The sequence below is a fragment of the Meriones unguiculatus genome, chromosome 3 (genome assembly GCF_030254825.1).
Source record: "Meriones unguiculatus strain TT.TT164.6M chromosome 3, Bangor_MerUng_6.1, whole genome shotgun sequence".
Lineage (NCBI taxonomy): Eukaryota > Metazoa > Chordata > Mammalia > Rodentia > Muridae > Meriones > Meriones unguiculatus.
Window position 1 is genome coordinate 96,872,719 of NC_083351.1, and position 123,033 is coordinate 96,995,751.

The 123,033-nt window shown below is 40.7% G+C and overlaps 5 protein-coding genes across 5 annotated transcripts; all 5 read left to right on the forward strand.

Annotated features, from left to right (window-relative positions):
* Positions 1 to 3,294: 3,294 nt before the first annotated feature.
* On the forward strand, positions 3,295 to 18,341 carry LOC110543631 (zinc finger protein 58-like). Its single transcript, XM_060380371.1, has 4 exons — positions 3,295 to 3,402; positions 8,207 to 8,333; positions 8,834 to 8,929; positions 13,472 to 18,341. The coding sequence occupies exons 1-4, from the start codon at positions 3,397 to 3,399 to the stop codon at positions 15,331 to 15,333; spliced, it is 2,091 nt and encodes a 696-aa protein (XP_060236354.1). The 5' UTR covers positions 3,295 to 3,396; the 3' UTR covers positions 15,334 to 18,341.
* Positions 18,342 to 26,955: 8,614 nt separating this feature from the next.
* LOC110557863 (zinc finger protein 728-like) lies at positions 26,956 to 41,950 on the forward strand. The gene is made up of 4 exons (XM_060380376.1): positions 26,956 to 27,075; positions 31,971 to 32,097; positions 32,598 to 32,693; positions 37,226 to 41,950. Exons 1-4 carry the CDS (start codon positions 27,070 to 27,072, stop codon positions 38,620 to 38,622), a joined length of 1,626 nt encoding a protein of 541 aa, XP_060236359.1. The 5' UTR covers positions 26,956 to 27,069; the 3' UTR covers positions 38,623 to 41,950.
* An 8,486-nt stretch (positions 41,951 to 50,436) lies between these two features.
* LOC110542522 (zinc finger protein 58-like) lies at positions 50,437 to 63,820 on the forward strand. The gene is made up of 4 exons (XM_060380382.1): positions 50,437 to 50,555; positions 59,743 to 59,869; positions 60,373 to 60,468; positions 62,093 to 63,820. Exons 1-4 carry the CDS (start codon positions 50,550 to 50,552, stop codon positions 62,932 to 62,934), a joined length of 1,071 nt encoding a protein of 356 aa, XP_060236365.1. The 5' UTR covers positions 50,437 to 50,549; the 3' UTR covers positions 62,935 to 63,820.
* A 23,084-nt stretch (positions 63,821 to 86,904) lies between these two features.
* Positions 86,905 to 104,091, forward strand: LOC110541248 (zinc finger protein 58-like). Its single transcript, XM_060378792.1, is given in 5 exon segments — positions 86,905 to 86,937; positions 89,091 to 89,217; positions 89,696 to 89,791; positions 102,501 to 102,767; positions 102,770 to 104,091. Coding segments are annotated over 5 exon segments (1,089 nt in total). The 3' UTR covers positions 103,336 to 104,091.
* A 3,768-nt stretch (positions 104,092 to 107,859) lies between these two features.
* On the forward strand, positions 107,860 to 118,671 carry LOC110541251 (zinc finger protein 58-like). Its single transcript, XM_060380378.1, has 4 exons — positions 107,860 to 107,983; positions 111,057 to 111,183; positions 111,753 to 111,848; positions 116,841 to 118,671. The coding sequence occupies exons 1-4, from the start codon at positions 107,978 to 107,980 to the stop codon at positions 117,932 to 117,934; spliced, it is 1,323 nt and encodes a 440-aa protein (XP_060236361.1). The 5' UTR covers positions 107,860 to 107,977; the 3' UTR covers positions 117,935 to 118,671.
* Positions 118,672 to 123,033: the final 4,362 nt, after the last annotated feature.

Below are 123,033 nucleotides of genomic sequence, written 5' to 3' on the forward strand. Positions count from 1 at the left end.
AAAGTAAAAATATAAAGGCCATATATTTAAACACACAGATAAAACTCTTTTTATTGGATTCAGCTGTAATTTTAAGCATGATAGTCAAGAGCCGCCCAATATCAGCACAAAGTTTAATATAACTAGTTAAGTTTGCTTTAGCTTGATAGGGTCTGATAGCTGTTTTACAAGCTGGATTAGCATTCTCAAAAGCCAATTGCTGCACAAAAAGAAGTTCACTCTGAGTGAATACCCTTCTTGTGTTACATTAAAATTAGCATTATTATTATTATTATTACTATTATTCTTATTATTAAAGGGATTAGGCAGTTTATCCTAATTCTTTGTGTCTTAAGAACCTATTTGAGGGATTTGATAAATCCCATCCTACTAGTTCCCTGCCCCATGACAGCTACCTGACTCTACCTTAGTTAGTTGCTTCATGAGTGCTCCTGTGGTCCATATCATTTGCCTCGGCTTGTCCTCGGTCTGAGGTTCCCAGGGTTTCAGCTCCATCTGTCACTGGCCTAGAGTTACACCTGGATAACACCTGAGTGGGGGGGGGAGAGGAGGAAGCAAGGAGACACAAAGAAAAACACCGAGTCTACATTCTGATCAAGGTGTCAATTTCATAATAGTAAAACCAGCACTTATATAGCAGAAAAGTACAAGCAGCTTCTCACGGAGGAAATTTTACTTAGCCAAAACATATGAGGGCTCACTCAAAGTTACACAGAACCTGCTGTCTGGTTACCATGGTTGCATGGAATTTATTGTCTACTTTTCAGGGCCAGAGCCCTCTGCTGTAGAATTGCCAGGGTCAATTTCTGAGACACCAAGCTTTACATTATAGCCAAGACCAAGAAGCTGAATTCCACTGCTCAGATGCATACTCCAATTTGCCATTAACTACAAATAGGCTGCCACACACATATGTCCATTTATTATTGCCTAGGTTACACAAATGAAGGAAAACATAGACGTTTCTCTTTCTGATATTGTGTGCCCTTAATTAATACACAATCTAAGTTCATCAATATTCTTGCAAAATTTGTGATTACAATTCTCTTTAGCACTAGTGTGTAGTCATATTTGTCAGGGTTCTGTAGAGTCACAGAATGTGTGGAGTTACTCTTTCTATATGAAAGAAGGTATTGGAATACCTTATAGGCTGCAGTCTAATCCAATAGTGGCTAGCTGTGATTGCACACAGCTGGAGTTGGAAGAGGGCAGTTGTTTTGCTATGAAGATATTAAAAAGCATTATCTTAAAAGACAGTTGAATCTAAATTACACATGAATGGTAATGTACTAAGTTAGCACACTTGCATACATACTGTTAACCATCTTAACCTCTAAAATTTCTGGTAATTATATATTTTAAAAAAACCACTTTTTATGATTTACACTGCATGTAGAGTTCTTTCTCACAATCCTTATTAAATTTTTATTTACAACACCTAAGAATTTTGCTGAGGGAGTCCTGATAACTGCACACCAGCAGAGTTGAATGGTTCTTGAGTCTGGAGTGAGGATTAAAATTAATAAACTAACACAAAACACATGGGACCTTTCCAAGAGGCTCTAGTAGAGACTAGACACCTTGCTTTATTTCAGACTGCTTTTAAGCCAGAGTAAAAGCATCTTTTTTGTACAATGAGTTAAATTCAATAGGTGAATCAAGAGGTGTGATTTTGACAAGGTTTCCCACCTGCTGTCTCAAACAAAAGGAGATAGACTTGGAAATTCTTCAATGAATTTCAATCCTCCAGTGAAGGCCTGGTAAAAAACAGTCTTTCCGCTGATATTTAAATATCAAAGCAGCTGGTAGAAAAGGGGTTCCCAACAGATAACCTACCATGCTGTAATTATTGCTGAGAGATTCGAGACATAGGGTCTTCCTTATCCTAAGTATGTACACCTGCTTTTATTACAAACACCTTTATTCCAAGAGGTAAAAACTTATAGTAGCCTCTATTCTACAGAGGTTAGCTGTTCTTCTTCACAGAATGCTTTTTTTTTCCCCCTTCATTATTGGTTGCTCTATTTTTTTCTGTTTCAGAGCCAGGTGAACTAGAAGAACCAAAGACACACAGGCTTGGGTGTGTCATGGAAACACTAAATCCTACATTCAGAGCAAGCTTTCTCAGTTTGCTTAAACAGCATGTGTTCATAAATGTATAATATTGTCTACACCCAAAAAAAACTGTACTTTGTAATGGAAAAATTAGAAATGAAACAGTATACAGGCTTGCAGAAGCAGAAACCAAGGCAGATCTTATAAGGCAAAGGAATCTCAGGAACAGAGACCCAGCAGAGAGAGCAGGCACTAGGACCCAGTAAAGCTTCTCTAACTTGACAGTCACACTGGTAAGGGCTTCTAAGGAGGAAAATGTGGACCCACACCCTCTGACCACAGTGAGGCTGGGCCCTGGCCTCCATAGCTGGTTAGGTTTCCTGGTGCCTGAGGTCTCAGAAAGGCAAACAAGTGCAGGCTGGAAGCTCTGCTCTTGCCAACCCTGAGGGTCTTGCTCAGGAGGCTCCTGCAGCCACTACAGGACATGGACACATGTCCTGCCTCCCTTACCTCAGGATGTGAGCCCAAGAAAGCAGCACACTTCCAGTGTGCTCACCTTGCACTGGATTCTTTAAGGTAACAGACACTTAGGAAACACCCAGCAAATCCTCGTGACCTCCTCAGTACAAGTGAGAGAAACCAGAACATACTGGGTGTTCCTCAACAATCGGAGCTGTTGTTGGGATGACAGATGGACAATGATTTCAAAACGTTGTCAAGTGTGCTAAAGTTGAAAGGCCGCTAGCTATGGTGCTGGACAAATATTTTGTGATTGTGTCAAGGTTTTGATGCCACCTCAAGAAGGACATTCTGAGTGAGCACGAGGAGCAAGGAGGCATCAAGAGACATTGGAACATGGAAGACATTAATGAATCTTAAGATAATTTTCATTCCCACATCAGTGGATTATTCCTTAAAGGACAAGTGAGTCAGTGTCCTTTTTCGGGCTGAAGTAAGATAACATCACAACATAGGGACCAGAAATTACTCGTCAGCCTAATATTTCTGTCAGGGTGTCGACTCACACTCCTTCATCTGCTGTTGTGGATGTGGAGGTAAAAAGCAGTCTGACTCCCCATGGTGATTCCTGCAGCCTAGGCTTACTCCCGCCAGAATCTACAGCCTGTTGCCAGGGTCAAATCCCGGAACAGTAGAACTAGCCCCACCTGGGTTAGGAGAATTTCTTCGCATTGACTTCTGGGAAATGTAGTCGGGCTATTGTGACGTCACAGTTGTCCAGGAAATCCCTATCCGGCTTTTGGTCTACACGTGCCTCTTCCTGAAAGTTGGACAAGAGTCCTGTAGTCCTGTGCTGCTGTACTTTCCCGTCGCGTCTCTGACATGGAGGTCGGTCCAGGGAGCAGCGCAGCCTGAGGCACTGTGCGGGGTGCGGGGTCGGTCTTGGAGGGAGCGGACCTGGGCCGGGTGGGCGGGCGGAAGAAGCTGCTGGGGTGCTGGGCTGAACTGACTTGGACACCTGAGAGGGCAGGTCAGGGCTGGGAACCGGGCGGTTGGGATTGTTCCCTGAGTGACCGTTTCCTCAGACGCCGCGGGCAGCTCGAGCCCGCCTTGGGCTTCTGGACAGCAGAGCTGCCTGGTAGTGCAGGAGTAGATTACCGTGCCAGGTCCGGGATTGCCAGCTAATGACGGCCACATGACTGCCTGCTCCTGAGGAGGGGCTGGGAGCTCACTGAACTGCTGTGTTAGGGGACAACATACTTGAAGCCCATACACACCGAGGCCCTCTGCTGGGGAATGTGAACCCAGCTTCACCTTAGAAAAGGCCTCTCTCCTTAATTTAGAGTTGAGTAATTGTAAAGAAGAATGTCTGGTTGGCGCACAGTGCTTGTTTCAGCATGACTTTTTCGTTTTTCGTTTTTTGGACACAGGATTTCTCTTTGCTGTCCTGGAACTTGCTTGGTAGACAGGGCTGGCCTGGAACTCACAGAGAAGTTCCTGCCTCTGCCTCCCCAGTGCAGGGATTGGGACACGCACCACCCAAGGAGTGTCATTTGGTCTTGATCTGGCCTTGAAATTATTGAGCTGGTCGATGAGCAGGGCCGTAGGAGCAGGTGAAGTGCTCACATGGTATTTTTGAGGGCTTTTGTGTCAGGTCAGCTGGGTGAGGAGGAGCTCACAAGCCTGTGTGTAGTCACGTGATTTAACATAACCCGACCTGTGATAGAAACTGCAGCCTACTCTGAGGAACATCTCTGTCATCTCTGCATTTGTGAGGAGGAGACAGGTCCATCTGGTCCTTCCCTGCCTCATAGCAATTGAAGGGCATCTGAGGCTACCAGAGTCTGTGTCAGAAAACACTTGAACATACTTGATGCACATGAGAAATACTTTCTGTGGGTCACTTCATGTTTCTTATACTGAGCACCGTGACAAATCCATGTAATCAACACTTGGCTGACTTTTGAACTATTTGTACTTAACTTACTGACTCATTCCACTTGAAATTTAAACTTACTCTGATGCTTGTATTTACTATTTGAGGAAGAATTCTCTTTCCCTTGCATATATATTCCTTCATTTGCAGTGAATATTCATTCTTTTTGGAAAATAACTTCTGTTAGATTTTATCATGGCCTGATGATGCTTCCTTCTAATCTTGATTGAATTATTTCAGTTTGCTTCTTTTATATCTACCTGAGACTCCATCATTTCTTCATGCCCTTTGTGCAGTTTTTGACTGATGCAGGCCACTGTGGTTCACTTTCCTGGGTCCTTTCTGCAGCTGCAACCGGGATTCCTTCCCTGTCCCCTGCAAAACTGGGAGCAGATCAGCCAGATGAAAACCACTCCCCCCACTGTCCCTCACATGGTACCTCCATCTCCACCAAGTAAAGCAAACTGCTAGTGTGGGATTCCTTCCTCTTGCACAGGTGTGTGTCCACTTCCCCTCGATGTGTGGTTCTCTTTGCTCCCAGATTCTTCATTGTATTCCAGTTTTAGTATGAGGGAAGCAGTTACTTGTCTTTATATCTCATGCATGAGCCTTGGTTAGCCATGTCCAATCTGGAGAACTCTGGAGAGGGGGTGTGCTGGGTGAAGACATTCAGATCTTCCTGATGTATGTGATTATGTCAGAGGCCATGGAGAGAATTACAAAATATTTTAAAAGGATTCAAACATATATGCAAGGAGTGAACCTGAGCAGCACAGGTTCTCATTACATTCTCATTTTCTATTGTAAACATATCTATCCTTGTGTCCCCCATAGTCATCAAATGCAGCAACATATCAGTGATGTATTGTGAGTGGCACAGTGTCAGGTGCCCTCAGATTTCTGTTAAGTCTGCATTCCACTACTCTCATCCTTCCAGGATCTATGCACAAGTAAGTCATTTGTATCAGAGTGCAGGTCCCCACTCTATGGATACCCTCACCTTACTGATGCTTTAAGACTCAGGAACATATATGGACCCCTGAAATTCCACAAATTCATGGAGACATCTAATGTACAGAGCAAAGCATGCAATATTTATTTTGAAACTAAGATTAAAATTACAGAATTCTTCTTTCAAGCAGATTCTTTATTTGGTCCCCGGTGTTTTGTTTTGTTTTTTTTTTGGTTTTTGGTTGTTTGTTTTTCATGCTTTATTCCACTTTCTCAGTCATAAAGTTTCAAAACTCGGTGGCTTGAGGGAAAATTAATCATTGTTTCATGCCACTGTTGTGTGAGTAAAGCCCTGGGACAAAGATCTTGTAGTTGCTGCTTTGTGATGTGTGTTGTGTGTGTTTCAAGCATTGTGTTGTGTGGTGTCTAGATAGGCTGGTTTTGAATGGAGGGTCACTGCTGCTGATCCTGATCAGGAATCCCCTTCTCTCATTGCATCTTCTTTTATTTTCCTCTGATGTCCTGTTAGTCTTGACTTTTGTATGACCTCTCTGAAAAGGTATCTCTGAGGGACACTGACAGGAGCTGCAAGAGTTCTTAATACATCCCCTCTGTCTGTTCTGTTATTCTAGGCTTGCCTCTGGGATCAGCCTTCATTCAAATGTGGTACAGATATCTAACTCCCAGTTATAGTAAGACTGTGTAGTAGTTTTTAATGAATGACAGTTTTCCGGCCTCATAACAGACCTTATTTCTATTTCTTCTCCATAGAAATTAAATTTTATTACTGCCAAGTTCCCTAAAATGTTTCTCTATTCTTGTATTGGTTAAAATCCTTTCAAAATGATGTCTCATTTACAGGTCCACTGCCCCTCAATCACAGCATCTTCTGAGAGAGGGTAAAGAGTCTTCCCCAGGGATGTGCTCACTCATTGTTCTTCTAGTAACAAGGGGCTCAGTCCACCAAACATACACACAGGCAACACTAAAGAGAGTCAGCCTTTCATATGTATATTGTTCTGTATATGTGTATATATACATATCAATAATAACTAAGAAATACAATGCTATACATTTTAGATGTAGTCATCCAGAACATAAGAGGACTTAAAATGAGAAAAGAGGGAGAAAGGATGTAGTTTAAATTTACAAATTTCTCAGAAAAATAAAAATACAGTCTTCAGAGTCGTGACAATATGTGCAAAACTGGAAATTATTTCAGACTAAGTAACTCATGGTTACGCTCACATGTTAAAGGTACAGAATTGTAACTTGTAGAAAAAGGAAGTATAATAGTTTTTCCCATCACCCAGTGACATCAGGAAGCCAAAGCTTGGGGACTTCCTGAGCAGTGAGTGCTCTGAAACAATGGGATAGAAGGATGACACTCCCAGTACTGTTGTCCTGAATGTCTATAAGGATTATGTGGAGTACATTTTAGAAGCCCAGACAATAGTGTTTGAGGAGATGAGCATAGCAAAACTGAGAAAGATGATCCAAAGCTTACCCATGCAATCATTGCAAGTACCCTACTGATACCTAAATTGCTAATATTTTCATGAATTAGTAAAAAGGAAAAATAATGTATGACTATTCTCATAGTCATTCTGGGACTTTACTGAATAAGTTATGAAAAGCAGAAATTCTGAAATTAGAAAGCTTTGAAATTATAAAAAATCATCAGCAAATGTAATTCTCAGCCACAAGACACTGATACACAGGTTTCTTATGTGCAGACCAGGCTTTAGGAATGTCACAAACTCATCAATCAGTACCTGTCAGAGAAAAGGTGGAAAGGGATAACGACTGGACATGAGAGTGATATCTGTTCAATTTTGAATATTTAAACAGTGTTAGTCCTAAAGTTGTTGATTTTCTCATTTGTTCACATAGTTAACTGATAGTCTGTGAGTTCTACCGCTTGCCTGTTTCATCTCCTGTCCCTTGCCACTGTCCTTTCACTACTGACCTCTGTACAAATCTAGAAACCCAGATGACAGCCAGAGCCACTGCATCAGAATCTGTATTTCAGTTCACTTCTCACTTATGATTGTGCACATTAAGTGTGGACAAGTACCTTGTTCCTCATGATGACTTTGTCCTGTGAGAAATGTGCATATGCTTGGTGTGTAATACAAGCATATAGCATTAAATGTGTATTCCTCTGTGGATGTGTTCATTTTACATTTCATCTGTCTCAATGTATAGTGTCCACATGGTGGTATAGGAACTTTTTCCTTGTCTTCCTTGAAGATGGGTCCAGTGTGAGATTGTGTCAGCTCCTTTGATGTGTCTGAAGAATATTACTCACTGATGTCAGAAACACTTCTAGCTCTCTTTCATGCTGGTCAAATCTAGATTTGTGTCCACAAGCAAATGACGCCCGTGTTAGGGTTTCTACTATTGTGATGAAGACCATGACGAAAGGCAACTTGGAGGAGAAAGGGTTCATTTCAGCTGGCAACTTGAGGTAACAGTTCCTCTCTGAGGGAGTCAAGGCAGGAACATGGAGGCAGGAACTGGAGCTAGGCCACAGGGGAACTGTGCTTACTGGCTTGCTTTCTATGGCTTGCTCAGCCTGCTATCCTACACCAAATAGAACTACCTGTCTAGGGCCTGCACCACCTCTATTGGACTGTGGTATCTCATGTCCATCACTAAGAAAATTGTGCTCCTCTCAAAAGACTGTAACAAGTGTCAGGTTGACAGAAGAGCTATCCAACCCAATGCATCTGGGTATTTATATGATTATTAGTGGATTTGATTAAGTAAAAGTATGATTTCATTCATTGTTCTTTATTTCAGGAAGTGCTATCCTTCTGGGATGTAGCCATTGATTTCTCTCCAGAAGAGTTGGAATGCCTGGAGCCTGCTCAGTGGAATTTGTACAGGGACGTGATGTTGGAGAACTACAGCAACCTTGTGTTCCTTGGTGAGGATTGCATTTATAGTGAATTTGTAGCTCACCATCAGCATGTAGCTTCCCCACTTTGTGCAATATCTTCTGGGAGAATTTGCATTTCAACAGTTTCATATTCATTGTTGAGAAATGAGGCAGGTCACTCTATAGCTCTCACTTCATCATTTTTCTCAGTGTGTTCCACCTGTCTGTATTGGAAGCATACATCCTTCACTGTTATAAATTCAATGGTGTGCAGCATGGGGCACACTTGTAAGGTGTTTCTCAATTCAGTGTTAATGATTTTGCCTTTAAATGAAGCCCAGAATCTGGACATTGAACATTCCTTTTTGTATTGTAGTATTGGACATTGAACATTTCTTTATGTATTGTAGTATACCTGTCAAAAACTATTTGGAACTAATTGTCTGCAGTCATTTCTTGCCTGTTCTCTTCCCTAATGAACACTGTACTGGAAGGGACATGTCAGTTCCTTCTAAATAAACAACCTGTTCCCTTTTTTCTACAAACAGGTCTTGCTGTGTCTAAGCCACAGCTGGTGACATTTCTGGAGCAAAGACAAGGGGCTATTGGTGTGAAGAGACAAGCAGCAAGCCCCGTGCCCCCAGGTGGGTAGGAAAGAGGAGGTCACGAGCAGAATTGAGGTGCAAAGATCCAACAAAAAGCCAGGCTTTCCCGTGTGCCTTGTAACATGAGGTTATGGAGAGAATTCTTTAGGTCTCTAATTCTTTTCCTTATGGTAAAAGAAGCACATCTCTCAGATGTTTATGAGGGTTTAAGTTTCTTAAGCTTTGTGTTTCCCAAAAGCAAGCTGTTCTTGTATTGGCAGTGGCTTCATCTCTATTCACTTTCTTGAGTCTCCATTGTGATACAAGACTCAGAGAAATGCCACTCAGAGGAAGTTAGACTAAGAGTCATTTGTTTGCTTGCATTGAGAGCAGGTTCATGCCAGAAAGCTCTCTACAGAGTGGGAGCCTGACTGGGTTTACAAAGGGAAAGCCACAATTCCATCACCCATATGCAGACAGGAGCAGACACTCAGCAGTTTCAGTTGAGTTGATTAAAACTATTTGGAGATGGGAATCAGTTGGATAAAAGTCAGACAAATTGGAGTTGTTTGGGGAAGTGCTTTTCCCACTGGACTCTGGGAAGAGTCAAGGCCTGACTCCTTTCATGATGGGAGGTATTGGGCCAGTCTGTCCAACTATCCTAACAGAGGCTCTGGTGGCTTTTCTGTTCTTTCTTTTTTTTTCCTCTTTTTTTTCTTTTCTTTCTTATTTTTTTTTTCTGGTTTTTTGAGACAGGGTTTCTCCATGTAGCCTTGGCTATCCTAGACTTGCTTTGTAGACCAGGCTAGTCTCAAACTCACAGGGATCCACCTGCCTCTGCCTTCTGAATGCTGGGATTAAAGGCTTGTACCACCACCCCTGGCTCTGGTGATCTTTTGATGAAGATTTACAAGGAGATAATTGTCAGAGCCAGAACTCCTGACCTGGCAAGAGATGGATGAGAAGTCATTGAAAGCCTTTAGGTGTTCATCCATGGGTCCCCACACACCAGCTATGGCACCAGGGACTCTGTGGCTCTCTTTCATGGCAGTTAGTAGGCTAAGGCCATTTTGCCCTTCATAGTGGAAAAATTGGCAGCTTTAGTCTCCTAACACTCTTATAGTGTATCTTTAGCAAATGTAAATCAGTCCTACAGGTATGTGACAGTTTATATCTTGCTTTATCACAAAGAATACAATCAGAGAAGGCAATAGGATGGCTGGACCTATTTAAGAGGCTCATGAGTATTAAAAGGTGTACAACTGATTATCAGTTCTTGTCATGACTCAGTTTCTCCAGTAGCCAAAAGTATAACACAGTTAACAAAGACATAAGTCAGCAGGTAGGTATCTTAAGGTCAGATTTTTTTTTTTAACATGAGCAGATCTTTAGAACCTTAGAAACATTAACAAATTTGACTCTTATGCTTGGGAGCTTTCCTCCTCCATAAGGCCTGTATAACACAGTCAGAATTCCTATCACTTGCCTTCAAGCTGTTAATGTTTTGCCCGGCTCTTTAATATTAGAGTTTGTCTCTCTTAAATTATTTAACCCTTTTACTGGAGATAGAACTTCACATTATTTTTTATAACCTTTTAAAATGGTTTCACTGATCCTGAGATAGAAAACATTCATGTCAGCAAGAGGTTTTCAGATGTCAATAGCACTGGATAAGAGAACAACTTTCGTAACCCTGGACGGGGAAGCACTGACCAGGGAGGAGTTCAGTGTGGAACTGAATGCAGAATTAGTGGAGAAGTCTGGTTTGCTTTGGCCCAGGTATCTGAACCTTTACATACACTGCTCTTGATTAAGCAATTTCCATTGAGACATATAACAAGTAAATTTACCATTTGCTATAAGAAAACTTCCCAAAGGAATTTGGAGAAATTTGGACGATATCTGTTTTTATGGGCCCCTTACTCAATTGATGTAACAGCAGAGGTTGATCCACAACCCAGTTTTAGTTTTTCTGGCATGTATATTTTCAAGTCTCTAGAAAACCTTGAATCCCATTCAATTAATGCCTCATTCCATGCAACTAGCTCAGAGAACTGACTGGATACTCAGTTGAGGGTTCAGGGACCTTCCCTGTATTTTCTGTTTTTAAAGGAATAGTCCCACTTAATAAGTCCAGTTGTGATTATTTTTAGCAAGCACAGCTAGACTTTTATTTGTTTGTTTGTTTGTTTTAATACGGGGTTTCTCTGAAGCCCTTGCTGTCCTGGAACTCCCTTTATAGACCAGGCTAGCCTTGAACTCACAGAGATGGGACCTGCTTCTGCCACCCCAGTGCTGAATGAAAGGCCTATGTCCCCTCGTCCAGCTACATTTAGAGTTGTGAAGGTGGTAGTTGTTCAATTTGAAAGGTACTATGTGACATCAATTTAGTTAAAAGAAGGTTAGCTGGATGTGGTGGCTCACACTTTAATCTCAGAACTCGGGGAAACATGGGCAGGGGCTCTCTGTGAGTTCAAGGCCAGTGGTCTACAAAGTGAATTCAGGACAGCCACAGCTACACAGAGAAACCATGTCTCAAAAAGCCAAAGAAAGAAAGATACAAATATAGAAATAACTATAAGAATGTTAAATCCATTCCACACAGGAAGGATAGTGAGATAAATTAATATTAACTGTGCAAATATTGTTAAACCATTATGCTTTGTACGTCAGGAATTTTTCCACTAGCCCTAGTCTGGTCTAAACTAAATATGTACAACTACCTCTTTGCAAGACTGGAAGGACTAGTTTGTATTTTAGTGTCAGGAAATACATAGGGCATTTTGGGACTCTTTGGCCCTGGTTTGATTGGGGAACTCCTTCCTTGTTCTCCATCTAAGAGTAAAGATATTGACTGAAGAAGTAATGGATAAAAATTTTCAGTTAAATCACTGTCTGATATAATTGAATGCTGAAAGAGCGATTGAATAATCTACTTAATGTATGCTGTCTCAGCTATCCGTCCATGCCTTACATTTGACCCTTTGACAAACCAACAATTACCCATACCTGAGGCAGTCCTGGGGCCTAAAATTTAAGAAGTGTTTTCTTCTATTCCTTTAAAGCCTTTGTTTTATGTTGTAAAACTGTGGATCTTCCAAATGTTGTCTCAGCTGTCTTAGTTAGTTCAGGTAGTAGTTGAATAAAAGTCAGGCAAAATGGAGTCCCTTTGGTCAGTTCAGTAAGAGACCTTTTAGTTTTTCTCTGCCCTAGAAAATTGCATGCTTTTCTACAGATCTACGTGCCAAACATTTATAAGAAAGTGATTTCACACATGAATATCTTTTATGTCATTTATACTCATGTTAATGAAAGTCATGCCATCAGAGTTTAATGGTGAAGATGTCCTCTAAATGTTTTCTTACATATACTCAGTAATAGGATTTAAACTGCATGCCCTTTGTGGATAGAGAGTCAAAGATTAAAGCTGCCTGCAACTAGGAGAATGTGCTCAACAGCTCATCAATAAGCTTTCAGAATTGTGTGGACTGAAGAATTTTTCTTCCTACTTTGCAATTTGATACTCTGTGTTGTTACTTGAAAGTATGAATTGTCTATAATCATTTCTGATAACTACCCTACATAGGTCAGTGACTAGATAAAGCACATTGATAAAACACATGAAGATAGATAAAAATATTTATGTATTGTGCTTGTGTGAATTTCCACTTCACTGTTAAACATAAGTCTCCAGTTTTTCTGCTTTATTCATTGTCTCTCTCCATTCAGTACTCAGTGGTTCTTTAATCTTATAAATGAGTAAAACTTAGAAATATTTCATTTTATCCCCTGGGTGTGGCAGCCTACTCCATTAATCCCAGCACTTGGGAGGCAGAAGATCTCTGAGTTTGAGGCCAGCCTTTTCTACATAGTGAGTTCCAGGATAGTTCAGGCAGACAGAGAAACTTTGTCTCAAAAAACAATGACAAAGAAGCAGAGAACTAGGTAATTTTGTTATCTATTTTTTGACCAATACATTTCCTATGCAAAATTTCTGTTATTCACATGTGAAACTCAAGATTTTTATCAGTACTTGATAGCATTCAGATAAATATTTTCTTGTCATCAAAAGAAAACAAAACACAGTCTTAAATTCTAGATATATTCTTTAACCTTGTTGTGGACAGTCTATTTGTTAAGTAACATATTTTTTATACCTTCAAAGGTAAAGGTCTGTACTTAGTATGAAAGTTGTTTATTTCTATATTCATCCAGTCTACACAATCACAATTAACTTTCCCTTTCCCAGGCTTGGCTACTATATAATTTCATGGATGTCTGGCCATATAACATCTATATGGCTTGATATGCTTATTTCTGTTAGTAAAATGCCCTGTCACCTTGCTTAGCTCCTTAACTTTGCATAATATGCCATCATGTTAGTGTTCTGCTTGGTTGTGCTCCTACTGCAGTAGAAGGATTGATTGTTTCTGCCTGCTCTATTTTGTGAATTATGCTCAGGGCATGGAGGTATTGAAATGTACTGAAAACTGTTATGCATGGTTAAATACATATCAGTTAATGCCTTCATTTTTAAGATGAGTACTATACGTATAAAGAATATTGCTTAGCTTTTGTTATATCTCAACTTTTGTTCAACAGGTACAATAAGAAACAAGTTTAACGTTCACAGCAAGACCATTATTCATGCCTCAGTAGGTATTCAAGGCCAGAGAATTCGTAAAGGGGAGAAACCCTACAAGTGTGAAGAATGTGGAAAGGCCCTCAGTTCTCGTAAAACACTTTCTATACACCAGAGACGTCATACTGGAGAAAAACCCTACAAGTGTAAAGAATGTTATAAGGCCTTTAGTGCTCGCTCATCACTCTTTATACACCAGAAAAATCATACGGATGAAAAAACCTATGAGTGTGAAGACTGTGGCAGATCATTTTACTATCCTTCAATGCTGAAGCAACATCAAAGAATTCATTCTGGAGACAAACCCTACAAGTGTGTAGGATGTGGCAAAGTATTTTCCTCTGCCTCAAGCCTTAATAAACATAACCAAATTCTATGTAAAGAGAAACCCTACAAGTGCAAAAACTGTGGCAGATGTTTTTCCTCTTCTTCATCCCATATACGACACCAATTAATTCATTCTGAAGACAAACCTTACAAGTGTGAGGAATGTGGCAGAGCCTTTGCTATGCTTTATTCTCTTACTCAGCACCAGCCTTTCCATTCTAGAGAGAAATCTTACAATTGTGAACAGTGTGGAAGATGTTTTTATTCTTCCTCATCCTATGAAAAACACCAATTAATCCATTCTGAAGACAAACCCTACAAGTGTGAGGAATGTGGCCGAGCCTTTTTCCTGCTTTATTCTCTTACACAGCACAAGCGTGTCCATTCTAGAGAGAAACCTTACAAGTGTGAAGAATGTGGTAAAGGCTTTTCTTATAATTATTCCTTGATTCAGCACAAGTTAATTCATAATGGAGTGAAGTCTTATCAATGTGAAGAATGTGGGAAGATGTCTTATTCTACTTCAAAACTGAAGAAACATAAAAGACTTCATAGTTTAGAGAAACTGTACAAATGTGAAGTCTGTGGAAAAGCCTTTTCTACTAATTTTTCCCTGATTCGGCATAAAATAGTTCATACTGGAGAGAAACGCCACAAATGTGAAGAGTGTGGCAAAATGTTTGCCTGTACCACAAAACTGAAGAGACATAAAATAATTCATTGTCAAGAGAAGCCTTTCAAATGTGAAGTCTGTAGAAAAGCCTTTTCTACTAATTCTTCTCTGATTCGGCACAAAATAGTTCATACTGGAGAGAAATGCCACAAATGTGAAGAGTGTGGCAAAATGTTTTCCTGTACCTCAAATCTGAAGAGACATAAAATAATTCATTGTCAAGAGAAACTTTTCAAATGTGAAGTCTGTGAAAAAGCCTATTTTACCAATTCTTCCCTGATTAGGCATAAATTAGTTCATACTGTAGAGAAATGCCACAAATGTGAAGAATGTGGCAAAATGTTTGCCTGTACCTCAAATCTTAAGAGACATAAAATAATTCATTGTCAAGAGAAACCCTTCAGATGTGAAGTATGTGGCAAGGATTTTCGTACTCGCCCATACCTTTCTATACACAAGAGAAGTCACATGAGTGAGAAACCACACAAATGTGAAGAATGTGGAAAAACGTTTTCTACTCTATCATGCCTTACTTTGCACAAGTTACGTCATTCTGGGGAGAAATCCTATCAATGTGAGGAGTGTGGCAAAATGTTTTACTCTACTTCAGACCTTAACAGTCACCAAAAAATTCATACTGGAGAGAAACCATACAAGTGTGAAGAGTGTCACAAAACTTTTAGTACACTTACAAACCTTAAGGTACACAAGACAGTTCATACAGGAGAGAAACCCTACAAGTGTGAAGAGTGTGGCAAAAGGTTTTCCTATGCTTCAGACTATAAAGCACATCAAAGAATTCACTGTGAAAACAATCCTTAAAAGTGTGGGGAATGTGGTAAAGCCTTTACTAAGCTGTATACACTTACTCAGCACATGCTTGTTCACACTGGAGCGAAACCGTACAAGTGTGAAGAGTGTGGCAAAAGATTTTCTTGTTCTTCATATGTTCAGGTACATGAAACAATTCATTCTGAAGAGAAGGCCTTCAAGGGTGGGGAATGTGATAAAGTCTTTGTTACTCAATATAACCTTTCTCAACACAAGCTAGTTCATACTGGAGAGAAACCACACAAATGTGACCTGTGTGGAAAAGGATTTACTAACCCTTCTGTTCTCACCAAATACAAGATAGCTCACACTGGAGAGAAACCCTATAAGTGTGAAGCATGTGGCAAAGGATTTTCCTATTCTTCATTCCTTAGAAGACATCAAATAATTCACTCTAAAGAGAGTCTCTACAAGTGTGAAGAATGTGACAGAACCTTTACTATGCTGTACACACTTAGCAAGCACAAGTTGGTTCATATAGGAGAGAAACAGCACAAGTGTGAGGAGTGTGGCAAAGGATATTCCTCATCTTCACTCCTTAAAAGACATCAAATAATTCATTCTAAAGAGAAGGCCCAAAAGCCTATGGAATATGGCAAATTTCTGTTACTCATTTCTCATCACAAGACAGTTCATATTGTAGAGTTTTGTAAAGTTCCTACAAAGTTTGTACTTCTTTAGCACCTAAAAGGCATCAAGGAACTCATTCTGAATAGAAGCTCCACAAGTGTGTGCAATGTGGTAAAGCCTGTGCTCAGATTTTACACAGCGCAAGTGAATGTAGGGAGTAGAGAAGCCATGCATGTGGGGAGAATGGCAAGTGCTTTACCAGTCAGTCAAATGTGAAGGAAGTGACAGGGTTTTAGTGTTTCCTCATATCTTAAATAACAACAGTCTACATCCTGAACATCAGAGCTGTAATGTGAAGGATGTGGTGAAGGTTTCATTTATCGTTCAGTCCTGGTTCAACCTTAGTAATCTGCACTTGAGAGAAACCCTACTTGTGCAGAAAAGGACCAGGGTTGAGCTATGCCTCATGTCTATGTAAGCATCAGAGAATACATCCTGATGAGGAGGCCTACAAAAGCAATCAAGGTGGCAAGCTCTCTACCTGTTCTTCACACCTTAGGTATCTGCAGAGACTTCATACTGTAGAGGCACTCTGTACACATAAAAGCCTTCCCTGAGCCTTGAATAACACTTCAAGTCTTCATCAGCACCAAAGAATTACCGTAGGTGCAATTCTTTGCAGGTACAGAGAAACCTGCAGGTACAGATGTCCTCATCAGCTGTAGATGTCCACAAAACACTGCTGAGCACTATCTGAAAGATTCAATTTATTTGCTTATGAACTTGTGTTCATTGTATTTTCTTGATTTCTGTGTGATGTAGAAGCCAGCCAGGATAACCAGCACCACCCTGCACAGGAACTCCTTGATTGCAGCATTCTCCCATTCCTACTGATAGAATATGACAAAGAATTTTATAAGGTTACCCTAAATTAACCAAGTTTTTCATACTGGAGAGGAACCTGTGAAATTAGACAGTAGTTGCGTGTTAAGCAGTTGTTCCAAACTCAAAAGGAGAAATTTAGGCATGATTGAAGGTAGCATACTCAGAAGAGAAGAGAAACTGATCATCCTTCACATCAGAGTTCTTTCTGATTTAGAAGCCCTACAGATTAATAGTGTGACAAAGGCTTAAGAGTAACCCTCATTACCTGACAGAATCCTTTGCAGCATTTACACATCATAGTAGCAAATTAGCTATCATGTAAAGCACTGCATACCAGGGAATAGCCGTCTTTCCTTATCACTTATATAATAATGGATCTATTGAAGTATAGTAGACACTATTAAATCAGAAATGCATAAATGTGGGGTATTGCTTACAATTAACAATATGTTTCTGTGGTTGAAAAGTCATTATAGACATCAGAATGCTGCAAATCACTCCAGACTACTCTAGGAGAACAGCTCATGGTACTGCAGGATGTGACTCCCCCTAAGTTCTTTGGAGTCCACTGTATTTCATCAGAAGCCCCTCATGTTAAATTGGACCTGCAAGATTATGTGTTCACCATCCAGAATTTGGTCCTTCATCTGGTTCCAGTCATGCCAACAGTATTTGTTGAAAAGGCTGTCAGTTTTGGTTCCTGGTTTTGACACGTTGGATAAAATTGCATGTCCGTTGCTTTAGTGTTTATCTCTTGTTCTTAGGTTGCACTGTGTTGGTCTGCATGTTTGTCTTTATGTGAGTCCATGCAATCCTTTTCACTTTGGCTCTGTGGTGCAATGTGAGATCAGGAAATATGTATCTTTGGTTATTTCTGGTCTTTGGTGTTCCTATGTGCTTTTCCCCTGTTCTATGATGGTTTTCCTTAGAATTCTTACGTGGTGAATATGTAAATAGTTTTAGTGATGTATTCCTTTCTACAATATGAACTCTGTAATCCAGAAATGTGCTCTTTTTTTCCAAGCCTTTATTGCACCATCCATTTCTAAATTTATCTAGACTTACAACAAATGAGTTTTAAATTTTTCCAAGTGTGGCCTTTTTGTTTTAATGTCTGAGTGTGTATGTATATATATATTATGAAATATATGTTTTTCCATATTCAGCCTTGCATCACAAGAAGGGCAACAACTTGGATTTGATGGATGTGGTGGTTTGAATAGGTATGGGCCACAAAGACACATGTATTTGAATGCTTGGCCAATAGAGTGTAGCACTATTTTTTTAGGGGTTTGGGTCTCCTATGTTCAAGCTACAGTCAGTGTGTCACACAGTCTCCTGCTGCTGCCTACAGATCAAGGTATAGAACTCTCAGCTCCTTCAGACCGTGTCTGCCTTCATGCTGCCATGCTTCCCTCTGTGATGATAAGGGACTAAACCTCTAAAATTGTAAGCCAGCCCCAATGAAATGTTTTCTTTATAGAAATTGCTGCGGTCACATTGTCTCTTCACACCAATAAAACTATGACAATGTGTAACTGTAATTTAGATGTATGCCTTGTCTGTAAATCTACATTCATTAGGAGTTATTGGGCTGAGGTGTGTATGTGTGTATGTGTTTCTCTACTTTTAATATTAGGATTATACCGGTTCTATAGATTACGTTTGTCATCACTTTCTATCTTGTGGGAGAGATTTAGAATTGTTAGTATTAGGTCTTCCTTATATATTTTCTGGAAGTTAGCAGTAAACCCATCTGGGCCCAGACTTTACTTTGTATTTTAATTACTAATTCAGTCTCATTATTTTAGGTCTGTCCAGTGTTGTTTTATCTTTTTGTCTTTTTTTTTTCTTCATTCTCTCATGTATATTTTTAGAAGAATACCCATTTCATTAAAAGTTTCTAGTTTCTAGGATAGTAAGTTTACAAAAATATTTCCATAATATGTTCTGGAATCCTTGGAGTTTACTTGTAACAACTCTCTTGTGCTCACTTTGGTTTTAGGTTCTCTCTATGTGTCTATATTGGTACATTTTCACTGTCTTGCTCACACTCACTCTCTGTCTCTGTCTGTGTCCCTTGTCTTTGGGTAGTTTCACTAGTTGAAGAAATCTTTTCAACATTTAAAGAAGGAAAGTATAAGTATGTATGTTGTTCTTCAAATCTCTAGTTCATTAATTTTTCCTGATTTTTTTCTAATTATTTGCCTTTTTATTTTTACTGTTCATTATATTTTCTCCTTCACTGACAAATATGGGGTGAATGGGCATTTGTGTGTGTATACCCAAGAAAAGCAAAAAACAGTGTCAGTCATATTTGGTTCCAGAGTAAAAAGTCTGTAATTCCCTTTATGTTCAGAACAGGGTTTTTATATCAATAACATCATAATTGTCATAGAAAACAAGGACCCATAGTGTAAACAGGACAGAGCCACATGCACCCAGTGAGCAGAGAGGAGGGATGTGATTATCAGATACCTAATCAACCAGTATAAAGCATTGTATATGCAGTTCTTACTTTACTATTGATGCATATGCCCAAAAGGCATACCAAACTCAAGTTTACTAATTTATTGTGACCTGTTGAAACAAGGGCAGTTAAAACATTTTTAATAATCAGTTACCTCATAAGTGGGTAAATGTCTCTAATGTGCCCCATAAATGTATTCAGTTATTTATAGTACAAATGAAATTTATTTACAGTGACAATATTGAGAGGAGAGACCAATTTATATCTCATTCTATGTAGTCTTCTAAATATATAATTAAAGTACATCCTGGGGCCTGAGAGATGGCTCAGAGGTTAAGAGCACTGGCTGTTCTTCCAAAGGTCCTGAGTTCATTTCCCAGCACCCACATGGTGCCTCACACCTGCCTGTAACACACCCTTATACAGATATGCACGCAAGCAAAATACCAATGTATATAAATAATTTTTTAAAAAGGAAAGTACATCCTAACATGTACCTCAAACAGCTTAGTATATGGTTTAATATGAAACACATTATAAGATAAGGATGTGTGGGGAGAGAAGACTTGCTGAAAACCTGCTGCTCCTGTCTCCTTCCTGCTTGTAGGCCTGCGAGGATAACTTTGTCCTTACCCAGAGGGAAGATTAATTTCTCCTCATGTCTCACATGACAGTGGGATAGATTCACTTGCCAGGTGGAGAAGACTGGCTGACATCCTAAATTTCTCAGCATACAGACAAGCACATACACATTATTCTGCTTTCAAAGGCTCCCTTGGTGAAATATGAGGATGCTGTGAATAGGAGATCTTTGAATCTTACATGCTACCCAACTGGGCCAGGACCTGTACCACAGCTGAATTGCCCATGTGCTTACCCTGACTTTCAGTTTTCCTCCTCCTAGCAAAGCCAAGTCGAGGATGATAGGTTAATGCATGATACTGTATGGAGACTCGGAATAGTTTACCTAACAGAGAGAGGTTTACCCACAAGTCCAGGAAGCACAGCAGGCTGAACAATGGCACACATTTAAACAACAGTAGGTGCCATCCAGCAGAATGAACACGCACAGCTAAGAAAGCAGCACTGTCTGAGGGGGAGAAAACCTAGACTGTGAAAGCCCATCAAAGCCAATGCTCAGAATCGCCTTCCAGAGAATATGGAAGCTGCTCTTCAGCCCTCCTCACAACCCTGGAGGCCACGTGTGCACCTGACAGCAGCTTGAGGCAATGAATGGGGCAACTGCAGATAGGGGTCACTTGCCCTTCGTCCTTCCAGCACAGGGCAGTATTGGGGGGAAATGCTTCCTAGAGGGCTCATCACAACAGCTCCTTAGGACTGGCCTCTGAATTGAAGGTTTACTAACTACCACATCTGGTCTAGTGGTCAGGCCCTGCTTAATTAACTGGTGGTTAAACTCAGTCAGTTGACAGGCCACCTCGGGCTCAATGGCTCCAGGGGCCAGTTCCTCTTCTTTCCTCAAAATCAAAGATTTGAAAGGGACTAAAAGAAGCGGGGAATGAAGAGATTAAGGCAAGATCAGGTTATCCTGACACAGTACCTCATGCCTCTCAGGCAAGTAAATGGTATCTCCTGACTTCTGAAAAGGAGTTCCTCCATTCATGCTGGGGGAGGACCTAGACCCATAATAAAAAACAAAATACAAACAGTTAACTCCACAGTGTGCATCATGTGTGGCTTTTTGTCTTTGCAAACTCTACCTTCCCTTGCTTCCCAAGAGCCCTAGTGAGGAAGCAGCCCAAGCTCGGTCAGCTGCTCTTAAATGAGGCAATAATCATGGTGACTTGTCCCTTTCCTCATGGGTTACTTCATTCACAGATTCTGAAGGGCATCTCTCTCTACTGGAGGGCATTCACAGTTGTGGTACATTCTACGTATGGTACCATGGGAGTGAAGTGATAAACACTCACAGTAGATCAAAATGTGGAGAATAATAGCCTGTGAGGCACTGGTCCAAATGAACACCTGGGTGGCAACTCTTAGCCTCAGGGATCACAGGAGACAATGTAGAAAGGTTGCAGTAGCCAGATGAGGTGGATGTCTGCTGAAGCACTATTTGCTGGAAATGTCAAGACTGTTGCATGCATGACCACACTGTGACTGCCAACTATTCAGGAAATACTTGCACAAGCTAAAACCAGCATTCAACATGCCTAATTGTGTGAGGGTCTCATTGTGTCTAACCTTCAGTGGAGCAGGAATTATCAACTCATGGCTTTCGGGGAAGACAGACAGTTGGAGAGGCTTTCATATTCCGGCCACTTGTCCTAAACATAGAGGAGGCAGCGAGTGCACTTGGTGTCATAAAAAGAGAAGAAAACACCCACAAAATTGGAAGGGAAGCGTGGCGTTAAGGGTGTGCAGTAACTGACGTGAAAATGGGGAGAGAGTTGAATGAAGCACAATTCAGATACCCAAAGATATCAATTAAAATATTTGGGGGGTGGGGGGCGTGGCACCTGAACATGGCGGGGTGGTAGCTGCTGCAGCGCCCAACAGCAGAGAATTCCCGTGTACTCAGGGGGATCCTCTCTGGAGCCACAGCGAAGGCTTCCCAGAAAAGGACAGAGCAGTGCAGAGCCACAGCTCACAGGACTGCAAGGAGCAGCCTGAGCCCGTCTCCCCTGAGCTGGAGCACATTCCCAGAAAGAGGGGCAAGAACCCCAAGAAAGCTGTGGGAGTAGCCTGGGCCATCGGCTTCCCCTGTCCTCTTCGTCCTCACCAAGCAGGAAGTGGAGAAGGACCCTTTGAGGCAGATGAAGGCTCGGCAGAACACGGCGGGTGTCAAAACCGGGCACCAAAACAGAGGTTCAGGGCTTCCTTCCATCAAACCCAGCTCCCTAAAATTGGGTCTGGGGTACAGACCTAAGTGAGCATTACTATTGACCCATGTTCTGTGTGGCCAACTGTGGCCACTGCCCCTGAGGCCCACCAGAGGGCGCATGGGGTCCAAGCTGCCATCAGCACCCATCTCTTCCACAGAGGAACCAGCCAAATGGAAATAAAGTTATCACGTACTGGCAAAACAACAACGACAAAAACCAAACAAACACATATTGTTGGTTTTGGACATATCCAAACTTGACCTGTTCTAGCAGTGGTTCCTGCACTCTGGTGTCATAAAATTTACAAAGGGCCAGCATCATTCCTGGAAGCCTTCATCATGAGGGAGCAAGAGAAGATTCCCAGATGGCTCAGATGCTGAGGACTAAGGAGTCCTGCATCAGTGGGACATCAAGGAAGAAAAATAAGATTGCTCCCCAGAGACAAGCTGCAGCCAGCCTCACCCTATATCTTCCACTCAGCTTTACTATCAGTACAACAGAGGAAGGATGAGCAGTGTCCTCTTCATCCTCCCTGGCCTCCCTCCTATATCTGACACACGTGTCACAGCTGCTTTGGTTCCTTGTTATCCATCATTATTAAAGTTAGACAAGGAGTCTACCAGTCAAATGAACTTGGTAAGGAGCTACAAAGATAACATGTCACATAGCTTGTATAGTCAGTTTACTAAAAACAAAGCTTATTAACATGTATACCTCATGTATGTATTAATGATATATGAAGAAATGAATAAATTTCTAGAGTAGATTGCAAAGAAAGAGTCTCAGCGTCAAGCGTAAATCCTATCATTATCAAAACGAGGCTGGTGTGTTAAAAGGTTCTGTTTAAAAAAAAATGGCTAGTATGTGGCCAGCAAGGCACCTTGAAGAAAGACCCAGATTGCTCTGTATTTGGGCCAATGTTTTCTTCCTGTTTGGAGTCTCTGGAGATGTAGCTAACATTTTATTCCTGGTATCAGAAAGGACATTTCCTTACAAATGGATACACCCTTTATGGATAAACATGTTTTCTACAAGGAACAATTTTTCAAAGGAACAGTTTATCTGAGGTATAGACTGTTTAGGAACAGCTCATATGAATAGCTCAAAGTGAATAGTATATCTCAGACATGTCCTGTCAGGAGCAAACAGAATAGTATGGGGTTTTTTGTTTGTTTGTTTGTTTGTTTTTGGTATAGTATCTGCGTAGTCCTGGCTCTCCTGTATATCATTGTGTAGACCAGGGTGGTCTCAAAGCTCAGAGATCTCCTTGCTTCTGCCTCCAAATTGCTGGGGTTAAAGGTATATGCCACTACTGTCTGGCTCTTTCTTTTTTATTTCAAACCCTGTTATTTAAAATATTGCAATTAAAAAAAAAAACACATGTCAAAAGTAGCTCAAAACTGTGTAACTCATGAACTTCTGTAAAGTTAGGAGAGACATTCAAAACTGAAGCTGAGGAGTTTACCTTGGTATCTATGCTCTTTTAGATATATCTTTATTCATTCACAAACACCAAAACCCAAACTCCATGACTGAGTTAGAAACAAAAACAATCATGTAATGTCCCGTTTCACCCCATGTTCATTACCTGCTTTCAATCATTCCTCACGTCCTAACACTTAGCCTTTTTTCTCTTTTCTACACAGCATACAGGCCCTGGACACACATGTAAATTTGTTCACATGTGTCCATTTATTTTTGTCTAGGTTACACATATGAAGGAGAACATAGAGGTTTCTCTTTCTGATACTGTGTGCCCTCAATACACAATCTAAGTGCGTCAATATTCCTGCAAACTTTGTGATTACAATTCTCTTTAGCACTAATGAGTATATATATTGTATTCATCAGGGTTCTGTAGAGTCACAGAATATATGGAATTACTCTCTCTATATAAAGGAAGGTATTGGAATAAGTTACAGTCTGCAGTCCAACTAATCCAACAGTGGCTAGCTGTGAATGGAAAGTCCAAGAATCTAGTGTTGCTCAGTCTCTCAAGGATGGGTATCTCAGGGGATGTTCTCTATAAGCTGGAATCCAAGGAATGGCTGTGCTGGCAAAGTGAGGGCCACCAGGCCAAGAGTGGACAGAGGCTTTCTTCCATTGTCCTTATATAGGCTTCCAGAGGAAGGTAAGGCCCAGGTTAAGGTGCGCCTCAAGATCTGGGTTAAAGGAATGTGTGCATCCAGATAAAAAGGATGTGAATCCACCTCAAGATTCATTTCAAAAGCCTGTGTCTCCCAGCCGGAGGATCTGGGTCAGGTGTGCCCTCCACTTCTGGATTGTACTTTATTCTATCTATAGACAAGTTGACAACCTAGAATTGCCATAACACACCCACGATATGTATGCATGGGTGTGGGTGTATATGTGCAGACATAAACATACATGCTCTTGTAAATAATAAATATTTATCTATTAATCTGATCATGGGCACCTATGTGGAATGAGGTCCTTTACTGTTGTGAATAAAACAGAAATAAACATGGGCGGGGGGAATATCTCTACAATAAGTTATGACGGTCTCTGCACTAAGCTCAGGATTGAGTTAGTAGGTATAGCATAGAGACTCATACTCTGGTTCCAGTGGTATGAGGTCATTATGAGTGTGAGGTACTGATTTCTGATGGTCCAGCGGTCACTGTGGCATGGATAGTCTGCTGTCTTCATAAAGGCTACTTTGTGTCTGTGGCTCTAAGCACAGCCTGGACATAGTAGACTCCACAGCATCTGACATTGAGTACCGGCCTCCACTAGGTTCACAGGGTCCTAGGGGTAAGCAAGTATTTGTGGTCACCGGCTGCTTCATGATCAGCCCCACCTGTACTGACACCAGAGGACAATGAATCAGTTCCCGGATGCAGGATGCTCTCCTATGAATGTGTGGATGGGACATCCTTCCTAATGTTTGGACCCTGTACACCCGTGCTTCCACACTAAACATGTGAGGCTTCATGCAGTTAGGTCTGAACTGCAAATTCAGAGCTGGAGGAGGGAATGGATACAGTGGTGCCCATCCAATGACTGTGTCCATCTTTACTGATGGTATATTAACATCAAGCAAGCTCTGCTGCAAACATCTGGGTGCACACAGCTGGAGGTGGAAGAGGACAGTTGTTTTGCTCTCAAGATATTCAAAACCATTATGTTAAAAGACAGTTGAATCTAAATTGCACATGGAGGGCAATGTAATAAGTTAGCACACTTGCGTACATACTGGTAACCATTTAACCTCCTAGCCTCCTGGTAAAAAAAACTAAACACTTTGTGATTTACGCTGCAGGTACAGTTATTTGTCATAAATTTATTTTAATAACATCTAACAATTTTGCTGAGGGAGCCCTGATAACCTGCGATGCTGTGATTATTGCTGAGAGATTTTAGACATAGGGTCTTCCTTATCCTAACTATATACACCTGCTTTTATTACAAACACCTTTATTCCAAGAGTTAAAAAGAAGCAGTAGAATACTACACGGGTTAGCTGTTCTTCTTCACAGAGTGGGTTTTTGGTTTTGTTTTGTTTTTCTTAATTGTTGGTTGATCTATTTTTCCTGTCTCAGAGTCAGGGGCACTGTCTTCGGAACAAGTGAGCTAGAGGAACCTTAGACACACAGGCTTGGGTGTGGCATGGGGGACATCAAATCCAACAGTAGGAGACAGCCTTCTCAGGTTGCTTACACAGCAAGTGTTCATAGGTGTATAATATTGCCCACAAGTGTCGTGTTCTAGAATAGAAATATTGAACTCAACAACAGTATACAGGCTTAGTGGAGCAGAAATAAGGCTGATCATATAAGGAGAAAAATCTCAGGGACAGAGAGGATGTCCTATCACACAGGAAACAGGCCTAGAGACCCAGAGGGCAGGCACTAGGACCCAGTAAAGTTTTTCTAACTTGACAGCCACACAGGTAAGGGCCTCTAAGGAGGAAAATGTGGACCCACACCCTCTGACCACAGTGAGGCTGGGGCCTGGCCTCCATAGCTGGTTAGGTTTCCTGGTGCCTGAGGTCTCAGAAAGGCAAACAAGTGCAGGCTGGAAGCTCTGCTCTTGCCAACCCTGAGGGTCTTGCTCAGGAGGCTCCTGCAGCCACTACAGGACATGGACACATGTCCTGCCTCCCTTACCTCAGGATGTGAGCCCAAGAAAGCAGCACACTTCCAGTGTGCTCACCTTGCACTGGGTTCTTTAAGGTAACTGGACACTTAGGAAACACCCAGCAAATCCTCGTGACCTCCTCAGTACAAGTGAGAGAAACCAGAACATACTGGGTGTTCCTCAGCAATCGGAGCTGTTGTTGGGATGACAGATGGACAATGATTTCAAAACGTTGTCAAGTGTGCTAAAGTTGAAAGGCCGCTAGCTATGGTGCTGGACAAATATTATGTGTGTCAGGGTTTTGATGCCACCTCAAGGACATTCTGACTGAGCACGAGGAGCCAAGGAGGCATCAAGAGACACTGGGACATGGAAGACATTAATGAATCTTAAGATAATTTTCATTCCCAAATCAGTGGATTATTCCTTAAAGGACAAGTGAGTCAGTGTCCTTTTTCGGGCTGAAGTAAGATAACATCACAACATAGGGACCAGAAATTACTCGTCAGCCTAATATTTCTGTCAGGGTGTCGACTCACACTCCTTCATCTGCTGTTGTGGATGTGGAGGTAAAAAGCAGTCTGACTCCCCATGGTGATTCCTGCAGCCTAGGCTTACCCCTGCCAGAATCTACAGCCTGTTGCCAGGGTCAAATCCCGGAACAGTAGAACTAGCCCCACCTGGGTTAGGAGAATTTTCGCACTGACTTCTGGGAAATGTAGTTTGGCTGCTGTGACATCACAGTTGTCCAGGAAATCCCTATCCGGCTTTTGGTTTACACACTTGCCTCTTCCTGAAAGTTGGACAAGAGTCCTGTAGTCCTGTGCTGCTGTACTTTCCCGTCGCGTCTCTGACATGGAGGTCGGTCCAGGGAGCAGCGCAGCCTGAGGCACTGTGCGGGGTGCTGGGTCGGTCTTGAAGGGAGCGGACCTGGGCCGGGTGGGCGGGCGGAAGAAGCTGCTGGGGTGCTGGGCTGAACTGACTTGGACACCTGAGAGGGCAGGTCAGGGCTGGGAACCGGGCGGTTGGGATTGTTCCCTGAGTGACCGTTTCCTCAGACGCCGCGGGCAGCTCGAGCCCGCCTTGGGCTTCTGGACAGCAGAGCTGCCTGGTAGTGCAGGAGTTGATAACAGTGTCAGGTCCGGGATTGCCAGCTAATGACGGTCACATGACTGCCTGCTCCTGAGGAGGGGCTGGGAGCTCACTGAACTGCTGTGTTAGGGGACAGCATACTTGGAGCCCATACACACCGAGGCCCTCTGCTGGGGAATGTGAACCCAGCTTCACCTTAGAAAAGGCCTCTCTCCTTAATTTAGAGTTGAGTAATTGTAAGGAAGAATGTCTGGTTGGTGCCCTTTAGGTGTGTCAGCATGTATTTTTCTTTTTCTTTTTAGTGTTTTGTTTTTGGGTTGTTTTTTTTTTTTTTTTTTTTTTTTTTTTTTTTTGGACACAGGATTTCTCTTTGCTATCCTAGAACTTGCTTGGTAGACAGGGCTGGCCTGGAACTCACAGAAAAGCTCCTGCCTCTGCCTCCCCAGTGCAGGGATTGGGACACGCACCACCCAAGGAGTGTCATTTGGTCTTGATCTGGCCTTGAAATTGTTGAGCTGGTCCGTGAGCAGGGCCCTAGGAGCAGCTCACATGGATAATTTTGAAGGTCCGGGGTTTTTGTGTAGGTCACGAGGGTGAGGAGAAGCTCACAGGCTTGTGTGTGGTCACGTGATTTAATGCAACCTGACCTGTGATAAAAAAAACAAACTGCAGCCTACTCTGAAGAATATTTCTGTCATGTCTGCATATGTAAGGGGGAGACAGGACCACCTGGTCCTTCCCTGCCTCATAGCAATTGAAGGGCATCCAAGGCTACCAGAGTCTGTGTCAGAAAACACTTGAACATACTTGATGGACATGAGAAATACTTTCTGTGGGTCATTTCGTGTCTTACACTGAACACTGTGACAAATCCATGTAATCAACACTTGGCTGACTTTTGAACTATTTGTACTTAACTTATTGGCTCATTCCACTTGAAATTTAAACTTTTTCACTAACTTACTCTGATGCTTGTATTTACTACTTGAGGAAGAATTCTCTTCCCCCTGCTTGTATATTCCTTCTTTTGCAATGAATATTCATTCTTTATGGAAAGTAATTTGTGTTCGATTCTATCATGGCCTCATGATGCTTCCTTCTAATCTTGCTTGAATTATTTCAGTTTGCTTCTTTTATATCTAGCTGAGACTCCATCATTTCTTCATTCCCTTTCTGCAGTTCTTGACTGTTGCAGGCCACTGTGGTTCACTCTCCTGTGTCCTTTCTGCAGCTACAGGTGTGATGCCTTCCCTGTCCTCTGCACCAGAGGTTCAGCTGTGAGCAGATGCTTCTTACACTTAGCCAGCTCAGAACCACTTCCCCCACTGTCCCTCACATGGTACTGCCATCTCCACCAAGTAAAGCAAACTGCTAGTGTGGGATTCCTTCCTCTTGCACAGGTGTGTGTCCACTTTCCCTTGATGTGTGGTTCTCTTTGCTCCCAGATTCTTCATTGTATTCCAGTTTTAGTATGAGGGAAGCAGTTACTCGTCTTTACATCTCATGCATGAGCCTTGGTTATTAGCCATTAGCCATGTCCAATCTGGAGAACTCTGGAGAGGGGGTGTGCTAGGTGAAGACATTCAGATCTTCCTGATGTATGTGATTATGTCAGAGGCCATGGAGAGAATTACAAAATATTTAAAAGGATTCAAACATATATGCAAGGAGTGAACCTGAGCAGCACAGGTTCTCTTTACATTCTCATTTTCTGTTGTAAACATATCTATCCTTGTGTCCCCCATAGTCATCAAATGCAGCAACATATCAGTGATGTATTGTGAGTGGCACAGTGTCAGGTGCCCTCAGATTTCTGTTAAGTCTGCATTCCACTACTCTCTTCCTTCCAGGATCTATGCACAAGTAAGTCATTTGTATCAGAGTGCAGGTCCCCACTCTATGGATACCCTCACCTTACTGATGCTTTAAGACTCAGGAACATATATGGACCCCTGAAATTCCACAAATTCATGGAGACATCTAATGTACAGAGCAAAGCATGCAATATTTATTTTGAAACTAAGATTAAAATTACAGAATTCTTCTTTCAAGCAGATTCTTTATTTGGTCCCCGGTGTTTTGTTTTGTTTTTTTTGTTTGTTTGTTTGTTTGTTTTTCATGCTTCATTCCACTTTCTCAGTCATAAAGTTTCAAAACTCAGTGGCTTGAGGGAAAATTAATCATTGTTTCATGCCACTGTTGTGTGAGTAAAGCCCTGGGACAAAGATCTTGTAGTTGCTGCTTTGTGATGTGTGTTGTGTGTGTTTCAAGCATTGTGTTGTGTGGTGTCTAGATAGGCTGGTTTTGAATGGAAGGTCACTGCTGCTGATCCTGATCAGGAATCCCCTTCTCTCATTGCATCTTCTTTTATTTTCCTCTGATGTCCTGTTAGTCTTGACTTTTGTATGACCTCTCTGAAAAGGTATCTCTGAGGGACACTGACAGGAGCTGCAAGAGTTCTTAATACATCCCCTCTGTCTGTTCTGTTATTCTAGGCTTGCCTCTGGGATCAGCCTTCATTCAAATGTGGTACAGATATCTAACTCCCAGTTATAGTAAGACTGTGTAGTAGTTTTTAATGAATGACAGTTTTCTGGCCTCATAACAGACCTTATTTCTATTTCTTCTCCATAGAAATTAAATTTTATTACTGCCAAGTTCCCTAAAATGTTTCTCTATTCTTGTATTGGCTAGAATCCTTTCAAAATGATGTCTCATTTACAGGTCCACTGCCCCTCAATCACAGCATCTTCTGAGAGAGGGTAAAGAGTCTTCCCAAGGGATGTGCTCACTCATTGTTCTTCTAGTAACAAGGGGCTCAGTCCACCAAACATACACACAGGCAACACTAAAGAGAGTCAGCCTTTCATACATATATGTGTATATATACATATCAATAATAACTAAGAAATACAATGCTATACATTTTAGATGTAGTCATCCAGGACATGAGAGGACTTAAAATGAGAAAAGAGGGAGAAAGGATGTCGTTTAAATTTACAAATTTCTCAGAAAAATAAAAATACAGTCTTCAGAGTTGTGACAATATGGGTAAAATGGAAATTATTTCAGACTAAGTAACACATGGTTACTGTGATATGTTAAAGGTACAGAATTGTAACTTGTAGAAAAAGGAAGTATAATAGTTTTTCCCATCACCCAGTGACATCAGGAAGCCAAAGCTTGGGGACTTCCTGAGCAGTGTGTGCTCTGAAACAGTGGGATAGAAGGATGACACTCCCAGTACTGTTGTCCTGAATGTCTATAAGGATTATGTGGAGTACATTTTAGAAGCCCAGACAATAGTGTTTGAGGAGATGAGCATAGCAAAACTGAGAAAGATGATCCAAAGCTTACCCATGCAATCATTGCAAATACCCTACTGATACCTAAATTGCTAATATTTTCATGAATTAGTAAAAAGGAAAAATAATGTATGACTATTCTCATAGTCATTCTGGGACTTTACTGAATAAGTTATGAAAAGCAGAAATTCTGAAATTAGAAAACTTTGAAATTATAAAAAATCATCAGCAAATGTAATTCTCAGCCACAAGACACTGATACACAGGTTTCTTATGTGCAGACCAGGCTTTAGGAATGTCACAAACTCATCAATCAGTACCTGTCAGAGAAAAGGTGGAAAGGGATAACAACTGGACATGAGAGTGATATCTGTTCAATTTTGAATATCTAAACAGTGTTAGTCCTAAAGTTGCTGATTTTCTCATTTGTTCACATAGTTAACTGATAGTCTGTGAGTTCTACCGCTTGCCTGTTTCATCTCCTGTCCCTTGTCACTGTCCTTTGTTTCACTACTGAAGTGTGTACAAATCTAGAAGCCCAGACGACAGCCAGAGCCACTGCATCAGAATCTGTATTTCAGTTCACTTCTCAATTGTGATTAGGCACATTAGTGTGGACAGGTACCTTAACCCTCATGATGTTTTGTCCTGTGAGAAATGTGCATATGCTTGGTGTGTAATACAAGCATATAGCATTAAATGTGTATTCCTCTGTGGATGTATTCATTTTACATTTCATCTGTCTCAATGTATAGTGTCCACATGGTGGTATAGGAACTTTTTCCTTGTCTTCCTTGAAGATGGGTCCAGTGTGAGATTGTGTGAGCTCCTTTGATATGTCTGAGAAATATTACTCACTGATGTCAAAAACACTTCTAGCTCTCTTTCATGCTGGGAAAATCTAGATTTGTGTCCACAAGCAAATGACACCCGTGTTAGGGTTTCTACTATTGTGATGAAGACCATGAGGAAAGGCAACATGGAGGAGAAAGGGTTCATTTCAGGTGGCAACTTCAGGTAACAGTTCCTCTCTGAGGGAGTCAAGGCAGGAACATGGAGGCAGGAACTGGAGCTAGGCCACAGGGGAACTGTGCTTACTGGCTTGCTTTCTATGGCTTGCTCAGCCTGCTATCCTACACCATATAGAACTACCTGTCTAGGGCCTGCACCACCCATATTGGACTGCGGTATCTCATGTCCATCACTAATTAAGAAAATTAGTCCTCTCCTCTCAAAAGACTGTAACTAGTGTCAAGTTGACAGAAGAGCTATCCAACCCAATGCATCTGGGTATTTATATGATTATTAGTGGATTTGATTAAGTAAAAGTATGATTTCATTCATTGTTCTTTATTTCAGGAAGTGCTATCCTTCTGGGATGTAGCCATTGATTTCTCTCCAGAAGAGTTGGAATGCCTAGAGCCTGCTCAGTGGAATTTGTACAGGGACGTGATGTTGGAGAACTACAGCAACCTTGTGTTCCTTGGTGAGGATTGCATTTATAGTGAATTTGTAGCTCACCATCAGCATGTAGCTTCCCCACTTTGTGCAATATCTTCTGGGAGAATTTGCATTTCAACAGTTTCATATTCATTGTTGAGAAATGAGGCAGGTCACTCTATAGCTCTCACTTCATCATTTTTCTCAGTGTGTTCCACCTGTCTGTATTGGAAGCATACATCCTTCACTGTTATAAATTCAATGGTGTGCAGCATGGGGCACACTTGTAAGGTGTTTCTCAATTCAGTGTTAATGATTTTGCCTTTAAATGAAGCCCAGAATCTGGACATTGAACATTCCTTTTTGTATTGTAGTATTGGACATTGAACATTTCTTTATGTATTGTAGTATACCTGTCAAAAACTATTTGGAACTAATTGTCTGCAGTCATTTCTTGCCTGTTCTCTTCCCTAATGAACACTGTACTGGAAGGGACATGTCAGTTCCTTCTAAATAAACAACCTGTTCCCTTTTTTCTACAAACAGGTCTTGCTGTGTCTAAGCCACAGCTGGTGACATTTCTGGAGCAAAGACAAGGGGCTATTGGTGTGAAGAGACAAGCAGCAAGCCCCGTGCCCCCAGGTGGGTAGGAAAGAGGAGGTCACGAGCAGAATTGAGGTGCAAAGATCCAACAAAAAGCCAGGCTTTCCCGTGTGCCTTGTAACATGAGGTTATGGAGAGAATTCTTTAGGTCTCTAATTCTTTTCCTTATGGTAAAAGAAGCACATCTCTCAGATGTTTATGAGGGTTTAAGTTTCTTAAGCTTTGTGTTTCCCAAAAGCAAGCTGTTCTTGTATTGGCAGTGGCTTCATCTCTATTCACTTTCTTGAGTCTCCATTGTGATACAAGACTCAGAGAAATGCCACTCAGAGGAAGTTAGACTAAGAGTCATTTGTTTGCTTGCATTGAGAGCAGGTTCATGCCAGAAAGCTCTCTACAGAGTGGGAGCCTGACTGGGTTTACAAAGGGAAAGCCACAATTCCATCACCCATATGCAGACAGGAGCAGACACTCAGCAGTTTCAGTTGAGTTGATTAAAACTATTTGGAGATGGGAATCAGTTGGATAAAAGTCAGACAAATTGGAGTTGTTTGGGGAAGTGCTTTTCCCACTGGACTCTGGGAAGAGTCAAGGCCTGACTCCTTTCATGATGGGAGGTATTGGGCCAGTCTGTCCAACTATCCTAACAGAGGCTCTGGTGGCTTTTCTGTTCTTTCTTTTTTTTTCCTCTTTTTTTTCTTTTCTTTCTTATTTTTTTTTTCTGGTTTTTTGAGACAGGGTTTCTCCATGTAGCCTTGGCTATCCTAGACTTGCTTTGTAGACCAGGCTGGTCTCAAACTCACAGGGATCCACCTGCCTCTGCCTTCTGAATGCTGGGATTAAAGGCTTGTACCACCACCCCTGGCTCTGGTGATCTTTTGATGAAGATTTACAAGGAGATAATTGTCAGAGCCAGAACTCCTGACCTGGCAAGAGATGGATGAGAAGTCATTGAAAGCCTTTAGGTGTTCATCCATGGGTCCCCACACACCAGCTATGGCACCAGGGACTCTGTGGCTCTCTTTCATGGCAGTTAGTAGGCTAAGGCCATTTTGCCCTTCATAGTGGAAAAATTGGCAGCTTTAGTCTCCTAACACTCTTATAGTGTATCTTTAGCAAATGTAAATCAGTCCTACAGGTATGTGACAGTTTATATCTTGCTTTATCACAAAGAATACAATCAGAGAAGGCAATAGGATGGCTGGACCTATTTAAGAGGCTCATGAGTATTAAAAGGTGTACAACTGATTATCAGTTCTTGTCATGACTCAGTTTCTCCAGTAGCCAAAAGTATAACACAGTTAACAAAGACATAAGTCAGCAGGTAGGTATCTTAAGGTCAGATTTTTTTTTTTAACATGAGCAGATCTTTAGAACCTTAGAAACATTAACAAATTTGACTCTTATGCTTGGGAGCTTTCCTCCTCCATAAGGCCTGTATAACACAGTCAGAATTCCTATCACTTGCCTTCAAGCTGTTAATGTTTTGCCCGGCTCTTTAATATTAGAGTTTGTCTCTCTTAAATTATTTAACCCTTTTACTGGAGATAGAACTTCACATTATTTTTTATAACCTTTTAAAATGGTTTCACTGATCCTGAGATAGAAAACATTCATGTCAGCAAGAGGTTTTCAGATGTCAATAGCACTGGATAAGAGAACAACTTTCGTAACCCTGGACGGGGAAGCACTGACCAGGGAGGAGTTCAGTGTGGAACTGAATGCAGAATTAGTGGAGAAGTCTGGTTTGCTTTGGCCCAGGTATCTGAACCTTTACATACACTGCTCTTGATTAAGCAATTTCCATTGAGACATATAACAAGTAAATTTACCATTTGCTATAAGAAAACTTCCCAAAGGAATTTGGAGAAATTTGGACGATATCTGTTTTTATGGGCCCCTTACTCAATTGATGTAACAGCAGAGGTTGATCCACAACCCAGTTTTAGTTTTTCTGGCATGTATATTTTCAAGTCTCTAGAAAACCTTGAACCCCATTCAATTAATGCCTCATTCCATGCAACTAGCTCAGAGAACTGACTGGATACTCAGTTGAGGGTTCAGGGACCTTCCCTGTATTTTCTGTTTTTAAAGGAATAGTCCCATTTAACAAGTCCAGTTGTGATTATTTTTAGCAAGCACAGCTAGACTTTTATTTGTTTGTTTGTTTTAAGACAGGGTTTCTCTGAAGCTCTTGCTGTCCTGGAACTCCCTTTATAGACCAGGCTAGCCTTGAACTCACAGAGATGGGACCTGCTTCTGCCACCCCAGTGCTGAATGAAAGGCCTATGTCCCCTCGTCCAGCTACATTTAGAGTTGTGAAGGTGGTAGTTGTTCAATTTGAAAGGTACTATGTGACATCAATTTAGTTAAAAGAAGGTTAGCTGGATGTGGTGGCTCACACTTTAATCTCAGAACTCGGGGAAACATGGGCAGGGGCTCTCTGTGAGTTCAAGGCCAGTGGTCTACAAAGTGAATTCAGGACAGCTACAGCTACACAGAGAAACCATGTCTCAAAAAGCCAAAGAAAGAAAGATACAAATATAGAAATAAATATAAGAATGTTAAGTCCATTCCACACAGAAAGGATAGTGAGATAAATTAATATTAACTGTGCAAATATTGTTAAACCATTATGCTTTGTACGTCAGGAATTTTTCCACTAGCCCTAGTCTGGTCTAAACTAAATATGTACACCTACCTCTTTGCAAGACTGGAAGGACTAGTTTGTATTTTAGTGTCAGGAAATACATAGGGCATTTTGGGACTCTTTGGCCCTGGTTTGATTGGGGAACTCCTTCCTTGGTCTCCATCTAAGAGTAAAGATATTGACTGAAGAAGTAATGGATAAAAAATTTTCAGTTAAATCACTGTCTGATATAATTGAATGCTGAAAGAGCGATTGAATAATCTACTTAATGTATGCTGTCTCAGCTATCCGTCCATGCCTTACATTTGACCCTTTGACAAACCAACAATTACCCATACCTGAGGCAGTCCTGGGGCCTAAAATTTAAGAAGTGTTTTCTTCTATTCCTTTAAAGCCTTTGTTTTATGTTGTAAAACTGTGGATTTTCTAAATGTTGTCTCAGCTGTCTTAGTTAGTTCAGGTAGTAGTTGAATAAAAGTCAGGCAAAATGGAGTCCCTTTGGTCAGTTCAGTAAGAGACCTTTTAGTTTTTCTCTGCCCTAGAGAATTGCATACTTTTCTACAGACCTAAGTGCCAAACATTTATAAGAAAGTGATTTCACACATGAATATCTTTTATGTCATTTATACTCATGTTAATGAAAGTCATGCCATCAGAGTTTAATGGTGAAGATGTCCTCTAAATGTTTTCTTACATATACTCAGTAATAGGATTTAAACTGCATGCCCTTTGTGGATAGAGAGTCAAAGATTAAAGCTGCCTGCAACTAGGAGAATGTGCTCAACAGCTCATCAATAAGCTTTCAGAATTGTGTGGACTGAAGAATTTTTCTTCCTACTTTGCAATTTGATACTCTGTGTTGTTACTTGGAAGTATGCATTGTCTATAATCATTTCTGATAACTACCCTAGATAGGTCAGTGAATGGATGAAGCACATTGATAAAACACATGAGTACAGTTAAAAATATGCTCTGCCTCTGTGTATTTCTACTTCATTGGTAAACCAAGTCTCTGGTTTTTCTGCTTTATTCATTGTCTCTCTCCATTCAGTACTCAGTGGTTCTTCAATCTTACAAATGAATAAAACTTAGAAATATTTCATTTTATCCCCTGGGTGTGGCAGCCTACTCCATTAATCCCAGCACTTGGGAGGCAGAAGATCTCTGAGTTTGAGGACAGCCTTTTCTACATAGTGAGTTCCAGGATAGTTCAGGCAGATAGAGAAACTTTGTCTCAAAAAACAATAACAAAGAAGCAGAGAACTAGGTAATTTTGTTATCTATTCATTGACCAATACATTTCCTATGCAAAATTTCTGTTATTCACATGTGAAACTCAAGATTTTTATCAGGACTTGATATCATTCAGATAAATATTTTCTTGTCATCAAAAGAAAACAAAACGCAGTCTTAAATTCTAGATAGATCCTTTAACCTTGTTGTGGACAGTCTACTTGTTATGTAACATATCTTTTATACCTTCAAAGGTAAAGGTCTGTACTTAGTATGAAAGTTGTTTATTTTGATATTCATCCAATCTACACAATCACAATTAATTTTCCCTTTCCCAGGCTTGGCTACTATATAATTTCATGGCTATCTGGCCATATAACATCTATATGGCTTGATATGCTTATTTCTGCTAGTAAAATGCCCTGTCACCTTGCTTAGCTCCTTAACTTTGCATAATATGCCATCATGTCGGTGTTCTGCTTGGTTGTGCTCCTACTGCAGTAGAAGGATTGATTGTTTCTGCCTGCTCTATTTTGTGAATTATGCTCAGGGCATGGAGGTATTGAAATGTACTGAAAACTGTTATGCATGGTTAAATACATATCAGTTAATGCCTTCATTTTTAAGATGAGTACTATACGTATAAAGAATATTGCTTAGCTTTTGTTATATCTCAACTTTTGTTCAACAGGTACAATAAGAAACAAGTTTAACGTTCACAGCAAGACCATTATTCATGCCTCAGTAGGTATTCAAGGCCAGAGAATTCGTAAAGGGGAGAAACCCTACAAGTGTGAAGAATGTGGAAAGGCCCTCAGTTCTCGTAAAACACTTTCTATACACCAGAGACGTCATACTGGAGAAAAACCCTACAAGTGTAAAGAATGTCATAAGGCCTTTAGTGCTCGCTCATCACTCTTTATACACCAGAAAAATCATACGGATGAAAAAACCTATGAGTGTGAAGACTGTGGCAGATCATTTTACTATCCTTCAATGCTGAAGCAACATCAAAGAATTCATTCTGGAGACAAACCCTACAAGTGTGATCATTGTGGCAGATGTTTTTCCTCTTCCTCATCCCATAGCAGACACCAATTAATTCATTCTCTTACTCAGCACCAGCCTGTCCATTCCAGAGAGAAACCTTACCGTTGTGAACAGTGTGGAAGATGTTTTTATTCTTCATCATCCTATGTAAGACACCAATTAATCCATTCTGAAGACAATCCCTACAAGTGTGGGGAATGTGGCAAAGCCTTTTCGACGCTATACTTTCTTACTCAGCACAAGTTTGTCCATTCTGGAGAGAAACCTTACAAGTGTGGAGAATGCGGGAAAGCCTTTTCTTATAATTATGTCTTGATTCAGCACAAGTTAATTCATAATGGAGTGAAGCCTTATCGATGTGAAGAATGTGGGAAGATGTCCTACTCTATTTCAAAACTGAAAAAACATAAAAAACTTCATTGTCAAGAGAAACTATACAAGTGTGAAGTCTGTGGAAAAGCCTTTTCTACTAATTCTTCCATGGTTCAGCACAAAATAGTTCATACTGGAGAGAAATGCCACAAATGTGAAGAGTGTGGCAAAATGTTTGCCTGTATCTCATATCTGAGGAAACATAAAAGAATTCATTGTCAAGAAAAACCCTTCAAATGTGAAGTATGTGGCAAGGATTTTCGTACTCGCCCATACCTTTCTATACACAAGAGAAGTCACATGAGTGAGAAACCACATAAATGTGAAGAATGTGGAAAAGCCTTTTCTATTCTCTCTTGTCTTACTCTGCACAAATTACGTCATTCTGGTGAGAAATCCTATCAATGTGAAGACTGTGGGAAAATGTTTTACCGTACTTCAGACCTTAAAAGACACCAAAAAACTCATACTGGAGAGAAACCATACAAGTGTGAAGAGTGTCACAAAACTTTTAGTAAACGTACAACCCTTAAGGTACACAAGACAGTTCATACTGGAGAGAAACCTTCCAAGTATGAGGAGTGTGACAAAAGGTTTTCCTATTCTTCAGACTGTAAAGCACATCAAAGAATTCACTGTGAAGACAATCCCTACAAGTGTGGGTAATATGGCAAAGCCTTTACCAAACTTCGTGTATTTACTCAGCACAAGCTTGTTCATACTGGAGAGACATCATAGAAGTGTGAAGAGTGTGGCAAAGGATTTTCTAGTCCTTCATAAATTACATAAAACAATTCATTCTGAAGAGAAGGCCTTCAAGGGTAGGGAATGTGATAAAGTCTTTGTTACTCAATATAACCTTTCTCAACACAAGCTAGTTCATACTGGAGAGAAACCACACAAATGTGACCTGTGTGGAAAAGGATTTACTAACCCTTCTGTTCTCACCAAGCACAAGATAGCTCACACTGGAGAGAAACCCTGTAAGTGTGAAGCATGTGACAAGGATTTTTCTCTTCTTCATTCCTTAGAAGACATTCATTCCTTAGAAGACATCAAATAATTCACTCTAAAGAGAGTCCCTACAAGTGTGAGGAATGTGACAGAACCTTTACTATGCTGTACACACTTAGCAAGCACAAGTTGGTTCATATAGGAGAGAAACAGCACAAGTGTGAGGAGTGTGGCAAAGGATATTCCTCATCTTCTCATCTTCAATCTTTAAAAGACATCAAATAATTTATTCTAAAGAGAAGGCCCAAAAGCCTATGAAATATGGCAAATTTCTGTTACTCATTCCTTCTCATCACAAGACAGTTCATATTGTAGAGTTTTGTAAAGTTCCTACAAAGTTTGTACTTCTTTAGCACCTAAAAGGCATCAAGGAACTCATTCTGAATAGAAGCTCCACAAGTGTGTGCAATGTGGTAAAGCCTGTGCTGATCACTCAGATCTTACACAGTGCAAGTGAATGTAGAGAGTAGAGAAGCCATGCATGTGGGGAGAATGGCAAGTGCTTTACCAGTCAGTCAAATGTGAAGGAAGTGACAGGGTTTTAGTGTTTCCTCATATCTTAAATAACAACAGTCTACATCCTGAACATCAGAGCTGTAATGTGAAGGATGTGGTGAAGGTTTCATTTATCGTTCAGTCCTGGTTCAACCTTAGTAATCTGCACTTGAGAGAAACCCTACTTGTGCAGAAAAGGACCAGGGTTGAGCTATGCCTCATGTCTATGTAAGCATCAGAGAATACATCCTGATGAGGAGGCCTACAAAAGCAATCAAGGTGGCAAGCTCTCTACCTGTTCTTCATACCTTTAAGTATCTGCAGAGACTTCATACTGCAGAGGCACTCTGTACACATAAAAGCCTTCCCTGAGCCTTGAATAACACTTCAAGTCTTCATCAGCACCAAAGAATTGCCATAGGTGAGAAACCTGCAGGTACAGATGTCCTCATCAGCTTTAGATGTCCACATCACACTGCTGAGCACTATCTGAAAGATCCAGTTTGTTATTTGCTTATAAACTCGTGTTTGTTGTATTTTCTATGTGATGTAGAAGTCAGCCAGGATAACCAGCACCACCCTGCACAGGAACTCCTTGATTGCAGCATTCCCCCATGGTTCTGCATCACTTCCTGTCCTGGGTTCACCAGATGATAAACAGTAACTCATAACTTGAAATTAACTGGTAATTATCCAAGTTGTTTTTAACTAGTCCAACAGAAATCAATCTAGGACAGCAATGAATATGGGAGGCTTTTCAGTCTTCTCCATACCTCAGCTGCTACCATCAGACAGCGTAGCAGAGCCAGTATCACAAAACCTTTGCTCTGCATCTGAGTATTCACAGTGTAGGGAAGCCTTACTGATAGAATCTGACAAGAGTTTTATAATGTTTCCCTAATTTGACACCAAAATTTTCACACTGGATAGGAACCTGTGAAATTAGACATTAGGTGTGTGTTAAACAGTTGTTCCAAGCTCAGAAGGAGAAATTTAGGCAGAATGACAGTAGCATATTCAGTAGACAAGAGAAATTGATCATCTTTTATACCTTACTGTCAGAGTTCTTGTCTGATTTAGAAGCCCTACAGATTAAAAGCATGACAAAGGCTTAAGACCAACCCTCATTACCTGTGATTCATATTGTAGTATTTCCTTGTACATATAAAAGACACTGACAGGATGGATCCTTTTCAGTGTTTCCACAATATAGTAGCAAATTAGCTATCATGTAAAGCACAGCACACCTGGAAATAGCAGTCTTTTTTTATCACTTAGATAATAATGGATCCATTGAAGTATAGTAGACACACTATTAATACAGAATATGTATAAATGTGGGGCATTGCTTACAGTTAATATATTTCTGTGGTTGAAAAGTCATTATAGACATCAGAATGCTGCAAATCACTCCAGGCTAGTCTAGGAAAACAGGGCGTGTGTCCTGCAGGATCTTTGGAATCAACTGCATTTCATTAGAAGCCCCTCACATTAAATTGGACCTGTAGGATTAGGTGCTCCCCATCCAGAATTTGATCCTTCATCTGGTTCCAGTCATGCCAACAGTATTTGTTGAAAAGGCTGTCAGTTTTGGTTCCTGGTTTTGACACGTTTGATAAAATTGTATGTCCGTTGCTTTAGTGTTTATCTCTTGTTCTTAGGTTGCACTGTGTTGGTCTGCATGTTTGTCTTTATGTGAGTCCATGCAGGAAATACGCATCTTTGGTTATTTCTGGTCTTTGGTGTTTCCATGTACTCTTCCCCTGTTCTATGATGATTTTCCTTAGAATTTTTTTGTGGTGAATATGTAAATAGTTTTAGTGATATAGACCTTTCTACAATATAAACTCTGTAATTCAGAAATGTGTCCTTTTTTCCAAGCCTTTATTATATTAAATATGCAACATCTATTTCTAGATTTATCCAGACTTATAACAAATGTGTTTTGAAATTTTCCAAGTGTGGCCTTTGTTTTAATGTCTGTGTATGTGTATATATATATATATTATGAAATATGTTTTTCCATATTCAGCCTTGCATCACAAGAAGGGCAAAAACTTGAAATTGATGGATGTGGTGTTTTGAGTAGGTATGGGCCACAAAGACTCATGTATTTGAATGCTTGGCCCATAGAATGTAGCACTATTTTGGGGGGTTTGGGGCGTGCATTACCACTGTTAAGAGATGTGGCCTTGTAGGAGGATGTGTGTCACTGTGGGGCTGGGCTTTGAGGTCTCCTATGTTCAAGCTACACTCAGTGTGTCACACAGTTTCCTGCTGCTGCCTAAGTATCAAGGTATGGAACTCTCAGCTCCTTCAGACCGTGTCTGCCTGCACGCTGCCATGCATCCCTCCGAGATGATAAGGGACTAAACCTCTGAAACTGTAAGCCAGCCCCAATGAAATGTTTTCTTTATAAGAATCGCTGTGATCATAGTGTCTCTTCACACCAATAAAACCCTAACAAGACAATGTATAACTATAATTTAGATGCAGTATGCCTAGTCTTTAAATCTACATTCAGTCTATTGGGCTGGGGTATGTGTGTGTATGTGTTTCTCTAATTTTAATATTAGGGTTATACCAGCTCTATGGGAGAGATTTAGAAGTGTTGGTATTAGATCTTCCTTGAATGTTTTCTAGAAGGTAGCAGAAACCCATCTGGGCCCAGATTTTACTTTGTATTTTATTAACTGATTCAATCTCCTTATTGTTATAGGTCTGTCCGGTGTTCTTTTATTTTATCTTTTTGCTTTTTTTTTCATTCTGTCCTGTGTATGTTTAGAAGTGTACCCATTTCATATAAACTTTCTAGTTTCTTGGATTATAGGTTTACAAAAATATTTCCATAATATGTTCTGGAATCCTTGAGATTTACTGTAACAACTCCCTGTGCTGACTTTGGTTTTAGGTTCTCTCCATGTGTCTATATTGATACCTTGTCACTCTCACTCTCACAGTGACTCTCTGTCTCTGTCTTTGGGTAGTTTCACCAGTTGAAGAAATCCTTTAACCATTTAAAGAACCAAATGAATAATTGTGTATGTTTGTCTTCTAATCTCTATTCATTAATTTTTTCCTGGTTTTTTTTATTATTATTTAACTTTTTATTTTTTATTGTTCATTATGTTTTCTTCATCTCTGACAAATCTGGGCTGAATAGGCATTTGTTTGTGTGTCCTCAAGAAAAGCAAAAAACAGTTTCAGTCATTTGGTTCCAGAATAAAAAATCTGTTATTCCCTTTATGTTCAGAACAGGGTTTTTATATCAATGACATCATCATTGTCTTAGAAAACAAGGACCCATAATGTAAAGAGGACAGAGCCACATGCACCCAATGAGCAGAGAAGAGGGATGTGATTATCAGATACCTAATCAACCAGTATAAAGCATTATACATGCAGTTCTTACTTTACTATTGATGCATATGCCCAAAAGGCATACCAAACTCAAGTTTACTAACTTATTGTGAGCTGGTAAAACAAGAGGAATTAAAACATTTTTAATTATCAGTTACCTCATTAGTGAGTAAATGTCTCTAATGTGCCCCCATAAATGTATTTATGGTTATTCTTAGTACAAATGATATTTATTTACAAAGTTAATATTATGAGAGACCAATTTATAACTCATTTTTATAGTCTCCTAAATATGTAATTAAAGTATATCTTTATATATACCTCAAAACAAGCTTAAACTTGTTCAATATGAAACACATTACAGGATAAGGATAAGGATGTGTTGGGAGAAAAGACTTGCTGAAAACCTGCTGCTCCTGTCTCCCTCCTGCTTGTAGGCCTGACCAGGAGAACTTCATCCTTATCCAAAGGGAAGGTGAATTTTTCCTCATGTCTCACATGACCGTGGGATGGATTCACTTGCCCAATGGAGAAGTCTATTCATACATCCTAAATTTCTCAGCATACAGATGAGCACATACAAATTATTCTGCTTTTAAAGGCTCCCTTGGTGAAATATGAGGATGCTGTGAATAGGAGATCTTTGTATCTTACATGCCACCCGACTGGGACAGGACCTGTACCACAGCTGATTTGGTCATGATTTTGGTCCTTACCCTAACTTTCAGTTTTCCTCCTCCTGGCAAAGCCAAGTCAAGGATGAGAGAGTAATGCATGATACTGAATGGAGACCCAGGGAAAAGTTTACCTAACAGAGAAAGACTCACCCACAAGTCCAGTTAGCAAAACAGCCTGAACGATGGGCACACATTTAAACACCAACAGTAGGTGCCATCCAGCAGACAGACCACACACAGCTGAGAAAACAGCACTGTCTGAGGGTGGGAAAAACCTGGACTGTGAAAGTCCATCAAAGTGAATAAACTGTAATTAATAAAAATAAAAAAAGAAAGTCCATCAAAGCCAATGCTCAGAATCGCCTTCCAGAGAATATGGAAGCTGCTCTTCAGCCCTCCTCACAACCCTGGAGGCCACGTGTGCACCTGACAGCAGCTTGAGGCAATGAACGGGGCAACTGCAGATAGGGGTCACTTGCCCTTCGTCCTTCCAGCACAGGGCAGTATTGGGGGAAATGCTTCCTAGAGGGCTCATCACAACAGCTCCTTAGGACTGGCCTCTGAATTGAAGGTTTACTAACTACCACATCTGGTCTAGTGGTCAGGCCCTGCTTAATTAACTGGTGGTTAAACTCAGTCAGTTGACAGGCCACCTCGGGCTCAATGGCTCCAGGGGCCAGTTCCTCTTCTTTCCTCAAAATCAAAGATTTGAAAGGGACTAAAAGAAGCGGGGAATGAAGAGATTAAGGCAAGATCAGGTTATCCTGACACAGTACCTCATGCCTCTCAGGCAAGTAAATGGTATCTCCTGACTTCTGAAAAGGAGTTCCTCCATTCATGCTGGGGGAGGACCTAGACCCATAATAAAAAACAAAATACAAACAGTTAACTCCACAGTGTGCATCATGTGTGGCTTTTTGTCTTTGCAAACTCTACCTTCCCTTGCTTCCCAAGAGCCCTAGTGAGGAAGCAGCCCAAGCTCGGTCAGCTGCTCTTAAATGAGGCAATAATCATGGTGACTTGTCCCTTTCCTCATGGGTTACTTCATTCACAGATTCTGAAGGGCATCTCTCTCTACTGGAGGGCATTCACAGTTGTGGTACATTCTACGTATGGTACCATGGGAGTGAAGTGATAAACACTCACAGTAGATCAAAATGTGGAGAATAATAGCCTGTGAGGCACTGGTCCAAATGAACACCTGGGTGGCAACTCTTAGCCTCAGGGATCACAGGAGACAATGTAGAAAGGTTGCAGTAGCCAGATGAGGTGGATGTCTGCTGAAGCACTATTTGCTGGAAATGTCAGGACTGTTGCATGCATGACCACACTGTGACTGCCAACTATTCGGGAAATACTTGCACAAGCTAAAACCAGCATTCAACATGCCTAATTGTGTGAGGGTCTCATTGTGTCTAACCTTCAGTGGAGCAGGAATTGTCATCTCATGGCTTTTGGGGAAGACAGACAGTTGGAGAGGCTTTCATGTTCCGGCCACTTGTTCTAAACATAGAGGAGGCAGCGAGTGCACTTGGTGTCATAAAAAGAGAAGAAAACACCCACAAAATTGGAAGGGAAGCGTGGCGTTAAGGGTGTGCAGTAACTGAGGTGAAAATGGGGAGAGAGTTGAATGAAGCACAATTCAGATACTAAACGGTATTAGACTCCAAAGATATCAATTAAAATATATTGGGGGGGGGTGCGTGGCACCTGAACATGGCGGGGTGGTAGCTGCTGCAGCGCCCAACGGCAGAGAATTCCCGTGTACTCAGGGGGATCCTCTTTGGAGCCACAGCGAAGGCTTCTCAGAAAAGGACAGAGCAGTGCAGAGCCACAGCTCACAGGACTGCAAGGAGCAGCCTGAGCCCGTCTCCCCTGAGCTGGAGCACATTCCCAGAAAGAGGGGCAAGAACCCCAAGAAAGCTGTGGGAGTAGCCTGGGCCATCGGCTTCCCCTGTCCTCTTCGTCCTCACCAAGCAGGAAGTGGAGAAGGACCCTTTGAGGCAGATGAAGGCTCGGCAGAACATGGCGGGTGTCAAAACCGGGCACCAAAACAGAGGTTCAGGGCTTCCTTCCATCAAACCCAGCTCCCTAAAATTGGGTCTGGGGTACAGACCTAAGTGAGCATTACTATTGACCCATGTTCTGTGTGGCCAACTGTGGCCACTGCCCCTGAGGCCCACCAGAGGGCGCATGGGGTCCAAGCTGCCATCAGCACCCATCTCTTCCACAGAGGAACCAGCCAAATGGAAATAAAGTTATCACGTACTGGCAAAACAACAACAACGACAAAAACCAAACAAACACATATTGTTGGTTTTGGACATATCCAAACTTGACCTGTTCTAGCAGTGGTTCCTGCACTCTGGTGTCATAAAATTTACAAAGGGCCAGCATCATTCCTGGAAGCCTTCATCATGAGGGAGCAAGAGAAGATTCCCAGATGGCTCAGATGCTGAGGACTAAGGAGTCCTGCATCAGTGGGACATCAAGGAAGAAAAATAAAATTGCTCCCCAGAGACAAGCTGCAGCCAGCCTCACCCTATATCTTCCACTCAGCTTTACTATCAGTACAACAGAGGAAGGATGAGCAGTGTCCTCTTCATCCTCCCTGGCCTCCCTCCTATATCTGACACACGTGTCACAGCTGCTTTGGTTCCTTGTTATCCATCATTAAAGTTAGGCAAGGAGTCTACCAGTCAAATGAACTTGGTGAGTAAGGAGCTACAAAGATAACATGTCACATAGCTTCTATAGTTGGTTTACTAAAAAATAAAGTTTATAACATGTATATCTCGTTAACGAGAGCATGAAGAAATGAATAAATTTCTAGAGTAGATTGCAAAGAAAGAGTCTGAGAGTGTGGCTTAAATCCCATAGTTATCAATAACAACGGCTGGTTTGTAGAAAGGTTCTGTTTAAACAAAATGGCTAGGCTGTGGCCAGCACGGCACCTTGAAGAATGACCAAGATTGTTTTGTATTTAAACCAATGTTTTCTCCTTGCTTGGAGTCTCTGAAGATGTAGATAACATTTTATTCCTGATATCAAAAGGGACATTTCCTTCAAAATTAATATATCCTTTATGGGTAAACATGTTTTCTACAAGGAACAATTTTTCAAAGGAACTATTTATCTGAGGTATGGACTGTTTAGGAACAGCTCATAAGAACAGCTCAGAATGAATAGTGTGTCTGAGACATATCCTGTCAGGAGCAAACAGAACAGTAGAGACACACTCTCAAGTGGCATTTCTCAGATTTTCCTTTTTTGTCATCTTTTTTAAATTTTTTTAATTTATTTTTGTACATAGTATCTTTGCATAATCCTGGCTGTCCTGGAGTTCACTGCATAGACTAGGCTACTCTCAAAACTTAGAGATCTACTTGCTTTTGCTGGGGTTAAAGATACATGACTCTACAGCCTGTCTTTATTTAAAATCCTGTAATTCAAAATGTTTCAATGAAAAAAATCACATGTCAAAATTAACTGAAAACTGTGGAACTCATGAACTTCTGTGCAGTTAGAATGGACATACAAGACTGAAGCTGAGGAGTTTACCTTGGTATCTATGCTCTTTTAGATATATCTTTATTCATTCACAAACACCAAAACCCAAACTCCATGACTGAGTTAGAAACAAAAACAATCATGTAATGTCCCGTTTCACCCCATGTTCATTACCTGCTTTCAATCATTCCTCACGTCCTAACACTTAGCCTTTTTTCTCTTTTCTACACAGCATACAGGCCCTGGACACACATGTAAATTTGTTCACATGTGTCCATTTATTTTTGTCTAGGTTACACATATGAAGGAGAACATAGAGGTTTCTCTTTCTGATACTGTGTGCCCTCAATACACAATCTAAGTGCGTCAATATTCCTGCAAACTTTGTGATTACAATTCTCTTTAGCACTAATGAGTATATATATTGTATTCATCAGGGTTCTGTAGAGTCACAGAATATATGGAATTACTCTCTCTATATAAAGGAAGGTATTGGAATAAGTTACAGTCTGCAGTCCAACTAATCCAACAGTGGCTAGCTGTGAATGGAAAGTCCAAGAATCTAGTGTTGCTCAGTCTCTCAAGGATGGGTATCTCAGGGGATGTTCTCTATAAGCTGGAATCCAAGGAATGGCTGTGCTGGCAAAGTGAGGGCCACCAGGCCAAGAGTGGACAGAGGCTTTCTTCCATTGTCCTTATATAGGCTTCCAGAGGAAGGTAAGGCCCAGGTTAAGGTGCGCCTCAAGATCTGGGTTAAAGGAATGTGTGCATCCAGATAAAAAGGATGTGAATCCACCTCAAGATTCATTTCAAAAGCCTGTGTCTCCCAGCCGGAGGATCTGGGTCAGGTGTGCCCTCCACTTCTGGATTGTACTTTATTCTATCTATAGACAAGTTGACAACCTAGAATTGCCATAACACACCCACGATATGTATGCATGGGTGTGGGTGTATATGTGCAGACATAAACATACATGCTCTTGTAAATAATAAATATTTATCTATTAATCTGATCATGGGCACCTATGTGGAATGAGGTCCTTTACTGTTGTGAATAAAACAGAAATAAACATGGGCGGGGGGAATATCTCTACAATAAGTTATGACGGTCTCTGCACTAAGCTCAGGATTGAGTTAGTAGGTATAGCATAGAGACTCATACTCTGGTTCCAGTGGTATGAGGTCATTATGAGTGTGAGGTACTGATTTCTGATGGTCCAGCGGTCACTGTGGCATGGATAGTCTGCTGTCTTCATAAAGGCTACTTTGTGTCTGTGGCTCTAAGCACAGCCTGGACATAGTAGACTCCACAGCATCTGACATTGAGTACCGGCCTCCACTAGGTTCACAGGGTCCTAGGGGTAAGCAAGTATTTGTGGTCACCGGCTGCTTCATGATCAGCCCCACCTGTACTGACACCAGAGGACAATGAATCAGTTCCCGGATGCAGGATGCTCTCCTATGAATGTGTGGATGGGACATCCTTCCTAATGTTTGGACCCTGTACACCCGTGCTTCCACACTAAACATGTGAGGCTTCATGCAGTTAGGTCTGAACTGCAAATTCAGAGCTGGAGGAGGGAATGGATACAGTGGTGCCCATCCAATGACTGTGTCCATCTTTACTGATGGTATATTAACATCAAGCAAGCTCTGCTGCAAACATCTGGGTGCACACAGCTGGAGGTGGAAGAGGACAGTTGTTTTGCTCTCAAGATATTCAAAACCATTATGTTAAAAGACAGTTGAATCTAAATTGCACATGGAGGGCAATGTAATAAGTTAGCACACTTGCGTACATACTGGTAACCATTTAACCTCCTAGCCTCCTGGTAAAAAAAACTAAACACTTTGTGATTTACGCTGCAGGTACAGTTATTTGTCATAAATTTATTTTAATAACATCTAACAATTTTGCTGAGGGAGCCCTGATAACCTGCGATGCTGTGATTATTGCTGAGAGATTTTAGACATAGGGTCTTCCTTATCCTAACTATATACACCTGCTTTTATTACAAACACCTTTATTCCAAGAGTTAAAAAGAAGCAGTAGAATACTACACGGGTTAGCTGTTCTTCTTCACAGAGTGGGTTTTTGGTTTTGTTTTGTTTTTCTTAATTGTTGGTTGATCTATTTTTCCTGTCTCAGAGTCAGGGGCACTGTCTTCGGAACAAGTGAGCTAGAGGAACCTTAGACACACAGGCTTGGGTGTGGCATGGGGGACATCAAATCCAACAGTAGGAGACAGCCTTCTCAGGTTGCTTACACAGCAAGTGTTCATAGGTGTATAATATTGCCCACAAGTGTCGTGTTCTAGAATAGAAATATTGAACTCAACAACAGTATACAGGCTTAGTGGAGCAGAAATAAGGCTGATCATATAAGGAGAAAAATCTCAGGGACAGAGAGGATGTCCTATCACACAGGAAACAGGCCTAGAGACCCAGAGGGCAGGCACTAGGACCCAGTAAAGTTTTTCTAACTTGACAGCCACACAGGTAAGGGCCTCTAAGGAGGAAAATGTGGACCCACACCCTCTGACCACAGTGAGGCTGGGGCCTGGCCTCCATAGCTGGTTAGGTTTCCTGGTGCCTGAGGTCTCAGAAAGGCAAACAAGTGCAGGCTGGAAGCTCTGCTCTTGCCAACCCTGAGGGTCTTGCTCAGGAGGCTCCTGCAGCCACTACAGGACATGGACACATGTCCTGCCTCCCTTACCTCAGGATGTGAGCCCAAGAAAGCAGCACACTTCCAGTGTGCTCACCTTGCACTGGGTTCTTTAAGGTAACTGGACACTTAGGAAACACCCAGCAAATCCTCGTGACCTCCTCAGTACAAGTGAGAGAAACCAGAACATACTGGGTGTTCCTCAGCAATCGGAGCTGTTGTTGGGATGACAGATGGACAATGATTTCAAAACGTTGTCAAGTGTGCTAAAGTTGAAAGGCCGCTAGCTATGGTGCTGGACAAATATTATGTGTGTCAGGGTTTTGATGCCACCTCAAGGACATTCTGACTGAGCACGAGGAGCAAGGAGGCATCAAGAGACACTGGGACATGGAAGACATTAATGAATCTTAAGATAATTTTCATTCCCAAATCAGTGGATTATTCCTTAAAGGACAAGTGAGTCAGTGTCCTTTTTCGGGCTGAAGTAAGATAACATCACAACATAGGGACCAGAAATTACTCGTCAGCCTAATATTTCTGTCAGGCTGTCGACTCACACTCCTTCATCTGCTGTTGTGGATGTGGAGGTAAAAAGCAGTCTGACTCCTCATGGTGATTTCTGCAGCCTAGGCTTACTCCTGCCAGAATTTACAGCCTGTTGCCAGGGTCAAATCCGGGAACAATGGAACTCCCTCAGGGTGAGGAGAATTTCTCGCACTGACTTCTGGGAAATGTAGTCTGGATACTGTGACATCACAGTGGTCCAGGAAATCCCTATCCGGCTTCGGTCTACACACGTGCGTCTTCCCGAAAGTTGGACAAGAGTCCTGTAGTCCTGTGCTGCTGTACTTTCCCGTCGCGTCTCTGACATGGAGGTCGGTCCAGGGAGCAGCGCAGCCTGAGGCACTGTGCGGGGTGCGGGGTCGGTCTTGAAGGGAGCGGACCTGGGCCGGGTGGGCGGGCGGAAGAAGCTGCTGGGGTGCTGGGCTGAACTGACTTGGACACCTGAGAGGGCAGGTCAGGGCTGGGAACCGGGCGGTTGGGATTGTTCCCTGAGTGACCGTTTCCTCAGACGCCGCGGGCAGCTCGAGCCCGCCTTGGGCTTCTGGACAGCAGAGCTGCCTGGTAGTGCAGGAGTAGATAACAGTGCCAGGTCCGGGATTGCCAGCTAATGACGGTCACATGACTGCCTGCTCCTGAGGAGGGGCTGGGAGCTCACTGAACTGCTGTGTTAGGGGACAACATACTTGAAGCCCATACACACCGAGGCCCTCTGCTGGGGAATGTGAACCCAGCTTCACCTTAGAAAAGGCCTCTCTCCTAATTTAGAGTTGAGTAATTGTTTAATTCTTTAGAAGAATGTCTGGTTGGCGCACAGTGCTTGTTTCAGCATGACTTTTTCCTTTTTCATTTTTTGGACACAGGATTTCTCTTTGCTGTCCTGGAACTTGCTTGGTAGACAGGGCTGGCCTGGAACTCACAGAAAAGCTCCTGCCTCTGCCTCCCCAGTGCAGGAATTGGAGGCATGCACCACCCAAGGAGTGTCATTTGGTCTTGATCTGGCCTTGAAATTGTTGAGCTGGTCCATGAGCAGGCCCCAAGGAGCAGCTCACATGGATAATTTTGAAAGTGCAGGGCTTTTGTGTAGGTCAACAGGGTGAGGAGGAGCTCACAGGCCTGTGTGTAGTCACGTGATTTAATGTAACCAGAGCTGTGATAGAAATTGCAGCCTACTCTGAGGAACATCTCTGTCAAGTCTGCATTTGTGAGGGGGAGACTGGACCACCTGGTCCTTCCCTGCCTCATAGCAATTGAAGGGCATCCCAGGCTACCAGAGTCTGTGTCAGAAAACACTTGAACATAGTTGATGGACATGAGAAATACTTTCTGTGGGTCATTTCGTGTCTTACAGTTAGCATCAAGACAAGTCCATGTAATCAACAGTTGGCTGACTTTTGAACTATTTGTACTTAACTTACTGACTCATTCCACTTGAAATTTAAACTGTTTTCACTAACTTACTCTGATGCCTGTATTTATTATTTGAGGAAGAATTCTCTTCCCCCTGCTTGTATATTCTATCCTTTGCAGTGAATATTCATTCTTTTTGGAAAGTAATTTGTGTTAGATTCTATCATGGCTTGATGATGCTTCCTTCTACTGTTGATTGAATTATTTCCGTTTGCTTCTTTTATATTTGAGCTGAGACTCCATTATTTCTTCATTCCCTTTCTGCAGTCTTGACTGATGCAGGCCACTGTGGTTCACTTTCCTGGGTCCTTTCTGCAGCTGCAACCGGGATGCCTTCCCTGTCCCCGGAACCATAGGTTCAGCTGTGAGCAGATGCTTCTTATACTTAGCCAGGACAAAACCACTTCCCCCACTGTCCCTCACATGGTACTGCCATCTCCACCCAATAAAGCAAACTGCTAGTGTGGGATTCCTTCCTCTTACACAGGTGTGTGTCCACTTCCCCTCGATGTGTGGTTCTCTTTGCTCCCAGCTTCTTCATTGTATTCCAGTGTTAGCATCAGGGAAGCAGTTACTTGTCTTTACATCTCATGCATGAGCCTTGCAGGGTTAGTTAGCCATGTCCAGTTGGAGAACTCTGGAGAGGGGGTGTGCTGGGTGAAGACATTCAGATCTTCCTGATATATGTGATTATGTCAGAGGCCATGGAGAGAATTACAAAATATTTTAAAAGGATTCAAACATATATGCAAGGAGTGAACCTGAGCAGCACAGGTTCTCATTACATTCTCATTTTCTGTTGTAAACATATCTATCCTTGTGTCCCCCATAGTCATCAAATGCAGCAACATATCAGTGATGTATTGTGAGTGGAAAGGTGTCAGGTGCCCTCACAGTTCTCTTAAGTCTGCATTCCACTACTCTCATCCTTCCAGGATCTATGCACAAGTAAGTCATTTGTATCAGAGTGCAGGTCCCCACAGATACACTCCCCTTACTGGTACTTTAAGACTCAGGAAAACATATGGACCCTTAAATTCCACAAATTCATGGAGACATCTAATGTACAGAGCAAAGCATGCAGTATTTATTTTGAAACTAAGATTAAAATTACAGAATTCTTCTTTCCAAAGCAGATTCTTTATTTTGTCCCCAGTGTTTTTTCATGGTTTATTTTACTTTTTCAGTCATAAAGTTTCAAAACTCGGTGGCTTGAGGGAAAATTAATCATTGTTTCATGCCACTATTGTGTGAGTAAAGCCCCGGGACAAAGATCTTGTAGTTGCTGCTTTGTGATGTGTGTTGTGTGTGTTTCAAGCATTGTATTGTGTGGTGTCTAGATAGGCTGGTTTTGAATGGAGGGTCACTGCTGCTGATCCTGATCAGGAATCCCCTTCTCTCATTGCATCTTCTTTTACTTTCCTCTGATGTCCTGTTAGTCTTGACTTTTGTATGACCTCTCTGAAAAGGTATCTCTGAGGGACACTGACAGGAGCTGCAAGAGTTCTTAATACATCTCCTCTGTCTGTTCTATTATTTTAGGCTTGCCCCTGGAATCAGCCTTCATTCAAATGTGGTACAGATATCTAACTCCCAGTTATAGTAAGACTGTGTAGTAGTTTTTAATGAATGACAGTTTTCCGGCCTCATAACAGACCTTATTTCTATTTCTTCTCCACAAATATTAAATGTTGTTACTGCCAAATTCCCCTAAAATATTTCTCTATTCTTATATTGGCTAAAATCCCTTCAAAATGATGTCTCATTTACAGGTCCACTGCCCCTTAATCACAGTATCTTTCTGAGAGGGAGAATGAGTTTTCCCCACGATGTGCTCACTTATTATTCTTCTAGTAACAAGGGCCTCAGTCCACCGAACATACATACAGGCAGCACTCAAGAGAGTCAGCCTTTCATATGTATACACACACACACACACACACACACATATATACACACACACATATCAATAAAACTAAGGAATATACAGCCATACATTTTAGATGTAGCTCCCAGGACATTAGAGGACTTAAAATGAGGAGAGAGGGAGAAAGAATGTAGTTTAAATTTACAAATTTCTCAGAAAAAAAAAAAAATAACAGTCTGCAGAGTTGTGACAATATGGGTAAAACTGGAAATTATTTCAGACACTGTGAGATAAGTAACACATGGTTACTGTGATATGTTAAAGGTACAGAATTGTAACTTGTAGAAAAAGGAAGTATAATAGTTTTTCCCATCACCCAGTGACATCAGGAAGCCAAAGCTTGGGGACTTCCTGAGCAGTGAGTGCTCTGAAACAGTGGGATAGAAGGATGACACTCCCAGTACTGTTGTCCTGAATGTCTATAAGGATTATGTGGAGTACATTTTAGAAGCCCAGACAATAGTGTTTGAGGAGATGAGCATAGCAAAACTGAGAAAGATGATCCAAAGCTTACCCATGCAATCATTGCAAGTACCCTACTGATACCTAAATTGCTAATATTTTCATGAATTAGTAAAAAGGAAAAATAATGTATGACTATTCTCATAGTCATTCTGGGACTTTACTGAATAAGTTATGAAAAGCAGAAATTCTGAAATTAGAAAACTTTGAAATTATAAAAAATCATCAGCAAATGTAATTCTCAGCCACAAGACACTGATACACAGGTTTCTTATGTGCAGACCAGGCTTTAGGAATGTCACAAACTCATCAATCAGTACCTGTCAGAGAAAAGGTGGAAAGGGATAACGACTGGAGATGAGAGTGATATCTGTTCAATTTTGAATATTTAAACAGTGTTAGTCCTAAAGTTGCTGATTTTCTCATTTGTTCACATAGTTAACTGATAGTCTGTGAGTTCTACCGCTTGCCTGTTTCATCTTCTGTCCCTTGTCACTGTCCTTTGTTTCACTACTGAAGTGTGTACAAATCTAGAAACCCAGATGACAGCCAGAGCCACTATGTTTTAAGTGACTATTAATATTTACTACTGGTTTATCTTTTATTAAAGCTTGCTGGTAATCTTACACAGCTGTATAACCAAATCACCACACAGAGACTGTGTTCATTTAGTTAACCTAGAATACAATGCTTGGCAACAATTACTCCCTCCTAAACCTCCAAGCTCTCATAGTTTCCTAACATTTAGATTTCCCACATTATACTTGCTTTTTGTGATATTTTAGGTCCAGTCCATTTCTCCATGTAGTTCCATGATCTCTCCTCCAGCTCTCTCTCCAAGCTTTCCTTCCACTCATTTCCTGCCCTCTGGCTCCCCCTATCCCTCAACATTGTGCTCAACAAATGTGCGCAACATCTGTCTAGTTCCTTTATTTTGGCCTGTTTACACAAAATTGAGAGAGGATGCTTAGAATAAGTATCACAATGCCATATTGGGATTGAAACCGGGGGTGGGGGTGGGGAGGAGAAATCAGCATTTGAATGAACAAGGGTAAGGTGTACACATTTCAAAAGAACATTATACCAACATTTCCCCCTTTAAGTCCAATAAAAGGCTCCTTTTCTTCCAATACAATATTAATTATGAAAACTGTTAGGTAAAATCTACATGTGCAATGTCCAGTCCATGTGTATTTAGCAACTTAGGAGAAAGTATCTGATTATCCTGTCTATCTTGACAAATTTAAAAGTTCTATACCTAAATTAACTTTTATCCTTATTGGTATTACCTATACGAAAGGATTTCTTAACTTCTAAACAGCTCAAGCTTAATTGTGCCACTATAACTATTTGGTCTTCAACCCCATCAGAGACTTGAGAAGGAATAAAATTAGTTACTTGAGTAAATAGGAAGTGCATGGTAGCAGTTTCCAAAAAAATAAAAAATTGACAGAAACAGTTTGCTGCCTGAACAGTAGCCCATAACTCTCTATAAAGTTGGGAGCATCATCTTCAGCCTTCTGGCTCAGAATATTTGACAAACACATGTGTGAAACAGGAACTATTTAGGACTTGCTTACCCTGTCTCGGCCGAGTTCGGCAGTCAACTTGTCCTGCATTTAAGCTTGCCCATTTTGGGCAGAATTTGTCTGTTGTGAAGCAAGGGCATTTTCTTTATCTGAGTGGCTTGTTTGCCACATTTGAAGCCATCTCCATATGGAGGTTCTTCGATGCTCATTATCTTCTTTCAGGTAGGCGGGATGCTGCCAGGAAATGATTTGTCTCATTGTCAAAGAATCTTTAAAATAATAAAAACATTTTTAAATGCCATATTCTGTAGGTCTCTGAAGTTTTTGAAAACTACCTATCTTTATGTAATCGATCTGTTACAAAATCATATCTATGTGTTAAACCTAGGATGTATACTCCTGTGATAAATTAGACTAATGTCTGACATGACTATGAGTTGAATAACTAGCAATTAACTTGCATTACCTAATACCTTAACCAGTTTTTAATAGCTGTTTAAAAGTATTGGAAGTAACCTTGACTTTCTATCATTATACTAAAGCTTATACCAATGTATTAAATAGACTTATTTTTGCATCAAAATGCAAAATCCTATAAGATATTCCTGTATATTCCTTGTTTCACTTTGAATAAGACCATTAATAATAAACATCTCCCAATGACAATAAAATTTCATAGCCATAGCAAACAACCAAAAATATACCCAACCCCCTTTAAAGAAAATTGGATGCCTTTCTCATGGATTTCTTCTAGCTGACATTTTGGACATGTAGAAATCCTGTAGGGGGCTTAATAAAATTTTGAAAAATGGTTAATTAAGCAAACAATAACATTTGTGGTCCAGTCTTTGAATGTTGAGAAATTTTAGGCTTAATAAAAGTCCTCTTTGGAACAGTCTAAAATGCTGGACCAATTAAGATTAGTAGCTTTCTTCAAAGTTCTTTTGGGAGCAGGCTTTGATGAGAAAACAGCAATTGAAGCAGTTAAGCAGGAATAAGCAGGATGCTGGAACATGCAAGATGCTGGAACAGATGTGTCAATGTCTCATCAAGCTGAAGAATGATTCTGTTAGGTTTGATCCAGCATCTCTGGTATCCATTTCTTTTGTTCTGCAAACATATAATTTCTCACAAGCATTATAGAGTTCTAAAATTATAAATATATGAGATGTGCAGGATGAAACTAAACTGTCAGCCAATTTTATCTATGCAATTAAAAGATTAGCACAATACATTTTGAGGATATTATGGCCAAGGATTTATTGGCCAAGTATTGTTGAAGTTTTGGCTAGAGACACATTTTTAAGTCTCAATCAGTTTTAGAGTTGTTCCGATGTAAAGGGATTAGCAATATAAGTTACCATTTTTATTGAATATACAATCATTATCATCAAAACAAGGTTGGATAGATTAAAATATCTTTTGGGCTCTTGTGTGCCTATTGTATTAGCCCAAGCTGCTATCTATTTCCCTAGAGAAGCCTCCCATTAAAGAGACAAGCTGGTTGCCTTGAGCAATAGAAAATACATGTTTTAAGTAAACTTTATATAAACTCCATTTTAATTTAGAATATAAGCATACCGTAGGTATCTTGCACCTGTTTTGATGTTTAGCCCTAGATTTTTATATATGTTGTAGTTATTTGTCCTATCCCCTTGTTTATATAGAATGGGAAGTTATGCCTTTTTAGCCAAACTTTATTTAAACTCCCTCTTACCTTTAGCATTTAAGCTGTCCTAGGCATCTTGTACCTGGTTTTACATTGGTTTTGGCTATTCTTTGGCTTACCCCCTTTTTGATATGGGAAGGACAGTTTTGTTTTTTAAACATATGAATATAATTTTTTAGTTTTTAGGACTAAACTAGGTTGGCATGTACTTTGCCATCTTCAAGCCTCTTGTGTCTTTTTTTACATAGGTATAACCAACATTCTTCTCCTGTGAAAATATCTCACTTTTAAAAGGATAAGGCAGTTTCCAGAGCAGTGTGACATCTCTTTTTACATAAACCTAAAAATGTGAATCCCACCTTTAGATCAGTAAGGACATGACATCTATTATTAAGAAAAAAGAATTTACATAGTAACCTTAAGGAAAATTTTGTCATTTTGAATCTTAGACTATCTCTTTAAGTGGCTAAACAGCAGGAGTTGCCTTCCTGGCTTTTATTATGTAAATAAGCTTGATTCAGAACTCAGATATCTGCCTGTTACTTTTTACTTTGTGTTGGGAAGAAAGGCATGTGTCTTCACCAACTTGTTTAAATATTTTTTCTCAAATTAACATCGATGTAACTCAAAGCCTTTACATGAAAATCAAAGAGAAAAGAAAATTTTAAGTTTGGGGTCAGTTGTCCCAATTTATGCTGTAACAAACAAAGCCCACTTGGTTATTTTTGGAATTTAGTTGATGTTTCAGTGAATTGGCTGACCCTTACCAGAAGGAGCTGACAAGTATCTTGCAGCCAAAGAGCTTTGAATTTTAACTGTTATTAATCTAATTATTAGGGAAAGTGCCCTTTTTCTTGTCTGTAACTTAGTATTCCAATCCTTGGCTTTTTTCCCATTTTCTTCTTCAACTTTCTTGGAGAAGGCATGGAGAAGAACCAACACCATTAAATGTATTGCAACCAGATCCATAGATATGAGAGCCAAAATGAAGCCAAAAGGGATTAAAACGCCCTCTGCCATGGCAGTTTTTTATTTTTGATGCAGTTTAGGCCAAACTGTCTAGAGGTTTGTCTGCCTCCAGTTCCTTTCTTTCCTGCCATGGCTGTGGAGCTGAGCCACTTGAGCCAACCACAGTATAAAGGAGCCCTGCTTGTTTACCCCACAGTTAAACTGCAGCAGCAGCAGCAGCCAGTTTTGTTAAGGAAGGTCTGTCCACAGGAGGCTGTCTTTTGCTCCTGGGCAGGTTTAAGAATCTCTCTTAAAGAGACAGTAATTGACCTGGAAGTTTTTAGGTTTTAAGTTTGGGTTTTATCACTGGGAGCTTATTCCCCCCACCAAATTATGATAAAGTAAGATTTAAAGGGTGTGGATACTTAGATTAGTTGGGCGCCATTTGTTATAAGTGACTATTAATATTTACTACTGGTTTATCTTCTATTAAACCTTGCTGGTAATCTTAAACAGCTGTATAACCAAATCACCACACAGAGACTGTGTTTATTTAGTTAACCTAGAACACAATACTTGGCAATAATAGGGCTTGGAGGTTTAGGAGGTAGTAACTATTGCCCAGCATTGTGTTCTAGGTTAACTAAATAACCCCAGTTTCTGTGTGGTGATTTGGTTATACAGCTGCTTAGGATTAACAGCACTGTTACTAAAAGATAGTTATTAGTAAATATTAATCATCACTTATAACACTACTGCATCAGAATCTGTATTTCAGTTCACTTCTCACTTATGATGGTGCACATTAGTGTGGACAGGTACCTTGTCCTTCATGATGACTTTGTCCTGTGAGAAATGTGCATATCCTTGGTGTGTAATACAAGCATATAGCATTAAATGTGTATTCCTCTGTGGATGTGTTCATTTTACATTTCATCTGTCTCAATGTATAGTGTCCACATGGTGGTATAGGAACTTTTTCCTTGTCTTCCTTGAAGATGGGTCCGGTGTGAGATTGTGTGAGCTCCTTTGATGTGTCTGAGGAATATTACTCACTGATGTCAGAAACACTTCTAGCTCTCTTTCATGCTGGGAAAATCTAGATTTGTATCCACAACCAAATGTTGCCTGTGTTAGGGTTCCTACTATTGTGATAAAGACAATGAGGAAAGGCAACTTGGAGGAGAAAGTTTCAACTGACAACTTGAGGTAACAGTTCATCTCTGAGGGAGTCAAGGCAGGAACATGGAGGCAGGAACTGGAGCTAGGCCACAGGGGAACTGTGCTTACTGGCTTGCTTTCTATGGCTTGCTCAGTCTGCTATCCTACACCATATAGAACTACCTGTCTAGGGCCAGCACCACTGATACTGGATTGTGGTATCTCATGTCCATCACTAATTACTAATTAAGAAAATTGTGCTCCTCTCCTCTCAAAAGACTGTAACTAGTGTCAAGTTGACAGAAGAGCTATCCAACCCAATGCATCTGAGTATATGATTATTAGTAGATTTGATTAAGTAAAAGTATGATTTCATTCATTGTTCTTTATTTCAGGAAGTGCTGTCCTTCTGGGATGTGGCCATTGATTTCTCTCCAGAAGAGTGGGAATGCCTGGAGCCTGCTCAGTGGAATTTGTACAGGGACGTGATGTTGGAGAACTACAGCAACCTTGTGTTCCTGGGTGAGGATTGCATTTATAGTGAATTTGTAGCTCACCATCAGCATGTAGCTTCCCCACTTTGTGCAATATCTCGTGGGAGAATCTGCATTTCAACAGTTTCATATTCATTGTTGAGAAATGAGGCAGGTTACTCTATAGCTAAGAACCACTTCATCATTTTTCTCAGTGTGTCCACCTGTCTGTATTGGAAGCATACATCCTTCACTGTTAGAAATTCAATTGCATGAAGCATGGGGCACACTTGTAAGGTGTTTCCCAATTCAGTGTTAATGATTTTGCCTTTAAATAAAGCTCAGAATCTGGACATTAAACATTCCTTTATGTATTATAGTATTGGACATTGAACATTTCTTTATGTAGTATAGTATACCTGTCAAAAACTATTTGGAACTAATTGTCTGCAGTCATTTCTTACCTGTTCTCTTCCCTTATGAACACTGTACTGGAAGGGACATGTCAGTTCCTTCTAAATAAACAACCTGTTCCCTTTTTTCTACAAACAGGTCTTGCTGTGTCTAAGCCACAGCTGGTGACATTTCTGGAGCAAAGACAAGGGGCTATTGGTGTGAAGAGACAAGCAGCAAGCCCCGTGCCCCCAGGTGGGTAGGAAAGAGGAGGTCACGAGCAGAATTGAGGTGCAAAGATCCAACAAAAAGCCAGGCTTTCCCGTGTACCTTGTAACATGAAGTTGTGGAGAGAATTCTTTAGGTCTCTAATTCTTGTCCTTATGGTAAAAGAAGCACATTTCTCAGATGTGTATGAAGGTTTAAGTTTCTTAAGCTTTGTGTTTCCCAAAAGCAAGCTGTTCTTGTATTGGCAGTGGCTTCATCTCTATTCACTTTCTTGAGTCTCCATTGTGATACAAGACTCAGAGAAATGCCACTCAGAGGAAGTTAGACTAAGAGTCATTTGTTTGCTTGCATTGGGAGCAGGTTCATGCCAGAAAGCTCTCTATAGGATGGGAGCCTGACTGGGTTTACAAAGGGAAAGTCACAATTCCATCACCCATATGCAGACAGGAACAGAAGGCTCCGCATTTTCAGTAGAATTGAAATTTCAGGAACCTTGCCTATATTTTTTATTTTTAAAGGAATATTAACATTTAAAAAGACCAGTTGTTATTATTTTTTATCAAGGACAGCTAGAATTTTGTTTGTTGTTGTAAGTGGTGATTAATATTTACTAATAGTTATCTTTTAGTAATGCTGCTGTTAGTCCTAAACAGCTGTATATCCAAATCACCACACAGAGACTGGGTTTATTTAGTTAACCTAGAACACAATGCTGGGCAATAGCTACTCCATCCTAAACCTCCAAGCCCTAATAGTTTCCTAACATTTAGATTTTCCACATTACACTTGCTTTTTGTGAAATCTTAGGTCTGGTTCATGCTCCATGTCCTCCAAGATCTCTCCAAGCTCTTCTCTCACCTCTCCTCCTCCCACTCATTTCCTGCCCTCCGGCTCCTCCCAGCTCAGCATTTTGGCTAGTTGCTTTATTTGGAAGTTTACACCAAGTTGAGACAGGATGCTTAGGATTAAAACCAGAGAGTGGGGGGGGGGGGATAAATCAGCATTTGAATGAACAAGGGTAAGGTGTACACATTTTAAAAGAACATTATACCAACAGTTTGTTAAGACAGGTTTATTTGGAAGTTTACACCAAGTTGAGACAGGATGCTTAGGATTAAAACCAGAAAAAACGCAGTCTTAAATTCTAGATAGATCCTTTAACCTTGTTGTGGACAGTCTACTTGTTATGTAACATATCTTTTATGCCTTCAAAGGTAAAGGTATGTACTTAGTATCAAAGTTGTTTATTTTGATATTCATCCAATCTACACAATCACAAGTAACTTTCTCTTTCCCAGGCTTGGCTACTACATAATTTCATGGATGTCTGGCCATATAACATCTATATGGCTTGATATGCTTATTTCTGTTAGTAAAATGCCCTGTCACCTTGCTTAGCTCCTTAACTTTGCATAATATGCCATCATGTCAGTGTTCTGCTTGGTTGTGCTCCTACTCCAGTAGAAGGATTGATTGTTTCTGCCTGCTCTATTTTGTGAATTATGCTCAGGGCATGGAGGTATTGAAATGTACTGAAAACTGTTATTCATGGTTAAATACATATCAGTTAATGCCCTTATTTTTAAAATGAGTACTATAAGTATAAAGAATATTGCTTAGGTTTTGTTATATCTCAACTTTTGCTCAACAGGAACAATGAGAAACGAGTTTAACGCTCACAGCAAGATCATTGATCATAGCTCAGTAGGTATTCAAGGCCAGAGGATTCGTAAAGGGGAGAAACCCTACAAGTGTGAAGAATGTGGAAAGGCCCTCAGTTCTCGTAAAACACTTTCTATACACCAGAGACGTCATACTGGAGAAAAACCCTACAAGTGTAAAGAATGTCATAAGGCCTTTAGTGCTCGCTCATCACTCTTTATACACCAGAAAAATCATACGGATGAAAAAACCTATGAGTGTGAAGACTGTGGCAGATCATTTTACTATCCTTCAATGCTGAAGCAACATCAAAGAATTCATTCTGGAGAAAAACCCTACAAGTGTGAAAAATGTGGCAAAGCTTTTTATGACCCTTCATTCCTCAAGCAGCATCAAAAAGTTCATTGTAGAGAGAAACCACACAAGTGTGAAGAATGTGGCAAACCATTTCCCTCTGCTTTACTCCTTAACCAACATAAAGAAACTCATTCTGGACAGAAAAAGTACAAGTGTAAAGAATGTGGCAAATCCTTTTACTATCGTTCAATGCTGAAGCAGCATCAAAGAATTCAATCTGGAGAGAATCCTTACAAGTGTGAAAAATGTGGCAAAAGATTTTTCTGTTCTCCATACCTTCAGAAACATCAAACAATCTACACTGGAGAGAAACAAGATGAGTGTGAAGATTGTCACAAAACCTGTTGTCATTATGCAGCTTTTAAGAGACACAAGATAGCTCATACTGGAGAAAAACCCTACAAGTGTGAAAACTGTGGCAAAGGTTTTTCCTCCTCTTCATCCCTTCGAAGGCATCAAAAAAAATTTCACTGAAGAAAATTTCTATATAGGTGGGTGTCAGGGAGCCATGACTCAGCGGCCTGCTTTGATATTTAAATCTCGGCGGAGAGATGGCTTTTAGGAGGCCTTTACTAATGGCAGAGGAGAACTTGTACACAATTACATTAGTCCATTACACAAGTCCATCTCCTTTTGTTTGTGACAACAGGTGGGATAGCTTGTGAGGGTTACACTTCTTCCTCTGGCTCCTTGTGCAAATTAACCTATTGTTCTGAGGCTAAAAGTAACTCCTCAAAAAATAAAGTGGTCAGAAGGCTGGAGGCAGAGGAGGAGGCAGAGTCTTGAGACTTGCTGCTTGCTGCAACAGTCTGCCTTTTGCGAAGGCTGTTGAGTCTGGACCTTTAAAAAGTTTCCTGTGTGCTGTGTGTTTATTTTATTAATTTTAATCCTCACACCCAACTCAAGAACCGTTCGACTCTGTCCGGCTGGCTCCGGCAGGTGGGGAATGAGGAAAGGCCTTTGTTACTTTTTATGATTTTCCTGAATACCAGTAGTCCATACTGGGGAGAAATCCGACAACAGTCTTGAAATGTTACACTTCCTCAGCCCTCAGAAGATATCAAATGAGTCATTCGGAATGCAAACTCCGTGAGTGTGTGCAGTGTGGCAAAATCTTTGCTAGCAATTTAGTTCTCAATTAACTCAAATGAATCCATACTACAGACTGTTAAGTTAATTATTTTGGAATGGCAACACAAACATCAAATTTCTATCAGCACAAATCCTAAGAATGTTATCAGAGAACATTAGCGAATTCTCTTTATTGTAACCTCCCCACCAGTATGTTCAAACAGTGTGTTAAAAATCTGGCATTAATTGATGAGTTTCTTTTTTCTGTAACTATAAATGTTCAAGAAACTGTTACCGTGTCATAACTTGTCCTGTTGGGTGCTCTGACTCTGAGGTCTGGGCTTACAGACTTATTATTCTTTTTCCCATTGGAACATCCAAACTCCTGTAATATCACCTACTCTGAGTGTGAAAGAAGCTCCAAAACTTTACATTCTTCACCCAGTTGGCTTGGGTGAGTGGGCATTAGTGTTTGTCTCCCCAGGAAAAGCTAACAGAACACATTGTCAGTCATATTTAGTTTAGAATGAAGAATTTCTTATTTCCTTTAAGTTCAGAACAGTGTTTCTCTGATGAAACACTAAAAGTTGCCAGCATATTAAAAAAAGAGACCCAAGCCAAATGCACTCACTCCAGCAGAATAATGTTTTTGATTAGTGGATACGGATTGTCAAGAGGTGCAATTCTTAGTTTACTATTGATACTGATCCTAAAAGCCATCACACACTTGAGTTTAGTAATGTAATGTAGACTGTGAAAAAATCAATATATATACATATATGTGTATATATATTCTACATAAACATACGTATATATACGTATGAAGGTTGAATTTCTCACATCTCACACGACAGTGGGAGGGATTCACCAGGCCAGTGGGGGAATCCCTACCCACATTCTAAATTTCTCAAGCCTCAGAGAGAGAAATACCAATTACTCTGCCTTCTGGGTCTCCCTTTGTGACCTATTAGAATGCTGTGAATAGGGGACCCTGTATCTAACTAATCTGCCACCTGACTGGTATTGGATTTACATCATAGTTCAATTGGCCACGTCCTTTCCCTGACTTTCAAATGTTATCCACAGCAAAGCTGGGTTCAGGATGACCAGTCAAGGCCTGATTCCCAAGAAAAGTTTTAAGTAACAGGACAGAGTTGTCCAAGAGGCCAATCAGCACAGCAGGTTGAACTGTGCACTCTAAACACCAAGCTGCAGGAGCCACTCTGTGGTTCCACCATGTACAGCCTGAGGAGGAGAACCTGAAGTGTCCAGCCAGACCAGCCTCTCAGTCACCTCCCAGAGAAGGTGGAATCTCTCTTAGCCCATCTCCCTTTGCCAGCCAGGAGCCAACGTGCACATGGCAGCAGCTTGAGGCAATCAAAAGGAAGACAGGGGCCACTCTTCCCCTTCTTTGGTTGGACTCAGGCAGTATTGGGGAAAATGTTCCCTGTACAGCTCTTCACAACAGTTCCTTAGGACTGGTCTCTGAATTGAACTTTTACTAACTCTGCCACATCTGGTCAGGCCCCTCTTAATTAACTGGTGGTTAAACTCAGTTGACAGATCACCTCAGGATAAATGGTTCCATGGGCCAGTTCTTCCTGGTTCATCAAGTCAAAATTTGATAGATATTAAGTAAAAGAAGTGGGGAATGAAGTGACTTAGGCAAGGTCAGGTTATCCTGATACGATACTCATCCCCTTCTCAAGCCTCTTCAGGCAAGTAAACCTTATATCCTGACTTCTGAAAAAGAGTTCCTCCCTTCCTCCTGGGGGAGGATCTAGACCTATAATAAAGAAACAACAAAATACAAACCGTAATTCTGCAGTGTGCATCAAGAGTGACTTTTTGACTTTGCAAACTCTACCTTCCCTTGCTTCCTAAGAGCCCTAGTGAGGAAGCAGCCCAAGCTCGGTCAGCTGCTCTTAAATGAGGCAATAATCATGGTGACTTGTCCCTTTCCTCATGGGTTACTTCATTCACAGATTCTGAAGGGCATCTCTCTCTACTGGAGGGCATTCACAGTTGTGGTACATTCTACGTATGGTATCATGGGAGTGAAGTGATAAACACTCACAGTAGATCAAAATGTGGAGAATAATAGCCTGTGAGGCACTGGTCCAAATGAACACCTGGGTGGCAACTCTTAGCCTCAGGGATCACAGGAGACAATGTAGAAAGGTTGCAGTAGCCAGATGAGGTGGATGTCTGCTGAAGCACTATTTGCTGGAAATGTCAGGACTGTTGCATGCATGACCACACTGTGACTGCCAACTATTCGGAAAATACTTGCACAAGCTAAAACCAGCATTCAACATGCCTAATTGTGTGAGGGTCTCATTGTGTCTAACCTTCAGTGGAACAGGAATTGTCAACTGATGGCTTTTGGGGAAGACAGACAGTTGGAGAGGCTTTCATGTTCCGGCCACTTGTTCTAAACATAGAGGAGGCAGCGGGTGCACTTGGTGTCATAAAAAGAGAAGAAGACACCCACAAAATTGGTAGGGAAGAGTGGTGTTAAGGATGTGTAGTAATTGAGGTAAAAAATGGGGAGAGAGTTGAATAAAACACAATTCAGATACTAAACTGTATTAGACTCCAAAAATATCGATTGAAATATATTGTTGGTTTTGGACATATCCAAACTTGACCTGTTTTAGCAGTGGTTCCTGCACTCTGGCTGTCATAGATTTTACAAAGGGCCAGCATCATTCCTGGAAGCCTTCATGAGGGAGCAAGAGAAGATTCCCAGATGGCTCAGATGCTGAGGACTAAGGAGCCCTGCATCAGTGGGACATCAAGGAAGAAAAATAAGATTGCTCCCCAGAGACAAGCTGCAGCCAGCCTCACCATGTATCTTCCTCTTGGCTTTGTCATCAGTACAACAGAGGAAGGATGAGCAGTGGCCTCCTCATCCTCCCTGGCCTCCCTCCTATATCTGATACACTTGTCACAGCTGCTTTGGTTCCTTGTTATCCATCATTAAAATTAGGCAATGAGTCTACCAGTCAAATGAACTTGGTGAGTAAGGAGTTACAAAGATAACATGTCACATAGCTTCTATAGTTGGTTTACTAAAAAATAAAGTTTATTAACATGTATACCTCATGTATACATTAACGATAACATGAAGAAATGAATAAATTTCTAGAGTAGATTGCAAAGTCAGGCTTAAATCCCATAGTTTTCAATAACAAAGGCTGGTGTGTAGAAAGGTTCTGTTTAATCAAAATGGCTAGTGTGTGGCCAGCATGGCACCTTGAAGAAAGACCAGGATTGCTCTGTATTTGAGCCAGTGTTTTCTTTCTGCTTGGAGTCTCTGGAGATGTAGTTGTCATTTTATTCCTGGTATAGAAAGGCATGTTTCCTTACAAATCAAAATATCCTATATAGATTTTTTTTTTCTCTGAGGAACAATTGATCTGAGGTATTGACTGAATAGTATATCTGAGACATGTCCTGTCAGGAGCAAACCGAACAGTAGAGATACACAATCTTAAGTGGGATTTCTCAGTTCTTTCTTGGTTTGTTTTTGGTTTTGGTTTTTTGTTTTTTGTTTTTTGTTTTTTTGTTTTTTTGTTTTTTTTCTGTTTTTGGAGACAGAGTTTTTCTGTGTAAACCTGGCTGTCCTGGAACTCACTGTGTAGACCAAGCTTGCCTCAAAGCCAGAGACTTGCTTTGCTCTGCCTCCCACGTCCTGGGATTGGTATATGGCTCTAATGCTTGGCTAATTTTTTTTTTCTTTTAAACCCTACTGTTTAAAAGTTTCAACACACAAACATGTCAAAGTTAACAAGAACCCCCAAACTATGTAAGTCATGAATTTCTGTGCAGTTAGAATGGACATTTAGAACTGAGGCTGAGGAGTTCACATTGGATTTTGTTGAAAACTGGCAGCTTCAGTCTCCTGGTAAAGAAAGACCTAAGCCCACAATGTCCTTTAGAGCATAAAATTAAAGACGCCAAGACCTTTCATAATTATCAAAGCTTAAACCTTCTCTAGACAGGCTTTCAACAAGCTCATCTAAGTTAACCTGTCCACCTTCCCTGATCCAGCCATAAGACCAGCTATCCTCCCAGGCCCCTAATCATGTCTTGTCTGTATCCTTTCATATCTTCTGGTGAAAGACCTTCCTCCCTCTCCTTCCCAGAATTCCTTTCTCTCTCTCTCTCTCTCTCTTTCTCTCTCTCTCTCTCTCTCAGAAAGCACCACAGTCTACTTTTCTCCTCTCTTTTTCTTTCTCTGCCCAGCTAATTGACCAATCAGATTTTTATTGACAGCTGTTACATGCATACAACACAGAAGATATATCTCTACAACTCCCCTTTTTAGTCCAATAAAAAGCCTCATATATGTGTGTGGATATATATATATATATATATATATATATATATGTGTGTATGTGTGTGTGTAATAAACTATATACAGTAAGAATAATTATGAAACAATCAGGAAACCATATAACAGTTACATTCATAGTGTTTAGCTTATTTGTATTTGGCAACCTTGAAGAAAAAAATTTATCCTTTTTGGTGAGTCTAGTTCTGAACCTAAATCCGTCTCTATCATATCTTGTATCTATCAACCTAAAAACATCAATTTGACCTTAAAAAAATCTGAACTGTTAAGCAACTAAGTTTAAATGTAAAACTATAACTATCTGGTCTTCAACCCCATCAAAGACTTGAGAATCAATAAAATTAATGCCTGAGTAGGCAGGAGTGAAGTCAAGCAGCTTCCAAAATAAGTAAAAATGACAGACAGTTCCCTGCCTGGTAATTTTGTCTTTTTTTTTTATTTCCCCAGAGCTGAGGCCTGAACCCAGAGCCTTGAGCTTACAAGCGCTCTACCACTGAGCTAAATCCCCAACCCCTGTTCACTGCCTGGTTATCCACCCAATATCTCTCTATAATGTTGGAACATCATCTTCAGCCTCCTGGCCCAGTAAACCTGCCAGACTTAATTCTGAAGCTAGCAATATGAAGGAATTGCTTACCCTATCTTGGTAGAGGTTGGCAGTCAACTTCCCTGCCTCTGTCCAAGTGTTGCCCATTTCAGACAGCATCTTCTTTGAGGTATGCCAGGGTTGCTGCTGGGAGCTGACATGTCTTGTCAAACAATCCTTAAAATAATAAAAACATCTTTAAATGCCATATTCTGTAGGTCTCTGAGGTTTTTGAAGGCAGTCTACCTATCTATTTATACTTGTAAGAGTTTAAATATACCTCTGTCAACAGTAAATCTGAACAGGCAAATGTTGCTTGTTTTAGATATTTACTATCTATTTAACCTAGAATGCTTATTTCTGTCATAAACTAGACTAGTATCTGATCATCAGATACTGATCAATCATGAGTCTCATTGACTAACCAATAACTTCCATTACTTAATTATTCTAAATAGTTTGCAATAGCTGCAATTGTATATGTATGGAATGTACACAGTGCATGGATCAATTAAAGATAATTTCTTTTTGTTCTTTGTATAAGCAGCTGAAAACCTTTCTTTCTTTTAAGCCAGTCTGGATTATATACCAAACAGAAATATGAATCTCCATTCATGCCATACTAAAGTGTCACAATAATTCTTGAGGATTTTGTAGCCAACAAGATTTATTTGCTACACATAGTCATGTATGTCTTGGCCAGTCTTAGAGTTCACATAGAAGCAAGTATATACATTACCTGCTTGCCTCATCCTAGCATGTGGCCAGCTTTCCTCCCAGACCCATAATCATGTCTGTTTCCTTCCATGTCTCCTGGGGAAAAGACCATCCCTTCTCCTTACCAGAATTCCCCCTCTTTCTCTCAGGAAGTCCCACCTTCTACTTTTCTCTCTTTCTGCCCAGTTAATTGGCCAATAAGATTACTAAAACTCAGATATCCATGACTGAGTTAGAAACAAAAAATAAATAAATAATAATTGTCTTACGTTCTCTTTTATAACCTATATTCATTTCCTCTTGTCAACCTTCCTCATTCCCTAACACTTGACCTTTATTTTCTTTTCTATACAACATACTGGACCCATATGCAAATTTGTTCACATGTGTACATTTATGATTGTCTAGGTTACACATATGAGGGACAACATACAGTTTTCTCTTTCTGATATTATGTTACCTCAATATACATTCCAAGCCATCAACATTCCTGCAAATTTTGTGAATACATTTTTTTCTTTAGCATTAAAAAATGTTCATATTGTATTAGTTAAGGTTCTCTACAGTCACAGGATTTATGGAATGAATCTCTTTATATAAAGGTAAGGTATTATACTAATTTACAGCCTGCATTCCAACTAATCCAACAGTAGCTAGCTTGTGAATGGAAAGTCCAGGAATCTAGTAGTTGTTCAGTCCCACAAGGCTGGGTGTCTCAGCTGGTGTTCTGTATAAGCTTGAATCTAGGGGATGGATGTGCTGACAAAGTGAGGGAAAGCAGGTGAAAAATGAACAAACACATCTTTCTTTCATTGTCCTTATGTAAGCTTCCAGCAGAATCTATGGCCCAGATTAAGGTGTGCCTCAAGATCTGGATTAAAGGTGTGTGTCCATCCAGATAAAGAGAATGTGTCATCCCAGTTCAAGATCTGGATCAAAAGCCTGAGTCTTCCAGCCTCAAGATTTGCATTGAAGGCATGTTGTCTTCTGCCTCAACACCCAGATCACAAGTATGCCCTCTATTTCTGGATTGTAGTTCATTCCAAGATGGGAGCCGCTGGTCTGCCAGCCTGCTTTGTTATTTAGATCTCAGTGGAAAAACTGCTTTCACCCTGGCCTTCACTGGAGTCAGTGACAAGCTACCAAGTCTATCTCCTTTTGTTTGAGACAGCAGATGGGATATCTTATCAAAGTCACACCTTTTGCTTGACTTCCTTGTGAATTCATTCATTGTACTAAGGTGTTTTTGCTCTGATTTAAAAGGAGTCTGGAATAAAGCAAGGTTTCCAGATTCCACTAAAGCCTCTCAAAAAGGTCCCATGTGTTGTGTGCTGGTTTATTAATTTTTTATATATATATTATTTTATATTAATTATGGTTTATTCACTTTGTATCCTAGCTGTAGCCCCCTCCTTCATTTCCTCCCAATTCCACCTTCCCTCCCTTTCTATGCCCTTCTCCAAGTCCACAGATAGGGGAGGTCCTCCTCCCCTTCCATGTGACCCTAGCCTATCAGGTCTCTTCAGGACTGGTTACTTGTCTTCCTCTGTGGCCTGGTAAGGTTGTTCCCCCTTCAGGGGGAGATGGTCAAAGAGCTAGCCACTGAGTTCATGTCAGAGACAGTCCCTGTTCCCCTTACTAGGAAACCCACTTGTTTATTAATTTCAATCCTCACTCCCAACTCAAGAACCCTTCTACTCTGCTGGTGGGTTCTGGCAATTCCAGATATAGTCTAGTTGACAACTGAGAATAGCCATCACACACAAACACACACACACAAACATTCACGTTTGTATGTGTGTATGTTTGTATATACATCTATAACATATATACCTTTATGTAAAATTATCCTTTAATGTGTACATGGACAACTATGTTGAATGAGGTCCTTTACTGTTGTGAATAAAACAGCAATAAACATGGGGTACAAATATCTCTACAAAAAGTTTTGAGGTTCCCTGAGCATAAGCCTAGGATTGAAGTAGTAGGGAGAGTACAGAGACTAAGACTCTAGTTCCAGTGCTGTGAGGTCATTATGGGTGTAATATTGGAGGAGGGTCTTGTGCACTGTGGTTTCTTTCCTTTTTTTAAGTCGTGTTTATTTATTATTTATACAGTATTCTGCCTGCATGTATACCTGCATGCCAGAAGAGGGAACCAGATCACACAATAGATAGTTGTGAGTCACCATGCGGTTGCTGGAAATTGAACTCGGAACCTTTGGAAGAACAGTCAGTGCTCTTAACCTCTGAGCCATCTCTCCAGCCCCAGGCGCTGTGTTTTTAGATGCTGCTTTCAGTGCCCTGAGATCTGGTTATTGCCTTGCCATGGGCATTGTTATGTATGTTGAACAATCTCCTGTATCCATGTGATGTAAGAAATGTTCGGCAATTATCTCTGCTTGGTTAATTGTGGGGAGGTGCTGGTCTGCCAGGCTGCTTTATTGTTTAGATCTCAGCGAAAAGACATTTTCACCCTGGCCTTTACCTCCAGTCAGTGATAAGCTACTTTTGCCAAGTCTAACTCCTGTTGTTTGAGGCAGCAGGTGGGATGTCTTGTCAAGTTCACACCTTTTGTTTGTGTCAAGATCACACAGACAGGTGGTTGGTTGAAGTAAAGAAGTTTTGACTTCCCCATGAACCCATTCATTGTCCTTTTGCTCTGACTTGAAAAGGGTCTATTGGAATAAACCAAAGCAACTATTTCTACTGGATCCCTCTCGGGAAGATCCCATGTGTATTGTGTTGGTTTATTAATTTTCTTCCGATCCTCATCCCGACTCAAAACTGTTTGACTCTGCCTGCGGGCTCCAGCAGTTAATAAAGTTACTGACAGCCTGTGCTGTGCAGAAGAAAGATAGGTGAAGCTGAGCTTCCCAGGTTAATAAAGTTGCTGAGAATCTATAGTTTGGTGAGAGAAAACAAGAGGTGGGACTTCCATTCCCAGTCTTAGGGTATCAGGAAGGGACCATGAGGTGGAAGAGAAAGAAGAGTGAGGAGAACAGAGAAGAGGTTAAGAAGGGATGTACCATGACAACTGATCTGAGGGAGCAGAAGGAGCCCAGGAAGGACCAATATGGCAAGTAATTTAGGATGTTCAGCTGGGAAGTAGCCATAGTATAGCGGGTTAGAATAGATCATATCTGCCCAGCTCTATTGCCTTAAAGATTGCCGAATAAATCTGTAGGTCTCTGTGTCATTTATTTGCAAGTTAGAACAAGTGATTAGAAAAGAGCCTCCAAATTATAATTTATTTATTCAGAAGGCATGTTAGCATTGAATAAACCCAGCTGTAAGCATTTGAGTGGACACAGCTGGAGTTATGAAGATGCGGTTGTTTTGCTACAAATATATTGTGAAGCATTATCTTAATAAAAGAAGGTTAAATGCAAATTAGTCATGGAGGGTAATGTAATTAGTATTACCTGCATACATACTGTTAACCTGTAAGATTCCTGGTAATTATGTAAAGACATAAAACAGTTATGATTTATACTGCATGTAGAGCTCTTTGCCATAATCTTTATTAAAATTATGTTTACGACATCTAACAATTTTCCTGAGAGAGTCCTGCTAAACCTATGGTGCTATAATTAATTATTACTGAGAGATTTTAGACAAAAAGTCTTTCTTGTGACTATAAATGTCATTTTTATTTCTTCAGATGAATGGATGAGAGGAGAGCTGTACCTAATCTGTGCAGATACATGACTTGGGGTGAGCCACAAGTGTTTCATTCACTGTACTAACTATTTCTAGGCTTAAGTCTAGAAGCTCCTAGCCCCTGTTGTACAAAATTTGCTTTTAAGCTACAGTTTATTATTTGGTGGCTATTATCTGCCCTTCTATCATATCAGACAAAAACACCTTTTAAGATTATTAATATGCCTTAAACCTAGGGCTGGGAAGAAAAAAAAACCCTCATATTACCTTGTCACCTCTCAGCCCCACTTCCCATGCCATTTGCTTTATTATTTCCATCTGGGATACTCCCATCCATCCATCATTCCCACAAATACTTGCTTTCTAGTGGAGCCACTTCTCTCCACACCAAACCAAGAGCCAGTCCTTATGGCCATGTGGTTTTTGTTTATGCTAATCCATAGCCACTCTGCCCCTTCTCCTTCTCTCATCTCCCATCCTCTGGTCTTTCTGTCCTTCAAGCCCTTGAACCATGGTCCCATGTACCTCACCTCTGTCCTCCCCAGGTATAGGCTTGTTTGTATTCAACCAATCAAGAACAATTTGGAGGCAAAATGACAGAGTCATTTTGGGTAGGTGATAATCTGCTCATAAAAGACAGCAAGCAGACTTCAGGGAGCAAAATAACTAACAATCAAATACCAGACCATTCCATAACATCTTCCCAGTCTATTTAAAACAGGCTTAAAAAAAAGTAAACAACATACAGTAATAACAATTATAAAACAATCAGAAAAACTATTATATAAGATATATATATATAGATATATATAGATATATATATATAATGTCCAGGCTTTCTGGCTCGGAAGAAAAGCTTAGGCAGATGTATTACAGGTGTCTGTGTATTTTCTTGATGTAATAGTGGGATAAATAATAAATACCACAATAATAAGCTGGATTAATAGTAAACATTAATAGCAAATTTTCTACAATAAGCCTTGATACAATCTAATCTTCCAAGCTGATTGATTCAGTATGGCTTCTTTCAGCTTCTGACTGAATTGCTCTGCTTGGCCTCATACTGACTTTGGCAATCTGCTCTCATCTTCTGGCTCCTCCTTCTCTGGTTCATTATGTCTTCACCCTTGTCTAGCTTGTGCTCTCCCTGCAACCTGTCTCTGTACAACTGTACCTGTAAAACTGCATGGATTCATTCTGTCAAATCTTTGTCTGATTTTAGTAGGTGCATCCTATCGTATATGTCTAGTATCCACTTGAGTGAGGATATACCCTGTGTGTCTTCCTGCTTCTTGGATACCTCACACAGGATGATCCTTTCTAGTTCCCACCACTTACCTACACATTTATTGATTTCCTTGTTTTGTTTTGTTTTTTATCACTGAGTAGTATTCCACTGCGTATATATACCACAATTTCTGTATTCATCCCTCAACTGAGGGGCATCTGGGCTTTTTCCAGCTTCTGACTATTACAAATAAAGCTGCTACAAACATGGTTGAACTATGCTTGTTTACTTTAGCGTCTTTTGGATATATGCCTAGGAGTGGTATAGTTAGATCTTGAGGAAGCACTATTCCTAGTTGTCTGAGAAAGCACCAGATTGATTTCCAAAGTGGTTGTACAAGTTTACATTCCCACCAAGAGTGGATAAGGGTTCCCCTTTCTCCACAAGCTCTCCAGCATGTGTTGTCACTTGAGTTATTTATCTTAGCCATTTTGATGGGTGTAAGGTGAAATCTTAGGGTCGTTTTGATTTGTATTTCCCTGATGACTAAAAACGTTGAGCATTTCTTTAAGTGTTTCTCTGCCATTTGATATTCCTCTATTGAGAATTCTCTGTTTAGCTCTGTACCCCATTTTTTATTGGATTACTTGATTTGTTGCTGTTTAACTTCTTGTGTTCTTTATATATACTGGATATTAGTCCTCTGTCAGATAGAGGGTTGATAAAGATCCTTTCCCAGACTGAAGGCAGTCGTTTTGTTTTGACAACAGTGTCTTTTGCTTTACAGAAGCTTTTCATGAGGTCCCATTTATTGATTGTTGATCTTAGAGCCTGTGCTGTTGGTGTTCTCTTCAGGAAGTTGTCTCCTGTGCCAATGAGTTCCAGGCTCTTCCCAACTTTTTAACAGGTTTGGTGTGTCTGGTTTTATATTGAGGTCTTTGATCCACTTGGACTAGTTTTGTGCAAGGTGATAAGTATGGGTCTATTTGCATTTTTCTACATGTAGACATCCAGTTAGACTAGCACCATTTGTTGAAGATGCTATCTTTTTTTCCATTTTATGGTTTTGGAATCTTTGTCGAAAACCAGGTGTTTATAAGGGTATGGATTTATTTCTGGGTCTTCTATTCGATTCCACTGATCCACCATTCTGTTTCTATGCAGTACCATGCAGTTTTTATTACTGTTGCTCTGTAGTCAGCTTGAGATCAGGGATGGAGATACCTCCAGAAGATCTTTTATTGTAGAGGATTGTTTTAGCTATTCTGGCTTTCTTCTTGTTCCATATGAAGTTGAGAATTTTTTCTTTCAAGGTCTGTAAAGAATTGTGTTGGTAATTTGATGGGAATTGCATTGAATCTGTAGATTGCTTTTGGTAAGATGGCCATTTTTACTATGTCAATCCTGCCAAGCATGGGACATCTTGCCATCTTCTGATATCTTCTTCTATTTCTTTCCTTAGAAACTTGACATTTTTTTCATACAAGTCTTTGACTTGCTTGGTTAGGGTCACACCAAGGTACTTTATATCCTTTGTGGCTATTGTGAAGGGTGTTCTTTCCCTACTTTCTTTCTCAATCCTTTTGTCTTTTGTATACAGGAGGGCTACTGATTTTTTTGAGTTAATTTTGTATCCAGCCACTTTGCTGAAGGTATTTATCCACTGAAAGAGTTCCCTGGTAGAATTTTTGGGGTCACTCATGTATACTATCATATCATCTACAAATAGTGATACTTTGACTTCTTCCTTTTCAATTTGTATCACCTTGATCTCCTTTAATTGTCTTATTGCTCTAGCAAGGACTTCCAGAACTATGTTGAAGAGATATGGAGAGAGTGGGCAGCCTTGCCTTGTCCCTGATTTCAGTGGGATTGCTTTAAGTTTCTCTCCGTTCAGTTTGATGTTAGTTATAGGCTTGCTGTATATTGCCTTTACTATGTTTAAGTATGTGTTTTGTATCCCTGATCTCTCTAATATTTTAAATATGAATGGATGTTAGATTTTTGTCAAATGCTTTTTCAGCATCTAAGGAGATGATCATGTGGGTTTTTTTTCCTTTCAGTTTATTTACATGTTGGATCACATTGATGGATTTCCATATATTGAACCAACCCTGCATACCTGGGATGAAGCCTACTTGGTCATAATGGATTATATCTTTGATGTATTCTTGGATTTGGTTTGCAAGTATTTTTGCAACAATGTTCATAAGGGAGATTGGCCTGAAATTCTCTTTCTTTGCTAGGTTTAGGTACCAAGATGACTGTGGCTTCAGAGAATGAGTTTGGTAGTGTTCCATCTGTTTCTATTTTGTGCAATAGTTTGAAGAGAATTGGAGTTAGCTCTTAGTTGAAGGTCTGGTAGAATTCTGCACTGAAACCATCTGGCCCTAGGCTTTTTTTTGGATGGGAGGTTTTTGATCACCGCTTCTTTTTCCTTAGGGGATATGGGACTATTTAATTGATTTACCTAGTCTTGATTCAGCTTTGGTAAGCAGAATCGATAAAAAAAAAATTGTCCATTTCATTTAGATTTTCAAATTTTGTGGCATATAGACTTTTGAAGTAAATCCTAATGATTGTTTGGATTTCTTCAGTGCCTGTTGTTATGCCTCCCTTTTCATTTCTGATTTTGTTAATTTGGATAGTGTCTGTCTGCCTTTTAGTTAGTTTAGCTAAGGGTTTGTTTATTTTCTTAAAGAACCAGCTCTTGGTTTCATTGATTCTTTGAATTGCTTTGTTTCTAATTTACTGATTTCAGCCCTGAGTTTGATTATTTCCAGCCACCTATTCCTCTTTGGTATGTCTGCTTCTTTTTTCTCTAGGTCTTTTAGGTGAGCGATTAAGTTGCTTGAATGAGATATTTTGAATTTCTTCTTGAAGGCACTTAGTGAACTTTCTTCTTAACACTGCTTTCATTGTATCCCATAAGTTTGGATATGTTGTACCTTCATTTTCATTGAATTCTAGGAAGACTTTAATTTCTTTATTTCTTCCCTGACCCAGCTGTCATTAAGTAGAAAGTTTTTCAGTTTCCATGTATTGTGTAGGCTTTTTGCTATTTCTGTTGTTGTTGAGGTCCAGCTCTAGTCCATGGTGGTCAGATAGGATACAAGGGATTATTTCAATCTTCTTGTATCTGTTGAGACTTTCGTTGTGACCAACTATATGGTCACAAAAAAAAAAAACTGTTTTGGAGAAGGTTCCATGAGGTGCTGAGAAGAATGGAAATTCTTTTGTTTGGGAGAAAGGTTCTGTAGATGTCTGTTAGCTCCATTTTATTAATGACCTCTGTTAGAGTTATTGTTTCTTTGTTTAATTTCTGTTTTGCTGACCTGTCCTTTGTTGAGAGTGGAGTGTTGAAGTCTCCCACTATTAATGTGTGGGGATCTATGTGTGGTTTAAGTTTTGTTAATATTTACTTTACAAATGTGGGTGCCCTTGTATTTCGGGCATAGATGTTCAGGATTGTGATGTCTTCCTGGTGGAATTTTCCCTTGATGAGTATGAAGTGTCCTTCCCCATCTCTTTTGATTAATTTTGGTTGAAAGTCTGTTTTATTAGATATTAGAATGGCTACTCCTCTTGCTTCCTGGGTTCATTTACTTGGAAAACCATCTTCCAGCCCTTTTTTCTCAGGTAATATCTATCTTTGTGACTTAGGTGTGTTTCTTGTATGCAACAGATTGTTGGGTCTTGTTTATACGTCCATTCTGTTAGTCTGTGTCTATTGGACAATTGAGTCCACTGATTTTGAGAGACATTAATGACCAGTGGCTGTTAGATCCTTTTATATTGATGTTGGCTGTGGTAGTGTATTTGTTTGCTTGGCTTCTTTTTGTTTTGCTTTAGTGAGGTACTTTATTTCCTGTATTTTCTTGAAAGTAGTTAGTTTTCTTGGGTTGTATTTTTCCTTCTAGTATCTTTTGTAATGCTGGATCTGTGTGTAGGTATTGTCGAAATTTGTTTTTGTCATTGAATATCTTGTTTTCTCTGTATATAAGGATTGAGAGTTTTGCTGGGTATAGTAGCCTGGGCTGACATCTGTGTTCTCTTAGGGTCTTTGCCTGATATAAGTCCAGTCCTTTCTGACTTTCATAGTCTCTGTTAAGCAGTCAGGTATGATTCTGATGGGTTTGCCATTATGTGATACTTGGCCTTTTTCCCTTGCAGCTTTTAGGTTTTTTTTCCTTGTTCTGTATACTTAATGTTTTGATTATTATGTGATAGGAGGATTTTCTTTTCTGGTCTAATTTATTAGTTGTTCTGTAGGCCTCTTATATGCTTATAGGCCACTCCTTTAAGTTGGAGAAATTTTCTTCTATTATTTTGTTGAAAATATTTTCTGGGCCTTGGAGATGGGAATCGTCTTTTTCCTCTATTCCTATTATCCTTAAGTTTTGTCTTTTCATGTTGTCTTGGATTTTTTGGTTTGTGACAGGAATTTTTTAGATTTATTATTTTATTTGATGGATACATCAATTTCTTCCATTGTATCTTCTAAACATGAGATTCCTTCTTCCATTTCTTGTTGTCTATTGGTTATGCTGACCTCTGTAGTTCCTGTTTTATTTCCTAAGTTCTCCCTCTCCATGATTTCTTCTGTTTTTGTTTAATTTTTCCATTTCTATCTTCAGATCTTGAACCGTTTTGTTTATTTCCTTCACTTGTCTGACTGTATTTTCCTTCAATTCTTTCACCTGTTTGTTTGAACATTCCTCTGTTTCTTTTATTTCTTTCAGTGATTTAGTCATTTCATCTCTGAAAGCCACAAACTGTTTGGCCGCATCTTTCTGTATTTCTTTACATAAGACCATAATCTGTTTGATTTTATCTTCCTCTAATTCTTTACACATTTTATTTGTTTCCTCCATTAACCTCTTCATAAGCATAGATGTAAGGTCATCTTCTTGAATTTCACTTATGTTAGTGTGTCCAGGGCTACTTGCCCCTGGATAACTGGGTTCTGCAATTCCATATTGCTTTGTCTTTTGTTCGTTGTGCTTTTATGCTGGCCTCAACCCATCTGTCCATCTCAGGTGTTGTCTTTTATTTCTGGTGCCTGCTGGAGTCCTGGGATGGGAGAATCCCCTTGGCAGGTTTCTGAAGGAGATCTCCTCAGCTTTTTGAGTATCCTCAACTGAATGGTGGTACTTCTCAGGAATTGTAACATTCACCTCAGGCATATGGACCTTTGTGGTTACTGTGGTGTTCAGGATGGCTCTCTTCTCATCAAGAGAAGTCCTGGAGACGGCTGTCGTCCTGCTGGGTTTCTTGCTCTAAATTTAGTGAGCTATTGCTGCTGCTATAAAGCTGTACTTGCTGGGCGCAGCCCTCATGAAGAACCATGGAGTCCTGTGGTTTCGTCAGTTTAGCTAGAGATAACTGGTTACACCTTAACAATATCTGAGGGCGGCTCCAATGGCTCTCAGGCTTTTGTAGGTCTGAGGTTGGAGCGGTGTGCCCCATTACCCTAGTGGTAATCAGTGGCAGGTAAGCACTGCACTTGTGTTTGCAGTAGAAGGCCAGAGCTTAGAGCCTGTGGGAACCCAGAAACTTTTCTGGAGCTGGGTATCCTGAGGGTTGGAACCGATGTTTTCCCCGAGTCTGTAGTGTTTGGGGGTCTGCAGGTCCATCTGGGATGGCAAGTACAGTAAGCAGGCACAGGCCCATGGCTCTGCCTTTCTGGCAACTGGGTGACTGGGTGCCTGGGTGCCTGGGCGCCTGGGCACTTGCAGCAACCTGGGGACTTTTCCTGAAAACTTTTTTTTGAGGAGTGCGGGGGTGTCGGCTGAGTGCTCTGAGGTCAGACCTGCTCTTTCCCTCACTGTGGGCTTCCACTGGACAGAAAACTCAGTCTCTGGTGCCCTGAGGCCCTCAGTTCTGTCTGGGATGGTGAGTTGGGCATGCAGGCAGGACTCTGTGCCAGCAACTAAGCACCCCACTTTGGGCTGGCTCCTGGGTACCCGCTAGAACCAGATCTTTTTCCAGAGATTGTCTGGGTGTCCTAAGGTAGGTTCTCATCATTTCCTGCACCGTGGTGTTTTCTCTTGACTGGAAATCTCAGTCTCTGTACCTGTGGAGCCGACAGTTCAGTCTGGAACAGTGATCAGAACATGCCTGCAGTGTGTGGCTCTGGGCTAGTGACCGAGTGCCTGGTGGGACCTGGGAACTGTTCCACGGTTTACCTGGGTGATCTGAAGCTGATTGAATCCCACACCGTGGCCTTTCCTCTCACCTGGGAAACACAATCACTGAGTTTTAGGACCCACAGTTCCATCTGCTGGTTACTGTGCAGATCCTGCTGTGCTGCTGGTCAGAAAGAGTGTTCTCCTGGTGCTGCCATCTTGGATCCCAGCAACTGTCATTTTCTAACTGTAGTTCTTAGCCTAGAGGCAGGAGAATGCACAAATCCTGCCCTATAATAAATGTCTCTGAACTAGAAAACATACGAATCCCTGAGCTCGCTAGCCCAGTACTTGAAATCCCACCAATCCACACACTGGAAATCTCAACCCCTAATAAATCCTATATAAGCCCTGTCTACTGTTCAATTCCCTGCAGTCTTCTCCCAAGTGCAGGAGCATCCAGGACTGAATTCATCCCTCCACACCCTGGATTTCTCCTTCCCAATAAATCTCTTTATGAGATTGGCTGCCTGGTGTGCTTCTCTCATCAGAAGAAGCCAAGAAGGGAAGCAGAGAATCAGTAAAGAAGTGGAGTGGAGCAGAGGCTCCTGAGCTCCTTTGCTCAACTGGAAATACCCTCTCATGGGAGCTGAAACACTGAAGAAGTGCGGCCATTTGGAGATGTTACACTGTAGCAGTTCAGCTGAGCCAGAAATATACTTTGCTGGGGTCTGGTTAGACCAACTCCCAAAAATCCTCCCTCAGGGCTGTAAAGACTCAACTCAGGAGGCTTCCTCTCAAGAGCTGTGTGGTCCCTGGGCTCCCTAGTCCTGTGGGTTTTCTGGGCTCCGTTCTCAAGATACCCTTACATCAGGACAGTGTCCCTCATTATAGCTGTGTGGTACCTGATCTGCCTGGTCCCAGAATACCATTTCATCTAAGCAGTAAAGCCAACACTCGTCCTCTGGCCACAGAGAGGTTGGGCCCTGGCCTCCATGGCTGGTTAGGTTTCCTGATGCCTGAGGTCTCAGAAAGGCAAACAAGTGCAGGCTGGAAGCTCTGCTCTTGCCAACCCTGAGGGTCTTGCTCAGGAGGCTCCTGCAGCCAAAACAGGACATGGACACATGTCCTGCCTCCCTTACCTCAGGATGTGAGCCCAAGAAAGCAGCACACTTCCAGTGTGCTCACCTTGCACTGGGTTCTTTAAGGTAACTGGACACTTAGGAAACACCCAGCAAATCCTCGTGACCTCCTCAGTACAAGTGAGAGAAACCAGAACATACTGGGTGTTCCTCAGCAATTGGAGCTGTTCTTATAGGATACGATGGTGGATAATTAGTTTAAAACAGTGTCAAGTGTGCTAAAGTTGAAATGCCACTAGGTATGGTGCTGGCCTACCTAGTGTGTCAGAATTTGGATGCCATTTCAAGCAGGACATTTTTAAAAATTAATTTAAATTTATTTTATCATTTATTCCCTTTACATCCTGATTGTAGGCCCCTCCCTCATTTCTTCCCGGTTCCACCCTCCCCTTTTCTTCCCCCTTATTCCCCTCTCCTGTTTCTCAAAAAGGGGGAGCCCTCCTTCCCTACCATCGGACCCAGCCTATCAAGTCTCATTAGAACTGTCTGCATCCTCTTCCTCTGTGGCCTGGCAATACCTCCCTAGGAGGGAGAAGTGATGAAAGAGCAGCCAACAGAGTCCATGTCAGAGACATCACAGCCCAAGTTCCCATTAGTAGGGGACTCAAATGAAGATTCAGTTGTCTGTTGGCTACATCTGAGAGGGGTGTCTAGGTCCTCTTCATGCATGGTCCTTGGTTGGTGCATCAGTTTCTTTTTATGGAGCTCCTGTCCTCTCTGAGTCCTTCTATTCCCCCACTCTTTCCTAGTCTCCCTGCGTTCTGCCCAGAGTTCAAGCAGGACATTCTGAGTGAGCTCGAGAACCAAAGAAGAATCAAGAGCCACTGGGAGTTAAAAGAAATGAATGAATCTTAAGATAATCTTAAGATTATTCTCACATTAGTGTATTGCATCCTTGGTACAACTGAATCAGAATGGATTTTCATTCTGTGGTAAGATTAAAATTACAGCATATGGGGCAGAAATCCCTTATAAGCCTAATATTTCTGTCAAAGGCTCGACTCACATTCACATATCTGTTGTGGGTCATGGCTGTCTGGCAAATACTTCCTTCCATACGCTACTGGAGGTTGCCAGTGGCAACTCTAAGACCAGAAACAGCCTTACCTGGATACCAGAAATTCCTTCGCACGGTCTTCTGGGAAATGTAGTCTGGCTATTACTTCACAGAGAGCCGTCCAGGAAATCCCTATCCGGCTTTTGGTCTACACACGTGCGTCTTCCTCAAAGTTGGACAAGAGTCCTGTAGTCCTGTGCTGCTGTACTTTCCCGTCGCGTCTCTGACATGGAGGTCGGTCCAGGGAGCAGCGCAGCCTGAGGCACTGTGCGGGGTGCTGGGTCGGTCTTGGAGGGAGCGGACCTGGGCCGGGTGGGCGGGCGGAAGAAGCTGCTTGGGTGCAGGGCTGAACTGGCTGGGACACGTGACCTGGCAGGTCCGGGCTGGGAACAGGATGGTTGGGATTGTTCCCTGCGTGACGGTTTACGCAGACGCCGCGTGCAGTTCGAGTTTGTATTGGGCTTCTAGGACAACAGAACTGCCTGCCAGAATCCTCAGTATCTTTAGAGCAAATGGGGTTTCTGGTCCCTCTATGCTCTGTAGCTGGCGCAGAGGTCTTTAGTTCTGATGGCGGTCATTTATTCTTTCAATTAAAGGATTAAGAGGGAAAATCTGAGGCACAACAGGTCTCAGGTGAGAAGGTCTCGAATACAGAAGACTAAGGAGCCAGAATGAGCTGGTGTAAACAGCTTTGACTAGGGGGAGAGAGAATATATATGAAGCAAATACACAGAGAGGCCGCTGCTGCGGAATCAGAACCTTCACCTTAGGGTTGAGTAATTGTAAAAAACAAAACAAAACAAAAACACGCAATGTTTGCTTGGTGCATAGTGTATGTCTGCATATCTCTTTCTTTCTTTCTTTCTTTCTTTCTTTCTTTCCTTCCTTCCTTCCTTCTTTCTTTCTATTTTTTTTTTTTTGAGACAGGATTTCTCATGGCTGTCCTGGAACTTCCATTGTAGACCAGGGAGGCTAGAACTCACAGCGATCCTCTGGCGGCCTCCCTAGTGCTGTGATTGGAGGTATGCACGACCATACCCAAGGAGTGCCATTTTGTCATGATCTAACCTTGAAATTGTTGAGCTGGTCCATGAGCAGGGCCCTAGAAGCTTTGTTTAAGGTGCCAGGCTGTGTCAGGTCAGCAGGGTGAGGAAGAACTCACAAATCTGTGTGTAGTCACATTATTTAAAGAAACAAGACCTACGATAGAAAAGAAACTTGAGCCTACTCTGAGGCGTGCCAGGGCCAGCCGGGCAGAGTCGAACGGTTCTTGAGTTGGGTGTGAGGATTAAAATTACTAAAATAAACACACAGCACACAGGAAACTTTTTAAAGGTCTAGACTTACTTTTTAAAGGTCTAGACTTACAGCCATAGCAAAAGGCAGACTGCTACAGCAAGCAGTGCCAGCAGCCAGTCTCAAGTGCTGCCTCATCCTCTGCCTCCAGCCTTCTTGACCACTTTATTGTTTGAGGAGTTCCTTTTTGTCAGTCAAACATCTCAGAACAATAGGTTAATTTGCACAAGGAGCTTGAGGAAGAGGTGTAACCCTCACAAGCTATCCCACCTGTTGTCACAAACAAAAGGAGATGGACTTGCAAGTTCTCCTCTGCCATTAGTAAAGGCCTGCTAAAAACCATCTCTCCGCCGAGATTTAAATAACAAAGCAGGCTGCTGAGTCACGGCTCCCGACATGTCCCCCTTTTTTATATTACTAAAATTGGCCATAACTTATTAGTTATGGAGCAGAAGATTGTGCCTGTCTTATGTTGTTTTTTTTTTTGAAAGGTATATATTTTTTATTTATGTTTTTATTTTTTGGGTCAATATTTGTACATGAATTTTTATACACCCCAGAGAAAACTTACCCATCTTTGCTACCAACCTCTGCTAGGGTGGACACTGTGATATGATCTTGTGTAGATTAGCTTAGCTTTGACACACCAAAAGGCCTTCAGGCAGATTTTAGTTGTTACTGATAGGAGCACGTCTCCTATCACAAGCCAAGTCCAAAGTAACAGTCCAAAAGTGACTAGCAGGTGACTCCCTGTGTAAATTACCAAGTCTGAGAAACATTTAGAGGAACCACAGTAAAAGGCTGTCGAGTAAACAGAACCATTTGAAAGTTTAACATCTCAAAGCAGCAAAACAAAAGAATTTACATAGGCAGTTACAGGCCCCCCAAGAGTTCCTGAAGCAAGTCTGTTTTGCTCTGCTGAAAACCAGAGCCAGATTAAAGTTTTATAGTTAGTTTTCTTTTGATTTTGTTGAGGTTTGTCCTTATTAACAAAACAGTCAAGTCCACTTTATTATATAAGAGGTTTTTCTTCATAAGGTCTTCTCCCAGAAGCAGAATGAAACAAAGGCAGGTCAGGAGCTCAGGTATAACGCCGCTTTTCAGTCTAGGTCAGGGCAGAGTTTACGGTTGTCAGCAGCGGGAACTTCTTCTTTCTGGGGAACAACTGCAAACCGTACCAGCCTCTCTGGATCCACCTGGCTCCCTCTGCGTCCTGTGGAAAAACACAAACATGCCCTCTTCCCCACATTAATACAGGGTCGGGGCCCTGCCATATTCCAGTAATTGGAGCTTTCCATTTTACTTGGGCAAAATTATCTTTGGTTTTAGGATGCCACAATCGATCAGCCGCAGAATGGCCTTTTGTATCCACATTCAAAAAATTTAAAATAAAGAGAGCATGATTAATTTTGTGGTGTTTGGGGACATAGCTTCCCCCTTTTTATTTTTTATAATTGGTTTTTAAGAGATCCATGGGCTCGTTTTATAATTTTTTGGCCCTGGGGGTTATAAGGAATTTCCAATTTATGATTTATATTTTTTTGTACACAAAAACACTGAAAAGCTAGACTCGTATATCTCGAGCCATTGTCAGTTTTTAGAATGGAAGGAATACCAATTGTAGCAAAACACTTTAAGCAATGACTTATAACATGTTTGGTGGCTTTTTTTGTTAAGGGAGTTGTCATGATAAATCTTGAAAAAGTGTTAATTGTTATATGAACATATTTTAGTTTTTTTAAATTTTGGGACATGAGTTACGTCTATTTGTCATAAATGATTGGGAGTCAAGCCTCTAGGACTTGTAAAGCTTTAGATATATAGTGGCTATTAGTATACAAGTTGAAAGAGGTAGAAGCCAAATTTTTAAAGACTGTAGCAACAGCTTGTAATTTTACAACTTGAGCTGAGGCTGGCAATGTTTGTAAAACAAAAGTTTGTCCCTCTAGTACATAAACAGCTTTTTTATTTGAAGATCCATCAGTGAATACTGTTGGACCTTGAGGTAATGGCTTTTGTTTAATTATTTTAGGAAATATAAAAGCATGTTCATTGGCAAATTGAAGTAATTTATGTTTTGGATAATGATTATCAATAGGTCCTAAATAATGAGCAAAAGCTATCGCCCAACAATCTACATTTTGAAATAACCAATCTATTTGTTGTTTGGTAAAAGGGACTCCAATTAAGGAGGGCTCTCTACCAAAATATTTATGAGATTTTGAGCAAGCCATTTGAACTAAACTACCCACTGCTTTAGAATATGGTGTCAGAACTTGAACAGGAGATACAGGCAGGTGTAACCATAATAATGGTCCTTTTTGTCACAATACAGCAGTTGGAATATGAACAGTAGCCAAAATATATGCACCCCATTTTTTTGAATAATCAATATATTGAACATGTTGTTTTTTAATAGCTAATTTTATCTTTTGTAAAGTATCACGAGCTTTTTTGGTAAGTTTTTTTTTTACAAAGGATTAGCCTCTCCTTTTAAAATGTCAAAAAGTGGTTTTAGTTCTCCTGTTGTTAATTTTAAATGGGGTCTTAGCCAATTTACACTGTAACAAACAAAGCCCAGTTGATTATTTTAGTTGAAGTTTTAATAAATTGGCGGACCCTTACCAGAAAGAACTGACAAATACCTTGCAACCAGAGAACTTTGAATTTTAGCTGTTATTAACCTAATTATTTGGATGAGTACTATTGTCTGTAACATAGTACCCCAATCCTTGGCCTTTGGTCTCAAGGCTGCTTGGCAAGCACTGTTAGCATTTTTATAAGCCAACTGTTTTACTAATAACAATCCAGACTTTTTATCACTTATAAGTCTGTTTGTTGTTTACATTAATCTTGCCACAAAATCTTGAAATAACTCATCAGGTCCCTGACAGATTTTAGACAAATCCTCCACCTGTCTACCTGCTTGTGGAAGCTTATTCCAGGCCCTCCGGGCAGCAGTATTGACCTGAGCATAAACGGCCACATCAAAATCCAATTGTTGTCCTATTTTTTGTAGATTTTTTTTTTTTTTAGTAAGCATGTCATAAGTTATAGGAATTTGTTGAGCTCGATTAAGTTTAGCTGTAGCTTGACAATGTTCTGCAAAATTTGACTTTTATAATAAATTATCTCCTCCTGATAAGCATGTTTTTGCTAACTGTTTTTAGTCCCCTGGGCAGAGAGCCTCAGTAGACATGGATTTCAACAGATCCAGGGTAAAAGGCGCTGTAGGTCTATTTTGGGAGCATGTAGATTTTAATTTTTTTATCTGTTTAAAAGGTATAGGAGCATGGACTCTCACCATATTATCTCGTCCATCGGGTTGTTCTAGAACTGGAAAACTATAAAACTCAGATACGTCTTCTCCATTCTGCCTGGCTTCTTGTAAAGAAGCTTGTAAAGCAGATACAGATGTTTGTGCAGTGGACAAAGGGAAAGGTCCCCTTGCCTTCTGGGCCATTGAAACTGTAGCATTTCCAGGAGGAGGGCCTAAGCCTTCCACCAATAATGGGATTGGAGTATGAGATTGAGCCTCATTTTCCTTAGTAGTTAATTTTTTAATTTTTTTGTTTATTTTTTCTAAACCATATTGCAGTTTTTTAATTTCTTTTTGTCAAGGCTCACGCTTTTTAACAAGCATAGCCTGAATTGGAGGGTATCTCTCAGAATAGTGCTGATCTGGTTTGTTTGTTTTTTTTAACTCTGCAACCTCATTAGGTTGCAAGTCTTTTTTAAAGTCTCCTTTTGGCAAGAAATTATTGTCATCAGAAGGGAAATATAACTCCTCTGGAGGAGCTGATGGTATAATAACATTTTTTCTTGAAGCCTGCCATTTTTTTAACCTCCTTTTTTTTGACCCTGAAAGTTTAGCTTTTTTAGTTTTTTGTTGCTTATACAGACTACCTTTAATTAAGTTCCATAAAGAAAACACTAGGCTAATGCCTTGTCCCATTTTTATTTTGGGATTTACTCACCGCTCCCCTTCTATTTAATGTGAGCTCGCCAGCCAAACAGCGGTGTCCTTCACGGGTTCCCTGTATCTCAAGTCCCTGTTCGGGCGCCAGTCTGCCGGGGTCAGCCGGGCAGAGTCGAACGGTTCTTGAGTTGGGTGTGAGGATTAAAATTACTAAAATAAACACACAGCACACAGGAAACTTTTTAAAGGTCTAGACTTACAGCCATAGCAAAAGGCAGACTGCTACAGCAAGCAGTGCCAGCAGCCAGTCTCAAGTGCTGCCTCATCCTCTGCCTCCAGCCTTCTTGACCACTTTATTGTTTGAGGAGTTCCTTTTTGTCAGTCAAACATCTCAGAACAATAGGTTAATTTGCACAAGGAGCCAGAGGCAGGGGTGTAACCCTCACAAGCTATCCCACCTGTTGTCACAAACAAAAGGAGATGGACTTGCAAGTTCTCCTCTGCCATTAGTAAAGGCCTGCTAAAAACCATCTCTCCGCCGAGATTTAAATAACAAAGCAGGCTGCTGAGTCACAGCTCCCGACATAGGGGTTCCTGCATTCTTGTTGTACTCCTTGCCTGCTCCATATCCTGTCCCTTTTTACTGTTCTTTGTATCATTACCAGACTCTGTACAAATCCAGAAACTCAGATGATAGCCAGAGCCACTGCATCAGATTCTGTCATTCAGTTCACTTGAGATTCATGATTATCCTTAAGTGTTGACAAGTACCTTGCCCCTCAAGAGACTTTCTCCTGTGAGAAATGTACATATGCTTAGTGTGTAATGCAAGCACAGGGCACTAACTGCATAATTCTGTAGATGTATTTTTTTACACTTCATCTCTCTTAAATGTATAGCATCTACATAGTTTTATAGGATCTTTTTCCTTGTGTTTCCTTGAAACTGGGTTCAGTGTGAGATCATGTGAGCTCTTTTGATGTGTCTGAGGAACATTACTCACCAACGTAAGAAACACCTCTAGCTCTCTTTCTATATTTGTGAACGTAAGCACATGATGCCTGTGTTAGGGTTCCTACTGTTGTGATAAAGACCATGAGCAAAGGCAACTTAGAAGAGAAAGGGTTCATTTCGGCTGACAAGGGAGTCAAAGCAGAAACATGGAGGCAGGGACTGGAGCAGAGGCCACAGAGGAATAGTCCTTATGAACTTCCTTTCCATCCCTTGCACAGCCTGCTTTCCTATACCACATAGAACTCCACCCCCAGGGCAGGTACCACCCATAAAGTTCTATGATATCTTGTCATCTATCACTGAAAAAATTATGCTTCTCTGTTTTCAAAAGACTAGCTAGTGTCAAGTTGACAGGAGAGCTGTCCAGCCCAGTGCATCTTGGTATTCATATGATTATCAGTGGATTTGATTAAGTAAAAGTGTGATTTCATTCATTGGTCTTTATTTCAGCAAGTGAGTTCCTTCTGGGATGTGGCCATTGAGTTTTCTCCAGAAGAGAAAGAATGCTTGGAGCCTGCTCACTGGAATTTGTACAGGGATGTGATGTTGGAGAATTACAGCAACCTTGTGTTTCTGGGTAAGGATTGCATCTATAGTGAATTTGTATCTCATCATCACCATGTAGCTTCCCCACTTTGTACAATATTTTGTAGAAGAATTTGCTTTTCAAGAGTGAGTTTCATATTCTTTTAAAAAATGAAGCAGGTTGCTATATCACTAAGAACCTTTCAACTGTTTTTCTCTGTGTGTGTTTCACCTGTCTGTGTTAGACACATGCATTCTTCACTGTTAGAAATTCAATTGAATGAAACATGGAGTACACTTGTTAATAAAGTGTTTCAAAATTCAGTTTTATCTTTTCTCTTTTAAATGAAATTCAGAATCTGGACATTGTACATTCTTTTATGTAGTATACCTGTCAGAAACCATTTAAGGAAATAATGGTCTGCAGTCATTTATTGCATCATCTCTTTCCTTATGCACACTGTACTGGAAGGGACATGTCAATTCCCAGGAGAAGAATAAACAACCTGTTCCTTTTTTTCTACAAACAGGTCTTGTTGTGTCTAAGCCACAGCTGGTGACATTTCTGGAGCAAGGACAAGGGTCTACGGGTGTCAAGAGACAAGCAGCAAGCTCCATGCTCCCAGGTGGGTAGGAAAGAGGAGGTCATGAGCAGAATTGAGGTGCCCATGTGCCTTGTAACATGAAGTTGTGGAGAGAATTCTTTTTTTTTTTTTTCAATGCAGTTTATTCAGGAACCTTGAACAATCATCGGACCCTGGGGAAAGCCAGCCCACAGCTTAAATAGCCTCTGGGTAGCCAACCCCAGCGTGCCACGTGGGCAAAGCTGATAGGTCCACATACATGGAAGCAAGCCAGATCCTCGGCCTTAGCCAAAGGTGGAGTTGTTTGTGACAGAGAGCACTCACCATCGGGAAGGTGGAAGGCGGAAACCAGCTCCATCTTTAAGGAGTGGCATTACGCAGCTGTGGAGAGAATTCTTTAGATCTCCAATTCTTTTCTTTGTTGTCAAAGAAGCACATCTCTCAGATGTTTATGAAGGTTTAACTTTCTTAAGCCTTATATTTCCCAAAGAGAAAATTTCATCACAGGCAGACAGGAGCTGAAGGCAGGTTCAGTTGAATTGAATAAAACAATTTGTGGGTGAGAAACAGTTAGATAAAACTCAGACAAACTGCAGTTATTTGGGAAGTTAATTTCCCACTGGACTTAGGGAAGAGTCAAGACCTGACTTTTGTCGTGATGGAATGTTTTAGGTCATTCCACCACTAACTTAAAAGAGGCTCTGGTGGTTTTTCAGTGAAGTTTTATGAGCAGTTAATTATCAGGGCCAGACTTCCTGACCTGGGTAGAGAAGGATGAGAAGTCATTCAAGGCCTTTAGGTGTGCAGCCATGGGTCTCCACACACCAGCTATGGCACCAGGGATTGTTTGACTCTCATGGCAGCTAGTAGGTTTAAGCCTTATATTTTTTTTAAAGGAGAATATTCATAACATATTCAAAGAACAACTTTTGTTTGGATACATATACCCATTTATAATTCATTAAAGATAACAGAAAATTTTATTTATAAACACAGTGTGACCAGATACATCAGAGCTGGTAAAACGCCTCTTTTTCCAAGTTCTGTATTGGACGGTTATTAGGCTTATCCTCGTAGGAAGCATTATGGATAATATTAGTCCCATAAGAGGAATTGATTTCATGGGCCTAATATTGGGACTAATATTACTAATATTAGTCCCATAAGTCCCATGAGAGGAATTGATTTCATGGTCCCTTCTTCCAAAGGGCTTTTCCTGAACTCTGCAAACTTCCTCCATGTATGTATAGTCTCATCGGCTTCTGAGTTTGTAATGAGATTAGGTTGAGGAGCTGGTCCAGTTGTCTCTGGAAGGTTATTCTGAGAGGCTGGTCTGAGTGAACATTCGATGTCCACAACCCCTCCTCCTCAGGCTATATTGCTTTCTTTTTCTTACGTTTACAGATTTTAGGATGTTTATTCTGTATTATATGTCTAATATCCACTTATAAGTGAGTTTATACTATGTGTGTCTTTCTGCTTCTGGGATACTGTTATACCCAGTTCGCGAGCCCCCAAAAGATCTACAGGAATCGACTCTGTTACAAAACACATGAGGGTCTTTTTATTGTAAATTACAAGCTGCAGCTTGGGCCTACACAGCCCCACCGCCAAAGCGGTGGGAGCTGAGCGCGCTGTCCCCAGGTTAGTTGGGTGATTTATAGATTCTGGTCCATCCCAGCATGCCCAAGGCAGGGGCAATTCCTGCCTGGCAAGCATCTATTGGTCAAGATGCTACATTTTGAATCGATTGGCTATAGGAAGGTTCCCAGACCATTGACCATGACCAGGTGTCCCTCCTTAGGGGGAGGTTCCAGTTTCCTAGCAACTGTATCTCTAGTGGGTGGGGAAAGAACGCAGCGAGGTAGCTCTCCCTCTCAGGGCATTACTAACTTTTTACCGCACCTAATCTAGGTCTTAACAATTGCTGCTACTTTATCTTTTGGTCTCTCATTTCCCCCTTTCCCATGATCATTTGAAGACCCAATCTTGGGTCTTCCAGATATGACCCTTGTGTATTTTATAGATTACCTTTTTATAATGGGATCTGAATACCATTACTGTAATGCTCTCAAGCATTTCTTTATGAAAGCCATTAAGCAATTGAAAAATACAAGGCCCAAAGATAAAAATCAAAATGAGTAGGGGGTCCCTTCAGGGTAGATATAGGGGTAGTAAGCCAAGGAGAACTATTATCCTTTTTTTTTCCTAGGGTCTCTCTAGGCTTTTAGCCCAGTTGCTGCAATATTAGTTTTCATTTCAGCTAAGCAGATGCCCAAGATAATAGCTAATGCCAGGAAGCCCCTTTTTGACTTAGCATTTCAGCCTGCTAGGGGGGATTTGGGCTAAGATCTGTCTTCTGGAGCTTCTTCGATGCTGACTGTTGGACGGTAGGCATCAGGGGCTAGGGAGGCTGAAATGCCAGTCAAAGGCTGGGCAATAGGGCAGTCCCAAGCATCTGGTTAGTTGATCCACCCGAAGAGGCAGGGAGCAATCATGTCAGTTTCCAGGAAGTCCAGATTTCAGCTTGCAGTCCACAGCTGATCCCGGAACAGAGTTAAACAGGTGAAAATCTGCTGAGACAAATTTAGACTGGAGACAGAAGTTAAAATTTGTCTATTAAATGGGAAAGATCAGGGAAAATCTCATCTGCGATCCTTTTGAGCTATGCCAGATCCGGGTCACATCTTGAAACTCATATGAAATTTTTTAGTACACAAAAGGAAATATACAATTTTAAATACTCAGAAAAGTATCATATTAGCAAATCAAACATTCTGAGAGTAACAGGTAAAACTGCATCCCACTGAATGAGTATCAGTTAGCTGTTTGTTTTATAACCTTTATGAACAACTTAAGTGTATCCACAGTAACATTTTTTCTGTGGGCATAGCTGTTGGTAATTAGTCATGAATGGAACTTGGCCATTTTTATATACTCAGCATCTACTTTTAGCTCCCACTTTCATGTTTACACTGGAAAGTTAGGCAGAAATACATTACTGGCCTTAGTGCTAAACCCTGGATGCTTGGACTTTTCTTAACAAAGCAACTAGAAGGGATAAGTTTAAGATATTCCTGTGTCAAAATCTACCCCAGAAATGGCAGATATTAAGAATACCATACTAAAAGCTATGACTTTTGGGTCAGATATACACATTAAACAGATGTTTTTAACATGACGAGAAGCACTTTTAAGTCTATCTCCAGAAGCCAACCAAAGGAAATTAAAATCTCAACCTGGTGACTGAATAATAAGCAGTTATTGCTCTATCAACTTATCAGAACTCTATTGATCAATGCCAAAACTCTGAAATTCTAAAATCTTATAACATAAGCACAACAGTAGCAAGGGGGGGGGAGATCTAAAGTATCTCCCATTGTTAATCTGTTTTATAACTCATAATTATATACCTTAAAAAACCTACTAAGACTTTTTAATCTTTTTTGAATTTATCAACCCTGAAACATTTTCTCAGACCAAATAACAACACTCTCTAGATTTTTACAACCTAAACTCCTGTATCCTCAGACCCCACATAAGCTCCATTTATTTATTTTAAGACACAGGCAACTAACATGAGTCCTGTGAGCAAGGCAAACCTGTTTTTCTTCTAAATAAGAGATCTAGTACCTAGTAGTTCTAGCTAATGAACTGATCAATGAGCTAACAGTGGATTTAATTGTCTTCTCTCTAGCTGCAAAGCTACCGTAAGCTTAGCATAGCCATCAAGGTGTTCAGAGACCTGAGAAGGATAAATTATAAGCCAAATAAATAGATCAGTTTATGTGCCAATCAAAATGACAGGGATGACTAGTTAGTCCATTACCTAGGCAGTGTCCCTGGCTCCTGTGTCTCACGGCATCCTGAACAGAGGCAGTTCTGCCAGGCACATAAGATGAGAGACTGTTTCTGTGGAGAAAGAAATGAGAGAATGGCCTCACCTCGCCCTTAGCAACGTGAAACATTGACTCCAGGTGTCCACAGTTTTGGGTGGGCCCTAGCAGTGGGCCAGTTGGGGCAGTGTTGCCCAGTGGTTAGCATACCACAATCCAGAGTCACAGTCATCTGTCATTGTGCCCAAATCTTCTCGGAGACCTTGGGGGAGCTACTGCCAGGATTTTGGGACTTCCTGTCACAATAAGCTTACACATGTTAAAATGCCATATTCAGATCTCTGACAAGCTTGAGGGCCAGCATATCTAAGTTACTCTTTGTCTATCTTTATCATCTGCTCTAAACTGTGTCCTATAAAACAGAATGTTATGATCTCTAATTCTAGCATATTTCCGAGATGCATGTTCTAGAAGTATATATTTTAAGACAAATAGGCAGACTTTATAGTTATCCATCCTAGGCTTAACCTTAAAAAAAAACCTGAACAAAGAGACTAGGTAAGGCTCAACTGCAGTATTTAGCATGACTTTAAATCTGCTCTTTCTGAACTAAAATCAAAGCAAACCTTTTAATCAGATACAGTTCATAGAGAGGCTAGCAAATCTTGCTGCTCCTACCACTTGCATTAAAATTGAACAGTAAAAAGCTTTGCATTTAGCACTAATCAGATGATTGAACATAACTGACATACCTAAACAAAATGGTGGTAAACAAAATGGTGGTAAACTCATGGTTCCACCCTCTTTATCTCCGGACCAGCATGGCGGCTGGCCACGTGTAACTGAACTCAGCTGGAAGCCCTAAACAAATATGGCAGCCAAACTACAGCTTCACGTGCTCTCTATCCCTGAACCATCATGGCGGCTAGCCATGTGTTAGCACAGGCTGCAACTGACAATACCAAACATAGCCATTAGGTGTTGCTGATGATACAGCAACCATTGTGGAGCATTTACAATCCCCCACAACCAAAAGTTCTAACAGTGATTAAATAAGTTTCAGAACCAACTGCATAACAGAACAGTACAGAGCAATTTTAAACTGTAAGAATTATTCTAGCCATACCAAATCTATCAGCTAGAATTTTTTTTTTCTTAAAAGAGCATAAGAAACATTTTGCAATGCGGAATCACCAGCCTTTTAAATGAATTATAACATATTTAAATACAGCTCTCTTTTAAATCATATTAACTTTCTGGCTTTTTATAATATATCCACTAACCTTCTGCAACATCCTATATATCTTCAGATTCCTAGCTTTCTTTTTCTGGCTTAACCAGACATTCTTACTTTTTTGCTTTTTCTCTTGCTTTTCAGACAACATAAAACTCTCATCAAAATCCTTTCCATTCTGACATGATCCTGCTGGAGCCCAGCATCCACGATTTGCTTTTGATAGGCAAAGCAAAAACAAATTACATGAATATAAAAAGTTCTGAAACTGCTAAACTCTTTCTCTAAAATTACCTTCGTGTAGCAGACAAGATGGTCCAAAGTCACATAAACTCTAAGGAACTTAGAACAAGCTTTAAGGAACTTGGTGAAACTTCCTCTTTTCTTTCTGAAGGTAAAGACCAGGGTGGTAACATGTTTTTTCCATAAACAAAGCAGCTTAACAAACAGCTATCCATAAGATACATTCTAAAAACTGCAATTTTCTGAATTAGTGCAAACCATACAGCTTGGTTTTATTTAGTAAAATTGATAAAATAAATAACCAAGATCATTGTCATACCCAAATGCCTGATAAACTTTAAACATTTTATAGCCTTAAACATTTAAACATTTTTTAAAACCCGTTTTTGCAATATCAAAACAAAGTACCCCTTTTGTAGGAGAGAAGTCACAAGGCATATCCATAATCTTAAAAGTCAAAACCAGATTTTAAAACCAGAATTTACCAGTACAAACAATTTAATTTTTAAAACCAATACCAATTTAAAATAACTCATCCTTTTAACCTAGAAGGAAATGAAAATTATCTGACTAAGGTTTCCTCTTTTTTCTTTTTTTTTTTTTTTTTTTTACCCATACCAAGATGGAGGTCACATTATAAACCACATGGTAAAGTCAAGATGGCAGCGAGGCACTGAGGCACTTTATACCACGTGGTAACCTATACATATGTGTTCATAGACCTGATAAACACATAGGCACACACTTTAAACAAGTTTCATGAGGCCTTTCAGAACAGAAAACAGAAGGTAGACACAAAAAATACTGCACAAAGACCTTGAGACAAAAAAACATCCACCAGCTGGCCAAATTAAAAACAGACCTTCAGATTCCCACTCTGGCTCCTCTGCCACAGAAGCCTGAGTGGTGGGTGGTTCTAGACCACCTCCAGAAACTGATGAAGTTGGGGGACGCCAACGGGAACGCTGCACACCGCACAAAGCGACAATGACGGAGACTGAGACACAGACACGACACTTACCAGCTAGTATGAGACCCTCCGGATCAGTCCTGAGGTCTTGGGGGGCCCTGGAATTTTGGTGGGACCTCCAAATGTTATACCCAGTTCGCGAGCCCCCAAAAGATCTCCAGGAATCGACTCCGTTGCAAAACACATGAGGGTCTTTTTAAAGCGGTGGGAGCTGAGCGCGCCGCCCCAGGTTAGTTGGGTGATTTATAGATTCTGGTCCCTCCCAGCATGCCCAAGGCAGGGGCAATTCCTGCCTGGCAAGCATCTATTGGTCAAGATGCTACATTTTGAATCGATTGGCTATAGGAAGGTTCCCAGACCATTGACCATGACCAGGTGTCCCTCCTTAGGGGGAGGTTCCAGTTTCCTAGCAACTGTATCTCTAGTGGGTGGGGAAAGAACGCAGCGAGGTAGCTCTCCCTCTCAGGGCATTACTAACTTTTTACCGCACCTACTCTAGGTCTTAACGATTGCTGCTACTTTATCTTTTGGTCTCTCAATACCTCACTGAGGATGATCTTTTCTAGTTCCCACCATTTACCTGCAAATTTCATTATTTCCTTATTTTTAATTGCTGAGTACTATTCCATTGTGTAAATGTCCCATTGAAAGAATCAGACTAACTTTGTAACCTGTTTCTTTTAATTGCCTTATAACTTATATTTGCAAGTTTTAGGCCCATGTTAATTAAAGCCTCTTAGTGCTTCTCCAGAGAACCGAGGAAAGTCAAAGTTCCTGACATTAGCCATCTATGAGGGCAGAGATAAGGAAGAGAACAAGCAGAGATCTCTACTAAATGGAGAAAAAAATCACCAGCTGGCGCAGGTGAGATGGGCTTTGTTTGGAAACTGGGCCAAATGGCCCCAATCCTTCTCCTGAACTTTGATCCAAAGCCTGTAACCTCCACTCCTCAGAACAGACATGGGATGAGTTAATCACCCCTCCCCCCACATTTAACTGTGGATGGCAGGAAATTCCAAACTGACTTGAAGATCAGATATTTACAACAGGGCTGACTAGACCTAAGGGTGACCAGAACTAACCAATTATTTTAAAAGTTAGACACTTCATCCAATCCTAACTTGCCAAGAAATCAAACCCAGGAGATTCCCGCCTTGTGTCTTTTAAAAACCTAAGCTCTTTGTCTCCCGGTGCCACTCCTAGCTGACCAGCAGGGGTGACCCCATTGTACAATGGTTAAAAAGAGTCTCTGGTGTTTTTGCATCAATGGATGATTATTTTCCTGAGTTCTCTTCATACCTTCTTATATTTAGGCTCTTGCTGGGCCTAACACCATAATTTCTGTAGCCATTTTTCAGATGAGGGGCATCTGAGTTGTTTCCAGATTCTGGTTATTATGAATAAAGCTGCTACAAACATGGTTGAGCAAATATCCTTGTTGTATGCTTGAGCATATTTTGGATATATGCCCAGGAGTGGTATAGCTGGATCTTGAAGAAGCACTATTCCTAATTGCCTGAGAAAGTGCCATGCCGGAGCCAGCCAGCAGAGTCGAACGGTTCTTGAGTCGGGAGTGAGGATTAAAATAAATAAAATAACACACAGTACACGGGAGGCTTTTTTAAGAAGGTCCAGATTCAACAGCCACAGCAAAAAGCCTCTAGCCTCTAGCCTCTGCAGCAAAAACTAGCAGCCCTAGCAACCACTGTCAGCTCCCCCCCCCCCCCCCCCGCAGTAACTGTTGTCCTGTCTTTTTATTGTAGAGTTTTTAAGCCAGATTTGAAACATCTCAGAACAATGGGTTAATTTCCACAAGCAGCCTGAGGAAGAGGTGTGATCTCCACAAGCTATCCCACCTGCTGTCACAAATAAAAGGAGATGGACTTGCAAATTCTTCCTGCCTTTAGTGAAGGTCCAGTAAAAGCAGTCTCTCTGCTGAGATTTAAATATCAAAGCAGCTGCCAGAGGCACTGCTCCTGACATGTTCCCCTTTTTTATATTTTAAAAAATTGACCATAACTTAAGAGTTATGGAACAGAAGATTGTGCCTGTCTTAGGTTGTTTCTCTCGAATGATATATCCTTGTTGTCTCACACTTTGCTGAGGACTGCTTACAGAATCAGGCTTTGACATCTCAGCTCAGGGATTAGCGTTAAGAGGAGGAGAAGTCAAAGCCAGTGGACAGGCATGGCCATATGAACTAGCATACAGGTCCCGTACCATTTGGGTGGCAGGCTCAGGCACAAGGTTCCCCTGTTTGCATCATCAACTATAAGTTCAGAAGACATGGAGTGCAGAATAATTGGAATGAGTATCTTTGTTGTTTGAAACATTTAAGCTGTGTGTGCAGAGTCTACTATCCTCCAAAACACGAGAAAATCTATTCCTTGTCTTGAGAGATATCAGAAGTAATTCATTTTCCCTATAGATAAGGAGTATGAAATTCTTGTCCAGGTTACAGGCTGAAAGGAGACATATGCTGATATGTCCTATTCCTCATACATCCTTTTCTTGTGATAAGCTGGCATGCCAATTTCTCTCAGATTTCTGTGTTCAATTAGAGGGTAATCTAGCCTATCAGTTGTTTTGCCATGTTAGTGTACTATGACTTTATCTCTTTTTACACCATCATTCAATTTCAATAACCAGGTTTGTTTGGTTTTTTTAAGTACATCTGATTTTAAATTAGGCATCCACAATCCAAGAGACAAGAATGAAACTCAGCTCAGCTCTACTTTACTGGGACCATATTAAGCAAACTAAGTTGACTTCAATTTTGTTTGAGAAACCTTCCTTAGGCTTCACTTTGGTAACTTATGCAGACAATTATATTAATGAACTTATATATTTACCTTCATACAACTTGGATCAGTCCTACAGGTGTTTGACACTTTGTCTTGGCTTGTCTTCAAGAATACAGTCAGAGTAGACAATAGTAAGGCTGATCTACTTAAGAGAATAGAAAGGTGTATAACTAATTATCAGTTCTTGTCATGACTCAGTTTCTCCAATTGGGTAAAGACAGAAATGACTAGATATTCATTGCTAGGTCAGTTTTTGTTAACATGAGTAGACCTTAACCTTTAGAACCTTACCAGTTTTGACCCTTAGGTATATAAACTTTAAGTTCATCTACCATAAGGCCTATATAAGAGTCAGAACTCCTCTCACTTGCCCACCTCTTTAATTGTAGAATTTGTCCATCTTAAATTCTTTACCCCTTTTACTAGAGTAATAACTTCACATTATTTTTTTGTAACCTTTTAAAATGTTTTTACAGACCCAAAGGAAGAAAGTGTACATGTCAGCAAGAGATTTTCAGATGTCAATAGCACGGGAAAGGAAAACTTTTGTAAGCCTAGAGGGGGAAGTATTGACCAAGAAGGAGTTCAGTGTGTCACTGAATGAAGAATTAGTGGAGACGCCTGGTTTGCATTGGCCCAGGTGTCTGAACCTTTTCATGTACTACCCTTGATTTTGAATAAGATAGGATCACAAGTAAATTATCATTTGTTCTAAGAAAACTTCCTGAAGGGGTGGGTATTACACAATATCTATTTTGATGGGGGCACTTACACAATACATATAACAGTTTTCTCATGACTGCAGAGGTTACAATGCAGTTTAGTTTTCTGGCCTGTATACCCTCCAGGAAACCTTGAAACCCTTACAATTAATGCCTCATTCCGTGCAAGTAGCTGAGAGGAATGACTGGATACTCAGGTGAGGGTTCAGGGACCTTGCCTATATTTTGTGTTTTTGAAGGAATAGTTACATTTAACAAAGCACAGCTAGAATCTGTTTGTTCTGAGACAGGCTTTCTCTGTGTGTAGCCATGGCTGTCCTGGAACTCCCTTTGTAAACCAAGCTATCCTTGAACTCACAGAGATGGGCCTGCCTCTGCCTCTCCAGTGCTGGGATTAAAGGGATAGACCACCCCACCCAGCTACACCTTGAGCTTTGTTTTATTTTTATGGTTGTCTTTATTCTGGTTTTTCCAGACACAGTTTGTCTGTGTAGTCTTGACTTTCCTGGACTCCCTTCTGGGATCAAAGGCATGCACCACCAAGCCTGGATATGATTAGAGTTTTGAAGGTGGTAATGGTTCAACTTAAAAGATACTGTGTAACATCAGTTAAAGAAAAGGTTAGCCATGCTGATCCCAGCACTCAGGGAAGCAGAGGCAGGGGGATTTTTGTGAGTTTGAGGCCAGCGTGTTCTACAATGTAAGTCCAGGACTGCCAAGTCTACACAGAGAAAGCCTTCCTCGAAAAGCCAATTAATGAAAAGAGTTAAAAAAAAAAAAAGGACTGAATGAGTTTTAAAAATAGAAATAGGGGGAGGTAGGTTGGGATTGGGAGGGGAGGAAGGAGGGGCTATGGGGGGATACAAAGTGAATAAAGTGTAATTAATAAAAGTTAAATAAAAAAATAAAAAAATAAAAATAAAACCTCAAAAATATATATTATCACCCCAAATATTAAAAAAAATAGAAATAAATAAAAGAAGGTTAAATCCAAACTGCACAGCAAGAGTACTGAGATGAATTAATATTACATGTGCACATACTGTTAAACCATTATGCTTTGTACATCAGGAATTTTTCTGCTTGCCACAGTCTGGCTTAGACTAAATATCTACACTTACTTCGTTGGAGGACCAGAAGTACTTGGTAGGGTTTTGATGTCAGGAAATACATAGTTCATGTTGGGAATCTCTTGACGCTGGTTTGATTGGGGAACACCTTCTCTGGGTCTCCTAAGAGTAAAGATGTTGACTGAAGAAGTAATGGATAAATTTTTTATTTAAATCATTGTCTTCTGTCATTTCTGTCGAATGCTGAATGAGCAACTGAATAATCTACTTAATGTATGCTGTCTCAGCTATCCTGCTGTGCCTCGAAGTTTGTCCCTTGCCCAAACCAACAGTTCCTCATACCAGAGACAGGGCAGGGGCCTAAAATTTCAGAAGTTTTTCTTCCATTGATTCAAACCCTTTGTTTTAAAACAGTGGATGTTCCAAAGCTGCTGGTGAGGCTCAATGACAGTGTTTTCTCTTTACTCTTGGTTAGACTGGGGAGCAGCTGGAGAAAAAAAGTCAGGCAAAATGGAGTCCCCTTGGACAGTTCAGTTACAAACCTTCTACTGTTTTTATGTGCCAGAGAACTGCACACTTTTCTGCATACCTAGGTGTATAACCATTGTAGGGCAGTGACTTCACACATGAATTTCTTTCATGTCACTTTCACTCAAGTTAATGAAAGTCATGTCATCAGAGTTGTTAATGATGAAGATTTCCTCTAAATGTTTTCTTACATATACTCAGTAATAGGATTTAAACTGCATGCCCTTTGTGGATAGAGAGTCAAAGAGTAAAGCTGCCTGCAACTAGGAGAATGTGCTCAACAGCTCATCAATAAGCTTTCAGAATTGTGTGGACTGAAGAATTTTTCTTCCTACTTTGCAATTTGATACTCTGTGTTATTTGGAAATATGCATTGTCTACAATCATTTCTGATAACTACCCTAGATACATCAGTGACTGGATGAAGCACATTGATAAAACACATGAGGACAGTGTAGATAAAAATATCTTTGTACTGTGCTTGTGTGAATTTTCACTTTACTGTTAAACACAAGTCTCCAGTTTTTATTCTTTATTCATTGTTTCTCTCCACCCAGATTACAAGTTCTTTAAGCGTGTAAATTAATGAATTTAGAAATGTGTTATTTTATCTGCTGGGTCTGGTGGCCAACTCCATTAATCCTAACACTTGGGAAGTAGAGGATTTCTGATGTTGAGGTCAGTCCTATCTACATAGCAAGTTCCAGGATAGACAGAGAAAGCCTGTCTCCAAAAACAAAATAAAAGAAGAACTAGGTAACTTTGATATCTATTCATTGACAGATATGTTGTCTCTGTAAAATTCTGTTATTCACATATGAAACTCAAGGTTTTACCATAACTTGATATCTTTCAGATAAATATTTTCTTGTCATCAAAAGAAAACATAGAATACTGTCTTCAGTTGTTGAGATATTTAATCTTGTTGTGGACAGTACTAGTTATGAAACATATATTTTATATCTTCAAAACCGGAAGTCTGTACTTGGTATCAAAGCTGTTTGATGTTCATCCAGTCACACAATCACAATTAACTTTCTCTTTTCTAGGCTTAGCTACTTTATACTTTCAGGGAAATCTGGCCATATATCATCTATATGGCTTGATGGGCTCATTTCTGTTAGAAAAATGTCCTATCAGCTTGCTTACCTATTTAAGATTGAATGGTATGTCATTATGTCTTTATCCTGTTTGTGATTTATTCTCAGTGCATTTTGGTGTTGAAATACATAGTACTTCATGCTTCAATATGTATGAGTAAATGCCTCCATTTTTAAAGGTAAGCATTATAAATATCAAGAGTATGGCTTAACTTTTGTTCATATTTCAACTTTGGCTTTATAGGAATTATACCCAATGATCATAACTATTATAAAAAGGCCATTGATGATAGATTACTCCTTGTTCAAGGTCAAAGAATTCATAAAAGGGAGAAAGCCTGCAAGTGTGAAGAATGTGGAAAGGTCCTTAGTTCTCATAAAATACTTTCCAGACACCAGAGACTTCATACTGGAGAAAAACCCTACAAGTGTAAAGAATGTGATAAGGCCTTTAGTACTAGCTCATCACTTTGCATACATAAGAAATATCATACTGAAGAAAAAACCTACAAGAATGTGGCAGATCATTTTACTGTCCTTCAGTGCTGAAGAAACATCAAATAATTCATTCTGGAGAGAAACCCTACAATTGTGAAGGATGTGGCAGTTCATTTTACTGTCCTTCAATGCTGAAACAACATCAAATAATTCATTCTGCAGAGAAACCCTATGAGTGTGAAAAATGTGGCAGATCATTTTACCATCCTTCAATGCTTAAACAACATCAAAGATTTCATTCTGCAGTGAAAACCTACAAGTGTGAAGAATGTGGCAAGTCATTTAACTATCATTCAGTGCTGAAGCAACATCAAAGAATTCATTCTGAAGACAATCCCTACAAATGTGAAGAATGTGGCAAAAAAATTTTCTGTTCTCAACACCTTCAGGAACATCAAATAGTTCATACTGGAGAGAAACCATACCAGTGTGAAGAATGTCATAAATCCTATCGTAATTATACAACCCTTAAGAAACACAAGATAGTTCATATAGGAGGAAAACCCTACAAGTGTGATAAGTGTGGCAAATGTTTTTCCACATCTTCATCCATTCGAAGGCATAAAAAAACAGTTCACTGAAAATAAATACATACATAAATAAATAAATAAATAAATAAATAAATGCCCTTCCACTGTGGAGAATGAGGAAAGGTCTTTTTAATCTTCAAAGTCTTACCAACAGAAGGTAGTTCAGGTCATACTGAAGAGAAATCCAACAAAGGTCTTAAAAAGTTTACAGTTCTTCAGCCTTTAGAAGACATCAGTTGATACATTCAGAATACAAGCTGCATGAGTCTATGGAATGTGGCAAAATCTTTCCTAGACAAGTCAGATCTTATCCTACTCAGATGAATCCATTCTGAAGACTATTAAGTTAATAACCTTGGAATGTCTATACAAACATCTGACTTCCACCAGCACAAATGCTAAGAATGACATCAGAGAACAGTAGAGACTTCTCTTGCCTGTAACCTCCCCAAACTGTGTTCAAGCAAAGTGTTTGATGAGTTTCTTTCCTGTGTAACTGTAAATGTTGATGACACTGTTACCATGTTATAACTTGGTCTTTGGGTGCCCTGAATCTGGGATCTGGGCTGAGGTATACTCACTCTGTTCCCAGTAGGGTCACCCAAGCTCCTGTAAGATACCTACCTTGAGTGTGTAAGAAGCTCCATAAGCCCACACTTCTCACCAAGTTGGACTTTGGTGAAATGGTCTACATTGGTACCAGTCTGGGGTGAGTGGGCATTGGTGTTTGCCTCCCCAGGAAAAGGGAACAGAACACATTGTCAGTCATATTTGGTTTAGAATAAAGAAATCCTTTATTTCCTTTAAGTTCAGAATGTTGTTTCTCAGATGACTCAACTGTCCTGTCTTAGAAACTTGGGGTCATATTGAAATAAGGACCCACGTGCACCCACTCAGCAGGAGCGATGTGTTTGATTAGTGGATATGTGCTTGTCAATCATGAAACATTATCGGTGTAATTCTTACTTTAATATTGATAGAGATCCTAAAGAAGTCATCTCAAACCTGAGCTTACTAATTTAATGTAGACTGTGAAAGGAAGGGCGATTAAAGCCTAAAAGGTAAAAATCAGTAACTTATAAATGAGTAAATGCCTCAGATGTGCCCAAAATTGTGTTTTTAGTCATGCTTAGTACACATGCAATTTATTTGTGGAAACAAGATGGGAGGGAAAGAACAATTATAGCTCTCATTTTATGGTCTTTTGTATATGCTACAGCTATTAAAGTGCATCCTAAAACACATACCTCAAACAAGTTTAGCATAAACCTTGCTTAATATGACATAAAAGTCCTGTGTGATCATATTTTTTTGAAAAGCTGGATTTGAAAAAAAAAATGAGTGCTAGAACTAAAGGTGATATATTTAAAGTACCTTTTGAAAAAAAAAAAAAAAAAACAAAAGTGCCTTTTGCATGGCAGGATATCTCCAGGCTCAAGTAGCACCATATATACCTTGGATATGTCTCAGACCCTACCAGAGTAAATTTCATGTTTCGTGCTATCCACAGTACAGAATAGGGATGTAAGGGGAAGTAACACCTGCTGGACATCTGCTGCTGTCTCACTCAGCTTCTAGGCCTTAGCTGGAGAACATCTACACACACACACATACACACACACACACACAGACACACTCACGATGAATTTCCTGTCACACCTCACATGACAGTGCGATGTATTGACTTGTCCAGTGGAAGAGTCTCTAACTACATCCTAAATTTCTCAAAACTCAGAGAGGCAGATACCAATTACTCTGCCTTCAGTGTCTCCCTTTGTGACCTATTAGGATGCTGTGAATAGGGGACCCTGTACCTAACTAACCTGCCAATACCTGACTGGTATTGGATTTACATAATAGTTCAATTGGCCACATCCTTTCCCTGACTTTCAAATGTTATCCCCAGCAAAGCTGGGTTCAGGATGACCAGTCAAGGCCTGATTCCCAAGAAAAGTTTTAAGTAACAGGACAGAGTCGTCCAAGAGGCCAATCAGCACAGCAGGCTGAACTGTGCACTCTAAACACCAAGCTGCAGGAGCCACTCTGTGGTTCCACTATGCTAAGAAAGAAGCACTGCCTGAGGAGAACCCTGATCAGTAAGTATCCAGCCAGACCAGCCTCTCAGTCACCTTCCAGAGAAGGTGGAGCTTCTCTTAGCCCATCTCCCTTTGCCAGCCCGGAGCCAACATGTGCACATGGCAGCAGCTTGAGGCAATCAAAGGGAGACAGGGGACACTACTGAGTGGACATAGGGAGTGGCATTATTAGGAGGTGTGGCCTTATTGGAGCAGTAAGTCACTATAAAGGTGGGCTGTGAGATTTCCTATGCTCAAGCTTTACCTGGTGTAGAATTAGAGTCTCCTCCTATCTACCTTGGAAGACAGTCCTTTCTCTCCATCTTCCTCTTCTTTCTCTTCTTCCTTCTTCTTTTGGACTCATGGTCCCCAACTGAGACAACCCCCCTAAGCCCAGGAATTGATGCCCCACCTATCTCTCTCTTCTGCTCAGCCACAGGCATCTGCCTTTTTTATTAACCAATCAGAGATAACTGGGGAGCAAAGTTATTCAACATTATTTGGTATAATTGAGAATGCACTTAGTTGTTTTGCAACCAGATCTTGGGGCCCAGAATTTAGCATCTAAATCTGTATAGCACCAGACAGCCCCCAACAGTAGATTTTTCTACAAGCCAGACTTTGTAGCTAATCTTCCCCTTCTATTAATTAAGGTACAAATATATCTTTATGAATCTACACATAAACTAGATACTGAGATACTCAAATTCCATGCCCAGCTCCCCAGCAGTAAGCCAGACTTCTTAAGCATTTTCAGTGGTCTGTCTATATTGATCCTCAATTTCATTAAATAGCATAGGTTCACAATTAATCATTTTCTGTACTCTTATGTCCTCTGTCTCTTGTCTCTCAAGCCTTTGTATAACATAGCTAATTTTTCTTTTTGTACAGCTACTTTTTAAGTCTTTTTTGAGAGGAAAAAGATGAAGATTGCAATAAAGTAGGGTGACTTTACTCCAGTGGTCACAGTTGCAGTGAGTACTGCAATGGCCTTTTCAGAGATCATTTCTGTGCCCTCAACTCCAACCGTTGCTCTATAGGTCCTGAAACAAAGTTTTCCAATTTTTTTCATGCAGGAAACGTCTGCCTGTATAATTAAAATTCCCTTTGGGGTGGCTGGCTGTGTCTTGGGGGCTCGCTCCTTGCTCTGGGCTCAAGGCTCCCAGTGCATCAGAGTCTCCCAAGTGGCTCTCAGTACCCTGCAGAACTTGCAGAATTGATGCTTCCTCTGGAGACGATCCCAGGTAAATTTCTTCTCTACATCTTTCTGTCAGATGTCTCCTGTCCTCTGTGACGTTTGTCAGATATCCTATGTTTTCTGCAACATTGGTGGGCTTTCAGTTTGTCAGATATCCTATGCTTTCTGCAACATTGGTGGGCTTTCATCTCCAAGTTGAGTTCCATCGTAGTGAACACATGTAAATGTAAACTCGCCTGATGTAATTGTTGACTCGACAGCGTACTGTCTCCATCTGCTAACCTAGGCCTAGTCCTGGAAGCTTTTAGCCTCCATACAATCTAAGCTAGGTCTAGAAAGTTTTCAGCCTCTGAGACTTTCTGCTTAATAAGCTCACCCTTTCTAGTTCTGTCTTAGCTCTGGCTGGCTGGCTCAGCTGAGCTGGTCTGACTCAAACTTTCCCAGATGACTTACTCAATCTGTCTTTTCTCTCAGCCTCTTGACTTGCTCTGCTTGGCCTCATACTAAATTTGGCAGTCTGTTCTAAACTTCTGGTACCTTGTCATTCTCTGGCTCATTGTCTAGCTTATCTCTCTGCAACCTGTACAACTGTCCCGGTAAAACTGACTCCTCCTCTCCTTCTGCACTGCTCTCCTAAGTTTTCTTTTTCCTGTCTCTTATGGTGAGAGTTGGGTGTATCCTATTCCATCTCGGTCTGTCAAGTCGTTCTCCGAGTGTTCACGTTGACTGCCTCTTAATTAGAAATCACTTTTAAACATGGCTGATTTTCTCTATCAACTAACTTTACCTTCATTGTTTGGGATTAAAGGTATGGACTACCAGCAGGTATATCGGTGATTAAAGGAGCTTGCTAAGTGCTTGTCTCTTTTCCAGCCACAGTAGCCATGTTGCTGGTTTAAAATACCTCCAACAGGGTCCTGCCTGAGGAGCTCCAGCACCTAGGCCCTGCTCGCCAGACTACCCTTTTCCCCATAACTGTCATTTTCTAATAGCGTTAACTGTCCTTCTCAGCCTAGCCGCAGGAGAGTGCACATATCCCGCCATACCAAAAAAGTCCAACCAGTCTCTGAACTGGAGTATTTCTGTCAAAGCCTGGACTCACATTCACATATATCCTGTTGTGGATCTACGGAGTAAAAACTACTCAGATTCCCCATGGCACTCCTGTAAACGAGGTTTCTTCCTCCCATAATCTACAGTGGGTTGCCAGTGACAAATCCAGGCACAGCAGAAATCGCCCTACCTGCCTACCAGAAATTCCTTTACACAGACTTCTGGGAAATGTAGTCTGGATACTGTGACATCACAGCCGTCCAGGAAATCCCTATCCGGCTTTTGGTCTACACACGTGCGTCTTCCCGAAAGTTGGACAAGAGTCCTGTAGTCCTGTGCTGCTGTACTTTCCCGTCGCGTCTCTGACATGGAGGTCGGTCCAGGGAGCAGCGCAGCCTGAGGCACTGTGCGGGGTGCTGGGTCGGTCTTGGAGGGAGCGGACCTGGGCCGGGTGGGCGGGCGGAAGAAGCTGCTGGGGTGCTGGGCTGAACTGGCTGGGACACGTGACATGGCAGGTCAGGGCTGGGAACAGGATGGTTGGGATTTTTCCCTGCGTGACGGTTTACGCAGACGCCGCGTGCAGTTCGAGTTTGAATTGGGCTTCTGGACAGCAGAGCTGCCCGGTAGTGGTGCGGTAGATAACAGTGCCAGATCCGGGATTGCCAGCTAATGACGGTCACATGACTTCCTGCTCCTGAGGAGGGGCTGGGAGCTCACTGAACTGTTTTGCTGGAAGGCATGCTTCACTGCCTGTCCCATTCTCTTATGGACGCTGTCAGATTCCTCAGTATATTTAGAGCAAATGGGGTTCCTGGTCCCCCTGTACTCTATAGCTGGCGCAGAGGTCTTTAGGTTTCATTGCGTTCATTTTCCCTGTCAGTTAAAGAATTAAAAGGGAAAATCTGAGGCACAACAGGTTGCAGGTGGGAAAGTCTTGAATACAGAAGACGAAGGAGCTAGTGCAGGGATTGGCGATATGCAGCACCACCCAAGGAGTGTCATTTGGTCTTGATCTGGCCTTGAAATTGTTGAGAAGGGCCCTAGGAGCAGGTGAAGTGCTCACATGGTATTTTTCAGGGTGCCGGACTTCTGTGTCAGATCAGCAGGGTGAGGAAGTGTGTAGTCACGTGATTTAAGGTAACCAGACCTGTGATAGAAAAGAAACTGCAGCCTACTCCGAGGAACATCTCTGTCATCTCTGCATTTGTGAGGGGGAGACAGGCCCATCTGGTCCTTCCCTGCCTCATAGCAATTGAAGGGCATCCCAGGCTACCAGAGTCTGTGTCAGAAAACACTTGGACATACTTGATGGACATGAGAAATACTTTCTGTGGGTCATTTCATGTCTTACAGTGAGCACCATGTAATAGACACTTTTAATCTACTTGTGCTTAAGTTGTCAATTCATTCCACATGAACATTTTCACTGATTTACTCTTAGATACTGGTTTGCATTTACTATGTGACAAGAGTTCTCTTTTTCTTGCTCAAATGTTCCTCCCTCCATGCAGAAAGTCCTGATGAGACCTGATAGGCTAGGGTCAGATGGCTAGGGAAGGGGAGGAGGACCTTGCCTATCAGTGGACTGAGGAAGGGGCATGGAAGGAAAAGAGTGAGGGAGGACAGGATTGGGAGGGGATGAGGGAAGGGGCTACAGCTGGGATACAAAGTGAATAAATTGTAATAAATAAAAAAAATTTAAAAAATGTTCCTTGCTATTCACAGCAAATACTCATTTTTTTTTTAAATAGTAATTTTTGTTAGACTCTATCATGACCCGATGATGCTTTCTTCTGGTGTTCACTGAATCTTCCAGTTTGCTTCTTTTATATCTAAGCTGAGACTCCATTATTTCTTCATTCCCTTTCTGTAGTTCTTGACTGTGGCAGGCCACTGTGGTTCACTTTCCTGGGTCCTTTCTGCAGCTGTAGCTGGGATGCACCGGAGGTTCAGCTGTGAGCAGATGCTTCTTACACTTAGCCAGGACAAAACCACTCCCCCCACTGTCCCTCACATGGTACTGCCATCTCCACCCAGTAAAGCAAACTGCTAGTGTGGGATTCCTTCCTCTTGCACAGGTGTGTGTCCACTTCCCCTCGATGTGTGGAGCTCTTTGCTCCCAGATTCTTCATTGTATTCCAGTGTTAGCATCAGGGAAGCAGTTACTTGTCTTTACATCTCATGCATGAGCCTTGCTCTGTTAGCCATGTCAAATCTTGAACTCTGGAGAAAAGGTGTGCTGGGTGAAGACATTCAGATCTTCCTGATTTATATGATTATGTCAAAGACCATGGAGAGAAATTACAAAAGGCTTGAACAGGAGTCAAACACTTGTGCAAGGAGTCAACCTGAGCAGCACAGGTTCTCATTACATTCTCATTTTCTGTTGTAAACATATCTGTCCTTTTGTCTTCCATAGTCATTATCAAATGCAGCAACATATCAGTGATGTATTGTGAGTGCCATGGTGTCAGGTGCCCTCAAATTTCTGTTAAGTCTGCATTCCACTACTCTCTTCCTTCCAGGATCTATGCACAAGTAAGTCATTTGTATCAGAGTGCAGGTCCCCATTCTATGGATACCCTCACCTTACTGGTGCTTTACAACTCAGGAAAATATATGCACCCTTTAAATTCCACAAATTCATGGAGACATCTATTGTACAGAGCAAAACATTTGATACTTGTTTTGAAACTGAAATTATAATTACAGAATTCTTATCCCAGTAAAGCCCTGGGACAAAGATCTAGTAGTTGCTACTTAGTGTTGTAGGTTGTAGCATTAAATATATACCTCTGTGGATATGTTCATTTTACATTTCATCTGCCTTAATGTATACTATCCATACCGTCGTATATGGTCTTTCACCGTGTCTTCCTTGAAGATGGGTCCAGTTTGAGATTGTGTGAGTCCCTTTGATGTGTTTGAGGAATATTATTCAGTGGTGTAAGAAACACTTCTAGCACTCTTTCATGCTGGGCAGATCTAGATTTGTTTCTACAAGCACATGATGTCTGTATTAGGCTTGTTCCTGGTGAGATAAAAACCATGAGGAAAGGCAATTTGGAAAGGGTTCATTTCAGCTGACAACTTCAGGTAACAGTTCATCCCTGAGGGAGTCAAGGCAGGAACATGGAGGCAGACTGGAGCAGAGATCCAGTTTGTACTGGAACACTTTGTACTGTCTTGCTTTCCATGGCTTGCTCAGCCTGCTATCCTATTACCACATAGAACTACCTGCCTAGGGCAGGCACCGCCTATAATGTACTGCGGCATCTTCTTATCAATCACTAATTAAGAAAATTATGCTTCTCTCTTCTAAAAAATCCCTAGCTAGTGTCAAGTTGAAGAGAGAGCTATATAGCTCAATGTATCTTGGTATTTGTATGATTATTAGTGGTCTAATTAAATAAAAGTTTTATTTCATTCATTGTTCTTTATTTCAGGAAGTGCTGTCCTTCTGGGATGTGGCCATTGATTTCTCTCCAGAAGAGTGGGAGTGGCTGGAGCCTGCTCAGAAGACCTTGTACAAGGATGTGATCTTGGAAATTTACAGCAACCTTGTGTTCCTGGGTAAGGATTGCATTTATAGTGAATTTGTATCTCGCCATCAGCATGTAGCTTCCCCAGTTTGTGCAATATCTCGTGGGAGGATTTTCTTTTCAAGAGCGAGTTTCATATTTTAAAAAATGAGGGAGGTTGCTGAATAGCTAGGAAAGATTTCACCACTTTTCTCTATGTGTTTCACCTGTCTGTCTGAGGCACATGCATCCTTCACTGTTAGAAATTCTAGAGGGGACAACAATCTGGATATAAAATGTATAAATTGTAAAATATTTTTAAAGAATAAAATATATAAAAGAAAAAAAGAAATTCTATGGAAAGAGGCGTGAAACACACTTTTTAATTAAAGTGATTGACAATTCAGTTTTAATGTTTTCCCCTTTAAATGAAACTCAGAATCTGGACAATGTACATTTGTTATGTATTGTAGTATACCTGTCAGAAACCATTTAAGGAGCTAATTCTCTGCAGTCATTTATTGTATCACCTCTTTCCGTATGCACACTATACTGGAAGGGACATGTCAATTCTCAGGAGAAGAACACGTAACAATCTTTGTTTCGTTTTCCTACAAACAGGTCTTGCTGTGTCTAAGCCACAGCTGGTGACATTTCTGGAGCAAGGACAAGGGCCTTTGGGTGTGCTGAGTCAAGCAGCAAGCCCTGTGCACCCAGGTGGGTAGGAAAGAGGAGGTCATGGGCAGAATTGCTCATTATATCCAACAAAAAGCCAGGCTTTCCCATGTGCCTTGTAACATGAAGTTGTGGAGAGAATTCTTTAGGTCTCTAGTTCTTGTCTTTGTTGTCAAAGAAGCACATCTCTCAGAAGTTTATGAAGGTTTGAGTTTCTTATGCCTTGTATTTCCAGAAGAGAGAGCCGTGCTTGTAGTTACCTTGACTCCCTGGGCTCTTCATTTTATTGGGTCTCCATTGTGATGCAAGACTCAAGGAAATGATACTCAGTAAAGTTATTTTTCTGCTGGGGTTGGAGGCAGGTTCATGCCAGAAAGCTCTCGACAGAGAGTGAGCATGACTGGGTTTACAGGGGGAACCAGCAATTCCATCACACATGGACAAGCAGAAGCAGAAGGCAGTTTCAGGTGAGTTGATTAAAGCAGTTTGGGGGTCGGGAGCAGTTAGGTGAAAGTCAGATAAACCGGAGTTATTTGGGAAGTTAATTTCCCACTGAACTCAGGGAAGAGTCAAGGTCTAACTTCTTTCATGATGGGACATGAGGTTCTGGTGGGTTTTTCAATGAAGTTTTATGAGCAGTTGATTATCAGGGCCAGACCTCCTGACCTAGGAAGAGAACGATGAGAAGTCATTCAAGGCCTTTAGGTGTGCAGCCATGGGTCCCCACACAGCAGCTATGGCACCAGGGATTGTGTGACTCTTTCATGGCAGTTAGTAGGTTTAAGCCTTTTTTTTTTAAAGGAGAATATTCATAACATATTCAAAGAACAACTTTTGTTTGGATATATATACCCATTTATAATTCATTAAAGATAACAGAAAATTTTATTTATAAACACAGTGTAACCAGACACATTAGAGCTGGTAAAATACTATTTTTTTCAGAGTTTTGTATTGGACAATCATCAGGCTTATCCTCATAGGAAGCATTAAGGACAATATTACCATAAGTCCCATGAGAGGAATTGATTTCATGGTCCCTTCTTCTAAAGATCTTTTCCTGAATTCTGCAAACTTCCTCCACGTATGTATAGTCTCATCGCCTTCTAGGTTTCTAATGAGATTAGGATTGAGGAGCTGGTCCAGTAGTCTCTGAAAGGTTACTCTAAGAAGCTGGTCTGAGTGAACTTTCAATGTCTCCAACCCCTCCTCCCCAGGCTTTACTGCTTTCTGTTCCTGGCTGTGGTGGGTCCACAGGTGGCACGTGCAGCTTAGCTGAAATGAGTGCCCATAGTTCAGCCTGCTGTGCTGACTGGCAGAGCCTCTGTCGTATATTGTCTCATACTTTGCTGAGGATGCTTACAGAATCAGGCTTTGACATCTCAGCTCTGGGATTAGCGTTGTTAAGAGAAGTCAAAGCCAGTGGACAGGCATGGCCATTTGAACTAGCATGTAGGGTTTTTGTTTTTGTTTTTGTTTTACCATTTTGAGTGGCAGGCTCAGGTATAAGGTTCCCCTGTTTTCATCCTCAGGAAATATTGACTACAGTGGTAAACATAATGCTGTGGGAGTTAGAATTGGCCTGGCCCTAGGATAATATAACAGTCACTTATGCTGTTGTAAGGTACAAGTGACCCTCCCCTAATGACAGGATTTATGGCCTAAAAGCAGTGCTCAAGATTTGGTGGAAAGAGTATGGATTAAGTGAAAAGAAATTCAGGGAGATACAGGCAGAGTTGGCTCATCAGACAAGGTAGGATCCCAGGTTGAAAAACTGTATCATTTCTGGCTGTCAAGGAAGAGCAGCTGAGCACCTCATTCTACTGAAGAGGTAAGCTGTGTGTTTCGCTTTCCTGACCTCTCCAGTACTCATCTGTATGCACATGGCCATTTTGTCCTCTGTAGTGGAGGACCTGGCAGCTTCAGTCTCCTGATCCCTTCATAGTGTACCTTTATACAACCGTGATCAGTCCTACAGATTTCGATACTTTGTGTCTTGGTTTGTCTTAAAGAATACAGTCAGAGGAGGCAATAGTAAGTCTGATCTACTTAAGAGACACATCAGAATAGAATGTAACCATAGAGGGGGAAGTATTGACCAGGAAGGAGTTCAGTGTGTCACTGAATGAAGAATTAGTGGAGACGCCTGGTTTGCATTGGCCCAGGTGTCTGAACCTTTTCATGTACTACCCTTGATTTTGAATAAGATAGGATCACAAGTAAATTATCATTTGTTCTAAGAAAACTTCCTGAAGGGGTGGGTATTACACAATATCTATTTTGATGGGGGCACTTACACAATACATATAACAGTTTTCTCATGACTGCAGAGGTTACAATGCAGTTTAGTTTTCTGGCCTGTATACCCTCCAGGAAACCTTGAAACCCTTACAATTAATGCCTCATTCCGTGCAAGTAGCTGAAAGGAATGACTGGATACTCAGGTGAGGGTTCAGGGACCTTGCCTATATTTTGTGTTTTTGAAGGAATAGTTACCTTTAACAAAGCACAGCTAGAATCTGTTTGTTCTGAGACAGGCTTTCTCTGTGTGTAGCCATGGCTGTCCTGGAACTCCCTTTGTAAACCAAGCTATCCTTGAACTCACAGAGATGGGCCTGCCTCTGCCTCTCCAGTGCTGGGATTAAAGGGCTACACCACCCCACCCAGCTACACCTTGAGCTTTGTTTTATTTTTATGGTTGTCTTTATTCTGGTTTTTCCAGACACAGTTTGTCTGTGTAGTCTTGACTTTCCTGGACTCCCTTCTGGGATCAAAGGCATACACCACCAAGCCTGGATATGACTAGAGTTTTAAAGGTGGTAATGGTTCAACTTAAAAGATACTGTGTAACATCAGTTAAAGAAAAGGTTAGCCATGCTGATCCCAGCACTCAGGGAAGCAGAGGCAGGGGGATTTTTGTGAGTTTGAGGCCAGCGTGTTCTACAATGTAAGTCCAGGACTGCCAAGTCTACACAGAGAAAGCCTTCCTCAAAAAGCCAATTAATGAAAGAGTAAAAAAAATGAAGGACTGAATGAGTTTTAAAAATAGAAATAAATAAAAGAAGGTTAAATCCAAACTGCACAGCAAGAGTACTGAGATGAATTAATATTACATGTGCACATACTGTTAAACCATTATGCTTTGTACATCAGGAATTTTTCTGCTTGCCACAGTCTGGCTTAGACTAAATATCTACACTTACTTCGTTGGAGGACCAGAAGTACTTGGTAGGGTTTTGATGTCAGGAAATACATAGTTCATGTTGGGAATCTCTTGACGCTGGTTTGATTGGGGAACACCTTCTCTGGGTCTCCTAAGAGTAAAGATGTTGACTGAAGAAGTAATGGATAAATTTTTTATTTAAATCATTGTCTTCTGTCATTTCTGTCGAATGCTGAATGAGCAACTGAATAATCTACTTAATGTATGCTGTCTCAGCTATCCTGCTGTGCCTCGAAGTTTGTCCCTTGCCCAAACCAACAGTTCCTCATACCAGAGACAGGGCAGGGGCCTAAAATTTCAGAAGTTTTTCTTCCATTGATTCAAACCCTTTGTTTTAAAACAGTGGATGTTCCAAAGCTGCTGGTGAGGCTCAATGACAGTGTTTTCTCTTTACTCTTGGTTAGACTGGGGAGCAGCTGGAGAAAAAAAGTCAGGCAAAATGGAGTCCCCTTGGACAGTTCAGTTACAAACCTTCTACTGTTTTTATGTGCCAGAGAACTGCACACTTTTCTGCATACCTAGGTGTATAACCATTGTAGGGCAGTGACTTCACACATGAATTTCTTTCATGTCACTTTCACTCAAGTTAATGAAAGTCATGTCATCAGAGTTGTTAATGATGAAGATTTCCTCTAAATGTTTTCTTACATATACTCAGTAATAGGATTTAAACTACATGCCCTTTGTAGATAGAGAGTCAAAGAGTAAAGCTGCCTGCAACTAGGAGAATGTGCTCAACAGCTCATCAATAAGCTTTCAGAATTGTGTGGACTGAAGAATTTTTCTTCCTACTTTGCAATTTGATACTCTGTGTTATTTGGAAATATGCATTGTCTACAATCATTTCTGATAACTACCCTAGATACATCAGTGACTGGATGAAGCACATTGACAAAACACATGAGGACAGTGTAGATAAAAATATCTTTGTACTGTGCTTGTGTGAATTTTCACTTTACTGTTAAACACAAGTCTCTAGTTTTTATTCTTTATTCATTGTTTCTCTCCACCCAGATTACAAGTTCTTTAAGTGTATAAATTAATGAATTTAGAAATGTGTTATTTTATCTGCTGGGTCTGGTGGCCAACTCCATTAATCCTAACACTTGGGAAGTAGAAGATTTCTGATGTTGAGGTCAGTCCTATCTACATAGCAAGTTCCAGGATAGACAGAGAAAGCCTGTCTCCAAAAACAAAATAAAAGAACTAGGTAACTTTGCTATCTGTTCATTGACAGATATGTTGTCTGTGCAAAATTTCTGTTATTCACATGTGAAACTCAAGATTTTTATTATAATTTGATATCTTTCAGATAAATATTTTCTTGTCATCAAAATAAAACAATACTGTCTTCAGTTGTTGGAGTTATATTATTTAATCTTGTTGTGGACAGTACTAGTTATGTAACGTATCTTTTATACCTTCAAAACTAGAAGTCTGTACTTAGTATCAAAGCTGTTTATTTTGATGTTCATCCAGTCACACAATCACAATTAACTTAATTAACTTTCTCTTTTCTAGGCTTGGCTCCTTTATACTTTCATGGATGTCATCCATATTGCTTGAAAGGCTTATTTCTCTTAGTAAAATGTCCTGTCAGTTTACATAGCTATTTAACTTTGAATACTAAGCTATTATGTTTTTATTCTATTTATTAATTATTCTTAGTACATTTTGGTGTTGAAATATTCAGGAGTTTTACTTTCATTTTTCAATATATATGAGTAAATGTCTCCATTTTTAAAGATAAGCATTATAAATATCAAGAGTATGGCTTAACTTTTGTTCATATTTCAACTTTGGCTCTACAGGAATTACACTCAGTGATCATAACTATTATAGCAAGGCCATTGATGATAAATCACTCCTTGTTCAAGGCCAGAGAATTCATAAAGGGAAGAAACCCTACAAGTGTGAAGAATGTGGAAAGGTCCTTAGTTCTCATAAAACACTTTCTATACACCAGAAACTTCATACTGGAGAAAAACCCTATGAATGTAAAGAATGTCACAAGGCCTTTAGTACTCGCTCATCACTTTGTACACATGCAAAAAATCATACTGATGAAAAAACCTACAAGTGTGAAGAATGTGGTAGATCATTTTATTATCTTTCAGCGCTGAAGAAACATGAAAGAATTCATTCTGGAGAGAAACCCTACAAGTGTGAAGAATGTGGAAAGTCTCTTAGTTCTCTTTCAACCCTTTCTATGCACCAGAGACTTCATACTGGAGAAAAACCCTATAAGTGTAAAGAATGTGATAAGGCCTTTAGTACTAGTTCATCACTTTGTATACATGAGAAAAACCATACTGGTAAAAAAACATACAAGTGTGAAGACTGTGGCAGATCATTTTACTATCCTTCAATGCTGAAGCAACATCAAAGAATTCATTCTGGAGAAAAACCCTACAAGTGTGAGGCTTGTGGCAGATCATTTTACTATCCTTCAATGCTGAAGCAACATCAAAGAATTCATTCCGGAGAGAAACCCTATAAATGTGAAATATGTGACAAAGCTTTCTTCTCTGCTTTAATACTTAATGAACATAAAGGAATTCATACTGGAGAGAAACCCTACAAGTGTGAAGAATGTGGCAAATCATTTTACTATCATTCAGTGCTGAAGCAACATCAAAGAATTCATTCTGAAGACAATCCCTACAAATGTGAAGAATGTGGCAAAAAATTTTTCTGTTCTCAACACCTTCAGGAACATCAAATAGTTCATACTGGAGAGAAACCATACCAGTGTGAAGAATGTCATAAATCCTATCGTAATTATACAACCCTTAAGAAACACAAGATAGTTCATATAGGAGGAAAACCCTACAAGTGTGATAAGTGTGGCAAATGTTTTTCCACATCTTCATCCATTCGAAGGCATAAAAAAACAGTTCACTGAAAATAAATACATAAATAAATAAATGCCCTTCCACTGTGGAGAATGAGGAAAGGTCTTTTTAATCTTCAAAGTCTTACCCAACAGAAGGTAGTTCAGGTCATACTGAAGAGAAATCCAACAAAGGTCTTAAAAAGTTTACAGTTCTTCAACCTTTAGAAGACATCAGTTGATACATTCAGAATACAAGCTGCATGAGTCTATGGAATGTGGCAAAATCTTTCCTAGACAAGTCAGATCTTATCCTACTCAGATGAATCCATTCTGAAGACTATTAAGTTAATAACCTTGGAATGTCTATACAAACATCTGACTTCCACCAGCACAAATGCTAAGAATGACATCAGAGAACAGTAGAGACTTCTCTTGCCTGTAACCTCCCCAAACTGTGTTCAAGCAAAGTGTTTGATGAGTTTCTTTCCTGTGTAACTGTAAATGTTGATGACACTGTTACCATGTTATAACTTGGTCTTTGGGTGCCCTGAATCTGGGATCTGGGCTGAGGTATACTCACTCTGTTCCCAGTAGGGTCACCCAAGCTCCTGTAAGATACCTACCTTGAGTGTGTAAGAAGCTCCATAAGCCCACACTTCTCACCAAGTTGGACTTTGGTGAAATGGTCTACATTGGTACCAGTCTGGGGTGAGTGGGCATTGGTGTTTGCCTCCCCAGGAAAAGGGAACAGAACACATTGTCAGTCATATTTGGTTTAGAATAAAGAAATCCTTTATTTCCTTTAAGTTCAGAATGTTGTTTCTCAGATGACTCAACTGTCCTGTCTTAGAACTTGGGGTCATATTGAAATAAGGACCCACATGCACCCACTCAGCAGGAGCGATGTGTTTGATTAGTGGATATGTGCTTGTCAATCATGAAACATTATCGGTGTAATTCTTACTTTAATATTGATAGAGATCCTAAAGAAGTCATCTCAAACCTGAGCTTACTAATTTAATGTAGACTGTGAAAGGAAGGGCGATTAAAGCCTAAAAGGTAAAAATCAGTAACTTATAAATGAGTAAATGCCTCAGATGTGCCCAAAATTGTGTTTTTAGTCATGCTTAGTACACATGCAATTTATTTGTGGAAACAAGATGGGAGGGAAAGAACAATTATAGCTCTCATTTTATGGTCTTTTGTATATGCTACAGCTATTAAAGTGCATCCTAAAACACATACCTCAAACAAGTTTAGCATAAACCTTGCTTAATATGACATAAAAGTCCTGTGTGATCATATTTTTTTGAAAAGCTGGATTTGAAAAAAAAAATGAGTGCTAGAACTAAAGGTGATATATTTAAAGTACCTTTTGAAAAAAAAAAAAACAAAAGTGCCTTTTGCATGGCAGGATATCTCCAGGCTCAAGTAGCACCATCTATACCTTGGATATGTCTCAGACCCTACCAGAGTAAATTTCATGTTTCGTGCTATCCACAGTACAGAATAGGGATGTAAGGGGAAGTAACACCTGCTGGACATCTGCTGCTGTCTCACTCAGCTTCTAGGCCTTAGCTGGAGAACATCTACACACACACACACATACACACACACACACACAGACACACTCACGATGAATTTCCTGTCACACCTCACATGACAGTGCGATGTATTGACTTGTCCAGTGGAAGAGTCTCTAACTACATCCTAAATTTCTCAAAACTCAGAGAGGCAGATACCAATTACTCTGCCTTCAGTGTCTCCCTTTGTGACCTATTAGGATGCTGTGAATAGGGGACCCTGTACCTAACTAACCTGCCAATACCTGACTGGTATTGGATTTACATCATAGTTCAATTGGCCACATCCTTTCCCTGACTTTCAAATGTTATCCCCAGCAAAGCTGGGTTCAGGATGACCAGTCAAGGCCTGATTCCCAAGAAAAGTTTTAAGTAACAGGACAGAGTCGTCCAAGAGGCCAATCAGCACAGCAGGCTGAACTGTGCACTCTAAACACCAAGCTGCAGGAGCCACTCTGTGGTTCCACCATGCTAAGAAAGAAGCACTGCCTGAGGAGAACCCTGATCAGTAAGTATCCAGCCAGACCAGCCTCTCAGTCACCTTCCAGAGAAGGTGGAGCTTCTCTTAGCCCAGCTCCCTGTGCCAGCCCGGAGCCAACGTGCACATGGCAGCAGCTTGAGGTAATGAATGGGGCAACTGCAGATAGGGGTCACTTGCCCTTCGTCCTTTCAGCACAGGGCAGTATTGGGGGAAATGCTTCATAGAGGGCTCATCACATCAGCTCCTTAGGAATGGCCTCTGAATTGAAGGTTTACTAACTACCACATCTGGTCTAATGGTCAGGCCCTGCTTAATTAACTGGTGGTTAAACTCAGTTGACAAGTCACCTCGGGATAAATGCTTCCACTGGCCAATTCTTCCTCTTTCATCAAGTGAAAATTTGATAGTAAGTGAAAGAAGTGGGGAATGACGTGACTTAGGCAAGGTCAGGTTATCCTGATATGATACTCATCCCCTTCTCAAGCCTCTTCAGGCAAGTAAACCTTATCTCCTGACTTCTAAGAAAGTTCCTTTTTTCCTGCTGGGGGAGGATCTAGACCCATAATAAAGACACAACAAAATACAAAGCTACACATCCTGTGTAGCTTTTTGACATTGCAAACTCTACCTTGCCTTCCTTCCTAAGTGCCCTAGTGAGGAAGCAGCCCAAGCTTGGTCAGCTGCTCTTAAATGAGGCAATAATCATGGTTACTTGTCCCTTTCCTCATGGGTTACTTCATTCACAGATTCTGAAGGGCATCTCTCTCTACTGGAGGGCATTCACAGTTGTGGTACATTCTACGTATGGTACCATGGGAGTGAAGTGATAAACACTCACAGTAGATCAAAATGTGGAGAATAGCCTGTGAGGTACTGGTCTAAATGAACACCTGGGTGGCAACTCTTAGCCTCAGGGATCACAGGAGACAATGTAGAAAGGTTGCAGTAGCCAGATGAGGTGGATGTCTGCTGAAGCACTATTTGCTGGAAATGTCAGGACTGTTGCATGCATGACCACACTGTGACTGCCAACTATTCGGGAAATACTTGCACAAGCTAAAACCAGCATTCAACATGCCTAATTGTGTGAGGGTCTCATTGTGTCTAACCTTCAGTGGAACAGGAATTGTCAACTGATGGCTTTTGAGGAAGACAGACAGTTGGAGAGGCTTTCATGTTCCGGCCACTTGTTCTAAACATAGAGGAGGCAGTGGGTGCACTTGGTGTCATAAACAGAGAAGAAGACACCCACAAAATTGGAAGGGAATTGTGGTGTTAAGGGTGTGTAGTAATTGAGGTAAAAAATGGGGAGAGAGTTGAATAAAAAACAATTCAGATACTAAACTGTATTATACTCTAAAAAATATCAATTGAAATATATTGTTGGTTTTGGACATATCCAAACTTGACCTGTTTTAGCAGTGGTTCCTGCACTCTGGCTGTCATAGAGTTTACAGAGAGCCAGCATTGTTCCTGGAAGTCTTCATGAGGGAGCAAGAGAAGATTCACAGGCAGTTCAGATGCTGAGGACTAAGGAGCCCTGCATCAATGGGACATCAAGGAAGAAAAATAAGATTGCTCCCCAGAGTTGAGCTGCAGTCAGCCTCATCCTGTATCTTCCTCTTGGCTTTGCCATCAGTACAACAGGGAAAGATGAGCAGTTGCCTCCTCATCCTCCCTGTCTTATTATATGTGACACACTTGTCACAGCTGCATTGGTTCCTCATGCTCTCTAACAGGAAAACATGGTCCCATATTATTGGCCATTCACACCAACTGTGGACTCCCTTTGTAAACATTGTGCTTTGTAAACCCTCAAGGCAAAAATGTGGTCAGACCCCTGTTAAACTTTTTCCCTGATGTAATTATTCTCTTGGATGCTTAACTGCCTCTGTCTGCTAACCTAGGACTAGTCCTGGAAGCTTCTAACCTCTATACAATCTAATCTAGGTCTTGAAATTTTTCAGCTTCTGAGACTTCCTGCTGAATAAGCTCACCTTTTCTAGTTCTTCCTGAGCCCTGGCTGGCTGGTTCAACTCAGGTATTCTGGCCCAAACTCCTCTGCAAACTGACTGATTCAATCTGGCTTCCCTTTAAACCTCTGACTGAATTGCTCTGCTCCTCATACTAAATTTGGCAGTTTGTTCTGATCTTCTGGTACCTTGTCATTCTCTGGCTTAATCTGTCTTCACCCTTGTCTAACTTGTTCTCTCTCTCTCTCTGCAACCTCTCTCTGTACAAATGTAACTGCCTCCTCCCTTTCTCCCTTTGCACTGCTCTTCTAAGTTTTCTTTTCCTGTCTCTTCTGGTGAGAGTTGTGAGTATACTATCCTGACTCGTTCTGTAAATCTTTGTCTGATTGGTCACTTTTTCTGCCTCTCAGACATCACTTTCAAACATGGCTGCTTCCTTCAACCAATTAACTTTACCTTAATTATTTGGCAATAAAGGTGTGTAGTAAGGGCATGTCTGTATTACAGTAAGAGTGGTCATGTTACTGTATTAAAATCCCTCTGCCTCTTCCCACTTTCTGCTTAAGCTAAAAAAATTGGACAAAATTTAACTATTTCAACAGAAACAATCATCAATCACATAGACTTAATAGTCCAAATGTCTTTATGAAAATCCATTGATGCAATGATACTTTGTAACTGCTCTCCTGATCAAATGCTCATTTGTGCACCCAGGTTTTTCAATCTACCAGTCTGATGATCTGTCCTTCTTCAGTTGGTTTGTAAATCTGTCTCCATGCTGGGAGAATCAGCTTTCTGTGTCTCTTCCATCCTTGAATCATGCCTTTCATGGAAGCTTCTCTTATTCGGATGGGATCTTTATCACTTTTGATGGAACCCATAGTCTTTCATCACCTGTGAAAATATAGCCAAAACCTCTTTCCCGATGCAACACACTCCCTGTCTTCCAATCTGATGTGAAAAAGTCTTTAAAGTATACAGGTTATTCTAGCTCAGTAGTTTATTGCAATTTTTAAAAAATCTGTAGGGTTTTCTTTATAAATCCACACATAAACTCAACACTTACGCACTCATGTTATGTGGCAGTGAGCCAGGATACACATCAGTGATATAAAAGTATCTTTTATTTGC

What these genes read in the sequence shown, in the direction of transcription:
- LOC110557863 (XM_060380376.1), top strand. An exon ending in CAGCAACCTTGTGTTCCTTG is followed by an intron (nt 32,098 to 32,597) that starts GTGAGGATTGCA and finishes TTCTACAAACAG; the next exon opens with GTCTTGCTGTGTCTAAGCCA. An exon ending in AGCAAGCCCCGTGCCCCCAG is followed by an intron (nt 32,694 to 37,225) that starts GTGGGTAGGAAA and finishes TTTGTTCAACAG; the next exon opens with GTACAATAAGAAACAAGTTT.
- LOC110543631 (XM_060380371.1), top strand. An exon ending in CAGCAACCTTGTGTTCCTTG is followed by an intron (nt 8,334 to 8,833) that starts GTGAGGATTGCA and finishes TTCTACAAACAG; the next exon opens with GTCTTGCTGTGTCTAAGCCA. An exon ending in AGCAAGCCCCGTGCCCCCAG is followed by an intron (nt 8,930 to 13,471) that starts GTGGGTAGGAAA and finishes TTTGTTCAACAG; the next exon opens with GTACAATAAGAAACAAGTTT.
- LOC110542522 (XM_060380382.1), top strand. An exon ending in CAGCAACCTTGTGTTCCTGG is followed by an intron (nt 59,870 to 60,372) that starts GTGAGGATTGCA and finishes TTCTACAAACAG; the next exon opens with GTCTTGCTGTGTCTAAGCCA. An exon ending in AGCAAGCCCCGTGCCCCCAG is followed by an intron (nt 60,469 to 62,092) that starts GTGGGTAGGAAA and finishes TTTGCTCAACAG; the next exon opens with GAACAATGAGAAACGAGTTT.
- LOC110541251 (XM_060380378.1), top strand. An exon ending in CAGCAACCTTGTGTTCCTGG is followed by an intron (nt 111,184 to 111,752) that starts GTAAGGATTGCA and finishes TCCTACAAACAG; the next exon opens with GTCTTGCTGTGTCTAAGCCA. An exon ending in AGCAAGCCCTGTGCACCCAG is followed by an intron (nt 111,849 to 116,840) that starts GTGGGTAGGAAA and finishes TTGGCTCTACAG; the next exon opens with GAATTACACTCAGTGATCAT.